Source organism: Sorghum bicolor, chromosome 3, assembly GCF_000003195.3.
Source record: "Sorghum bicolor cultivar BTx623 chromosome 3, Sorghum_bicolor_NCBIv3, whole genome shotgun sequence".
In the NCBI taxonomy this organism is placed as follows: domain Eukaryota; kingdom Viridiplantae; phylum Streptophyta; class Magnoliopsida; order Poales; family Poaceae; genus Sorghum; species Sorghum bicolor.
Window position 1 is genome coordinate 49,417,422 of NC_012872.2, and position 144,179 is coordinate 49,561,600.

Here is a 144,179-nt window from a genome sequence, read left to right on the forward strand (position 1 = left end):
GGAACCCATCACCAACTTTCTTGAATGGATTCGAGTAGCCCAACTACCACCGAGTGCCGATACAGATGTAGATTTGTCAGAGTGGGTTCCAGCCGCCTTCATTACTCAGGCGTACAAGCTATGGTGGACAGAATGGAAGGAGCATCTATTCTGCAAATCAGCCCTTTCATACCGTGGCATGATAGACCCCGAGTACAAAGTCCCCGATGATGTTGTGTTGACACCGTTTTTAGGCACGTGTCTAGGATGGCAGGATAAGATGACAGTATGTGGTTTACGGGATGAGTTGCCGATGAGGATGGTTGCCGATAAAGGAGAGGTTGGACGTGACTAAGTTTACAGGTGATAATGTGTCTGTGCCGATGACTATGATGAGGAGGTCTGCCGATGACCATGGCGAAAGAGTCTGCCGATGATACAGATGGGGAGTCTAGAAGCTGCTGATCGGGTTGTGGAAGAGTTTCAGTTTGTCACGAGGGATAACTGAGTTATTTCCTTATTTGTTTAAATCGTTTTGTATGCGGATTCCATGTAATTTGGAATTCGAATTCTGGTCGTGTTTAGTTATAGCTCTTTGAGCAGGGTATTAATATGGACCCTAGGGCTTTGTAATGAGACCCTAGGGCTTTGTAATGAGACATCTATCAATCAAGTAAACACACGTTTTTACTCATATTCCAGCATCTACTTTTCGACGACTTCGTCATACTTTTTTCCTTTTATTACGAGTTCTTAGGAATTCGTCGACTTAAGCTCGGCGTGTTCTCAAGTTCCGCATGAGTACCTCTTAGCCGTGACATCCGGGCGCATCGCTGTTGTCAGGACTAAAGTATTCGAGTTATCACCTTTGCCGATAGTAAGGTCAAATCGGCTGGCACGCCTTAACGTTTGAATTGGGTATTAGCCCTTTGTGTTTGCAGATTAATTTTGCACCAACACATCTTTTGGCACGCCCAGTGGGACGAGATTCAAGATCAAGATCAACATGTCGATCTCTGACCTCGATCAGGAGAACGTCATCCCCGTGACGGAGGCCAATCTCAAGGACGAGCAGAAGCAGGCTATTGCCCAAGCCATGGAAGAGTTCAAGCTGCAATGCCTGAGGTCTTTCAGCATAAGCAGGAGCGGCGAGGTGATTCAGAAAGATGCACTGCCGGCACCACGGCAGGTCACCTTCGAAGCCAATCCTGGCAAGCTTCAAGATATGGTTGACAGTGCTATCAACCGAGCTTTGATCAACCAAGCCGGTGTCCTGTCTAATACGGTTTTCAATGCCGTGGCAAGAACTTTCAAGGAAGGACAAATCCCACCAGATTATGTGGGCCCCTCTCATCATCAGCCAACAGCACCAGAGGTCACGGCTCCATCGGCTGCTTTGACGGCTGCAAGTGCACAATCTGCCGTCCCTCCAAGTACATCGGGAGCTACTGGTGCACTATCTGTGCCGATGACAACCAACCCACAAACTTCAAGTGGGCAGAATAAACTGACAACAGACATGTTGGCATCGGCAATGTCAGGGTTGACTCTTCCTCCTAACTGGTGGGGTTATGGTATACCTCCAGAATTGACGCCAGGAACATCACAGATAACCGACATGAGGGGCAAGACTCCTATGACATCAGCGCTTCCCAATGTGCCGTTGAACCAGAGTCCCCGGTATACAACAACTACTACTGCAAGGCCTCACACTGGGAATCCTCAAGATTCAATGTTCCAGGTGCCTAATGCATCGGTAGACTCAATGCTGATGCAACAGAGGTCTATGGCCCAGTCAGGATATGTCAATTCAATGATGGTACCCACTTACCAATCATCGGCAGCGCCTATGCCGATGAACGCTAATAATGGATGGCTTGGACAGCAAGTCTTTCCACAATCACCCCAACAAAGTTACCAGGTTACGGGGTTCCAGCAAGGACAGATCTATCCCGGATTCCAAAGTCAGGGGATCTCCAGCCAGCCAATGAATATTGGACAGCAAGTCGGTGGACAGCAGTTTGGCGGTCCGCAGATGGGAGGACAGATGATCAATCCGATGCTCCGTGCAGATCACGTCGCGAACAGACACGTGGAGGTTCGCCACCAAGTGCCGGACCCGCAGCCGCCTCATCGGCAGGATGCCGATGCATATTGGGCCGATAAAATCGCTGAAGTAATGAGGGAACAATTTGGGATAAAACCCAAAGTCAACACTTATTCTTATCGGACACCGTATCCTCCTGCATATGATTTGATCCCACTCCCACATCGGTACAAGGTACCGGATTTTACCAAATTTTCCGGGCAGGACGACACGTCAACCATGGAGCACGTCAACAGGTTCATCATTCAATGCGGAGAAGCTGGTAACAGAGACGAATTGAGGGTTCGTCTATTTTCATCATCATTATCTGGATCGGCCTTTACTTGGTTTATATCATTACCTCCCAACTCAGTGATTACTTGGGCCGATCTGGAGAAACAATTCCACAAATACTTCTTCTCCGGGGTTCATGAGAAGAAGATCACCGACTTGGTCAAGTTGAGACAGCGCAATGATGAATCAGTTGAAGGTTTCGTGCAGAGGATACGGGAAGTTAAGAATAAATGCTACAGTCTGGTTCTAGATGATCGGCAGCTAGCCGATTTGGCTTTCTAGGGTTTATTGCCACACATCAGGGATAAGTATGCTTCTCAGGAGTTTGAAAGCTTAAGTCATTTGGTGCAGAGGATTTCTGATCAAGACATCAAGCCTTTCGAGCCCAAAAGAGCATGGAACAAGAAAGTATCGTTTGTTGATGAAGCAACGAGCTCCGATTCTGATGAGGAACCAGTCATCGGCTTGGCAGAGTGGGTCAAAAACAAGAAACCGATGTCTTGTCCTTTTGGGCAGAAAGAACCAGAAAAGTTCGCTTTCGACACCGCTAAGGCCGATAAGATATTTGATTTTCTACTCCAGGAAGGTCAGATCAAGCTGTCTCCTAATCACGTGATCCCATCAACTGAGGAGTTGAAGAGGATGAGATATTGCAAGTGGCATAATGCAACTTCTCATGACACTAATGAATGCAAAGTGTTCAGACAACAGCTGCAATCGGCAATAGAGTCCGGGAGGATCAAGTTTGACAGTTCCAAGACCCAGAAGCCGATGAAGATAGACCAACATCCTTTCCCGAAAACATGTTGGATGCCAAGGGGAAGGCCAAGGTCTTAACATAGGAAACAGCCGAGAAAAGTGCATTGGTAGATCCTCAGCATCAAGTTACTACTGCCGATGCAAAAAGTAAGGGCTTAGTCCAGGAAGGAACCAGTTCGGGTAGGCCCCCTCGGTCTGGTATTGTTATAACTCATAGAAGACCTCGAGAGAACTGGCAGCAACGGGAAGATCGGTATTGGCGCTAGCAAGAAGATTATTGCCAGCAAGAAGATTACCGACGGGAAGAAGAAAGACGCCGACAGGAGTGGAATCGACATAGATATCATTGGAACTGCCCGTTCTTCATCCATTGTTGGGAGGAAAATATTAAGCTTCCCACTGTTAGAGATTGTCCTGAGTGCAATGGTTATGATCGGTACGACAGGACTGATCGGCGTTATCATGATGACAATCGGCGATTTAATGGGCCGATCAGAGGAAGAGCATCAGTTCATGATCGGCTGGGGGGCAGGCTCACCGTGCACGATAGGCTTGGAAATCGTGTCCAATATTTTCCCAGAAACCAGGAAGAACTCGAGGAGATGGCTAATGCACGAGTTCCCGATGAGTTCATATTTTGCAGGGATGCTAACACGCATCGGATAGAGTCAAGGGAGAATCGACGCCCAGCAGTAAGGCAGAAGCCACTTCCTCCATGGTGTCCGGAAGGGTTGACCAAGACACAGAAAAGGAGATTGCCGCGTGAAAGGCAAGAGGAGCTAAACAAGGGCGAGAACTCTGGAAGTCAGCAGCCATCAGACACCAAGAGGGAAGGTCCATCGGCGGGAGTTAACATGGTTTTTATGTTGCCGATGGAGTTTCTTGCACCATCTAGTGATGATGAGTTGGAATTTTCTGATCAGATAGCTCAGCCGGCTCTGGATCCGATGACAGCTATCTTTGAGAAACCTGCCGATGACGAGAGACAACATCTTAAGGCTCTATTCGTCAAAGGGAGGGTTGATGGGCAGCCAATGACCAAAATCCTAGTTGATGGTGGAGCTGCTATTAATATTATGCCTTATGCAGTATATCGGAAGCTTGGGAAAGGGGATCCGGATTTGACAAAGACCGATATGATGCTCAAAGACTTTGAAGGAAACGTGTCTCCAGTTAAAGGAGCAATATGTGTGGAGTTGACCATCGGCAGCAAAACCTTGCCGACAACTTTCTTCGTGATCAGTGGAAAGGGTGCTTACAACTTATTGTTGGGAAGAGATTGGATTCATGCTAATTGTTGCATCCCATCTACAATGCACCAATGCTTGGTTCAGTGGATAGGTGACAAGATTGAGATTGTCCCGGGAGATTCTTCTTATGTCATTGCATCGGCGGAGGCGGATACCTATGAGAGGACCAAGTGCATTTCAGGAGAAGTTTGGGAGAAAGATTTTCTCAAAGTTGCCGATTACGAGATTCCACCGATCCAAGCAGTCGGTTCTGACGACGGTTTTTAATGGATAGATTCGCCGATGATGGAAAATTAGGCCAGGGATTGACATCGGCCGATGATTTGGTAGAAGTAGATATAGGTAGTGGTGATAAGCCTAGACCTACTTTTATTAGTACTAAATTAAATCCTGAGTGTAAGCAACAATTAACCGATTTATTAAAGGAATATAAATATTGCTTTGCTTGGGATTATACCGAGATGCCTGGTTTAGACCGATCAATCGTCGAACATCGGTTACCTATCAAGTCTGGATTTCGGCCACATCAGCAACCAGCTCGTCGATGTAATCCTAACATTCTACCTGATATTAAGGCCGAAATCACCAAACTCATTGAAGCCAAGTTTATTCGGCAGTGTCGGTATGCCGAGTGGATATCTAATGTTGTTCCGGTTTACAAGAAAAACGGGAAGCTTCGGGTGTGCATTGATTTCAGGAATCTCAATAAAGCTACGCCGATGGATGGATACCCAATGCCTGTTGCCGATCTGTTGGTTGATCCTGCGGCCGGTCATCGGGTCATTAGCTTTATGGACGGCAATGCAGGATACAATCAAATATTCATGGCAGAGGAAGATATTCCAAAAACTGCATTTAGGTGTCCTGGTCATGTCGGTTTATTTGAATGGATAGTCATGACCTTTGGGTTGAAGAATGCTGGTGCTACTTATCAAAGGGCCATGAATTTTATATTTCATGAGTTCATCGGCAAGCTGGTGGAGATCTATATTGATGATGTGGTAGTTAAGTCTGGGGATTTCTCAAAGCATCTTGCCGACTTACAAAAGGTATTAGAGTGCACAAGGAAGCATGGGTTGAAGATGAATCCCAATAAGTGTGCATTTGGTGTATCGGCAGGGCAGTTTCTTGGTTTCATGGTACATCAAAGGGGGATTGAAATTAGTCGAAGATCTATTGATTGATGCCATCAATAAAATAGTGGCCCCTACCAACAAGACTGAGCTCCAGTCCTTGATCGGCAAGGTAAATTTTATCAGGAGATTTATATCCAATCTGTCTGGTAAAATTCATGCATTCAGTCCTCTTCTTAAATTGAAAGCCGATCAAGAATTTGTTTGGGGAAAAGAGCAGCAGTTGGCTTTGAATGAAATCAAGAAATATCTAGTGAATCCTCCAGTTCTAGTTCCACCTCAATAAGGAAAGCCCTTCAGATTGTATTTGTCTACCGATGGGACGATTATCGGTTTAGCTTTGGTCCAAGAATTTGAAGGGAAAGAGAGGGTAATTTACTACTTGAGTAGGAGGTTGATTGATGCTGAAACCAGGTATTCGGCCATTGAGAAACTATGCCTATGCTTGTATTTTTCGTGTATCAGACTAAGGCATTACCTGCTATCGGCCGAATGCACTGTTGTTTGCAAAGATGATGTGGTCCGGTACATGCTATCTATGCCGATTATGAGTGGCAGGATCGGTAAATGGATTTTAGCGCTGTCAGAGTTCGATCTGCGTTACGAATCGGCCAAGGCAGTCAAAGGACAGATTATGGCCGATTTTGTGACTCAGCATTGCGGTGTAGTGGAGGCCTTGGAAATTGTGCCCTGGACACTTTTCTTTGATGGATCTACATGTGACCGGGGGGCAGGAATCGGCATTGTATTAGTTTCCCCTAAGGGGAGGAAGTATGAATTTTCCTTGCCGATTGTTGCTACGTCGACAAATAATCAGGCTGAGTATCAGGCTCTGATCGAGGGATTGGAGTTGTTAAGAGAAGTTCGTGCTGATGCTGTTGAAATTTTTGGGGATTCCATGTTGGTTATAAATCAATTGGCCGGGAGCTATGAATGCCGAAGTGAAGCTCTCGTAACTCATTTCGAGAAAAGCATGCGACTGTTGAAAGAGTTCAAAGATTTCCGATTAGAGCATATTCCTCGATTGCATAATGAAGAGGCCAATCGGTTGGCTCAGCATGCCTCGGGATATCAGCCTATGATTAATGCAATATCGGCAATCGGTGCCGATGATTGGAGGAAGGAAATTATTGATTATCTAAAGGATCCATCCAAGAAAGTTGAAAGACGAGTTCGATTTCAAGCAACCAAATATGTGCTCCTCGAAGATGAACTGTACTATCGAACTATTGATGGAATTCTTCTCCGATGTTTGGGTGATGATGAAGCTAGGAGTTTGATGGGAGAAATCCATGAAGGGGTATGTGGAGCACATCAGTCGGCTTTCAAAATGAAATGGATGATTAGAAGGAATGGATATTTTTGGCCGACTATACTTGAGGATTGCTTTAAGTATTTCAAGGGATGTCAAGGTTGTCAAAAGTTTGGTAACATTCAAAGAGCACCCGCATCGGCTATGAATCCTATTATCAGGCCTTGGCCGTTTCGGGGTTGGGCTATCGATCTGATCGGCCAGATTTATCCACCATCTAGTAAGGGGCATAAATTTATTTTGGTTGCCACTGATTATTTCACTAAATGGGTTGAAGCTATTCCTTTGAAGAAGGTCACCTCGGCCAATATGATTGATTTTGTGAAGGAACACATTATTTACCGATTTGGGATTCCTCAGACAATTACTACCGATCAGGGCACTATGTTCACATCGGGGGAGTTTGATGAATTCGCAATCGGTATGGGGATTAAAGTATTGAATTCTTCTCCTTATTATGCTCAAGCCAATGGGCAGGCCGAAGCATCTAACAAAGGGATTATCAAGCTTATTAAACGAAAGATTGAAGAAAATCCTAAGCGGTGGCATACATTGTTAAATGAAGCACTGTGGTCTTATCGAATGGCTTGTCATGGATCAACCTAGGTGTCACCCTATCAATTGGTGTATGGACATGATGCAGTGTTGCCCTGGGAGATTAAGGCCGGATCCAGGCGATTATCTTTTCAAGATTGGTTAACCGCCGATAATTATGCTACTTTGATGACCGATGAGTTGGATGATCTAGCAGGGCATCGGTTAAAAGCTGTAATGAGTATAGAAGAAAATAAGAAGAGAGTTGCTAGATGGTATGATAAGAAAGTGAAGGCTAAGGAGTTTGTCGATGGGGATTTGGTATGGAAATTGGTTTTGCCAGTCGGGACTAAAAGTGCGAAGTTTGGAAAGTGGTCTCCTAATTGGGAAGGTCCTTATCGGATAAGTCGATCGGCTCCTGGTAATGCCTATATTCTAGAAACTCTCGAAGGAGTTGAATTTCCTAGAGCATTAAATGGCAAATATTTAAAGAAGTACTACCCCAGCATATGGGTCGATGCATAAAAGTTTAAATGCCGATAACACTCCTATCGGCTGGATTCAAATGTTTTGGGGCTTAGTGTTTCAAAAGATGCCGATAACAGTCCTATCGGCTAGACTAAAAGCTGAGGAATCAGGAAAGCACAGATATGATGCCGATGAAAACTTTATGTGTTAAGCAGCGCCTGGATTGCCGATATAGCACGTAGCCGGATTTGGTTGGCTGCTTCTATCTCCTTAATGTCATCATCGGCAGAACCCTCTATCGGCTTTAGTTTCTTCTTCAGTTGAAGTGCCTTGCGACCATGAACGTTTCGCTCGTGCTCAAGAAGCTTGATGGCCTCTGGCTGTTGGCTCTCTTCCTGTTGAGCTTGGGATAAGGCGTCCTCCACTTCCTTAAGTTCTGCCAACAAGGATTCTCTTCTTGCCGATAGATCGGATATTTTCTGCTTCAGCGCGTCTCCTGAAGATCTCAGGATGCCGATGTTCTTGTGCTTCTCATCGGTCAAAAGCTTCTCTTTCCTCATTTCGTCGGAGAGTTGAGTCTGAGCAGCTCTATCGGCAAGACGCCGAGAAGCTCTCTGGTACTGCAGCTGGCGACTCTCCAAATGAGCGGCTTGGAAAAGGGTTTCTTCGACATCGGCTGGGATTTGGCCTCTGAGAGTTCTGAACAGGGTCTTGGTAGGGTCGGAGTCGTCAACCAACTGCGCTGTGTCCTGGTGAAGGAGAGCTGACAATTCATCCAGTCTGGTCCTGATCTCTGCCGATGTAATGCCGATTGTCTGAGAAGAGCTTGCCTCTTCGCCTTCTTCTTCAGAGAGATCGATGGTGAAGGAAAACAGGCTGTCGGGAGAATCTTGTTCCTGGGGGGAGAGCAAAGTTAGTTCATACTCGGAAAATCGGCAAATTATGCTGGTAGAGGTTGGGTGGCTTACTTGTTTTAAGGCTATTTCCTGCCTCTGTCTGAAAGATGCCGATGGAGATGCAGGATGATCGGCTACGGTTGCCGATGGGACGATATCGACTGAAAAAGACAGGAAGGGTTATGAGACTAAATGAGAATAAGTTCATCGGCAACGGTATTGTTAAAGTATGTTACCTGGAGGAGGAACAACGGTTGTCTGAATCGGGAGAACCGCCGATGATATAATTGGACCCACCGGACCAGTTGTTTGTTCACCCACATCAGCTGATGTACCTTCTGTTCGAGGCTCTTCCTGCTGGGGTTCTTCCATCTGTGGTGCTTCCTGCATTGGTTGGGGAGATGGTGCTTGCTGTGTCTGGACTTCTGGAGAAGAAGGAGAAAACTCCACTGGGATTGGAGATACCGGAGGAGGAGGGGGAGTTGCCACTTTTTGGCGTTTTGTTTCGGCCCTGGTGCTCTTGACACCCTTCCTCTTTGGCTGGCTGGACTGGGGGGCATCGGCACCTTGACGTGTGACCTTTGCCGATGCACTGGTTTGCTGCAATAACGAACAAGGGTTTATAAGTATAAATAAGGCCAATATAAAGATAGTCAGCGTAAAAGAAAGAGATTTGACAAATTGCCTTGAAAGCCCGCGCCAGAGTGGGAGCAGCTACCGTTGGTGATGTCTGGGTTCTCCTGGTGGTGACTTTCCTGAGGCGCACACCCCGATGCACGATGGAAGCCAGAGTGGGAGCATTGTGGCCGGTTGAGGAAATCGGGCCTGATGGAAACAAGTCGATCGGCTTGCCACTCCTGCTAACCGATGGGGGGATGTCGTCAACCTGCAAAAGAAATACAAGGGTGAGCTACCGATGGAAATAATGTTGAGAAAATGAAACATCGGTTGGAAATACTTACAGTGTCATCGGGAATTTCGTATTCGGAGTCGATCATGCCGCGGTATGAAAGGGCCAATCTGCAGAATAGATGCTCTTTCCATTCTGCCCACCATAACTTGTATGCCTGAGTGATAAAAGCAGCCGGAACCCATTCTGACAGATCTACATCTGTATCGGTGTTTGGTGGTAGTTGGGCTACTCGACTCCACTCAAGAAAGTTGTTGATAGTTTCTCTGGGTTTTATCACATCGGCATAAGGAAGTGCGATTGGCAACTGGCCGAAAGCTAACTGGCGAGCTAATGCCGATGGATTGTAAAATTCATAAGTCTGGGGAGAAGTTTTTGTGCTACCGAAGAAATTCACTGGAATGGCTCTGGGAGTCACAATTGCCATCATCGCCTCATTGTCCCTGTCGAGAGCTTCATCAAATGGATTGAAGGTCAGAGGGAGCATGCTATCTGGGTCATCATAAGCCAACCATGGTCGTTCATCTCTGGCCAAACCCTCATACAGAGTCTGGAAGAATCGGCCGATCTGATCCGGATTACTCCCTGAACCAGGTAGAACTATGACAGCTTCGCCAAAGTTCAAGGGGGCACGCGTTGCCGATTCCTCTTCACCCAACACATGATTTTCGGCTATATCTCTTGGGAAGTGCTGTGAGAACAAGTTGAAATCAAGGCGCTTATGCAGGTGCAGATTGAGCCACATATTAATAAACCACCAGGGGCCTCCCAAGTTGCCGATGGACTGGCCAAGCAGGAGTTTCTGGGCTACCTGATGGAGAAGATGGTAAACAGCGCCAAGCAAGTATCGGCCGAGAGGAAATTGGCCACCGTTAGCCAGTCTCTCTGCTGCCGATAGATAGACGGAAGTCGGTCCTGCCGATCGACCACAGAATACAAACTTGTCCAGCCACATGTTCAGAAAGGTGGTTTGCTCCTTTATGGTGACAGGCCCTCTCCCGTGGTACTTCTGAATGTACCCTGACCAACCGCCGATAGCGCGAGTCTCCACTTTGGCACTGGGGGCAGTATCAAAAAAGTGGGTGCTATCGGCAGAAGATATATCTAGACCAGTGAGCATGGCTACATCGGCAAGGGTAGGAGAAGCAGGGCCGTGGCCAAAAACAAAAGCATTGAGGGTGTCTGACCAAAAGTAGGACGCAGCTATCAGGAGTGACTCGTTCCTGTGCATATCGGCAATAGATAGCCTAATGCATTGGGCTAGCTTCCTTTCACCCCACTGGACTTCATAAGAATTGCTGACCCTCAAGAACCAGTCTTTCCACCCTACGGTAGGGGTGGGGATGACAATTTTATTGGACAACTCCTAGTGATTTTGGGGGAATAAAAAATACAAAGAAAAAGTAAAAGGAAAATATTCAGTAAGATGAATCGCAGATGAACAGGAATACGAAAAAAGAAAAAAAAATACAGAAGATGAAGTGGAGATCTGACCTCAGGGACGACGAAGCCAATGGCCATCTTGTCGTGAAGAGGACGTTGGAGGGCACCGGAGTTTATGAAGAGGAGTGCTTGTCGGAGGTCTCGAAGGTTGTGAATGGCGCCGCCGCTGGAAAAGTAAAAGTGGGGATGGTGAAATGATGTGATGGAGAAGGAGTACCCGAGAAGGAACTATTTATAGGATAAAACGGGCAAGGGCAAATCTGACTTATCTCTTTGCCGCATCCGAGAGACCCGGGGATGCTCAGGTAGATATGGTAACTGTTCGCACGGTAATCAAGGGATTGTGCAGGTGATTTGACGGGGAGCGGTCATTACTTGGAGATATTTTACTGTACAGGATCTTCTGGTCGGTCCATCGGCAGCATACTGTAACGGTCATATTGCCGATGGGCGGATAAAGTAAAAGGTAGCCAGTTATACGAACGTCCTGATTAGTCCATCGGTAGATCTTCGTAACGGTAATATTGCCGATGTGCGGATGAGAAGGAAGTGCCCGTTCAGGAAGTTGAGGATTTCGAGGAATTTGCAGGAGAATAGGATCGGAGTTGTTTGGATTGAGGTTGTCGGTTACGAGATTAGGAGCATTAATTGAGGGAAAAGGCATCATTACTGCAGAAAATTTCGGAGCATTAATAGTTTCATACTCCGAAATTGGGGGGCATGTGTTGACACCGTTTTTAGGCACGTGTCTAGGATGGCAGGATAAGATGACAGTATGTGGTTTACGGGATGAGTTGCCGATGAGGATGGTTGCCGATAAAGGAGAGGTTGGACGTGACTAAGTTTACAGGTGATAATGTGTCTGTGCCGATGACTATGATGAGGAGGTCTGCCGATGACCATGGCGAAAGAGTCTGCCGATGATACAGAGGGGGAGTCTGGAAGCTGCTGATCGGGTTGTGGAAGAGTTTCAGTTTGTCACGAGGGATAACTGAGTTATTTCCTTATTTGTTTAAATCGTTTTGTATGCGGATTCCATGTAATTTGGAATTCGAATTCTGGTCGTGTTTAGTTATAGCTCTTTAAGCAGGGTATAAATATGGACCCTAGGGCTTTGTAATGAGACATCTATCAATCAATCAAACACACGTTTTTACTCATATTCCAGCATCTACTTTTCGACGACTTCGTCATACTTTTTTCCTTTTATTACGAGTTCTTAGGAATTCGTCGACTTAAGCTCGGCGTGTTCTCAAGTTCCGCGTGAGTACCTCTTAGCCGTGACATCCGGGCGCATCGCTATTGTCAGGACTAAAGTATTCGAGTTATCACCTTTGCCGATAGTAAGGTCAAATTGGCTGGCACGCCTTAACGTTTGAATTGGGTATTAGCCCTTTGTGTATGCAGATTAATTTTGCACCAACATGTTGTAAGTATTTCAAACCGATGTTCCAATTTTTTTTTTAAATCTTATTTCCATCGGTAACCCACTTTTGTATCCTTTTGTAGGTTGACAACACCACCTCATCGGTTAGCAGAAGTGGTAAGCCGATTGACCTGTTTCCACCAGGCCCAATCTCTTCAATCGGCCACAATGCTCCCACTCTGGCTACCATTGTGCATCGAGGTGTGCGCCTCAAGAAAGTCACCACCAGGAGAACCCAGACACCACCAACGGTAGCAGCTTCCACTCTGGCACAGGCTTTCAAGGCAATTGTTGAACCTTTTTTATTTATACTGATTACCTTTACATCGGCTACATTTGTGTTCATAAATTCCTTTTTGTTGCTGCAGCAAACCAGTGCATCGGCAAAAGCCAAAAGCCAAGGTGCCGATGCCCCCCAGTCCAGCCAGCCAAAGAGGAAGGGCGCCAAGGGTACCAGGGCCGGAACAAAGCGCCAGAAAGTGGCAACTCCTCCTCCTCCTCCTCCTCCGGCATCTCCTATTCCGGTGGAATCTTCTCCTTCCCCTCCAGATGTAGAGATCCAGCAAGCACCATCTCCCCCACATCCACAGGAAGCACCAGAAGTAGACGAACCCCAGCAGGAAGAACCCCAAGCAGAAGGTACATCAGCTGACGTAGGTGAGCAAACAACTGGCCCGGCAGGTTCAATCACGTCATCGGCAGTTCCCCCAATTCAGACAAGCATCGTCCCTCCTCAGGGTAACATATTTTTATAATATTGCCACCGATGAACTTATTCTCATTCAGCCTCATAACTCTTTCTGTCCCCTTTCAGTCAATGTCGTTCCATCGGCAACCCTAGCCGATCAACGTAGGGCTCCACCAGCATCTTCCAGTCAAAGGCAAGAAATAGCCTTGAAGCAAGTAAGTCACCCAATCTTCATCAGTATTATTTGCCGATTCTTCGAGTATGAACTAACTTACTTTGTTTTCCTTCCCAGGAACAAGATTCTCCCGACAGCCTATTCTCCTTCGCCATCGACATCTCTGAAGAAGAAGGTGAAGAAGCAAGTTCTTCCAAGACAGTTGGCATCACATTGGCAGAGATCAGGGCCAAGCTGGAAGAACTATCGGCCCTCCTTCATCAGGACACAGCACAACTAGTCGACGACTCCGACCCAGCCAAGGTTCTGTTCAGGACTCTCAGAGGCCAGATCCCAGCCGATGTCGAAGAAATCCTCTTCCAAGCCGCACATTTGGAGAGTCGTCAGCTGCAGTACCAGAGGGCTTCTCGGCGCCTTGCCGATAGAGCTGCTCAGACTCAGCTCTCTGAAGAGATGAGGAAAGAGAAGCTCCTGACCGATGAGAAGCACAAGAACATCGGCATTTTGAGATCTTCAGGAGACATACTGAAGCAGAAGATATCTGACCTATCGGCAAAAAGGGAATCCCTATTGGCAGAACTCAAACAAGTGGAGGACGCTTTATCCCAAGCCCAATAGGAAGAGAGCCAACTGCCAGAGACCATCAAGCTCCTTGAGCAAGAGCGAAACGTTCATGGTCGCAAGGCACTACAATTGAAGAAGAAGCTAAAGCCGATAGAAGGTTCCGCCGATGACGATATCAAAGAGATAGAAGCAGCCAACCAAATCCGGCTACGCGCCATATCGGCGATCCAGGCACTGCTGGACACATGAAGCTCTCATCGGCGACATACCTCTCTTTTCCTGCTCTTTCAACTTTTAGTCTAGCCGATAGGACTGTTATTGGCATCTTTTGAAACATTAATTCCTGCCCCAAACATTTAAATCCAGCAGATAGGAGTGTTATCGGCACTTAAACTTTTATGCATCGACCCATATGCTGGGGTAGTACTTCTTTAAATATTTTCCATTTAATGCTCTGGGAAATTCAACTCCTTCGAGAGTTTCTAGAATATAGGCATTACCAGGAGCCGATCGACTTATCCGATAAGGACCTTCCCAATTAGGAGACCACTTTCCAAACTTCGAACTTTTAGTTCCGATCGGTAAAATTAATTTCCATACCAAGTCCCTATCGGCAAACTCCTTAGCCTTTACTTTCTTGTCATACCATCTAGCAACTCTCTTCTTATTTTCTTCTATACTCATTAAAGCCTTTAACCGATGTCCTGCTAGATCATCTAACTCATCGGTCATCAAAGTGGTATAATCATCGGCAGCCAATTGATCTTGAAAAGATAATCGCCTAGATCCAACCTTAATTTCCCAAGGTAACACTGCATCATGTCCATACACCAATTGATAGGGTGACACCTTGGTTGATCCATGACAAGCCATCCGATAGGACCACAACGCCTCATTTAATAATGTATGCCACCGCTTAGGATTTTCTTCAATCTTTCGTTTGATAAGCTTGATAATTCCTTTGTTAGACGCCTCAGCCTGCCCATTGGCTTGAGCATAATAAGGAGAAGAATTCAACACTTTAATCCGCATACCGATTGCAAATTCATCAAACTCCCCCGATGTAAACATAGTGCCCTGATCGGTAGTAATTGTTTGAGGAATCCCAAATCGGTAAATGATATGCTCCTTCACAAAATCAATCATATTGGCCGATGTGACTTTCTTCAAAGGAATAGCTTCGACCCACTTAGTGAAATAATCAGTGGCAACTAGAATAAACTTATGCCCTTTGCTAGATGGTGGATAAATCTGGCCGATCAGATCAATAGCCCATCCTCGGAACGGCCAAGGCTTTATGACAGGATTCATAGCCGATGCAGGTGCCCTTTGAATATTACCAAACTTCTGACACCCTTGACACCCTTTGAAATACTTAAAGCAATCCTCAAGTATAGTCGGCCAATAATATCCATTCCTCCTAATCATCCACTTCATCTTAAAAGCCGACTGATGTGCTCCACACACCCCTTCATGAATTTCTCCCATCAAACTCCTAGCCTCATCATCACCTAAACATCGGAGAAGAATTCCATCAATAGTTCGATAGTATAATTCATCTTCGAGGAGCACATACTTGGTCGCTTGAAATCAAACTTGTCTTTCAACTTTCTTAGATGGATCTTTCAAATAATCAATAATTTCTTTCCTCCAATCATCGGCATCGATTGCCGATACTGTATTAATCATAGGCTGATACCCTGAGGCATGCTGAGCTAACCGATTGGCCTCTTCATTATGCAATCGGGGAACATGCTCTAAACGGAAATCTTTGAATTCCTTTAACAGTTGCATGCTCTTCTCGTAATAAGTTACAAGAACTTCACTTCGGCATTCATAGCTCCCGGCCAACTGATTTATAACCAACATAGAATCCCCGAAGACTTCGACAGCGTCAGCATGAACTTCCCTTAACAATTCCAATCCTTTTATCAAAGCCTGATACTCAGCCTGATTGTTTGTTGACGTAGCAACTATCGGCAAGGAAAATTCATACTTCCTCCCCTTAGGGGAAACTAATACTATGCCGATTCCTGCCCCCCGGTCACATGTAGATCCATCAAAGAAAAGCGTCCAGGGCATAATTTCCAAAGCCTCCACTACACCGCAATGTTGAGTCACAAAATCGGCCATAATCTGCCCTTTAACTGCCTTAGCCGATTCATAACGCAGATCGAATTCCGACAGCGCCAAAATCCATTTACTGATCCTGCCACTCATAATCGGCATAGATAGCATGTACCGGACCACATCATCTTTGCAAACAACAGTGCATTCGGCCGATAACAAGTAGTGCCTTAACTTGATACACGAAAAATATAAGCATAGGCATAGTTTCTCAATGGCCGAATACCTGGTCTCAGCATCAATCAACCTCCTGCTTAAGTAATAAATTACACGCTCTTTCCCTTCAAATTCCTGAATCAAAGCTGAACCGATAACCATCCCATCGGTAGACAAATACAATCTGAAGGGTTTTCCTTGCTGAGGTGGAATTAGAACTGGAGGATTCACTAGATACTTCTTGATTTCATCCAGAGCCAACTGCTGTTCTTTCCCCCAAATAAATTCTTGATCGGCTTTTAGCTTAAGAAGAGGACTGAAAGCACGAATTTTACCAGACAAATTAGATATAAATCTCCTGATAAAATTTACCTTGCCGATCAAGGACTGGAGCTCAGTCTTGTTGGTAGGGGCTATTATTTTATTGATGGCATCAATAGATCTTCGACTAATTTCAATTCCCCTTTGATGCACCATGAAACCGAGAAACTGCCCTGCCGATACACCAAATGCATACTTATTGGGATTCATCTTCAACCCATGCTTCCTTGTGCACTCCAATACCTTTCGTAGATCGGCAAGATGCTTTGCAAAGTCCCCGGACTTGACCACCACATCATCAATATAAATTTCTACCAGTTTGCCAATGAACTCATGAAATATAAAATTCATGGGCCTTTGATAAGTAGCACCAGCATTCTTAAGGCCAAAAGTCATAACTATCCACTCGAACAATCCAACATGACCAGGGCATCTGAACGCAGTCTTCAGAATGTCTTCTTCAGCCATGAATATTTGATTGTACCCTGCATTACCATCCATAAAGCTAATAATCCGATGCCCAGCTGCAGCGTCAACCAACAGATCGGCAACTGGCATTGGGTATCCATCCATCGGTGTAGCTTTGTTAAGGTTCCTGAAATCAATACAGACCCGAAGTTTCCCGTTCTTCTTGTAGACCGGAACAACATTGGAAATCCATTCGGCATACCGACACTGCCAAATAAATTTAGCTTCAATAAGTTTGGTTATTTCGGCTTTGATGTCAGGAAGAATATTAGGATTACATCGGCGAGCTGGCTGCTGATGTGGCCGAAATCCAGACTTGATAGGCAACCGATGTTCAACAATTGATCGGTCTAAACCAGGCATCTCAGTATAATCCCAAGCAAAGCAATCTTTATATTCCTTCAACAAATTGGTCAATTGCTGCTTACATTTAGGATTTAACTTAGCACTAATAAAAGTAGGTCTAGACTTATCACCACTACCGATATCTACTTCTACCAAATCATCGGCCAATGTGAATCCCTGGCCTAACTTTCCATCATCGGCGAACCTATCCATTAAAAACCGTCGTCAGAACCGACTGCTTGGATCGGTGGAATCTCGTAATCGGCAACCTTGAGAAAATCTTTCTCCCAAACTTCTCCTGAAATGCACCTAGTCCTCTCATAGGTGTCTGCCTCTGCCGACGCAATGACATAAGAAGAATCTCCCGGGACAATCTCAATTTTGTCACCTACCCACTGAACCAAACATTGGTGCATTGTAGATGTGATGCAACAATTGGCATGAATCCAATCTCTTCCCAACAGTAAGTTGTAAGCACCCTTTCCACTGATCACAAAGAATGTCGTCGGCAAGGTTTTGCTGCCGATGGTCAACTCTACACATATTGCCCCCTTGACCGGAGACATATTTCCTTCAAAGTCTTTGAGCATCATATCGGTCTTGGTTAAATCTTGATCTCCTTTTCCAAGCTTCCGATACACCGTATATGGCATGATATTGATAGCAGCTCCTCCATCAATTAAGATCTTAGTCATCGGCTGCCCATCAACCCTTCCTTTGACAAACAGGGCCTTGAGATGCTGTCTTTCATCATCGGCAGGCTTCTCAAAGATAGCCGTCATCGGATCTAGAGCCAACTGAGCTATTTGATCGGAAAATTCCACCTCATCATCATCGGATGGCGCAAGGAATTCCATCGGCAACATAAAGACCATGTTGACATCTGCCGATGGACCTTCCCCCTTAGGATCTGGTTGTTGCCGATCCTCAGGTTTTCCAGAGCTCTCGCCCTTGCTTAGCCCTTCTTGCCTTTCACGCTGCAATCTCCTCTTCTGTGTCTTGGTCAACCCTTCCGGACACCATGGAGGAAGTGGCTTCTGCCTTGCTGCTGGGCGTCGATTCTCCCTCGACTCCATCCGAAGCGTATTAGCATCCCTGCAAAATATGAACTCATCGGGAACTCGTGCATTAGCCATCTCCTCGAGCTCTTCCTTGTTCCTGGGAAAATATTGGACACGATCACCAAGCCTATCGTGCACACTGAGCCTGCCCCCCAGCCGATCATGAACTGATGCTCTTCCTCTGATCGGCCCATTAAATCGCCGATTGTCATCATGATAACGCCGATCGGTCCTATCATACCGATCATAACCATTGCACTCAGGACAGTCCCTGACAGTAGGAAGCTTAATATTCTCCTCCCAACAATGGATGAAGAACGGACAGTTCCAGTGATCTCTATGCCGATTCCACTCCTGTCGGCGTCTTTCTTCTTCCCGACGATAATCTTCTTGCTGACGCCGATATCGATCTTCCCGTTGCTGCCAGTTATCTCGAGGCCTTCTATGAGTTATAACGATGCCAGACTGAGGGGGCCTACCTGAGCTGGTTCCTTCCTGAACCAAGCCCCTACCTCTTGCATCGGCAGTAGTAACTTGATGCTGAGGATCTACCGATGCACTTCTCTCGGCTGCTTCTGATGTTAAGACCTTGGCCTTTCCCTTGGCATCCAACATGTTTGTCGGGAAAGGATGTTGGTCTATCTTCATCGGCTTCTGGGTCTTGGAACTGTCAAACTTGATTCTCCCAGTCTCTATAGCCGATTGCAGCTGCTGTCTGAAAACCTTGCACTCATTGGTGTCATGAGAAGTTGCATTATGCCACTTGCAATATTTCATCCTCTTTAACTCCTCAGCCGATGGGATCACGTGATTAGGAGACAGCTTGATCTGACCTTCCTGAAGTAAAAAATCAAATATCCTATCGGCCTTAGCGGGGTCAAAAGCGAACTTCTCTGGTTCCTTCTACCCAAAAGGACAAGACATCGGCTTCTTGTTCTTTACCCACTCTGCCAAGCCGATGACTAGTTCCTCATCAGAATCTGAGCTTGTTGCCTCATCAACAAATGACACCTTCTTGTTCCATGCTCTTTTGGGCTCGAAAGGCTTGATGTCTTGATCAGAAATCCTCTGCACCAAATGACTTAAGCTTTCAAACTCCTGAGAGGCATACTTATCCCTGATGTGTGGCAATAAACCCTGGAAAGCCAAATCGGCTAGCTGCCGATCATCCAGAACCAGACTATAGCATTTATTCTTGACTTCCCGTATCCTCTGCATAAAGCCTTCAACCGACTCATCATTGCGTTGCCTCAATTTGACCAAATCGGTGATCTTCTTCTCATGAACCCCAGAAAAGAAGTATTTGTGGAATTGTTTCTCCAGATCGGCCCAAGTAATCACCGAGTTGGGAGGTAGTGATATGAACCAGGTAAAGGCCGATCTAGACAACGATGATGAAAATAAACGAACCCTTAATTCGTCCCTATTACCAGCTTCTCCGCATTGAATGTTGAACCTATTGACATGCTCCATGGTTGACGTGTCGTCTTGCCCAGAAAACTTAGTAAAGTCCGGTACCTTGTACCGATGCGGAAGCGGGATCAAATCATATGCGAGAGGATACGGTGTTCGAAAAGAGTAAGTGTTGACTTTGGGTTTTATCCCAAATTGATCCCTCATTACTTCAGCGATCTTATCGGCCCAATACGCATCGGCATCTTGCCGATGGGGTGGTTGTGGATCTGGCATCTGCTGGTAAGCCTCCACGTGTCTGTTTGGTGCATGATCTGCATGGAACATTGGGTTGATTATATGGCCTCCTACCTGTGGACCACCAAGCTGTTGCCCGCCAATCTGCTGTCCACCGACTTGCTGCCCGAGATTCATTGGCTGATTAGGGAATCCCAGATTCTGGAATCCGAGATAGATCTATCCTTGCTGGAACCCTGTAGCCTGGTGACTCTGTTGGGGCATTTGTGGAAAGACTTGCTGCCCAAGCCATCCATTATTAGCGTTCATCGGCACAGGCCCTGCCGATGACTGGTAGTTGGGCATCATCATTGAATTGACATACCCTGATTGAGCCATAGACCCCTGTTGTATCAGCATTGACTCTGCCGATGCGTTAGGCATCTGGAACATTGGAGCTTGAGAATTCCCAGTGTAAGGTCTTGCAGTAGTAGTTGTAGTATACTGGGGACTCTGGTTCATCGGCATATTGGGAGGCGTTGATGCCATAGGAGTCTTGCCTCTCACATCAGTCGTCTGCGACGTACCCGGCGTTAACTCTGGAGGCATACCATAACCCCACCAGTTAGGAGGAGGAGTTAATCCTAACATTGCCGATGCCAACAGATCTGTGGCGAGTTTAATTTGCCCATCTGAAGTCGGAGGATTGGTTGTCATCGGCGTAGTATTCCTGACTCCCAACGTACTCGGAGGAACGGTGGTTTGTGAACCCACAGCGGCCGTAGCAGCCGATGGAGCTGTGACCACCGGTGACTTCGGTTGGTGATAAGTGGGGCCCACATGATAAGTGGGGCCCACATAATCCAGTGGCAACTGTCCTTCCTTGAAAGTTCTTGCCACGGCATTGAAAACCGTGTTAGACAGCACACCAGCTTGATTGATCAGAGCACGATTGATAGCGCTGTCAACCATCTCTTGAAGTTTGCCAGGATTGGCTTCAAAAGTAACCTGCCGTGGTGCCGGCAGTGCATCCTTCTGGATCACTTTGCCGCTCCTGTTTATGCTGAAGGACCTCAGGCATTGCTGCTTGTAATCCTCCATGGCTTTAGCGATAGCTTGCTTCTGCTCATCCTTGAGATTGGCTTTCGTCACGGGGATGACGTTCTCTTGATCAAACTCAGAAGTCGACATGTTGATCTTGGTCTTGAATCTGTCCCACCGGGCGTGCCAAAAGATGTGTTGATGCAAAAGCTGGTCTGCAAACACAAAGGGCTAATACCCGATTCAAACGTTAAGGCGTGCGAGCCGATTTGACCTTACTATCGGCAAAGGTGATAACTCGAATACTTTAGTCCTGACAACAGCGATGCGCCCGGATGTCACGGCTAAGAGGTACTCACGCGGAACTCGAGAACACGCCGAGCTTAAGTCGACGAATTCCTAAGAACTCATAATAAAAGGGGAAAAGTATGACGAAGTCGTCGAAAAAGTAGATGCTGGAATATGAGTAAAAACGTGTGTTTGATTGATTGATAGACGTCTCATTACAAGGCCTTAGGGTCTACATTTATACCCTGCTCAAAGAGCTACAACCAGACACGATTAGAATTCGAATTCCAAATTACACAGAATCTGTATACAAAACGATTTAAATAACTAAGGAAAACATAAAGCTATCCCTCGTGACAAGCTGGAACTCCTCCACAAACCGATCGGCAGCTTCCGGACTTTCCCTCCGTATCATCGGCAGATTCCCTTGTCATAGTCATCGGCAGACTTCCTTGTCATAGCCATCGGCACAGACACATCACCACCTATAGACTTAGTCATGCTCAACCCCTCCTTCATCGGCAACCATCCTCATCGGCAGCTCATCCTGTAGACAAAACACCGCCGTCTCACTCTATCGGCCTGCACTCTACCAAACATGGACACGTGCCCAAAAACGGTGTCAACAGGATTGCATTGGGATAGAAGGTTGAGGCTTGAATCTTGCATTTTTTATGGACATCACCATATGTGTTGGAATGACATTACTTGAATTGCTCTTGAGATACCACATAGGATCTTTGACCTTGATACCATTTGGTGGGACACTCCCCCTATGTCATAGCATTGGTCATTCACTTGTCAATCTTGTTGGTGAGGGAACTTTTCTTTGCTTGATGATCACTTAAAGTTGAGGATCACTTGTGGAACCACCGTCTTGTATGATACATACTGTATGTATAAATGTGATATTTGAAATATCTTGTCCGATATCATATGGGATTCTTTTATCAATTAAGGTCATCTAGTATGGAACCACTTGTTTGCTATCTTGAACATTTGCTATCATCATCATGAGTACCAATTGTAGGATATTACTTGAAGAAACATTTGAGTCTAGATATCCATTTGCATTGTTGTCTTGTTCTTGTACTCTAATCACCATGAGCTTCTAATAGTTGACTTGAACTAAGTTGATTTGCTAAAGCTTCCAAGTCCGATTTGAACCAATGACAAGCTTTTGGACACCTCACATTAAGGGTTATCTTGCCAATGTTGTACTTGTCACTTGTTAACAATCCAAAATAGATCAAGTACTTTGGTTCACTAGCTCATGAACAAACTCATATACATACCACTAGATCAACTAATCATTCAAGCAGTAGTGGTAGGCTATGAATTGAAAACTTTTCATTTGTCATGCATGATCCTATTAAGCATGTACTATATGCACTAACTGCATACTAGTAAGGGATGATACCTTTGCTATCTTGGAGTAGAGGATAGTCACATAGATTCCAATTCATTTCTCCAATAGCAATGTGAAGTCCAATTGATAAGCTTGGTGAAGACCAATCATAGATACCAATTGATAGATCAAATCTTCACCCATATGAATTTAGAACCACTTATTATCAAGTGCATTGTCTTGTTGTGGTTGGCTTGCTTCATCTTTTCTTCATCATTGCTTGCATGAGAGAACTAATAAGAATACCACTTGAACATCATGACTAGCTCTCTTTGGGTGTTGCTTGCTTTCTTGATCAATCCTTTTGATTGCTTCAACTAAGTATCACAAATGTCCTTTAGATCACCACTTCCATGTTAGCCTTCCAAGCACCACACTTGGTTTACCCACTCCTCGGGCGGCACGCCCCTCTCATAGGGAGAAGTGACCTCTCTCTAAAGAATGATTCTTGACACTCACTTGAATTGCCTTTGATTGATTGATTCAAGTGATGGACTTCATATGATGAATATCCGTGGACCCTTCTTTAAGTCCTTTTGTTTCTACTTGTTTATGTTCTTTTTCTTTCTAAATAATCTCCAATAGTCAGTAGAACTTAAACTTCATCTTCATCTTGAGTTTGATCTTGATCTTCAATTTGAGTACTAAATGTGTACACCAAGTACATTCCACAATCAAATGACCTTGTACTCGTTACTTGTCATGCTTCTACATCAATTCAAAAACCAAATTTAGGTGCCTCAAACACTTATGATCATGTTTCCAACTTGAGCATCTTTCAATTGAAGTGACTCTAGATCAATCCAATAATTGTCACTTTTCTGGCAGATTCTGTACTCTCTAAAGAAATATCCATATCTCACAATGTATAGATCCAAATACCACGAAAATTGGTGGAGATGTGATTCACTAAGTCATCTAGCAGCTGTAAAAATTTGAGCTTCATTTCAATTCTATATTGCTTCCAGATTCCAATTCTTCCACCACTGCTACATGCTGAAATCTGCTGCACTATAGCTGATAAGATCCACTCCAAAACCGAAGTGTCCCTTATACAATTCTCGTGAAATTTCTACAGCATCTTCTATGATAAGTGTACAGCATTCATACCAAATTTCAAGCCATTCCAAATAGATTTGATCACTCAAACGCAGACTTGATCTCAGCTAGCTCAGATTCTCAATGTTGGACAGATTTCAAGCAATTGAGCTATACTTCTCCAAATTGAATCAAACTTGAAATAGACTCATTTGAATACTTTCACAAGACATAAATCCATTCAATCCACTTACTAAGTGTCATCTTATGAACTTATTCAACTCAAATCAATCCAAACTTGATTACTAAGCATTTATCCATTCAAACAATTTATAGCAAGCAACATTGCATATATATCCAATTCAATCAACTCATATGCACCCAAATAAATGTGATCAACAAATATATACCTTGGTTATCTCATGATCATCTAATTTGCAAGCTTCAACTCATGTATTTGCAAGCCATCAAATGATCCAATAAATCACCACAACTTGAATGTGACACTTGTATGTTGTAGCACATTTGGACTTCGCTATCTTGTCATGGCATTGGGTTTGGATGTGCACTAGGCTTCAATACTTGACTCAATCATATGATGAACGATTATAGGATTAATTGAATCAAGTCTCCAATGCCGATGGTACCTACACACAATCATCCACTTTTTGATGGTACCCAAACTAGTTTGGATCCTCTCAAGTTAGGAGCAACATACTTAGGCGATGCCTTAGTATGAGTAGCGGGATGTTTTGCAATAGCAACCATAGAGGTAACATTACCATCCTTTCTAAGCATAGTAAAACCATCAATTGAAATAGGCTTAGAATTATTACTTAGGGGACATGAATAAGCCATGTGTCCCCTTTCCCGGTATAAGTAGCAACTTCTCTTTGATTGAGCCTTTTCTTCCTTGCTCATGTGTTGCTTCTCATTGCCTTGCCTCTTGAGAGTTGCTTGAGCCTTCTTCTCAAGCTTGGTAGGACACCTCGAGGCAAAGTGTCCCTCATTCTTGCACTCAAAACACATGATGTGAGCATAAGCCTTCTTCTTGTCTTGATTCTTGCTCATCATCTTGGCATCTTGGATTTGCATTGGATGCCTTGCTCTTCCACCCCTTCTTGTTTTCTTCTTCTTCTTCATCAAGTCACCGTGATGGTTGAATTTGACTTGAGCTTGGGGCTTCTTTTCTTGCTCAACTTGTGGCTTAGGTTGAGGCTCTTCTTGTTGCTTCACCAATTGCTTGGTTGGGCACATTGAGGTGAGATGACCCCAAGTGCGGCACTTGAAGCACTTGACATGCTTGAGCCTCTCTTCTTCTTTCATCTTCTTGAGCTTCTCTTTGTTTGGGCAACCATTAGCAAGATGTCCCACTTCATGGCACCGATAGCACATGAAATGAGAAAGATTCCTCTTTTCTTGCTTTCTTTTTCCCTTTGTCATCTTCTTCTTGAAGCCAAGGCCACACTTGTCACCATAGTTTCTTTGAGTCTTCAATATATGCTCAAAGGTGACTTTTGAGTAGTAACACCTCTCTAACTTGTTGCTCAAATTCTTCACTTCATTTTTGAGCTCATTGTTCTCCTTCGAAAGGTTAGTCTCACAAGACATAGAAGTAGAACAAATGTGTCTAATTGTGAAGAACATGGCGTAGATAATAAATCATCACAAGAGGTGGATACATGCTTCTTGCCTACATCACAAGGGTTAGTAACGATATGTGATTGATCATTTGATCCAAGTGATGAGCTATCACTAGTTTTAATTTCTTCATTAGAAATCTTCTTAGTGAGGAAAGCACGATCTTTTACCAAGTTATCATGAGTAACACAAAGTTCCTCATGAACCAATTTTAGCTCCTCATGTGAACAAGTAGTAACATAAAGTAGATGCTTTTGTTGTTCACATGTGGTCTTTAGAAATGAGTTTTCATTTTTCAATTTATTTTTTTTGCTTGCTCATTTCATAAAGCTTTTGAGAGTTTGCATACAAGCTCAAAATTTGGACCATCACAATCAATAATCACATCACCAATAGATACCTTAGTGTCACCATGTGACATGAAGCAATGTGGTGATGTAGTAGATGAGCTTGTGGAAGCATCACTCTTATAGCCATCATCTTCATCATCAAGTGTGCATGAGGTAGCATCATTGGTTGCATCACTTGTGGCATCATCATTGTCCTTGTCAAGTGATCTTGTGGTAGCATCATCATCACAATCACTTGACCATGAGGAGGACCAATCCTCCACAATCACCATGTTGTGGTCATGCTCAATATCCTCATTTGCATCCACTTTTGACATATCATATTCTTTGGATATTGCCCCATATTTCTCATTGAGAAATACCCAAATCTCATGGGCGGACTTCATATCCATGATCTCACCAAATATATTATCTTTCATAGATGAGTAGAAGATGTTAGTAGCTTGGCAATCAAGATGTGGGCATTTCTTTTGCGCTTGAGTTGCAACCTTTTTATCAATTGCACAAGAAAAGCCCATATCTATGATCCACCACATTTGAGGTGAAATAAACTTAAAATTGCATTGCATCCAATTTCTCTATCGTGCAAAGTATGTGCCATCAAAAATGTGTGGACACTCAACATCTAGCCCATAAGCCGCCATCTTCTCGGGTCGGTGAAGACCACAAATGAGAGACCTAGCTTTGATACCACTTGAAGGGTCGAGATGGTGGACTAGAGGGGGGGTGAATAGTCCTTTCTAAAACTTATCGCGCCGGCTAACCGAAAAAAATGTGGAATTAAAACTATCGGTCTAGCCAAGACTACACCCCTCTATCTAAGTTCTCTAGCACCTTGAAAAGATCCTAAACAAGCAAGCAAGGTGCTACCTTAGCAAGAGCTCACCTAACCAAATCTAGAAGCAAGGTCACACAAACCTATGCAACTAGTACTTTGCAAACCGGGGGAGCTCCTACACAAACTAGTGAGGCAAAGCACACAAAGCCTAAGCTCACTAGCAAGCTCAATAACAAGGCAACTAATGCCGAATTAGAGAGCGCAACTTACTTAGCTACACAAACTAAGCAATGTGACTAACAAGGTTACACAAACCAAATTAGTCACGCAAGGAAACTACTTCTAGCTACACAAGCAAGAAGGTAACTAGCAAGCTACACAAGCTAACTAATTACAAGAGCAACTACACAAGCACAAGTATATGAATGTAACAACAAGCTTGTGTTAGGGACTTGCAAACCAACGGGAAGAACAATGTTGACACGATGATTTTCTCTTGAGGTTCACTTGGTTGCCACCAAGCTACGTTCCCGTTGAGACAAGCTCCAAGGTTGCCGCCGGTCCTCTTGCTAGTGGTGACCCGCAAGTCACACTCTCCCACATGGAGTGCTTACCACAAGCTCTAGCACTTGACCCGGCTGGACCACTTGTCGCTCTTCACGTCTTGCTCAACTAGAGTTGCTCTTCGCGATCCCCGCGGGGTGAGCACCGTACCCCTCACAATCTCTTCTCCAGAGCACCGCACAATCTCTTTGCATGCTTCGACGGAGTCACAAGCCACCAAGCCGTCTAGGAGGTGGCAACCTCCAAGAGTAACAAGCACCACCGGCTTGCAACACGAACACCTAGTGCCACTCGATGCAATCTCTCAAAGCAACGAACTAGAATCGCTCACTCACACAATCGGATGATCACTATCAAACATATGTGAGTTAGAGGCTTTACTAGCACTCCCCAAGCATGGACACTAAGTCCCAAGGGTGCTCGACGCCAGCCAAGGCCAGCCACCACTTCTATTTATAGCCCCAAGGGCTAAACTAGCCGTTGTCCCTTCAGTGGGCAAAAGACGTGAGAACCGGACTCACTGTAGGTAGCACCGGGCGCTTGAACAGTGCGTCCGGTGCTATAGAAACAGCCACGTGTCACTAGCCGTTTGAACTCGACCGTTGCCGCCAACGGCTAGCACACGCACGCGCATCTGGAACAGTAGCACCGGACGCGTCCTGTGCGCACCGGACACATACGCAGAGAGCAACACAAACTTGTAGCAGCACCGGACTCTCAGCGTCCTGTGACACCGAACTCGTCCTGTGCGCACCGGACTCTCAGCGTCCTGTGCCTGCAGTTCAACTTGTTAGGTTGCTAACTTCTAGCTCCGAACTTCGAATTCGATGATCTTGGACATTTTGGAAAGCTTACTTAGAGTGCTATCCAATCTATATGAATACTCAATACAAATCAAAATGGATCAAAGCAGTATTCCAATCTAAAAGCCATCCTAATGTCCAGAGAACATTGAAAGACTTCTCTCTCTTCTCTAAGTTGAACAAAATTAACTCCAACACCTTCTCCTTTGCTAAAGTGCCAACACCACCAAGTGTACACCACCATGTGCAAGTATGTTAGCATTTTCACAAATATTTCCCCGAAGGAGTTAGCCTCTCAACTTGCCACGCCACTCGATCCTAACACGTATGCTAAGTTAGATCGCTCAAGTGGCACTAGATGACCGATATGCAAACAAGTTTGCCCCTCTTGATAGTATGGCCATCTATCTTAAATCCGGTCATAAACTTCTCTACACACCTATGACCGGTGAAATGGAAATGCCCTAGGTTATACCTTTGCCTTGCGCTTTCCATTCCATCTCCTCTAATGTTGATGCAACACATTCACCAATCAATCACCAAATGATATGATCCACTTCATATCATCACGTGACCATATTGGTTCATCGATCTTGACCTCACTTGCTCTTCACTGTTGTCTCGGTCCATCGGCGCCAAGTCTTGCTCAAGCTTCATCGTCACACGCGGTCCCTCGCTTCAAAGCCTCTGACTTGGCCTTCACTCTTGCAACCGGTCCATCAAGCCAAGCCTCATCTTGATCTTCTCCACCTTGGTCACATGACTCCATGTCATGTCTCATATGCAATGAGCTCCTTCATCACATCATCACCTGTGGACTAATCTCCTATGTATCTCACATAAACACTATTAGTCCACCTAAGTTGTCACTCAATTACCAAAACCAAACAAGGACCTTTCACCCAGGTATGCCAAGCATCCAGTGCTCCATTAATGGATACAACTTCCAGAAGACGCTTTGCGACACTGGGTCGGGCGTCAACATAATGGCCTCAATCACCTATCAGCTCCTCTTCGGAAACATGGCCATAAAACTGACGTACATTCAGCTCCAGATGGTAGATCAAACATTCGAAAAGGTTGAAGGTATAGTAACTGATGTCTCTGTCAAAATAGATGATCACTTTGTCCATACAGATTTTAGGTTATTGACATAGGAGAAGACGAGTACGATCCACCCATCATCCTTGGGAGACCGTTCGTCAGCACCGTTAAAGCAATCATCTACATTGGAATCAGAGAAGTCCACATGCACTTCCCCTCTGAGAAGGTATGCCGCTATTTTACTGACCCTAACTATATAGTTGAAGACTCTAAGCAGGTCAGGACAAGAAGAAGATGACGCAACTGCAACCAGAGGAGGCAAATCATCAAGGACGGATGGGCAGACTACGAAGGAGAAGTGGTAAGGTCTGAAGACATACAACTTGAACAGAACTGTCCTGAGGAGACCATAGCACTGAGTCAGGTGTGGAGAGAGAAGATAATTATACATGAAGAGGTGGCACCACCGGAACCACCAACTATGCCATCCAGCGAATCCCACGACGACTGAAAAAACAACAGAGAGTCCTGTTCGGAGGACTTAAAATGCCGAACGCCTTGCCAAGAGGTAAACTTGGTAGTTATCATTTTCCATTCAATTATTTAAAATAGTTTGCTTAGTTAATCAGGTTCATATCATCTTGAAAAGAAAAAAAATAAAAATGTGAAAACCAGTAAGCCCCATGTGAGTATACAAGTGGCATAAAACCCATAAGTACATTCACTGTGGTGGCATAAAAAATAATAAAATAAAAATATTCTTCTGCTCTATAAAAATATAAAAATAAAATTGTGATCCTACCAAAGAAAGTAGCATTTATTGAGGAGGCTCAATATGATAAAGGCTAGATATTTATTGTAAAACCTAATCAGTTCCACAAAGCTTTGTTGTCTATTTGAGCTCCACAGAATTAGAGGATCAAGAAGACTAGCAGACGGGGGACATTCTAATTGTTGTCAGGGTGCTGCCGACTTTCAAATACACCACCACCACCTGCTATCTACATCAGAAGAAATTACATCAAATTCCAGCTTGGGGGAGAGCACCCCTAGTTATCCCGTTAAGTATTTCTATCTATCTATATACTTATACTATATTAAAATAAAAAAATATATACATAACCATGAAAAACCAAATAAAGATTTTGTGCTTATATATATATATCATTTGCTTAGTATGCTTAATAAATAAATAATGTGGCTATGCTAAACTAAATCTTAATAAAACTCTAGCATGGATATGATGAATAGTTGCTCTACCTAGTTTCAAATCTGAAGTTCTCTCTCTCAAAGTTTAGACATAACTATTATCATTTAAAGCTTATTCTAAAAACCTGAACTTGTGGGAAGAGAACTTGATCTGAAGTCTAAGTTGTTAACGGATATGATATGGGAAGGTTGAGCTGCTGTTTATCTATTCCTAGAGATGCTAAAAATCTGGAGAATTTTATCTTTGAAAATCTTTAAAATATCACATGATGAGTTCCTGTACGATGAAAGTTTAAATTCCTACCACAGCCATACATACATGCTTGCTAGACTTTGAGCCACACATTTACTTTTTACTGCTTATGAGCATTGAGTGTGGTCAAGCTGTGTAGACCCTTAGGAGCTTGTCATGCGGTTAAAATCAAGATTCACTTGCACGTTCACTCACACCTGCTGCTTCTACTCTGGAAGTACGCATCCACATATATCCACTCATTTCCATCTCCAGAGCCACCCAAAAGTATTCTAATCCTAATCCGGGAGAGAATAGCCAAAAACATTGTCCTATTTCTGTTTTTCCCTGTGAAATAAATGCTCGAGTTATCTTGGTTACTACCACTTGCTATATTATTTTAGGAGATGAGTGCTCTAAAAAAAGAGAAAGGATACGAGGAAATAAAAAGGGGCAAGTGCCCGGAACCTCGAAAGAAAAGAAAAAGTGAGACGAGAGGTAAAAATGGACAAGTGTCCGACAGTAGAATTTGGGGTACAAGATACCCACCTGAGAGGAAAGAAAAATAAAATGTAGAGCATCTCATTCTCCTCAAAAAGTTTCAAAAGAGCAAGAACGGTATGTATCCCCTCAAAAGAGCAAAAAGTAGAATTAGACTTTCACTATTATTATCACCATCATCACCATACACCATTCATTCGCCACACATGCACATCTTGATTTAACTTATTGACTTGTTCCTCTGGATCTATGGTTTGACTATGCAATAAATGTCTTGTAAGTATGTATACTTTATCTCAAACCTATGAGCTCCAGATATCAAAAGCCTTATTAAAGTAGGGTGAGAGAGAAGGCAAGGTCACTATGCTTCATACCACAAATACTACATACTTTGAGAGAAGGCATATACCATCACTGCCTTGGTAAGGATCCAGAAATACCACAAAAGAGAGATCTGAGAGAGTCATACAAGGAATCTCTGAGTTCTATTTGAAAATTTGCAAAAAACTCCAGAGCTATAGCTGATCAAGAATAAGAGACATGGCACTTGACTAGACCGTTCTATCTTTTAACAGCTCAAGACAGAAGTGACGGTTACAAGTCCCATGGTGAAAGGTAAAATGAGTAAGTTTTAAGTCTTGACGGTTTACTCTAACTCAGAGATGAGACCTTATTTGAAAGCATGTGTACCATCAAAACTCAAAGGCATTTCAGCAACTTCTAATCTATCACTGAGATTATCCTTGCTCAGGGACGAACAAGAGGTAAGTGTTGATATTTGGGAACGCAATAAGGAATTGATCCGCAAGCGCACGGATATCGGTGAGCACTTCACCCAGGAGGTTATCTAGTGTATCGTATTTTTTTACCACTAGGAGAAAGAGTGCATCTGACTAACCCAGTCTATTACTACTAACCTTTAGGCTACAAAGAATGTTTCTCGATGTGAGTGATATATAGAGAAGACTACAACCGTAATCTCTTTCTAACCTTGGTAAGGATGATCTACTGTTCTATTGGGGAAGCTTACGGAATCTAGACACCACAGAGGATGTTCAACCCGCACCTATACACCCTATCCTTCCTACTAACAAGATATGGTTTGCAAAGGTAACTCGGAAATGTCACGTTCCTCGCTACTACCACGGTCTAGCTAGTCAGTGAATATCTATGAGTATCCTTGCCCAAACACCACATCTACGCTAGAGATGATTACTCTAAACTCTACGTGAAGAGATTAAAGTAAGCTCATAAACCAAAGAACAATAAAACAAGAACTTACTAGAAATTAGAAGTGGAAATACTGAAGAATCCTTTGAGCAAGATTCGGGTTAGGAGAACTTGATCCCGCAGGTACAACCTTGTAGTAGACACCTACAGGCCGGGCTTCCTCCGATCTACACCTCCACTCTATCTCTCTCAATCTAGTAGAAACTAGAAGATCTAATTCTACTCACATTGGTTACTAAGCCCTAAGTCTATTTAGAGAAGAGGTATTCCTTTAAGGGCCTCTCAACTCTATGATGAACTTGTCTCCTCCAGGGGCCAGGGAGTCTGGTTTTATAGTCCCCTCAAGTGAACGTGAGCCATCGGATCAAACCGACATTGATTGAACGGTTATCCTTGATCCTTTAGGTCGGTGGAGCTTGATCCGCGAAAAGAGTTCTGATTGGAGTCCAGAGGGGGGCGAGCGCCCTAGGCCAGGCCCCATTCGGCCTCTACTTCGTTCTCGTGGCTTCTGGAGTCTTCTAGATGGTACAAAATTGCACGGTGCGTTGATATCTCTATGTAATCCCGACATGTGGGCCTTTCTTCCTTATTTCCTGATAACCCCCTGCAGAAATAGATAAACAACAAAACTCATGGAATTCTGTCAGATCAAACCCTAATTCTAGGTGTTGTTTGTATCTTGGTCCTTTCTCTTGTTTATTTGATAATTAAAATTGATACTTAAGAACCGTCAACAAATACCCCCATACTTAGGCTTTTACTCGTCCTCGAGAAAAGGATGGTTAAGAAAAATATCTGGGGTTAAAACATTGTAAAGCATTCTCTTTATATCTGCAGGGTGTTTGTAAAAATTCACTGTATACTGTAGTCAAGGAAATATATTACCAAGAGTAGATATCCTTTCTTCCTTTCAATCCTGTCACTTGGAGTTTTTGTTATATTTTTTAAAAGAAATTCAGCATACCTTTATCCTCATAGGTTCTCTCAGGTCTCTCATTTATTTTTTATATATCTCACAGAGGCTGTTTTAATTTGCAAAAATTCTCAAGCATACTGTTGACGGTCCTTAAGTATCAAATTTAATTATCAAATAAATAAAGAAAAGGATCCAAATGAAATCAACATCTAGACTTAGGGTTTTATCTAACAGAATTCCATGAGTTTTGGTGTTTGTCTATATCTGCAGGGGGTTATCAGGAAATATGGAAGAAAGGCCCACATGTCGGGATTACGTAAAGATATTAACGTGCTGCGCAATTATCTTACATCTAGAAGACTCCAGAAGCCACGAGACCGAAGCGGAGGCGAAACGGGGCCTGACCCTGGGCGCCCGCCAAGTTGGTCAGGGCGCCCGCCCTGCCCCTGAGTCCAATCAGGACTCTGCTTTGTGAGAGATCTCCACCGACCTAAAGGATGAATCTAAACCATACAATCTATATCGGTTTGATCCAAGGGCCCATATTCACTTGTAGGGACTATAAAACCAGACCCCCTGGCCCCTGGAGGAGAGAGCCTCTCAACCCTAATTCATTGTTCCATCAAGGGAGAAGAAGCCTCTGATCAAGATTAGAACCACCACATCAATTAGATATCTAGATTAGCATAGCTACATAGGATTAGAACTAGAAGGAGTCAATCTTCGATTGGTTTCCGGATCTGTCAGGAGGATTCTTGGTAATTCTCTAATTGTGTTTCTAATTACTTTCTAATTATCTTTGTTCTTCAATATTATGAATACGACTTTGTTCTATTTCAATATATTGCTTATGACTTTGCTCTACTTGCTTATATTCAAGATTATATTGTTCTTAGTTTATCATAGTTATGTACTTGGCTTAGTTAGATTGGATCTATATACATGCTTAGGATCGTATAGCGTTTATCCATCGGATCCATGGGTAAATGATAGATATTGTGTAGGCGTGGTGCTTATACCGTATTTATCTGCGATTGTACCCAATATGCCAGATCGTGGGGTGGTTCGTGATAGTGACAGCTTCATTGATTCTTATATAGTCCCCCTCTCGTTTATTGGGCTGGCAGAGCAACATTATTACAGGGGAGTGATTGCTATGTTTCTCATATTCCTTGCTAATATCACTATGCATGGGCGTAGTCTTGTCTCACAATGATTGCTAAGTATGCTTGCACTAACTATGATAATGCTAGACTATATAGTTAAGAATAACTTAGGGAATATTCTTGTAGTTCGTTCTAATACCATGCTAATGACTTTCTAGAGTATCTAATTGAGGTGCTTATCATATTTAATATGTGGCTAGATCAGATTAGTTATCCTTGTCACTATTATTATTTCATATATCTTTTATGTGACACTTATCCCTGTATGAAGAGTTAGATATAATGTTCTCAATTATACATGCAATGATAGATGCTCAATCTCATATTCTATTCTATAATCAATAGTGATGATTGCTAATCCCTTCCCAGTGGTAAAAATATAAATAACGATACCTGGAATACTTCCCGGTTAAAATGCTGCATCGGTATTAATCTGTACGCTTGCAGATCCCATTCATTATTTATTTAGAAGAGCAATTGCATATTTCAATACCGCGTCTCTTATATCATGCTGGGGATGACAACTTGGCTTAAGTGGTGTGAGGGATAGGTTTGGCATTTTTGGCACCGTTACTAGATTTAGAGAACTTAGTCTACTTTTGGTAATGATGTTAAGAATACCCAACAAGCATTTTTGGCGCCGTTGCCGGGGAAGGTTGATTACTAATCAGGAATAGAATAAAAGATTTTGAGCTATCATTCGCATCACTAATATGATTGAGCTTATCTATTCTCTCATACAGTTTTACCCCGATATTTTTCTATTTTATCTTATGCAGGGGAATGTATGAATAGAAGACATATTCCAGGAAATTTTGTTGACAATCCCGAAGCATTATTCAAGAAGACGAGGGCCAAGCTCAAGAAGAGATCATCAACACTTCACGAAGAAGCTTCATCCAATCAAGAAGATCACCGGAACTTGTCTTCAGAGTTCGAAGCCATGGCGAACAAATCGATCCGCGAGTTCTCAGCTCCCACTACGGACAACATCCGCACTGGACCTGCTGCAGAGATCGATGGCAACTTTGAGCCCAAGCCTGGACTTATCAACATGGTGCAATCCAACCAGTTCTGTGGGAAGGCACACGAAGATGCTAGTGCTCATTTACAACACTTCCTGGAGATTTGCAACACATTCACCATAGCAGGAGTTTCCAAAGACGCTATACTACTTCGCCTCTTCCCATTCTCACTGTTAGGAAGAGCGAAGCAGTGGTTCTACGCTACAAAGGAGAAGAATACTACGTGGGCACTCTGCTCAACAAACTTCCTGGCAAAGTTCTTTCCCATGGGCAAGACCAATGCTCTCCGTGGGAAGATTACAAGTTTTCAGCAACAAAATGATGAATCTGTTCCAGAAGCATGGGAGCGCTTTCAAGACTACATCCTAGAATGTCCCCATCATGGAATGGAGAGTTGGCTATTGATGCAGACATTCTATCATGGGCTCGGCAACAGTGCCCGAGAGACCATGGATGCTGCAGCTGGAGGAGCATTCTTATCACTTACTATACCACAAGCCACAACTCTTGTGGAGAAGATGGCGTCCAATCAAAGCTGGAATGAAGAGAGGACCCAGACACGCAAGAGAGGTGGAGGTATGCATCAGCTGAAGGAGGTAGACATGCTGTCTGCAAAGCTAGACCTGCTCATGAAGAAGCTCGATGATAGAGCTGGAGACAAGAAAGAAGTTATGCACATCTACGACTCTCACATGACTTGTGAGGAGTGTGGAGACACTGGACACTCAGGCAACCACTGCCCTGAGATACTTGAGGATGTGAACTACATCAACAACAACAACAACAACTACTATAACCGTCCTCAACAAAATCAAGGTTGGAATCAACAGAGGCCTAACTAGTAACAATTCTTACAACAATAATAGTAATTTTCCACCTTTGAGAGAGTTAGTGTCTAATCAAGGAAAGCTAATGGATAACCTATCCAAGAAATTGGCATCTAATGATAAAATCTTAGAAAATATAAATAATAGAATGGATAATTTTTCTACTGCCATCAAGAATCAAATTAGCTTTAATAAAATGATTGAATCTCAGTTAAATCAAATAGCTGCTGCTGTTCCTACTACTAACCCCGGTATACCGTCACAACCGGAAGGATTAGAATCTGCAAATCTTGTAGACATGTTTAATGCAGGTAATTGGAGTAACCCCGTCAATGAATTCTCTACTGACCTTCTGCCGGTCAAGAGAGGCGATCCAGGACGCCCCGTCATCCCAATCTCCATCGGCATGGTGGACGTTCCAGAAGCACTCTGCGACTTTGGCTCTAGTGTCAACATTATATCCAGGGTACTCTATGAAAAATTCTTTACATATCCTTTATTAGAGACAACCATGTGTTTGCAGTTTGCAGATCAGACGATAACTTTTCCAAAAGGAATAGTGAGGAACCTTTGTGTCCGAGTTGGTACCTTGTATGCCCCAGCAGACTTCGTAGTGGTAGAGACCGGAAATGACGAGAGAGCACCTATCATCCTAGGGAGGCCATTCTTGAACACCACGGGAGCTATCATCTATGCCAGTGCTGCCAAGATCAGTTTCTTCGTCAAAGGGAAGAAGGAGACATTTTTCTTCAAGAACAAGACTACACAAATTCCAAATCAATCCAGACGTAAATCAAGGAAGAGGACCAACAGGAGAAACAGGAACAAGCAAGTGTGGACCGAGTCAGCTAAGATGGTCACTGTAGTTCATGGAGGCCAAGATCATCAACTTAAGTCACCGTTTTTGACCAAGAAGGACGATCCAGGAATGCCAAGCATCTACTGCTCCATAAATGGATACAACTTCTACAAGACAATTTGTGACACCGGATCAGGCGTCAACATAATGGCCGCAGTCACCTATCGGCTCTTGTTCAGAACCATGCCACTAAGACCAACATACATTCAGCTCCAGATGGCAGATTAGACATTTCGAGAAGTTAAAGGAATAGTATCTGATGTCCCAGTCAAAATAGACGATCACTTTGTCTACACAGACTTTCAGGTTATTGACATGGGAGAAGACGAGTATGATCCACCCATCATCCTTGGAAGACCGTTCCTCAGCACCGTTAAAGCAATTATCTACATTGGAACCGGAGAAGTCCATATGCACTTCCTCTCAGAGAAGGTACGCCGTTATTTTACTGATCCTAACTATATCGTTGAAGAATCTAAGCAGGTCAGAAAGAGACGCAACCGCAACCAGAGGAGGCAGATCATCAAGGATGGATGGGCAGACTATGAAGGAGAAGTTGTAAGGTCAGAAGACGTAGAGTTTAAACAAAATTATCCAGAGGAAATTGAAGCACCGAGTCAGGTATGGAAAATGAAGATAACTATACAAGAAGAGGAGGCGCTGCCGGAAGTACCGACTACGCCACCCAACGAACCTCAGATTAAGAAAATGGAGAGTCCCGTTCGGAGGACTTAAAAACACCGAACGCCTTGCCAAGAGGTAAACTTGGTAGTTATCCTTTCCCTTTCAATTATTTCAAATAGTTACTTAGTTAATTAAGTTCGTGCTATCTTAAAAAGAAAATAAAAATGTGAAAAATAGTAAGCCCCATGTGAGTAGACGAGTGGCATAAAACCCATAAGTACATTCACTGTGGTGGCATAAAAATAAAATAAATATTTTTCTGTTTTATAAAATAAAAATATAAAAACAGAGAGTAATATTTATTGAGGAGTCTCAACATAATAAAGGCTAGATATTTATGCTAACACTTAATTAGTTCCACAAGCTTTGCTGTCTATTTGAGCTCCACAGAATTTAAGAATCAAGAAGACTAGCAGATGGAGGACATTCTAATCGCTGTCAGAATGCTGCTGACTTTCAAATACACCTCTGCCACCTGCTAGCTACATCAAGAGAAATTACGTCAAAATTCAGCTTGGGGGAGAGCACCCCCATTTATCTCGATAAGTATTTCTATCTATCTTTATACTTATATTATTTTAGAATATAAATATACATAACTATGGAAAACCAAATAAAGAGTTTATGCTTATATATATACATATATCTATATATATATATATATGTCTTTTGTTTAGTGTGTTTCATAAATAAATAAAATGGCTATGCTAATCTGTATCTAAATAAAACTTAAGCATGGATATGATAAATAGTTGCTCTGCCTAATTTGCAAATTTTAAGTTCTCTCTCAAGTTTAGATATAACTGTTATAATTTAAAGCTTGCTCTAGACCTAAACTTGTGGGATGAAAACTTGATCTAAAGTCTAAGTTGTTAACGGATAAGATATGGGAAGGTTGAGCTGCTGTTTATCTGTTCCTAGAGATGCTAGAATTCTGGAGAATTTTATCTTTGAAAATCTTTAAAATGTTGCATGATGAGTTCCTGTATGATGAGAGTTTAAATTCCTACCACAGCCATATATACATGCTTGTTAGACTTTGAGCCACACATTTACTATTTACTGCTTATGAGCATTGAGTGTGGTCAAGCTGTGTAGACCCTTAGGAGCTTGTCATGTGGTTAAATCAAGATTTCACTTGCACGTTCACTCATATATGCTACTTCTACTCCGGAAGTACCATCCACATATATCCACCCATTCCATCTCCAGAATCACCCAAAAATATTCTACTCCTAATTCGGGAGAGAATAACCAAAAATATTTTTGTTTTTCCCTTGTGAAATAAACGCTCAAGTTATCTTGTTACTACCACTTGCTATATTATCTCAAGAGATGAATGCTCTGAAAAAAAAGAGAGAAAAAAAAGAGATACGAGGAAATAAGAAGGAGCAAGTGCTCGGAACCTCGAAAGAAAAGAAAAAGTGAGACGAGAGGTAAAAATAGACAAGTGTCCGACAGTAGAATTAGGGGTACAAGATATCCATCTGAGAGACAAGAAAAAGAAGAGCATCTCATTCTCCTCATAAAGTTTCAAAAGCAAGGAAGGTATGTATCCCCTCAAAGAGCAAAGTAGAATTAGACTTCCACCACCATTGTTTCCACCATTGTTATCACCGTCATCACCATACACCATTCATTCGCCACACATGCACATCTTGATTAAACTTATTGACTTGTTACTTTGGATCCATGGTTTGACTATGCAATAAATATCTTATAAGTATGTATACTTTATCTCCCACCTATGAGCTCCAGATATTAAAGCCTTATTAGAGTAGGGTGAGAGAGAAGGCAATGTCACTATGCCTCATACCACAAATACTACATATCTTGAGAGAAGGCATATACCATCACTGCCTTGGTAGGGATCTAGAAATACCACAAAAGAGAGATCTGAGAGAATCATACAAGGAATCTCTGAGTTTTATTTGCAAATCTGCAAAAACCCCAGAGCTATAGCTGATCAAGAATAAGAGACATGGCACTTGGCTAGACTATTCTATCTTTTAACCACTCAAGACAGAAGTGACGGTTACAAGTCCCATGGTGAAGGTAAAGTAAGTAAGTTTTAAGTCTTGACAGTTTACTCTAACTCAGAGATGAGATCTTATTTTAAAAGCGTGTGTACCGTCAAATTTTAAAGATATTGCAACAACTTATGATCCATAGCTAAGTCTATCCTTGCTCAGGGACGAGCAAGAGGTAAGCTTGGGGGAGTTTGTTGACGGTCCTTAAGTATCAAATTTAATTATCAAATAAATAAAGAAAAGGATCCAAATGAAATCAACATCTAGACTTAGGGTTTTATCTGACAGAATTCCACGAGTTTTGGTGTTTGTCTATTTCTGCAGGGGGTTATCAGGAAATATGGAAGAAAGGCCCACATGTCGGGATTATGTAAAGATATTAACGTTCTGCGCAATTATCTTACATCTAGAAGACTCCAGAAGCCACGAGACCGAAGCGGAGGCGAAACGGGGCCTGACCCTGGGCGCCCGCCCAGTTGGTCAGGGCGCTCGCCCTGCCCCTGAGTCCAATCAGGACTCTGCTTTGTGGGAGATCTCCACCGACCTAAAGGATGAATCTAAACCGTACAATCTATGTCGGTTTGATCCAAGGGCCCATATTCACTTGGAGGGACTATAAAACCAGACCCCCTGGCCCCTGGAGGAGAGAGCCTCTCAACCCTAATTCATTGTTCCATCATGGGAGAAGAAGCCTCTGATCAAGATTAGAGCCACCACATCAATTAGATATCTAGATTAGCATAGCTACATAGGATTAGAACTAGAAGGAGTCAATCTTCGATTGGTTTCCGGATCTGTCAGGAGGATTCTTGGTAATTCTCTAATTGTGCTTCTAATTACTTTCTAATTATCTTTGTTCTTCAATATTATGAATACGACTTTGTTCTATTTCAATATATTGCTTATGACTTTGCTCTACTTGCTTATATTCAAGATTGTATTGTTCTTAGTTTATCATAGTTATGTACTTGGCTTAGTTAGATTGGATCTATATACATGCTTAGGATCGTATAGCGTTTATCCATCGGATCCATGGGTAAATGATAGATATTGTGTAGGCGTGGTGCTTATACCGTATTTATCTGCGATTGTACCCAATATGCCAGATCGTGGGGTGGTTCGTGATAGTGACAGCTTCATTGATTCTTATATAGTCCCCCTCTCGTGTATTGGGCTGGCAGAGCAACATTATTACAGGGGAGTGATTGCTATGTTTCTCATATTCCTTGCTAATATCACTATGCATGGGCGTAGTCTTGTCTCACAATGATTGCTAAGTATGCTTGCACTAACTATGATAATGCTAGACTATATAGTTAAGAATAACTTAGGGAATATTCTTGTAGTTCGTTCTAATACCATGCTAATGACTTTCTAGAGTATCTAATTGAGGTGCTTATCATATTTAATATGTGGCTAGATCAGATTAGTTATCCTTGTCACTATTATTGTTTCATATATCTTTTATGTGACACTTATCCCTGTATGAAGAGTTAGATATAATGTTCTCAATTATACATGCAATGATAGATGCTCAATCTCATATTCTATTCTGTAATCAATAGTGATGATTGCTAATCCCTTCCGAGTGGTAAAAATATAAATAACGATACCTGGAATACTTCCCGGTTAAAATGCTGCATCGGTATTAATCTGTGCGCTTGCAGATCCCATTCATTATTTATTTAGAAGAGCAATTGCATATTTCAATACCGCGTCTCTTATATCATGCTGGGGATGACAACTTGGCTTAAGTGGTGTGAGGGATAGGTTTGGCATTTTTGGCACCGTTACTAGATTTAGAGAACTTAGTCTACTTTTGGTAATGATGTTAAGAATACCCAACACATACTTACCTTGCATTTATTGTCTGATCGAAACGGGATCCAAGGAGAGGAATGTCATACTCTTAGATCAAAGACTTTGGAAATTAAAAACTTGTCAACTCTTGCTAGCATATTGCTTATTAGAGGGACCATGGGCTATCATTTTCTTTCTTTTCTTCTTCTTTTTTTAAGTGGATACCGAGGTACCCCTAATTCTACTGCCGGATACCTATCCATTTTTTCTACGAGGTTATCGAGCACTTGCTCCTTTTTATTTCCTCGAAATATCTTTATTTTTGCATAGCCCATGCCTCTAATGCAATAATACTTCGGAAGAGTGAATCTTTTTGAATAAATATCTTGATCTTAGGAGCATGATAAATCTCTCAACAAGGGTCTAACTCATTTTGAACAAACTCAATACAGAGTAGATAGCTTTTATAATTATTAATATTTTTAGTTTTATCAGGCATATAAAACACTGAGGATGGTAGCTAGAATTTTTAAATAAATTCTCCAAGCAACAATGATATCAAGAATAAGAAACTCATACTCTACCATTTCACAATGACTTAAGTAACACAGGGTCTTAAAATTATTTTTCAATAATTGTAGGTTTTCAGGAAAATCACAGAGTGAGATTAATCATGATTAGAAACATTTTAATCTTTTTAATTTATCATGTCGGAGACAATGTTCTGCATAATCCAAGATGTGTGTGTGTATGTGTAAAGTAAGTGTGCAGAGTGTGTACCTAAATCGTGGAGTGGTGTAGTCAAAGTGTGTTTGGCGTGTCGAGGGATCTCCCCCATACTTGTTTTCTGCTTTCTTGCACAAAATAAAGTAGAGACACAAGACATAATAATAATAATACTCTTTATTAATCCTGAGGCATTTATTATAAATGACTAGTAGCAAACTGACGATAATAGTAAACCTAAACCAAATTTAAAGATAAATAACTAAGATGCATTGCCTCAAGATCTAATCTAGATAACTTAGCGGCGCTCTAACTCTTTGATCTTCTTATTGGCACTAGCAAGATCATGCCTAAGGCCTAGTATAATGGTGTTGTGGTCAGAGAGCTGCCTAGTGATGGAGTTAACCAAGGACTGGAGGTCTATGATAACTCTGTCTAGCCTGCGAACGTCCTCATCAATATCTACTATAGTCTTGCGACGCTTGGGAGGTGTCTCAAAAGCATTGAGAGCATGCTTCAGGGCTGCCTTTGGAGGGATGAAACGGACTGGCTGCTCTAATCCCTTCAAAGTAAGGTCTCTCCTCCGTAGTGTAGTGGATGCTGCTGATCTCGCCGCTCCGGTTGGTCTTGACTCCAACGACCCTCTCATTGGGTCTAGGTGGAAGGATCCTCGTGCCGGTTGGCACCTTGATAGTGGTCTCCTTCTTGGCTGATGGTCCCTTGAGAAGTAGGGGTTGTGGCGGTGCGGTGAGAACTGGTTGAGCATGATAGGATTGGGCGGAGCTGCGTTGGCATAATGGCATGGCTTCTAGCTGTCGCTCTGTGTTGGCCGGGACGAGAGCACGGGCGTCGGGGTCTTCCTTTGGCTTCATGTTGAGGTCGTAGGGAACAACTTCCCAATCGTCGTGGAACTCTTCGGCCATTGGAGCAGCGAGGGACTAAACAAGCTCTAATTGAAGAAGAAGAGAAGGCTTGGGTGGATTGGTGTTTGAAAATTGACGTCAGGGGTCTGTTTATATAGGGGTCAAAAAGTGCCTCTAGGGGTTGTTCGGGTTGCTCCCGTCGATATGCGTGAGAAACTTTCCATCTGAAGGATTATTTGGATTACCATAAGTGTGTTTTCCATAACGGGGGAAATCGGGACCGAGAGGGATCAGGAGTTGGGCGCCCGCCCTCATCATCAGGGTGCCCGCCCTGTGTGTGGCCCCTCTATGGGCCCGCTTCCTCGAGCGTGTTTATAGATGCAAAACTTTTTAGGAAAATATATGTATGACCCAAAAACGTCAGATTAAAAAGGTTGGGCTCTAATTCTCCATAGGAGGGTAAAATTGGATTACGTCTATTTCTTCTAATTCTTTATTGGGCTCTAAAAATTATTTAAGACGTTGACCATTTACCTTGAATAACGTACCATCGTCGTTTTGAAGTGTGATAGCTCCGTGGGATGATGAATTGATTACCTTGAATGGTCCTTCCCATTTACTCCAGAGTTTTCCATGCCCGAAAAGCTTCACCCTGGAATTAAAAAGTAATACCTTATCTCCGGTTACGAACTCCTTCTTCTTGATTCTCTTGTCATGCCACCTTTTGACTCTTTCTTTGTAGATCTTCGAATTGTGATATGCTTTCTCTCGCCATTCTTCCAATTCTGATAGTTGCATTCTTCTATGATCTCCAGTGACATCTAGGTCCATATTGCATCTCCTTATGGCCTAGTGTGCTTTGAACTCTAGTTCAATAGGTAGGTGGCAAGTCTTCCTGTACACCAATTGGTATGGGGACATTCCAATTGGGGTCTTGTATGCTGTCCGGTATGCCCAGAGTGCATCGGGTAACTTGTCTTTCCATGCCGTTCCCATTTCATTCACTGTCTTCTGAAGAATATTCTTGATTTTCTTGTTGGAAGTCTCTGCTTGGCCACTTGTCTAAGGATGATAGGGGGTAGCGATGTTGTGACGGATTCCATGTTTTGATAGATATTGCTTGAAGCGTTTGTCGATGAAGTGTGCTCCTCCATCACTTATCACTACTCTGGGAACTCCAAATCTTGGAAATATAATTTCTTCAAACATCCTCTTTGAACTGATGTTGTCGGCATGCTCGCAAGGTAATGCCTCTACCCACTAGGAGACGTAGTCAACTGCCACCAAGATGTACTCACACTTCTTTGATGGGGGAAATGGACCCATGTAATCTATTCCCAAGACATCAAAGAGCTCAATCTGAAGGTTGTTAGTGAGTGGCATGACATCTCTTGTGTTTATGTTTCCGTGCCTTTGACATGGCCCACATCTTCTGATATATTGCTTCGCGTCTTCATACATTGTAGGCCAGTAGAATCCACACTGCAAGATCTTTGAATGTGTATGGAATGCTCCATAATGACCTCCATATGGTGATGAATGACACCTGTCGATGATCTTCCATCCTTCCTTAGTAGTCACACATCTCCTGAGTAAGCCATCAGAGCATACTCGGAAGAGGTATGGCTCATCCCATATATGTGAACGACTTTCTTGAATAAGCTTCTTCTTGTTTGCTCCTGGTGGTACATACACTGAAACCATAAAATTAACAATATCTGCATACCAGGGGTCAGACCTGTTAATCCCGTAGAGCATGTCGTCCCGGAGTGAATCATTGATGGGGGTTTCCTGTGGATTCTTAAAATACATTCTAGACAAGTGATCAGCAACAGAATTTTCTACTCCCTTTTTATCTTTTATTTCTAAGTCAAATTCTTGAAGTAATAAGATCCATCTAATCAGGCAAGGTTTAGCATCTTTTTTAGTGAGCAAATATTTTAGTGCAGCATGATCAGTGTAAACAATTATTTTGGCTCCAACTAAATAAGATCTAAATTTATCAATGGCAAAGACAATAGCCAGAAGCTCTTTTTCAGTGGTTGCATAATTAAGTTGAGCTCCTGTCAAAGTTTTACTGGCATAAGCAATTGCATGATGCTTCTTATTTTTAGTTTGTCCCAAAATTGCCCCCACAGCATAATCACTAGCATCACACATAATTTCAAAAGGCAACGACCAATCAGGGGGTTGAATGATTGGTGCAGAGATGAGTGCTTTCTTTAATAAATTGAAAGATGTTAGACATGCAACATAAAATTCGAAAGGAGCATCCTTGGCTAGCAAAAGAGTAAGTGGTCTAGCAATGAAAAAATCTTTTATGAATCTGCAATAAAAACCAGCATGGCCAAGAAAGCTTCGAATTCCTTTTATATTCACAGGTGGAGGTAGTTGTTCAATCACTTCAATTTTAGCTCTGTCTACCTCAATACCTCTTTCAGACACTAAGTGTCCCAACACTATTCCTTCCCTTACCATAAAATGACATTTTTCCCAATTAAGGACTAAGTGCTTTTCTTCACATCTTTGCAAAACCTTTTCTAAGTTTTCAAGACAACTATCAAAAGTTTTTCCATAAACAGAGAAATCATCCATGAAAACTTCCATAATCTCTTCAATCATATCAGAAAATATAGACATCATGCATCTTTGAAAAGAAGCTGGTGCATTACATAACCCAAAAGACAATCTACGGTAAGCATAAGTTCCGTATGGGCATGTAAAAGTGGTTTTGCTTTGATCATCAGGATGGATCGGGATCTGATGATACCCTAAATATCCATCTAAGAAACAGAAGAACGAATGGTTCACTAATCGCTCTAGCATCTCATCTATAAAAGGTAAAGGAAAATGATCCTTTCTCGTGGCTTTATTCAGTTTTCTATAGTCTATGCACATCTGCCACCCTGTGACGGTGCGTTGCGGAATTAGCTCGTTCTTTTCATTCATAATAACAGTCATGCCTCCCTTTTTAGGCACAACTTCAACTGGGCTCACCCACTCACTATGCGGCACATGATATATAATCCCTTCATGCAGCAACTTTATAACTTCCTTTTTAACTACCTCTCTCATCGTGTTGTTAAGTTTACGTTGGGGTTCTCGAGAAGGTGAAACAGAAGGATCTGTTGGAATACGATGGGTACAAATCATAGGACTGATTCCTGTAAGATCTTGGAGTGAGTAGCCAAAAACTAAGTAATGTTTCTCAAGAATGGTCATTAATCGCAGGGTTTGCTCCTATGTGAGTTTATCACTAATGATCACAGGAAACTCTAGATTATTATGTAAGAAAGCATAGATAAGACCGGGTGGTAAAGTTTTAAGCTCTATGGGAGGTCTAGGTGTTTCTGCAAACTCATCTAAGGGTTTAGGTTCAGAAGGTTCAGCTTCTTCTTCTGTAAAGAAAGGAGTTTTGTCTTCTAAGTCTGGTTCATCTAAAAGCTCTAGAGATGCAGCCTTTACTTCCTCCATAGGATCAGGTAAAAGATATGACTCAGCCTTATTATTTAAGGAGTGTGAAGTTGTTATTGGAAATTTGAAAGTTTTCCCAAAAGAAATGTGTAGCTTTCTAGTATGACCTTCATAAAGGAGTCTTCTAAAAGGTTGTCCTATCAACAGGTCAAAGTCCCATGTATCAAAGATATAAAAGTTCAAATGAACCATGGAGGCTTCTACCGTAAGAGGTAGGACATTAATAATTCCAAGACTGGGGACTAATCATCCTGAAGATTCCTTTATGACCTTTGTTGTGGGGGTTAAGACCAAATTTTTAAACAATTTAAGTGCAAAAGATTCAGACATGATGTTGATCCCCACAACAGGATTATAGAGAGCATCAAATTGATCGGAATCATAAGCATAGCGTATAGTTATAGAGGGTGTGTCCAAATGGATCACATCAGAGGAAAGCTCTGATTCCTCCAACCATTCGCTACTCATGACTGCGATAAGCTCTCTTGATTGATATTTAGTTGGCAAACAAATGCTAAAATGGCCGTTTTGGGGTCTGTCTATAGAATGGTAGTTTGAAATGTTTCCAAAAACGGCAAAAAGATCAGATTCTAAATCCAACATGAAGTCTGGTGGTGGAATTTCTTCCTTTTGTGGCTCAGAACTTGGGATAGCTAAAGTAGATGAAGAATTTGGCAGAGTGTCCACTTCGGCTTCGTGGGTTTCATCATGAAGGGTATTATCCATCTCAGCTTCTAGGATTCTATCTAAGATCACTCTAGCATCATCAGTAGGGATACGAAAGAAAGAACCTCTAGACATTGTATGTAGCATTTGTTTATGATCTTTCTGAAGACCTCAAAAAAAGTGAAATAAAAGAACAGGGTTGTCGAGGGTATCAATAAGGGGTACCCTCACCGATGCACATAACGAGATTGTCCGTACGCAGGTCGAGGCCCTCAACTCGACGCTCTGGTCATACATATGCGCAGCCGTCGACGACCGCAGCCTCAAAGACGGAAATGGCGTCGAGCGAATCAATCAAAGGTCGAGCGCCAGCTAACGTCGAATACGGAAACGGGCCCGAGCGAATCGGGAAGCGTCGAGCGCAAGGACACTGTCCGCCGCCTAACGCGCGCACGAGAGCCAGGGCGTTTAATGCGCCTGCCGCTTTCCCACCTAACACACTGGTCACGGGAAGCGTGATAGGAAACAGGCACCTGTCCCATCGTTCTTTTTGCAGCCTTCCCCACCAAACGATACAGGGCGTGTTAGGACGCGGGAAACAAGGATGGAACGTCTAATCGGAACCCCATCGAGACAACCAAGGTCAGCGCTTCGAATGTCAGGGCATTGCACGGCGTCCGACCCTCGACCAGACGTAGTTCCTTCCTAGGGACAAGCTGGGCGTCGACTGACAACACCGCAACCACCCCGCCGGATCCGCCGCCACACCGTACAAGCATGCGACCATTGAACCGGCCCGAGATGGCGCGCAGAACAGATTGCAGGGGCACGCGTAATCATCACCAGGCTATCAAGACGGGACGGCTCGAGGCCGCGCCGGTACGGAGGCCTCGAGTAGGTCAGCGCTCCATGCTTCTATCGACCCCTACTCTGACACCTATACGTGTACCCTGGGTCTCTCCTTGGTGCTATAAAAGGAAGGACTCGGGAATAGATAGACAACAGAGAACACTACGCCCATACGCAGTAGAACTCCCATACTTCATACCACACTTGTATTCGCCCCTGTACAAGCACTTAGGTGCAAGATAATACAAACTTCCCTCCCCCGCTGGACGTAGGGCCTTCTCTTGCCCGAACCAGGATAAATCTTTGTGTCTTCTTACATCACCATCTGGGAAAGGGAGCACGCATACAAATTTACTCGTTGATGTGACCCCCCGGGGGGAAAACACCGACAGTTGGCGCGCCAGGTAGGGGTCCTGCGTGTTTTTCATCGATTTCCCACTCCTTTCCAGATGGCTGCTCTCGCCTCACCGATTCCGCGCTCCACGGTGATTTGGTTTGGGAGTCTCGAGTTCATGTCTACGGGCTCCGGCTACGACATGATCTTGCTCTCAGTCAAAGGACTAGGAGGAGCCCGCGTTGCACCAGCACGGTTGAGGGCCCCGAGACGCCCTCGCCACCACGCCTCCCCGGCCAAGAAGAGGCGCGGACAGCGCCACCGCCGCCCCTCTGCCTCTTCACGACCGGCAACTCGTGCGAGGCAGGAGGTGGGCCACGAGCCGGCAGCACCATGTGCCGGAACCGCGGGCACGACGGCTCAACACCGCACGACGACGGGAGGGGACGTGTCTCACGCGCCCTCCCCCACCGCTGCTAAGCTACTTCCACACGGGTTGTTCACTCCAAGAAGGGCACTGCCATTCGGATTAGACAAAGCCGTGGCGTCGCTCGCCAGAGCAATATGCCCAAACGCCCAGACGTATGTGGAGAGACCAATGGTCCTCCCACGTGACTCTGAAGCACTACGGCCGACGTCCGAACTGCCGAATTTCTCCCAGGTGCGAGGCCTCCGCCGCCTAGGCCCCGGGCGATACACGATCGCCTCACTCAGGCAACGACTGCTAGAGGAGAGACGTGGATGTTTCTACGCCGTCGAGCCGGACTCCGACTCCGAGACTGATAGCTACGACCCTACAAGAGAATGCTATCACGTCGACGGGGCGGTAGAAACTACCGACGAGACGCAGGATGCTGCTGCGGGCGGTCGAGCCCCTGCAACACGAGAAGACCCGAGGACGCCTGGGAACGACGGACAGGTCGACCCCCCTCCACAGGAAGACAGGGCTGCGCAGCTTGCACAGCTATGGGAGCTCAAGATGAAGCTCGACGAAGACCGTGAGCGCCTCGTCCTGCTCGAGCAAATCCTTGAGCAAGACCTGCCCTACCCGCCGGGCGGAAGTGTCCGCAGACGCGCTCGAGAGGTACATTGACAAATCGTCGGAGACGCAGAGCCAGAGCAGCCTGTCAGCTGTTTCCCTCGAGCGGGCCAGAATGTAGTGGCGGCGACGATGCTACTGCGCAACATGCCAGAACCATCGAACTCCCAGGCTCGGCGCATTCGAGACGAGGTACAGACTCTGCTCCAGGTGGCGGCAGTTCAACAAGCCGAAAGCTCAGCTTCTCGACGACGAGGAGCTGCCACTGAAAAGCGCGACGAGCCGCCTCAAAATGAAAAGGAAGTATCAGTCCATCAACAGCCACCCCCTCGAGGAAGAAAGACCACTCTCGTCCTCCCCGTCGACAATCAGCATCGACACGACGCGCGGCATGACATCGAAGAGAATCGACGCCGTCGGCACGGAGACACGGAAGAGCGCGGTTACAGCGCACATCGCGGTGGGAGGTACGACAGCGATGAGGACCGAATGGCCCCCGAGCCACCAGGCCCACGGGTGTTCAGCAGGGCAATCCGCAGCACGCCCCTGCCCAGTCCGTTCCGACCCCCGACCAGCATCGCAAAATAAAACGGCGAAACCAAACCAGAGTTGTGGTTAGCCGATTTTAGGCTGGCCTGTCAGTTGGGGGGAGCTCAGGGGATGATCGAGCTATCATCAGACAGCTACCGCTCTTCCTCTCCGACACCGCCCGTCGATGGCTCGAGGAACTTCCAGCAAATCAGATCCACGACTGGGTCGATTTGGTTAAAGTCTTCGAGGGTAATTTCAAAGGAACCTACATACGGCTCGGGAACTCGTGGGACCTCAGCAAATGCAAGCAGAAGTCAGGAGAAACTATTCGAGAGTATGCTCGACGCTTCTCAAAGCAGCGCACCGAGTTGCCACACATCCCTGACCATGACGTCATCCTGGCTTTTGTCTCTGGTACCACCAGTCGAGACTTAGTGCGGGAATTGGGTCGGAATCGACCTCAGACCGTCGACGAGCTGATGGACGTAGTAGCAAACTACGCAGTAGGGGAGGAGGCAGTCGGCGCCTTCTTCAGTTGTGAAGGAAGGAAAGGCAAGCGGCCCGTCGATGGAGATGGAACCCCCAGTCGAGGGCTCAAGAAGAACAAAAAGAAGCAGAAAGCACGGCAGTTCCAGCGGGAACATTCCGACGACAATCTTGTCGCCGCCATGGAACGGAAGAAACCTCGAGGCCCTCCGGATGGAGGCATTTTCGACAAAATGCTAGAAGAGCCGTGCCCTTACCATAAGGGAGGCGCTAACCACAAGCTCAAGGACTGTCGTATGCTGAAAAGGCATTTCGACGGTCTAGGGTTCAAAAGGGATGCGCGGGACGATTCGAAAAAGGAGAAGGGCGACGACAAAGAGGGCAACAAGGACGACGACATTTTCCCTGCCGTCCATGACTGCTACATGATCTATGGTGGGCCCTCGATGCAGTTGACTGCAAGGCAGTGCAAGAGGGAACGCCGAGAGGTCTTCGCGGCAAGAATGGCGGTGCCCCAGTACCTCAGTTGGTCGAATACCCCCATCACTTTCGACTAGGAGGATCACCCCGACAAGGTGGTTGCCCCAGGCATCTACCCGCTCGTTGTCGACCCCATCATCGTCAACACCCGGCTCTCGAAGGTGCTAATGGACGGAGGCAGCAGCCTCAATATTATCTATCTCGAGACCCTCGACCTCCTCGGCATCGACAGGGGACGGCTCCAACTGAGCGCCGGCGGTTTCCATGGCATCGTGCTAGGGAAAAAGGCGCTGCCAGTGGGTCGAATTGACCTACCGGTCTGCTTTGGCAGGGCGGCCAACTTCAGGAAGGAAACCCTCATCTTCGAGGTGGTCGGGTTTCGGGGCAAATACCACGCTATCATCGGGCGCCCGAGCTACGCCAAGTTTATGGCTATACCCAACTACACCTACTTGAAGCTAAAGATGCCCGGCCCCAAGGGCGTCATCACTATCAGCTCCTCCTTCGAGCACGCATACGAGTGCGACATTGAGTGCGTCGAGTATGGGGAGGCGGTCGAGAACTCCACCGAGCTCGTCGCAAAGCTCGAGGCCCTGGCCGCTGAGGCTCCAGAGCCCAAGCGCCACGCGGGCAGCTTCGAGCCAGCAGAGGGAACCAAGAAGATCCCGCTCGACCCCAACAACTCCGACGGCAAAGTGCTGACGATCAGCGCCGACCTCGACCCTAAATAGGAAGCTATGCTCGTCGACTTTCTCTGTGCGAACGCTGACATGTTTGCATGGAGTCCCTCGGACATGCCAGGCATACCGAGAGAAGTCGCCGAGCACTCCTTGGAGATTCGAGCCGGTTCCAAGCCAGTTTAACAGCGGTTGCGCCGATTCGACGAGGAGAAGCGCAAGATCATTGGCGAGGAAATCCACAAGCTTTTGACGGCCGGATTCATCAAGGAGGTTCATCATCCCGACTGGTTAGCAAACCCTGTATTAGTTAAGAAAAAGACTGGGAAACTGAGGATATGTGTCGATTATACAAGTCTAAACAAAGCATGGCCGAAAGTTCCTTTTCCATTACCACGTATTGATCAGATTATCAATTCTACTGCGGGATGTGAAACCCTTTCTTTCCTTGATGCATATTCTGGTTACCAACAAATAAAAATGAAAGAGTCCGACCAGCTCGCGACCTCTTTCATCACACCTTTTGGGATGTATTGCTATGTAACCATGCCGTTTGGGCTTCGAAACGCGGGAGCCACGTACCAACGCTGCATGCTCCACGTATTTGGCAAACACATAGGGTCCACGGTCGAAGCCTATGTCGACAACATTGTCGTCAAATCAAAGCGGCGAGGGGACCTGATCTAGGACCTCGAGATCGCTTTTAGCTGCTTACGCACCAACCAGATCAAGCTTAATCCCGAGAAATGCGTCTTCGGCATGCCTCGAGGCATGCTCTTGGGTTACATTGTTTCCCAGCGCGGCATCGAGGCCAACCCCGAGAAAGTCTCGGCCATCACAAGGATGGGGCCGATCCGAGACATCAAGGGTGTGCAAAGAGTCACGGGATGCCTGGCGGCTCTGAGCCGTTTCATCTCGAGACTAGGAGAAAAGGCGTTATCGTTGTATCGACTTCTGAAGAAGGTCGAGCGTCTTTCTTGGACCCCCGAGGCCGAGGAAGCTCTCGAAAAGCTAAAGAAAACACTGACCTCAGCACCAGTCCTGGTCCCTGTCGACGAAAGCTGGTCGGCAGTCTACCTTGGGGTATACCCACGGTAGTAGTTTATCGGTAGACGGTGCGCAAACTACGAACTCGATGGTGACACAGGACTCGGACAAGCTTTTTATCCAGGTTCGGCCGCCGAGTTGGCGTAATACCTACGTCCTGCATCTGGTTGTATTGATTTGTGTTGAGAGAATCGTATGTCCTAGGGGGGTCCCTTGCCTCTCCTTATATAGTCTGAAGGGCAGGGTTACAGATCTGGAAACTAATCCTAGTCGGTTACAATTGTCATAGATAGTTCGATATCAATTCCTATTCTAACCGACTAGAATCCTGCTTGATCTCCACATCTTGCTTCCTTGCGCGAAACTCCAGGCTGTCGGATCAAGCCTTGAACTCGTCTCGTAATGGGCCAAGCCTCCTGGCCCAAGTCTAGCCGTAAGGGTATAGGGGTCTATCCCCCCACAGCTAGTCCCCGAGCACCATGTATTGTGATGTAACACGCCGTCTTGAGCTTCTTCGATCAGTGAGGCTTGACGTCTTCAATAAGCAGGAAAGTCGTCCAAACAGTTGCAACAGTATTTTGACCAACTCAAAAAACAGTTGATCAACATTGACATCGAAGAAGCAGGTTGTTTGAAGAATGCATGGTGCTCTAAATTAAAAAAGATTTCTTTCTTGGTGAAGTGTGCCCACTTTACTTTTCTGAAAAGCATGGACCTAAAAAAAGCAAGCATATTCACCGCAAGGTGAAGTGTGCCCACTTAGTCCCCGAGCCTGGTAGTAGGTGACGTAGGCACGTGGTGCCAGGGTCAAAAGAAAAGTCCTCAAAGAAATTCTGAAACTGAGATGCATCGCCAGATGCATCGTACCGATGTAGTCCCCGAGCTTGCTGGAAGGCGAAGTATGAGCCTTGTAGCAAGGTCTAAAAAGTTGAATTTACCAGTCTGACTGCAATTGAATAGATTAATCGACCAGTCCCCGAGCATATAACGCTCGGTGGTCGGTACAGTCCCCTAGCATGTAGTGCTCGGTAGTCGGCACAGTCCCCGAGCACGGTGTAGGTTCCGTTGGACAAGACCCCAAGCGCGGTTGGGAACGTAAATAATAGTACGACGACCAGTACCCAGGCGCCAAGTGCGCTGCTTAGTATTCTGCGTTGCTATACTGTACGACCAGTCCCCGAGCATCGAGTGCTCGGTGGTCAGTGTAGTCTTTGAAGTTCCGAGCTGATGGACTGGGCGACCAGTCCCCGAGCATCAATTGCTCGGTGGTCGGTGCAGTCTTTGAAGTTCCGAGCTGATGGACTGGTCGACCAGTTCCCGAGCATCAAGTGCTCGGTGGTCGGTGCAGTCCCCGGATTGTTGACTCTCTGGCATATTTGTCTTCTTTTTATTGAAACGATCTTTTCAGTTAAAGTTGGCATGACGAGACCTCCTGATGGGTTGTCAGATGGACGCATGAAAAGTTACGCCTGGCAACTGTGTAGCCGCCCTTTGCGTGGTTTGAGAAAAAGGAAACCATCAATTGGTACGAAAACTCCGCCACATTAATTGTCTATAATCATTGTAAACCGAAACGCCGCATCCGCCGCATGGCCCGCCCACTTCCCGAGAATACAGGAAATGGGAGAGGTGGAGTTGTCGGTTATAAGAGCCTGACAGTTCCGCCTATACTCCTTACCCTGCCATTGCCCTCAAGCCTTCCATTCTCGCCTCTTTCAATCACCTGCATCTTCGTAACCCAAATCCACTTCTCACCTCCAATGGCGAAGAGCGACTCCAAGAAGAGGGCCGAACTGATGGCCAAGGAGTGGAAGAAGTCCCGCAGCACCACCAAATCCCTCGGTGACCTCGTCGACATGGGACTCCTGCACAGCTCGGAGCTTGGCGGCTGGAGAGCGCCGGAAGGAGAAAGCTTCCCCGACCCTCGTGCCGGTGAGATCGTCGTGTTCGAAGATTTCGTTAAGAGGGGATTTGGGGTTCCGGTTCATCCTTTTCTCCAAGGTCTTCTTTTGTATTATGAGATCGGGATTTGCAATCTGCACCCGAACTCAATTCTACTTATCTCCACATTTATTCATCTGTGCGAGGCCTATGTTGGCATAGAGCCGCACTTCGATCTTTTTCGTTACCTTTTCTGCTTGAGGAAGAAGGGAGCAGTTGGAGGCTCCAAGGTTGCAGGTGGAGTATACCTCAACCTTCATGATGGAATGAAGAATCACTACCTGCACTGTCCATGGAACACTTCCTTGACCGAATGGTATAGGAAGTGGTTCTACGTCAGGGAGGAACCGGGCAGCTCCACGTTCTGCGACGTGGGGTACATTCCCGAGAAGAGGGTGAGCTGGACCGACCGCCCGGAGTTCGACGGTCAAGTGGCGGATCTGATGAAGCTGATCGACTGGTCGCGCCTGGATGGGCTTGGCGTGGTCGGCAACTTTATTTGCCGTCGGGTGATGCCCTGCCAGAAGAGGGTGCACTCGGCGTACGAGTAAGCCGGAAGCGTGGACCCGACCAGGATGCGACCGGAGATCTTGGAGAAGGCGGAGGTACAACGGCTGTTGAACGAGCTGTTCAACTTCGCGGACGGAGGCTTCATCCGTGGCAGTGATCGGGTGCAAGCCTTCAAGTTAGGCCGACCAGCACCAAAGGTATGTTGCAGATTATTTTGTTTTAGTATTCGTATATCGTATGTGGCTGGCTCATCTTTGTTGCTTTTTGCAGATCGGCGATGTCGACCGGTGCACAGTGTATGTATCACTGGCACCGGGGATGGAGAATCCTGCGGGAGAAGACCCGCTAGAGGAGGACGCTGCTCGGTGTGCTCATTACACCAGCAGTGAGGAGGAACAAGCCCGCCCCGTCCCAACCACCAAGGAAAGGGTGTCGGGGAAAAGGCCAATGCCTGTGGATCCGTCGCCGATGCCGACACTGCCGGCGGAGAGCAGCCGAGCGCCGAAGCGGCGTCGGTTCGTTCGGATCGACGACGACGAGGAGGAGGAGGAGGCCGTTCCGTCGTTGGTCCGGAGGCATCCTAGCCGTCCGGACGGCGGGGCGACCACTGCCGACCGTGTGGCCGTCGATCCACCTGCGCCTCGCGCTGGGGAGTCGGGAGCACAGGTGCCGACTGGTCGGACGAGAAGGAGGTTTACCGCGACCCACCGCCGCTCAAACCTGTAAGTGTTCAACTTACGTATTTCACCGATGTTTTTTTTTATTGTAGTTTTGTTCCTTTAGCGCGGCGTCGGATGTCAACCCTGGCCATGCCGCTGGCCAGGGGACGAGTGAGCCGGTTTGCGCTGCTGAAGACGCGGCCCCGCAGACCGCAAAGCAGCCTACGGCTGCAGCCGTGCCTGAGAGCGCCGAGGAGTCCCCGGCCGCGGCGCCGGCTACGTTGAGCAGCCCGACCAGGGTTGAGGAGGCTATGGGGACGCCTCCCCCAGCCAGCACCACGGAAAGGGAGGGAAGGGCCCCGACCCCTCCTCCCGCCGGGGAGGGTGAAGTCTCCACACCGCCCCGAGCAGGGGCCGCTTCGACTGCAGGCTCCCCGGGTCTGGTCCGGGGACCAGTAATGCCTGGGACCGCTACCGGAAGCAACGCAGCACGGGAGGAGGAAGCTCAGGCGGCCTCCAAGGACGAGGTGGAGGAGATTGAGGGTCGTCCCCGTGATGGCCGCCAACACGTGTATGTGTGGCGCCAACGCGGGGATCACTTTATCGGGCATGAAGAGCTCGCCGAGACCGAGGAGGCCGCCAGGGTGGAGCGCGCGGCCAAGCGCCTCGTCGACGAAGTCAAGGTAAGCGACTTTTTGTACTGCTGTACATTCTATGCCTTGTCTTGCATGGTCGTTATATGTTCGCTTTGTAGGGCGCAATGAAAACGGCAAAGTACCGAAAACAGTGCTTTGACCAGATAGAAGGCGTCGTGGCCGAGAACAAGGCCCTGGCCGCGGTGGTAGACCGGCTGCGGTCGGAAGTCGGGGAGAAGGTGGCCGAGATGAGCGCCCAAGAGGAGCGTCGTCTCGACCTCACTCGTCGCTTGGCCGACCAGTACCGGCAGCGAGAAGGTTAGTCACACGCTCCGAGCAGCTTTGCGTACTTGTGTAGTTTGCTTTACTGACTAGTTTATGATTCACGCAGACTTGGAGGAGGAGGTGGCGCGCCTCCGACAAGAGAAGGAGCAGCTCAGCCAACAGCTCGCCGGTGCGCTGGAGTCCGGGCGGCGAGCAGGAGAGGAATTGGGTCGAAAGGACCGGGAATTATCTGGTAATGGGTGCCGCCTTGTTAGCTGCTGCTTGTCGCCCCTTTGTTTGTTTGGTATGCCGAAAATAACGCTTTGTTTCGTTTGCAGTGCTCAAGGTGAACGCCAACAAGCACCTGGATGATCTGATCAAGGACCGGGACTCCTGGAACGTCAACTGTTGCAGGATCTGGAAAGGAGTGTCCCCGGTCCTAGACCTGATCAGTCCCGAGCTCCCGGAGAGCCAGCCCCGCGCGCCACAGTTGACCCCGGTTGAGAAGGCGTAACGGGCGTGGGACTGGCTCCAGCAGTTCATGAAGGACGCCGGGGAGTTTGCCGGCGCGCACGTCCTCAGCATGGTGCGCGCCCACTACCCCCTGGTCGACTTGAGCAGGCTGGAGAAGGGGTACCCGAAGGAGGTCGGCCCACAGGAAGCGGACGAGCTTCGTGGTAGTCTGCTGGACTTGTCGTCGACAGTGATCGGCGACATCAATCTGTGCGGAACGGCCACTCCCCCAGACCAGCCGAGTTCAGATAGGTCGGCCAGGGAGTTGTCGGGCGCGTCCGTCGCGGGAGATGGGCGGTCGACGCCTGCGGTCTCGACCAGCCAGGCGCCGGTGGCCCCGACCCCTTCGTCCGGGCAGCAGGGCCAGGCGGGTGATCAGCCCGAGCAGCTAGGCCAATAGAGTAGTCTGTAGGAATAGACTAGTGTCTGCCCGTCAGGGTATTTATTGTAAACTTTGTATGTAAAGTTTGTAATAAAGTTTGCTTTTTGTCATGACTGTTGTTTTGAGCGCTGTAAGATTATCTGAGTGACGTGTCACCGTATTCGTCTTGGTAGTCGTTAAGAGCATCCATTGCAAAAGTTTTGCCGAGTGCAGTGTGCGACAAGGTATAGGAAAAAATAGAGAATTTCATTATTAACAATTATAAGATACTTACAAAGGAAAACTTTATGGATAGAAACGTCGCAGTTTGTCTATGTGCCAAGAGTTAGGCACTCATGTTCCGTCTGGGTATGCCAATCTGTAGGACGTAGGTCGTGTGACCTCGGTCACCACGAAGGGTCCTTCCCAGGGAGTGGATAGCTTGTGCATTCCCTCCTGGCTTGTTTTCCATCGAAGTACCAAATCGCCGACCACGAAGGAACGGTCCTTGACGTTCCTGTTGTAGTATCGCCTGACTGCCGCGAGATATTTTGCTGTTCGGAGACAAAAATCTAAACGCTTTTCCTCCATGCAATTGATTTCGAGTTCTCTGGCGTTGTCGGCGGTCGCCTGGTCGAAGTGTTCGATTCTAGGAGATCCGAAGTGTATGTCAGACGGCAGGACCGCCTCTGAACCGTACACCATGAAGTAGGGAGACACCCCTGTGTTTCGACTGGTCTGAGTTCGGAGGCCCCAGACCACTGCCGGCAATTCTTTCATCCATCGACCGGGTGCTCTGTCGTTTTCGGTGTACAACCTTTTCTTTAGGGCGTCAACGATCATTCCGTTAGCACGTTCAACTCGACCGTTGGCACGTGGATGTGCCACTGACACGTATTTTATGACTATGCCTCTGTCATCGCAGAAGTCCCAAAAAGTGGTGCCAGTAAACTGAGTGCCCAGGTCGGTGATTATGCTGTTCGGGATGCCGAATCTGTGTATGATTTGATTGAGGAACTCCACAGCCTTCTCGGAGGTTGCCTTGACCAGAGGCATGTATTCAATCCACTTGGAGAACTTGTCGATTAACACGAAAACAAACTTGAAATTGCCCGGGGCTGGTTTAAATGGCCCGATCATGTCAAGCCCCCAGCAAGCAAAGGGCCAAGACGACGGGATGGTTTGAATTTCGTGGGCAGGTACGTGGGTCCTCTTAGCGAAAAACTGACATCCTTCGCAATGTCGAACCAGTTTTTCTGCGTCACCGACCGCGGTTGGCCAATAAAAACCTGCTCGGAAAGCCTTTCCGACCAGCGTTCTGGATGCGGCGTGATTGCCGCAGGATCCAGCATGTATGTCTTCTAAGAGCTTGATACCATCATCTTCGGGTATGCACTTGAGCAGTACTTCGGAGCTTGTGTTTTTCCGCATGAGTTTGCCGTCGACCAGGATGTAGTTCTTTGATCGTCGAATGAGGCACTCGTTCTCTGTTTTGTCCTGAAGGCCTGTCCCGTCCAATATGTATTTGATGAACGGGGTATGCCAGTCACGCCCACCGGTTGTCGGAGTGGCGTCGTCTATGAGCATTGCCTCGGTGGGTTGCTTGTCGACCTGGGAGGAGCCTACGCTCGGCTCGTGGATGTCCTGGACGAAAATACCCCGCGGGATCTGGGCCCGAGATGAGCCTAACTTCGACAACGCATCTGCTGCTTGGTTCTTATCCCAGACCACGTGGATGTACTCTATGCCGTAGAAGTTGGTTTCCCATTTGCGAATTTCTTTGCAGTAGAGATCCATCTTCTCGTGGGTTGCGTCCCACTCCTTGTTGAGCTGGTTGATGACCAAAGCGGAGTCGCCATAAACATAGAGGCGCTTGACTCCCAGCTCAACGGCTAGTCTTATGCCATGCAAGCATGCTTCGTATTCGGCGACGTTGTTTGACGCCGGAAAAAGGATCCGAAGGACGTAACGCAGTTTGTCCTTGTTGGGTGATACGAACAGTATCCCAGCGCCGGCACCGTTGATGTTCAAGGACCCGTCAAAGAACATTGACCAGTGGTCTGAGACATCGGGAACGGAAGGCTCGTTGAGATCCGTCCATTCAGCGATGAAATCGACCAGGGCCTGAGACTTGACAGTGGTGCGACTCTGGAACTCCAGGGAAAATGGACATAATTCCATTGCCCATTTCACGATTCTGCCATTGGCGTCTTTATTGCGCAGGATGTCCCCGAGAGGGAAACTCGTTGTCACCAGGACTCGATGGCCGTCGAAGTAGTGCTTCAGCTTTCTTGACGTTATTAGAATGGCGTATATGAGCTTCTGTATTTGTGGATACCTGGCCTTGGACTCGTTTAAGACTTCACTTATGAAGTAAACTGGTCTCTGGACCTTGTAGGCGTGACCTGGTTCACCTCGCTCGACCACTATTGCCGTGGAAACAACCCTGTCGGTTGCAGCAATGTAAAGGAGTAGGTCTTCATTGGGCTGAGGCGCTGTAAGGACAGGTGGTGAAGTGAGGAAGGTCTTAAGCTGGTTGAATGCGGTGTCGGCTTCTTCTGTCCAAGAAAATTTTTCCGACGCTTTTAATAGTTTGAAGAAAGGGAGGCTTTTCTCTCCTAGCCTTGAGATGAAGCGAATGAGGGCGGCCATACATCCGGTTAGCTTTTGGATATCCTTTATGTTCTTCGGTGGTCGCATGTCGAGTACCGCCTTTACTTTTGAAGGGTTTGGTCGTATGCCGTCGCGAGTGACAACGTTGCTGAGTAGTAGACCGGAAGGAACGCCGAAAATGCATTTCTTGGGGTTGAGCTTCCACTTGTACCTATTGAGTGCCTTGAAAGTTCGGTCTAAGTTGTCGATTAGGGTGCTCGCGTCCCTTGTTATTACGACCACGTCGTCCACATAGGCCTCGACGAGGTCATCACGAATCTCGTCGTGGAGGCATTGCTGGATGGCCCTTTGATAAGTGGCTCCGGCATTTTTGAGTCCGAAAGACATGGTCGTGTAGCAGTATGCGTCGAAAGGTGTAATAAAAGACGTTTTGATCTGATCTTCTTCCTTTAGCGAAATCTGGTGATAACCAGAGTAGCAGTCTAGAAAGGAGAGGAGTTCGCATCCGGCCGTTGAGTCGACCACGTCGTCGATGCGAGGGAGACCAAAAGGATCTTTAGGACAGTGTTTATTGAGATCAGTGTAATCAACGCACATTCTCCATTCATTATTCTTTTTGCGTACAAGAACCGGATTGGCGAGCCAATCGGGGTGATACACTTCTTTTATGAATCCGGCTGCTAGAAGCCGTGTGATTTCTGTCCTAATAGCCTCCTTTTTGTCACGAGCGAACTGTCGCAGCTTTTGCTTGATTGGTCTTGCGGTCTTCGAGACATTTAAGGAGTGCTCGATCAGGTTTCGTGGGACGCCGGGCATGTCTGTGGGTTTCCATGCGAAAACGCTTACGTTGTCCCTTAGAAACCTGACGAGCGCGTCTTCCTATTTTGGATCCAGGTTGGCCCCGATGAGGGCCGTCTTCTCGGGGCTGCCATCGACCAGTTGTACTTCTTTGTGCTCCTTGGATTTTGAGTTCTTTCTGGCTGTCTCCTGCTCAGGTAATCGGAGCTGGTCGGGGAGCAGCTGCGCGGCTTGAGTTGCTGTTTCTGCCATGCGGATTGAGAGGTCGATTGCTTCGGTGATCTTGAAGCTCTCCTATTCGCAGGTATACGCAGTGTAAACATTGCCTCTGACGGTTAGGACACCCTTCTCCGTAGGCATCTTAAGGACCAGGTATGAGTAGTGCGGGACTGCCATGAACTTTGTCAGCGATGGTCGGCCCAGTATAGCGTGATAGGTCCCGTCGAAATCGGCGACCACGAAGTTGATGAACTCCGTCCGGAAGTGGTCGGGTGTGCCGAATTGGACAGGCAATGTTATCTGTCCGAGAGGCACTGAACTTTGACCCGGCAAAACCCCCCAGAATTGGGCGTCGTAAGGTTTTAGTTGTGCAGGAGATATCTTGAGGGCGGGCAGGCTGTTGCGAAAGAGGATGTCAATGGAGCTTCCCCCGTCCACGAGTACGCGCTCGAATCTGATGCTGTTGATGCAAGGGTCCAGAATCAGGGGGAAACGACCCGGCTCTGGGATAGCGGCCCACTGGTCCTTCCTGCTGAACGAGATCTCCCTGTGGGACCACGGGGGGAATTTTGGGTCTGCGATCAGCCCGTCCGTGCTGTCTATGTTGAGGCAGGCTCTCTTTAACAGCTTTCTTTCTCGCTTAGATTCAATGGAGACCTTGCCCCCGAAAATGGAGTGGACCACGTCGGTGGGGCTGACGTACTGGTGTCGAGGGTCCCTATCTTGGTCCTCGTCCTCATCTTCGTGGTCGTGCCCGTCTCGCTTGTTGTTTTTCTTGGCGGAGTCGTCTTGGGCGGCCCGCCGTGTATAGATGCTTTTGAGGACGCGGCACTCTTCCATGGTATGATTAGACTTTGGGTGCAGTTGGCATGGTCCCTTCAACGTTTTGTTATAGTCTTCTTGGTAGTCCCGTCGTCCGTTGGGGCGCTTGACCGTGTTTACTTCGTGGTCGTAGTCGCGAGGGCGCTTTCCTCTGAAATCCTCGCGGTTGTCGCGCCGCCGATCCCAACCCTCTCGGTGATCGCGGTTGTCGGAGCGGCGGTGGTTTCTGCTGTCGTAGCGACCACGACCGTCATCTCGCCGGGGAGGTTGGTCGGGACCTCTCGCATCGTCTCGGATTAGTTTTTCTGCGTCGTCGGCATCGGCGTAATTTTTGGCCGTGGCGAGGAGCTCTGCTACCGTTGTTGGACGTTTACGCAACAGCTTGTTCCTCAGCGCTTCGTGGAAACGCAGGCCCTTGATGAAGGCTGAGATGGCCTCGTCGTGGGAAATCTTTGGGATTTTGAGGCGCATATCCGAGAATCGTCGGATGTAATCGCGCAGAGGTTCGTTCTTCCTGTCCCTTATCCTTTCAAGGTCATACTTGTTTCCAGGCTGCTCGCATGTGGCGATGAAGTTGTCGATGAAAGCCTGGCGTAGCTCTTCCCAAGAGTCGAAGGAGTCCTCGGGCAAGCCAAGAAGCCACTGATGACCAGCCTGGTCAAGGACTACGGGGAAGTAGTTAGCCATGACGTGCTCATCCCCTGCAGCTGATCGGACGGCGATTTCATAGAGGGTGATCCAGTTCTCTGGATTTTCCTTGCCGTCGTATTTTTTTAAGTTTTTCGAGCTTGAAATTGCGGGGCCACACGACCTGGCGGAGGTGTGAGGAGAACTGTCTTAGGCCCGGAGGACCGTGCGTTGCATCGTACTCGATGCGGCGCAGGTTTTCGTGGACTGCTCTCTCTGTGGCGCGCCTGTTGATGCGGTCCCGAGCATCTTTGGGAGGGATGTTGTGGCGGAGATCCCTGTGCTGGTTTACTTCTTGGCCGCGTACGCGGTTCTGCTTGCGGCGACCGTCGGTGTCCCGACCACCATCGTCGCGCCGTGAGTCCTTTCGACGGTTGTCGGGAGAGCGGCTGCGGTGACGCCTGCTGGGAGACGGTGAGGCCTGGCTACGATTAGTCTGGTCGGAGGCGGCTTCCGTATAAGAGACGTCCTGGACTCTCTTGAGCAGAGTGGCTGTCTGTCCCATTGCAGCGATTAGGTGTGCTCGGATGCTGGTCCGGACTCCCTGGCACTCGGGGGTATCAGGAAGCCGATCTAGGTTAGCCATGGCGACAGCCACGTTGGCGCTTGGCGTTTTGTAGACTGGCTGGTCCCCGACCATGTCAAAGGCATCGTTGAGATTATTTGGTGGCATTTGTTGTTGCTCGTCTGCGCGTCGTCGGGCGCGATCGGCGTTGCACTGTTCGCGGAGTTGCCTCTGGTCATCTGTTTCTCCATCAACGGCCGGTTCGTCGGCGCTGACATTGAACACAATATCTCCTCGCCGGGGGGGAAATGTCGGAATCGGGGGAAACCCGGAGGGTGTGAAGGAAAATCCAGGTCGTAGTCCTCGTCTTCGGTGTTTATAACCTCGGTGGGGACGGAACCGGTGCTTGAGTTGGTGCTGGAAACCTGGCCGTCCCGTAGTTCTCGGATTGTCACCATGTTGACGTAGTGACGATCGTTCCTTGTCGGCGACCAACCCGCCTTGCTGAAAACGGATTGGGTGTGCTGTGAGTAAACAGAGGCCGAGTTGTTCAGGCCGCAAGGATAAACTTCCTTCTTGAGCTCGACGGATTGTCCTGAGGGTGTTGAGGTTATCGTCAGAGACGTTCCCAGCCGTTCGTGTGTGGCGACACGAGTTGGCCGGCGGGATTTGAAAAAATCCGCTGGAGCAGCTTGGTCGGGCCGACGCAGAACTCCGTCTACTAGTTGGGAAACTTCGAGTAGCTTGGAGTCAGCACGATCAAGCACTTGGAGAAGGTCCGAGCTGTCGATCTTCTTTCCCTTGTAGAGCAGGAACGGTGGTCGGGCGCTCGGTGCCGCCACGTGTGTGGTCGGAGACGGCGTGATCTCAGATTGGATCTGGGTCTCTTTCGAAACCGTGGTCGTGAGGCCGCCGCTGCACGTCGTCCACGTGATCTGGCCAACGGTGAACGTGAGGCCTTCAGGCACGGTCGCGGAAGCTGAGATCGTGACCATCTTGTTCGCCGGAAAAGTTGCACGCACACCCCCTACCTAGCGCGCCACTGTCGACGAAAGCTAGTCGGCAGTCTACCTTGGGGTATACCCACGGTAGTAGTTTATCGGTAGACGGTGCGCAAACTACGAACTCGATGGTGACGCAGGACTCGGACAAGCTTTTTATCCAGGTTCGGCCGCCGAGTTGGCGTAATACCTACGTCCTGCGTCTGGTTGTATTGATTTGTGTTGAGAGAATCGTATGTCCTAGGGGGGTCCCTTGCCTCTCCTTATATAGTCTGAAGGGCAGGGTTACAGATCTGGAAACTAATCCTAGTCGGTTACAATTGTCATAGATAGTTCGATATCAATTCCTATTCTAACCGACTAGAATCCTGCTTGATCTCCACATCTTGCTTCCTTGCGCGAAACTCCAGGCTGTCGGATCAAGCCTTGAACTCGTCTTGCAATGGGCCAAGCCTCCTGGCCCAAGTCTAGCCGTAAGGGTATAGGGGTCTATCCCCCCACAGTCCCACCTCAACCTGCAGAACCACTGCTCCTTTACGTTGCGTCGACGACCCAGGTCGTCAGTGCAGCGGTGGTGGTCGAGAGGCAGGAGGAGGGGCATGCGCTGCCAATCCAGAGGCCAGTCTATTTTGTCAGCGAGGTGCTTTCGGAGACCAAGGTACGTTACCCCCGAATCTAGAAGCTGATCTACACCGTAATCCTCGCCCGCCGCAAGCTGCAGCACTACTTTCTCGGCCACCCCATCACGGTGGTCTCGTCTTTCTCCTTGGGCGAGATAATCCAGAGCAAGGAGGCCACGGGAAGAATAGCTAAATGGTCGGTCGAGCTCATGAGTGAGACTCTCACTTACGCGCCTCGCAAGGCCATCAAATCGCAAGCCCTGGTGGACTTCAGCGCGGAATGGACAGACTCCCAGCTTCCCCCGACTCAGGTCCAGGCGGAGCTGTGGACGATGTATTTTGACGGGTCACTCATGAAAACGGGGGCCGGGGCCGGCCTGCTGTTCATCTCGCCCTTGGGCATCCATATGAGGTATGTCATTAGGATTCACTTTGCCGCATCCAACAATGTCACAGAATACGAGGCCCTCGTCAACGGCCTCAAGATCGCCATCGAGCTAGGAGTCCGACGCCTCGACGTCCGAGGTGACTCCCAACTCGTCATCGACCAAGTGATGAAGACTTCAAGCTGCCACGACCCGAAAATGGAGGCGTACTGCAAATAAGTTCGTCGACTCGAGGACAAGTTCCATGGCCTCGAGCTCGTCCATGTCGCCCGACGCTACAACGAGGCAGCCGACGAACTCGTCAAAATCACGTCGACCCGAGGCACGGTACCACCTGACGCGCTCTCGAGAGATCTCCACGAGCCATCCGTCGACTTGGGCTCTCGGGCTGGCGTCGATGCCGCTCCCGCCCAGTCGACCGACACCGTCGACGCACTGCTGATGGCAGCAGAGGTGATGGAGGTAGAAAAGCGACCCGGTCGACCGTTCGACTGGCGCACGCCGTTCCTCGACTACCTAATCCGCTGTGAGCTGCCAGAAGATCGATCTGAGGCCCGCCGTATCGCTCGACGGGCCAAGTCATATGTGATTTATGGCGAAGGCAATGAGCTATACCGACGAAGCCCAACGGGGGTCTTGCAGCGTTGCATCACTGTGGAAGAAGGACGGAAACTCCTCGAGGACCTACACTCGGGGGCTTGCGGTCACCATGCTGCTCCACGGACCCTCGTAGGGAACGCCTTCCGACAAGGCTTCTACTGGCCAACGGCCGTAGCAGATGCCATCGAGCTCGTACGCTCATGTCACGGGTGCCAGTTCTACGCCAAACAGACGCATCTGCCCGCTCACGCTCTTCAGATGATCCCCATCACCTGGCCATTTGTGGTATGGGGGCTCGACTTAGTAGGGCCCCTACAAACGGCAAAAGGAGGATACACCCACTTGTTGGTGGCCATCGACAAATTCTCCAAATGGATCGAGGCTTGACCCATCACCAACATCCGCTCAGAGCAGGCCGTCCTTTTCTTCACCGACATCATCCACTGGTTTGGGATTCCCAACGTCATCATCACCGACAACGGCACGCAGTTCACCGGCAAAAAGTTCTTGGACTTCTGCGATCACCATCACATCCGTGTGAACTGGTCTGCAGTAGCCCACCCTCGAACTAACGGCCAGGTCGAGCGTGCTAACGGCATGATTTTGCAAGGACTCAAGACAAGGATCTACAATCGCTTGAAGAAATTCGGCAAGAAGTGGGTCGAGGAGCTTTCCTCGGTCCTATGGAGTTTGAGAACGATGCCAAGCAGGGCCACCAAATACACCCCATTCTTCATGGTCTATGGCTCTGAGGCCGTGCTCCCCACAGACCTCGAATATGGGTCCCCTCGACTCAAAGCGTACAACGAGCAATCGAATAAGGAGACTCAAGAGAACGCGGTCGATCAGCTCGAGGAGGCTCGAGACATGGCCCTCCTCAACTCTGCCAGATACCAGCAGAAACTTCGACGCTACCACGACAAACACGTACGCAAGAGGGACTTAAACGTGGGCGACCTTGTCCTATGGCGACGGCAAAGCAATCAAGGACGCCACAAGCTGACCCCGCCTTGGGAAGGCCCGTACGTGGTGGCTGAAGTCTTGAAGCCAGGAATGTACAAGTTAGCGGACGAGAAGGGGGCGATCTTTACCAACGCATGGAACATCGAACAGCTACGTCGATTCTACCCTTAGAATTTTGAAGCTTTATGTTCCAGCACCCACTAAGACTTTGTAAATGAATGCATGAATAAATAAAGTCTTTCCCTCGAGCAACTTCCTTTTGTACCAAAGTTTTACAAAGTCAAAATCTCGACGTCAGATGGGGGCGCCCACTATGACCCATCATAGTCAGCACCCCCTCGGGGGCTATCAGGGGGGTGACCCCCCCAAGTGTCGAAAAAGCCAAGAAATTCTCTCTTCCTTACTTAGTAAGCCTTGCACGATCGAGTAGTTAAGGCGCCTCGAGCCCCTTAAGGGCCGAGGGACGACGAGCCTGAGAACTCCTACGCCCCCAGGCTATGGAAACTCTACTCACTTCCTCACCCTTAGGGTGATCGAGGCCGTTTTTGACAAAAGATCGAACAAGGAATACAAATGTAGGCGCAAAAAGGAAGTAAAAGGACCTCGAGCGGAAAGACAGATAAACACTTAACAGACATTTAAAGATACCGTATCACTTAAACATTTAACAGTTAACAGAGTATTATACAAGGTGCCCCAGGCACCCTAAGCAGGCTCACAGGCCTTAGTCTTCAACACGACCCTCACCACCCTCGCCTACGCCCGAGCTAGTCTCAGGAGGAAGCATCTCAGGCTCAAATAGCTTGGCCAGCCTCTCCCCAGGAGCCTCCGCGTCATCGATCAAGGCATGGAGCCTCTCTTCGTTCTCCGCATCGGTCTTAGAGATGTCGGTGACGAAGCCATGGGACACTACCTCCATGTCGTAGGAGAAGCCCGAGCAGACAACCGCCATCGCCCGTTTCACCCCGATGTGGAGGAGATCCCGCACCCGATCTCGCAGCGTCGCGCCTAAGTAGCACAGCTGGTCGACCAGTGCGTCGCCTCGAGCGTCCTCCTTCGACTTGTCCATAGGCTCGATCTCCCAAGAGGTCGAGAGGTCGCTTATCGCCGTCCGCACTCGACGGTTCAAAGCAACCTCCGCCTCGAGCTGGGCCTTAGCATTGCGGGCCTCGGCTTGGGCAGCCAAGAGTTCGTCTTTAAGCCCTATAAATGCCAATACAAGAAGCCTTAGGAAAAACCAAGCACACCTCGACAGAGAAAATCCGACAAAGTAACGTACCTCGGACGCTCTCCTCCAGGGCCGTGTTCTCGCCGACTAGTCTGGTGTTGGCCCTCTTGATCTCTTTGTTGGAGCGGGCCAGCTCGGTGTTGGCAACGCGGAGATCCTCGATCACCTTGCCAGCTGGAGCAATGGCCCCACTCTTCTCCAACAGTTCTCCCTTCAGACGCTCGACGTCATCAGAGAGACTGTGGGATCGAGCCCGCTCCGCCTCGAGGTCTTCGAGGGCCTTCTTCTTTACGTCTTCGGCGGCACCCCTGGCGACCTCACTGTCCACATACGCCACCTTCATCTTCTGGAAGGAGTCTCGGAGGGAGTCCAAGTCGGTCTTGAGAAGGCCCTTCTCCTTGTCCAAGTCTGCAATGACACTCTTGTAGGACAGGGCCTCCTCCCGGGCTTTGGACGCGGCCTCCTCGACCGTCAGAGCGCCCTCCAGCAGCAGCGTCGTCTCCTCCTCTGCCTTCCTTGAGGCCTCTCGAGCCTCGACCAAGGCAGCCTCCCTCGCCTTCTTCTCCTCCTCGAGCGCTATGAGGTCCTTATAGGCCTTAAGGAGCTTTTCTTGCGACTCGAGGAGTTGGTCCTTGAGGACGGGAAGCTGTTCCCAGCCGCCTCTCGTGGCGTGAATGAAGCTCGACTTGATGCGGGAGGTCTCTTTCATATCCTGTGAGCCGGCGGTCGAACAGTTAGAATACAAAACCAAAAGGCTCCATGAGGATTAAAGATCGAAAAACACTTACAAAATAAGCTGGCCCGAGCCCGTTGTTGATGATATCCGATAGGAGCCCCACCACGTGCTTCATCCAAAGGCGGAGCTCCTCGACATGTTCCCACTTCTCGGCCTCCTTCTTATCATCGAGGAAGATGTTGGGCTCGGACTGATCGGTGGAAGCCCGGATACGAATCCGATCGGGGCACTAGTTCTCCATCTCTCGATCAGCCCGCGCCTTGACGCCGCGGATAAGGTTCTCGACGGTCTTGAGGGAGCCCCCGTGGTGCAAGAACAGGTCGACGAGGCATGGGAACCGCCCGTCGTCGTCCACCATCTTCCAGGTACCGTCCTTACTCCCCGACGTCCCGATCTCGTCCTCCTCAGAGGGAAAGCGGTCCTCCCATGCCCGGCGCTCCCGGAGGAACCCTGGGGCGATCCTGTCCATGCCGTAGATCATCCTCCTGATCTCGGACTCGGAGTCGGTGGGGGTGCGCATCATGCAAGCAAGTGCCACCACTCCGTCCACTCGCCCCGACTCTGCCCGGATCACGGCAGGCGCCCCGGAAGGAGCCACGCTGGGTTGGAGAGCCGTACACCGGCAAATCTTCCTCCTGCTTGCCGGGCTCTTGCGGCACCGGTGGTACTGGTTGGGCCAGACCTTGAGGCGGGGGCTCGAGCGGTCCTTCCTCTTGGCCCCCCTGATGCTGTTGTTGCTGCCCCTCGAGCATTTGCTGCTGCTGTCCCTCCTGCTGCTGCTGCTGTTGCTGCTGCTGATCCTGCGGCAGCCCCGTTGCCTCGTGCTCCCGCTCCTCCTCCTCCTCCTCTTTCTTCTTCTGCTCCTCGAGAGCGCGAAGGCCAGCGGGCCAGGGAGTCCGTCCTGCGATGAGGGAAGTCGACGCTTCCTCCTCCATAGGGCGGGCATCCCCTGACACCTCGTTACCGCCAGACGTGTCGCTGATGGTGATGGGGTCCGCCTCGACCCCCGGTTGAGGAGGCTCGGGGGCTCCTTCTTGCCCCTGAGTTTGGGGTGCCGCGTCACGCGTCGACGGCATTGGGCTAGGCTCGGGACGAGGCGGAGCACTCTCAACGCCGGCCAGATGTTGAGAGTCGAAGGATCCTGCAAAACAAAGAATAAAGGCCGATCACTATAATGACCAACACGAAAACATCACAAGACCAGAAGTAAGCTACAAACCTGGCTGCTTGGAGGCGGCTCCCATTTTAAGCCTCTTGGCCATCGAAGGCTGAGCCTGCTCAAGCGTCCGCTCTAATCTGGAATAAAAGGAGCGAGCGCAAAATGACCAGTACATGAGAAAATGCAGAGGAACAGAAAAACAAAAGTCACAATGTCAAAGAAGCTTACCCCACAGGAAGAACAGCTCGCCTCCCGCTGCCCCGACCGATGGACCTCGAGCCACCCCGCATCAGTGCTCCAGGCCCCTCGAGGGCAGGCGCTGGCCTTGGCGCAGCAGTTCCCACTTGGCGGGCACCGGGACTGGCACTCCTACGGCCGGTCTCTCCTTTCTCGGAGGCCGCGGCGCGACCGCGAGTCAGTGGCCCCGTCGCCTGGGGCCTAGCATGGCCGCCCTCCCTGGGCGCCGGGGGAGGGCGCGGCACGACCTGACTAGCCATGGGCGCGGGAGGGGTGATGGCCCGAGGGCGGTGAGATCCGCCCGGACCCTCCTTTGGAGTCTCCGTCCGGGGGGCGTCGACGTCGCCTCGAGGCGGACCCTCGAGGATCCGGTCAAGGCGTGACGCCATCCCCTCGGAGTCGTCGCTGTCCTCGTCGTCGTCGTCATCTTCGCTGGGGGATTCTTCCTCAGGCTCCCCCTCTGCCTGGATTTTGCTCGACGCGCATCTAATGCTTGGCGGTCAAGGTTCTTCTTTTTCTCCCCTTTCTTTGCGGAGTCCTTGGCGGACTTCAGCTTTTCGGCGGACTGGCGCCGTCTGTCGCGATCGACCTCGTCCTCCTTCACAGGGGGCCTCGAGGACCGGACATCAATACGCCCCTGCCAGGACAAAGGTAGGATTAAAAAGGATCGAGAAAAATCTAGAATTAGAGCTATGTGCGAGAAAAGAGCATACCAGGTCGATCGAGCCTTCGTCGGGCCTCATGGGGAAGCCGTTGACATGCTTCGACTTAAAGTCACCGGCGATGGCCGCCCTAACTCGAGCAGCGGTCTCATCGTCCGGCAGAGCCTCGTTGGACATCCGGCATGCCTCGAGATCCCGGGACGAAACGCCCGGCCCCATCTCGTCCATCCTCAATGGCCGAGACATCAGAGGGAGGACCCTTCAACGATGGACGGCCGAGAGGACGAGAGCGGCGGACAGGCCCTCCAGGCGCAGCTTCTTCATGGCGTCAAGGAGGGGGTCGAGCCACGACTGGTGCTCTTGGACGACACCGTATGTCCAGTTGTCCGGGCGCTCCGTAATCAGACGCCCAGTGTAAGCAGGGAAGAGACCGTCGCCATTCCTCAGGTAGAACCACTGCGAGTCCCATCCGGCATGGTTCGATGACAAACCCACCGGGATGTACTCGCGCGGCCTCTCCGTCTTCTTCGTCTTCAACACCAGGTTGAGGCACCCGGCCCGCACGTGCTTCCTCACGCCAGTAGTTCCGGTGGGGGCATTGAAAAGCTCGCCCCTGTAGAGGTGGAGCCACAGCTCCCAGTGGGGCATCATCCCCAGGTAGCCCTCACACACCGCGGTGAAGACCGCCGCGACGGTGATGGCGGTCAGGGAGAAATGCTGGAGCTCCACCCCGTAGTGGAAGCAGAGTGCCCGCATGAAGCGGCTCGGGGGAGCGCCCAGGCCGTGGCGGTGAAATTTGGCGAACGACACCACGTAGCCCTCGGGCGGCTAGGGCTCCCTATGGCCCGCCGGTAGCGTGAACCACTCTGGCGACGACAGCGAGGTGCGGCGGCGCAACAGCCCCTCACTCTCAAGCTCTAGCAACCGGCACTCCGTCATCGACGACGGGCGCCAGTCGTCAGCAGCGACGAGTGTCACAGGCATCTTGGTAGGAAGGACGGTGGATTCGCTACTGCTCGAGGGGGTGCACGCGCGCGTAGGACAGCAAGAGATCTAAGGCAACGAAAGGGTGAAGGCAAGAAGGCGGAAGGAAGAAGAAAGAGCGGCGGCGGTGCCGCGGCGTATTTATTTGGCAGCGATCCGCCAGCGGATAGATCCGAGAAATGAGGTAACTCCCCCCATAAATGCGCCGTCTAACGGTCCTTTCCCTCCTCACAGGTGGAGCGCTCCGAATTCGTAACGTCACCCGCCTCAAAAGGCGCGCCCAACGGGCAAAAAGGCGAACCGACACAGCCACTTCCTTACTTTGTAAGCCAAGGGATGTGCTCACGACAGTCTCGAGAGGTCGATGACTGGCCCACCGAAAGGGTTCGATGGCCGATCTCGAGCACCAGAGTCAGGGATCCCCAGCGAGCGGTCAAAGATCGAGGCCCGCCTCGAAGACTCGCTGGCGATGTCCAAGGTAGGGTCGAGACAGTCGAGAGGAATTCCTCCGACGGGAGGCATCGAGCCGCCGGACTCTATCGAATGAGACTGATATCCCCGACCACGTCGACCCCGCTTTATGAGAACGCCTCCAGGCTACAGCTGACCCCCTCGAAAGGGGCACAGGTTCTCACTTGGACTACCCACTAGGAACTCAATCTGGGGGGGAAGACGCTCGCTCTATCGAGAGTACGTCGAAACCTCCGCGCAAAACGAGCCAATCAGAACCTACCACCACTGGTGTCGATAGTGATTCTGCGAACTAGGCAATATAACCCTCGAAGGAGTCAAAAACTCCTTCAAGGTCTTGGGGGCTACCCCCGCGGGGTCGCTCGCGCGCCCCCACGGAAACTCGACCCAAGAATACAGCCTCCACTCGAGCGCCAGCGCTCGAATGGAGACTCGGGGGCTACTGTCGAGGGTATCAATAAGGGGTACCCTCACCGATGCACATAACAAGATTATCCGTACGCAGGTCGAGGCCCTCAACTCGACGCTCTGGTCATACATATGCGCAGCCGTCGACGACTGCAGCCTCGAAGACGGAAATGGTGTCGAGCGAATCGATCAAGGGTCAAGCGCCAGCTAACGTCGAATACGGAAACGGGCCCGAGCGAATCGGGAAGCGTCGAGCGCAAGGACACTGTCCGCCGCCTGACGCGCGCACGAGAGCCAGGGCGTTTAATGCGCCTGCCGCTTTCCCACCTAACACACTGGTCACGGGAAGCGTGATAGGAAACAGGCACCCATCCCATCGTTCTTTTTGTAGCCTTCCCCACCAAACGATACAGGGCGTGTCAGGACGCGGGAAACAAGGATGGAACGTCTAATCGGAACCCCCTCGAGACAACCAAGGTCAGCGCTCCGAATGTTAGGGAATTGCACGGCGTCCGACCCCCGACCAGACGTAGTTCCTTCCTGGGGACGAGCTGGGCGTCGACTGACAACACCGCAACCACCCCGCCGGATCCGTCGCCACACCGTACAAGCATGCGACCATTGAACTGGCCCGAGATGGCGCGCAGAACAGATTGCAGGGGCACGCGTAATCATCACCAGGCTACTAAGACGGGACGGCTCGAGGCCGCGCCGGAACGGAGGCCTCGAGTAGGTCAGCGCTCCATGCTTCTATCGACCCCTACTCTGACACCTATACGTGTACCCTGGGTCTCTCCTTGGTGCTATAAAAGGAAGGACTCGGGAATAGATAGACAACAGAGAACACTACGCCCATACGCAGTAGAACTCCCATACTTCATACCACACTTGTATTCGCCCCTGTACAAGCACTTAGGTGCAAGATAATACAAACTTCCCTCCCCCGCTGGACGTAGGGCCTTCTCTTGCCCGAACCAGGATAAATCTTTGTGTCTTCTTGCATCACTATCTGGGAAAGGGAGCACGCATACAAATTTACTCGTTGGTGTGACCCCCCGGGGGGAAAACACCGACAAGGGTCATCAAGATTAAGGTTTGGACCAGATTCTAAAAGATCAGAAAAACATTTCCAGGATTTTTCCAAAGTTTCATTATCTTTTTGTTTAAAAGATAGGACTTCGAGTCTAAGGTCGCCGATACGGTCGAGGGAATAAAAATCTAGACAAAAGTTGGCTCGTAAAACTCCCCATTAATCTCGTTGTTGACTTACCTTCTGACTGTACCATTGTCTAGCTTCTCCCCTTAAAGAAAAAGGAAAAAGCTTCCAATGTAAAGTTTTATCAGAAATGCCTTCAATGCGAAGACAATCACATGCTTGCTCAAAATCTCTAATATGAAGGTAAGGGTTTTCGTCTTCCTTTCCGAAAAAAGATAGGTTTTGAATCATGGCAATCAACCTAAAACTTAACCTATACTGGGATGTTTGGATAGGCTGTGGTGACTCCCATGGTAAAAGGTCAGTTACTGAAGGTGTTGCAGATTCATGGATCGATTTAGAATTTTGGTTTTCCACAAGGTAAGAGTAAAGAAAATGAATAAAGAATATAAAAGATAAGAAAAAATAAAAGTATAGATACAAGCTAGTAGTAAGACTCAAGGTTATCTCAGCAAACTGTCTTTCTCCCCGGCAACGGCGCTAGAAATGCTTGTTGATATTTGGGAACGCAATAAGGAATTGATCCGCAAGCGCACGGATATCGGTGAGCACTTCACCCGGGAGGTTATCCAGAGTATCGTATTTATTTTTTTACCACTAGGAGAAAGAGTGCATCTGACTAACCCAGTCTATTACTACTAACCTTTAGGCTACAAATAATGTTTCTCGATGTGAGTGATATATAGAGAAGACTACAACCGTAATCTCTTTCTAACCTTGGTAAGGATGATCTACTGTTCTATTGGGGAAGCCACCACAGAGGATGTTCAACCCACACCTATAAACCCTATCCTTCCTGCTAACAAGATATGGTTTACAAAGGTAACTCGGAAATGTCACGTTCCTCGCTACTACCACAGTCTAGCTAGTCAGGGAATATCTATGAGTATCCTAGCCCAAACACCACATCTACGCTAGAGATGATTACTCTAAACTCTATGCGAAGAGATTAAAGTAAACTCATAAACCAAAGAACAATAAAATAAGAACTTACTAGAATTTAGAAGTCGAAATACTGAAGAATCCTAGGAGCAAGCTTCAGGTTAGGAGAACTTGATCCCGCAGGTACAACCTCGGAGTAGACACCAACAGGCCGGGCTTCGTTCGATCTACACCTCCACTCTATCTCTCTCAATCTAGTAGAAACTAGAAGATCTAATTCTACTCACATTGGTTGCTAAGCCCTAAGTCTATTTAGAGGAGAGGTATTCCTTCGAGGGCTCCTCTCAACTCTAGATGAACTTGTCTCCTCCAGGGGCCAGGGGGTCTGGTTTTATAGTCCCCTCAAGTGAACGTGAGCCGTCGGATCAAACCGACAATGATTGAACGGTTATCCTTGATCCTTTAGGTCGGTGGAGCTCGATCCGCGAAAAGAGTTCTGATTGGAGTCCAGAGGGGGGCGGGCACCCTGGTCCCTAGGGCGGGCGCCCTGGGCCAGGCCCCGTTCGGCCTCTGCTTCGTTCTCGTGGCTTCTGGAGTCTTCTAGATGGTACAAAATTGCACGGTGCGTTGATATCTCTATGTAATCCCGACATGTGGGCCTTTCTTCCTTATTTCCTGATAACCCCCTGCAGAAACAGATAAACAACAAAACTCGTGGAATTCTGTCAGATCAAACCCTAATTCTAGGTGTTGTTTGTATCTTGGTCCTTTCTCTTGTTTATTTGATAATTAAAATTGATACTTAAGAACCGTCAACAGTAAGCTTGGGGGAGTTTGTTGATGGTCCTTAAGTATCAAATATAATCAACAAATAAATAGAGAAAAGGACCCAAATGCAACCGACACCCAGACTTAGGGTTTTATCTGACAGAATTCCACGAGTTTTGGTGTTTGTCTATTTCTGTAGGGGGTTATTAGGAATATGGAGGAAAGGCCCACACATCAGGTTTACATAGAGATAATTACGTGCCACGCAATTTTCCCTAACCTAGAAGAGTCCAGAAGCCACGGGAACGAGTGGGAGGCCGAGCGGGCTCGGGGACAGGGCGCCCGCCCTCCACCCTTGGGCACCCGCCCTGCTGCTTGGGCCAATCAGGCTCCGTCTCGTGGATAATGCTCCACCGACATAGAGGATTAAGGAAAACCGTGCGATTATGGTCGGTTTGATCCGACGGCCCATATTCATTTGGAGGGACTATATAAGCAGGCCCCGTGCCCCCTGGAGGAGGCACCTCTGAAACCCTAATTTATTCATTCATCTCGAGAGTAGAAGTCTCTGATCAAGCCCTAGAGCCACCACGTCAACTAGATCTCTAGTTTAGCATAGCTACATAGGATTAGAACTAGAAGGAGTCAATCTTCGATTGGTTTTCAGATCTGTCAAGAGGATTCTTTGTAATTCCTCTACTGTTCTTCAATTGTTCATCATTGTTCTTCAATATTATGAATATGACTTTGTTCGACTTCAATATATTGATTATGACTTTGCTCTACTTGTTTATATTTGCAATTATATCATTCTTAGTTTATAATAGTTATATGCTTGGCTTAGTTAGATTGGAATTATATAGATGTTTAGGATCGTATAGCGTTTATCCATGTGTACAGTGGGTAAATGGTAAGTATTGTGTAGGCGTGGTGCCTATACCGTATTTATCTGCGATAGCACCCTATATGCCGCATCGTGGGGTAGTTCGTGGTGGTGACAGCTCCACTGATTCTTATATAGTCCCCCTCCCATGTATAGGGCAAGTAGAGCAGTATTATTACAGGGGAGTGATTGCTATGTTTCTCATCTTCCTTGATAATATTACAATGCATGGGCGTAGTCCTATCTCGCAATGATTGCCAAGTATAATTGCATTAACTATGATATGCTAGACTTTATAGTTAAGAATAACTTAGGAAATATTCTCGTAGTTCATCCTAATTCCATGCTAATGACTTGCTAGAATATCTTTTGAGGTGCTTATCATTATTATATGTGGCTAGTTATGCTGATGAGATTAATTATCTTTGTCACCATTCATACTGTATCTATATTTTATGTGACATTTATCTCTGTATGAAAGAGATAGATAAATGCTCTCTATTACACATGCAATGATAGATACTCAATTCCATATTTCATTCCATAATCAACATTGATGATTAGCAATCCCTTCCCAGTGGTAAAAATATAAATAACGATACCTGGAATACTTTCCGGTTAAAATGCTACATCGGTATTAATCTGTGCGCTTGCAGATCTCATTTATTATTCAGAAGAACAATTGCGTATTTCAATACCGCGTCTCTCATGTCATGCTGGGGATGACAACTTGGCTTAAGTGGCATGAGGGATAGGTTTGGAATTTTTTTGGCGTCGTTATCAGAATTAGAAAACTAAGTCTACTTTTGGTAATGACGTTAAGAATGCCCAGCAACAACTTAGCATTTCTCTAAGTATGGATTACTTAGCATTCTTAACCATCATGAACTTGAACACTTAGTGGGTTGCAAGTGCTAAAACAAAGTCTAAGTTGTTGTGAGACATGATATAGCTAAGATAAGAGATCTATATTATTGTTCTAAGCATGCATGATTGCTAGAGAATTTATTTTTTTAAGATGACTAAAAACTTAATTGTTCCTCAATTGTGTTAAATTCCTACCATAAGCCATATATGCTCTACATGATAGAAACCAAGCACATAGGCTGCTTGCTTGTGTTGAGAGTTGTCAACTCTTGTTGACCCTTGGTTTAGAGTTGTGCCATGCTCAATGAGATCAAGATCCACACCATCACTACAAGAATCTGTTGATGCAAAATTGATCTGCAAACACAAAGGGCTAATACCCGATTCAAACGTTAAGGCGTGCCAGCCGATTTGACCTTGCTATCGGCAAAGGTGATAACTCGAATACTTTAGTCCTGACAACAGCGATGCGCCCGGATGTCACGGCTAAGAGGTACTCACGCGGAACTCGAGAACGCGCCGAGCTTAAGTCGACGAATTCCTAAGAACTCGTAATAAAAAGAAAAAAGTACGACGAAGTCGTCGAAAAGTAGATGCTGGAATATGAGTAAAAACGTATGTTTGATTGATTTCTTTTATAGATATATCCTGATTACAAGGTCCTAGGGCTTATATTTATACCCTGCTCAAAGAGCTACGACCAGACACGATTAGAATTCGAATTCCAAATTACACGGAACCCGTATACAAAACGATGCGAATAACTAAGGAAATAATAAAACCATCCTTCGTGACAAACCGAAACTCCTCCACATGACAACTGGCAGCTTCCGGACTCCTCCTTCGCGTCATCGGCAATCCCCTTGCCATAGTCATCGGCAGACCCTTTTACTTGGTCATCGGCACCGTATTACTGCCTGAGGACTTAGTCACATTCAACCTTTCCCTCATCGGCAACCATCCTTACCAGCAACCCGCATCGTACTGCCACCCTGTCCTGCCATCCTGGACACGTGCCCAAAAATGGTGTCAACACATGCCCCCCAGTTTCGGAGTATAAAACTATTAATGCTCCGAAATTCTCTGCAGTAATGATGTCTTCTCCGCAATTAATGCTCCTGATCTGGTAACCGACAACCTCAATCTGGACACCTCTGATCCTAATCCTCCGCAGATCCCTCGAAATCTTCAACTTCCTAAACGGGCATCTCTCTTAGTCGTACATCGGCAACAATACCGTTACAAAGATCTGCCGATGCTCTGCCCAGGAGATTGCAAAAAACGGTTACTTCCCCTCTATCCGCCCATCGGCAGGACGACCGTTATAGAATATCACCGATGGACCGACCAGGAGATCGCGCACAGTAAAATATCTCTAGATAATGACCGCTTCCTGTCAAATCACCTGCACAATCCCTGGATTATCGTGCGAACAGTTACCATATCCACTTGAGTACCCTCAGGCTTCTCGGATGCGGCAAAGAAATAAGTCAGATTTGCCCTTGTCCATCTTGTCCTATAAATAGTTCCTTCTTGGGTACTCCTCCCCCATTACATCATTCTGCCATCCAACTTCACTTTTCCAGCGGCGGCGCCATTCTCAATCCTCAAGATCTCCGACAAGCATTCTTCTTCATCGACTCCGGCGCCCTCCAGCGTCCCCTTCACGACAAGATGGCCGTTGGCTTCGTCGTCCCTGAGGTCAGACTTCCATCTCATCTGCTGTACCTTTTTCCTGCATTCCTATTCATCTGCGATTTATCTTACCGAATATTTTCCTTCTCCTTGTTCTTTGTATCTTTATTCCCCAAAACACTAGGAGTTATCCAACAAAATTGTTATTCCTACCGATCAACCACATCTTCAATGCCTCGGTCCTCTAGGGGATCCAGATCCAACTGACCTCATCAACGCAGAAACCAACAGGATTCCCTTTAGAGCCGAAAACTTTGCTCTAGATCTATGGAAGGATACCTTTCGCTCTTGGCCCAGCCCTACTGTAGGGTGGAAAGACTGGTTCTTGAGGGCCAGCAACTCTTATGAAGTTCAATGGGGTGAGAGGAAATTAGCTCAATGCATTAGACTGTCCATTGCCGATATGCACAGGAACGAGTCATTGCTGATAGCTGCATCTTACTTCTGGTCAGACACTCTCAACGCTTTTGTTTTTGGCCACGGCCCTGCTTCTCCTACTCTTGCCGATATAGCCATGCTTACTGGGTTAGACATATCTTCTGCCGATAGCACCCACTTCTTTGATACCGCCCCCAGTGCCAAAGTCGAGACTCGCGCTATCGGCGGCTGGTCAGGGTACATTCAGAAGTACCGCGGAAGAGGGCCTGTCACCATAAAGGAACAAACCACCTTTCTGAACATGTGGTTAGACAAGTTTGTATTCTGTGGTCGATCGGCAGGACCGACTTCTGTCTATCTATTGGCAGCAGAAAGACTGGCCAGCGGTGGTCAATTTCCTCTCGGTCGCTATTTGCTCGGCGCTGTTTATCACCTTCTCCATCAGGTAGCCCAGAAACTCCTGCTCGGCCAACCTATCGGCAACTTGGGAGGTCCTTGGTGGTTTATTAATATGTGGCTCAATCTGCACCTGCACAAGCGCCTCAATCTCAACCTGTTCTCTCAGTACTTCCCAAGAGATATAGCCGAGAACCATGTGCTGGGTGAAGAGGAATCGGCAACACGTGCCCCCCTGAACTTCGGCGAAGCTGTCATAGTTTTACCCGGTTCAGGGAACACTCCGGATCAGATCGGCCGATTCTTCGAGACGCTGTATGAGGGTCTGGCCAGAGATGAACGACCATGGCTGGCTTATGACGACCCAGATAGCATGCTCCCTCTGACCTTCAATCCGTTCGACGAAGCTCTTGATAGGGACAATGAGGTGATGATGGCAATCGTGACTCCCAGAGCCATACCAGTGAACTTCTTTGGCAGTACGAAAACCTCTCCCCAAACCTATGAATTTTATAATCCATCGGCATTAGCTCGCCAGCTAGCTTTCGGCCAGTTGCCGATCGCACTTCCTTATGCCGATGTAATAAAGCCCAGAGAACCCATCGCTAACCTCCTCGAGTGGACTCGAGTAGCACAGCTACCACCAAATGCCGATACAGATGTAGATCTGTCAGAATGGGTTCCAGCTGCCTTTATCACTCAAGCATACAAGCTATGGTGGGCAGAATGGAAGGAGAATCTATTCTGCAGATCGGCCCTCTCATACCGCGGCATGATCGACCCCGAATACGAAGTCCCTGATGACACTGTAAGTATTTTAAACCGATGTCTCTTTTTCCAATACTATTCCCATCGGTGACTTACCCCTGTATTCTTTTTGCAGATTGACAACACCCCCCCATCGGTTAGCAGGAGTGGCAAGCCGATCGACTTATTCCCATCAGGCCCGATCTCCTCAATCGGCCACAATGCTCCCACTCTGGCTTCCATCGTGCACCGGGGTGCGCGTCTCAAGAAAGTTACCACCAGGAAAACTCAGACATCACCAACGGTAACTGCTTCCACTCTGGCGCAAGCTTTCAAGGCAATCTGTTAAAACCCCTTTTTATTTATGCTGACTATCTTTATATCAGTTATCTGTGTTCATAAACTCTTTATCGTTGTTGCAGCAAACTGGTGCATCGGCAAAAGCCAAACGCCAAGGTGCCGATCCCCCCCAGTCTAGCCAGCCAAAGAGGAAAAACGTCCAAGGTGCCAAGACTGGAACAAAGCGTCAGAAAGTGGTAACTCCTCCTCCTCCTCCGGTGTTTCCAATCCCGGTGGAATCTTCCCCTTCTCCTTCAGAAGTCCAGGCACAGCAGGCACCATCTCCTCAATCAATACAGGAAGCACTACAGATGGAAGAACCTCGGCAAGAAGAACCTCAAACGGCAGGTACGTCAGCTGACGTAAGTGAACAAACAACTGGCCCGGCAGGTCCAGTTATATCATCGGCGGTTTCCTCAATTCAAACAACTGTTGTCCCTCCTCCGGGTAACATATCCCAACAATACTCCTACCGATAAACTTATTTTCATTTATTCTTATAATCCTTCCTGTCTTCTTTCAGGCGATATCGTTCTATCGGCAACATTTGCCGATCAACCTGCAACTCCATCGGCCTCTCTGAGTCAAAGGCAGGAAATCGCCTTGAAGCAAGTAAGTCGTCCACTTTTCCATCGGTATCATCTGCCGAAGTTTTGACCATAAAATTGACCTATTTCATTTTCATTTTCAGGAACAAGATTCTCCCAACAGCTTGTTCTCCTTCGCTATTGACATCTTCGAAGCAGAAGGCGAGGAAGTAAGCTCCTCTCGGGCAGTTGGAATTGTATCGGCAGAAACCAAAGCTAAGCTGGAGGAGCTATCGGCCATACTTCATCAAGACACAACTCAACTGGTCGACGATTCTGACCCAGCCAAGGCCCTGTTCAAGACTCTTAGAGGCCAAATTCCTGCCGATGCCGAAGAAGCACTCTTCCACGCCGCACATCTAGAAAGCCGCCAGCTACAGTACCAGAGAGCTACTCGACGCCTTGCCGACAGAGCTGCTCAAATCCAGCTCTCTGAGGAGATGATGAAAGAAAAACTCTTAGCCGATGAGAAACATAAGAACATCGGCATCTTAAAGTCCTCAGGTGATGCACTGAAGCAGAAAATGTCTGATCTATCGGCAAAAAGAGAAGCTCTGCTGGCTGAACTCAAGCAAGTAGAAGACGCTCTGTCCCAAGCCCAGCAAGAAGACAGTCAACTGCCGGAGACCATCAAGCATCTTGAACAGGAACGAAACGTCCACGGTCGTAAAGCGCTGCAACTGAAGAGGAAGCTGAAGCCGATCGAAGGTTCTGCCGATGACGATATCAAAGAGATAGAGACAGCCAACCAGATTCGGCTGCGCGCCATATCTGCAATCCAAGCGCTGCTGAACATCTGAAGCTTTCATCGACGACACCTTTGTTTCCCCGCCTTTAGCTTTTAGTCTAGCCGATAAGACTGTTATCGGCATCTTTTGAAACATTAAGTCTGCCCTTGAACATTTAAATTCAGCCGATAGGAGTGTTATCGGCACTTAACTTTTTATGCATCGATCCATATGCTGGGGCAGTACTTTTTCAAATATTTGCCATTTAATGCTCTGGGGAATTCAACTCCTTCGAGAGTTTCTAGAATATAGGCATTACCAGGAGCTGAGCGCTTTATCCGATAAGGACCTTCCCAATTAGGAGACCACTTCCCAAACTTTGAACTTTTAGTTCCGACTGGCAAAATCAACTTCCATACCAAATCCCCATCGGCAAACTCCTTAGCCTTCACTTTTTTATCATACCATCTGGCAACTCTCTTCTTATTTTCTTCTATACTTATTAAAGCCCTTAACCGATGCCCTGCTAAATCATCTAACTCATCGGTCATCAAAGTGGCATAATCATCGGCAGCCAATTGATCTTGAAAGGATAACCGCCTAGATCCAGCCTTAATCTCCCAAGGCAAAACTGCATCATGTCCATACACCAATTGATAAGGTGACACCTTGGTTGATCCATGACAAGCCATCCGATAAGACCACAGTGCTTCATTTAACAATGTATGCCACCGCCTAGGATTTTCTTCAATCTTTCGTTTAATAAGCTTGATAATTCCCTTGTTAGATGCTTCGGCCTGTCCATTGGCTTGAGCATAGTAAGGAGAAGAATTCAACACTTTAATTCCCATACCGATTGCGAATTCATCGAACTCCCCCGACGTAAACATAGTGCCCTGATCGGTAGTAATCGTTTGGGGAATCCCAAATCGGTAAATAATATGCTCCTTCACAAAATCAATCATATTGGCCGATGTGACTTTCTTCAAAGGAATAGCTTCGACCCACTTGGTGAAATAGTCAGTGGCAACTAGAATGAATTTATGCCCTTTGCTAGATGGTGGATAAATTTGGCCGATCAGATCGATGGCCCACCCCCGGAACGGCCAAGGTTTTATTATAGGATTCATAGCCGATGCGGGTGCTCTCTGGATATTACCGAACTTTTGACAACCTTGACATCCCTTGAAATATTTAAAACAATCTTCAAGTATGGTTGGCCAAAAATATCCATTCCTTCGAATCATCCACTTCATCTTAAAAGCTGACTGATGCGCTCCACATACTCCTTCATGGATTTCTCCCATCAAACTTCTGGCTTCATCATCACCCAAGCATCGGAGAAGAATCCCGTCGATAGTTCGATAATACAATTCATTTTCAAGGAGCACATACTTGGTTGCTTGAAATCGAACCCGTCTTTCAACCTTTTTGGATGGATCTTTTAGATAATCAATAATTTCTTCCCTCCAATCACCGGCGCTGACTACCGATGTCGCATTAATCATTGGCTGATATCCCGAGGCATGCTGGGCTAACCGATTAGCGTCCTCATTATGCAATCGGGGAATATGCTCCAATCGGAAGTTCTTGAATTCCTTTAACAGTTGCATACTTCTCTCGAAATAGGTTATGAGAACTTCACTCCGGCATTCATAGCTTCCGGCCAATTGATTTATAACCAACATGGAATCTCCGAATACTTCAACAGCATCAGCACGAACTTCTCTTAACAACTCCAATCCCCTGATCAGAGCTTGATACTCAGCCTGGTTATTTGTTGATGTAGCAACAATCGGCAAGGAAAACTCATACTTCCTTCCCTTAGGAGAAAATAATACAATGCCGATTCCTGCTCCCCGGTCACAGGTAGATCCATCAAAGAAAAGCGTCCAGGGTGCAATTTCCAAGTTTTCCACTAGACCGCAATGCTGAGTCACAAAATCGGCCATAACCTGCCCTTTAACCGCCTTAGCCGATTCGTAACGCAAATCGAACTCCGACAGCGCCAAAATCCATTTACCGATCCTACCACTCATAATCGGCATAGATAGCATGTATCGGACCACGTCATCTTTGCAAACAACAGCACATTCGGCCGACAACAGGTAATGTCTTAGCTTGATACATGAAAAATATAAGCATAAGCACAGTTTCTCAATGGCCGAATACCTGGTTTCAGCATCAATTAACCTCCTACTCAAATAATAAATTACCCTCTCTTTCCCTTCAAATTCTTGAACTAAAGCTGAACCGATAACCGATCCATCGGTAGATAAATATAATTTGAAAGGTTTCCCTTGTTGAGGTGGAACCAAAACTGGAGGGTTTACTAGATACCTTTTGATTTCATCTAGAGCCAACTGCTGTTCTTTTCCCCAAACAAACTCCTGATCGGCCTTCAATTTAAGAAGAGGACTGAAAGCACGAATTCTCCCAGATAAATTCGATATAAATCTTCTGATAAAATTCACTTTGCCGATCAAAGATTGGAGCTCAGTTTTATTGGTAGGGGCCACTATTTTATTGATAGCATCAATAGATCTTCGACTAATTTCAATACCCCTCTGATGTACCATGAAACCAAGAAACTGCCCTGCCGATACACCAAATGCACACTTGTTAGGATTCATCTTCAATCCATGCTTCCTTGTGCACTCCAACACTCTTCGTAAATCGGCAAGATGCTTTGAGAAATCTCCAGACTTAACCACCGCATCATCAATATAAATTTCCACGATCTTGCCGATGAACTCATGAAATATAAAATTCATGGCCCTTTGATAAGTAGCACCAGCATTTTTTAACCCAAAAGTCATGACTATCCACTCAAATAGTCCAACATGACCAGGGCACCTGAACGCGGTTTTTGGAATATCCTCCTCTGCCATGAATATTTGATTGTAACCTGCATTACCATCCATGAAGGTGATGACCCGATGGCCAGCCGCAGCATCAACCAGTAGATCAGCGACAGGCATTGGGTATCCGTCCATCGGCGTAGCTTTATTGAGATTCCTGAAATCAATGCACACCCGCAGCTTCCCGTTCTTCTTGTAAACCGGAACAACATTGGAAATCCATTCGGCATACCGACACTGCCGAATAAACTTAGCTTCAATAAGTTTAGTGATTTCGGCCTTAATATCAGGTAGAATGTTAGGATTACATCGGCGGGCTGGTTGCTGATGTGGCCGAAATCCAGACTTGATGGGTAACCGATGTTCGACAATTGATCGGTCTAAACCAGGCATCTCTGTATAATCCCAAGCAAAGCAGTCTTTGTATTCCTTTAACAAACTAGTCAATTGTCGCTTACACTCAGGATCTAATTTAGCACTAATAAAAGTAGGCCTAGGTTTATCACCACTACCTATATCTACTTCTACCAAATCATCGGCCGATGTGAACCCCTGACCTAATTTTCCATCATCGGCGAATCTATCCATTAAAAACCGTCGTCAGAACCGACTGCTTGGATCGGTGGAATCTCATAGTCGGCAACTTTGAGAAAATCTTTCTCCCAAACTTCTCCTGAAATGCACCTAGTCTTTTCATAAGTATCCGCCTCCGCCGATGCGATAACATAAGAAGAATCCCCTGGGACGATCTCAATCTTGTCGCCTATCCACTGAACCAAGCACTGATGCATTGTAGATGGGACACAACAATTGGTATGAATCCAATCTCTCCCCAATAATAAATTGTAAGCACCTTTCCCGCTGATCACGAAAAAAGTTGTCGGCAAGGTTTTGCTGCCGATGGTCAACTCTGCACATATCGCCCCCTTGACTGGAGACACGTTTCCTTCAAAATCTTTTAGCATCATATCGGTTTTGGTCAAATCTTGATCCCCTTTTCCAAGCTTCCGATATACTGCATACGGCATAATATTAATAGCAGCTCCACCATCAACTAGGATCTTGGTCATTGGCTGCCCATCGACCCTTCCTTTGAGGAACAAAGCTTTGAGATGCTGCCTCTCGTCATCAGCAGGTTTCTCAAAGATAGCCGTCATCGGATCCAGAGCCAACTGAGCTATCTGATCAGAAAATTCCAACTCATCATCACTGGCTGGTGCAAGAAACTCCATCGGCAACATGAAGACCATGTTGACGCCTGCCGATGGACCTTCCTTCTTAGTGTCTGATGACTGCCGACTTCCAGAGTTCTCTCCTTTATTTAGCTCTTCCTGCCTTTCACGTTGCAATCTCCTTTTCTGTGTCTTGGTTAATCCTTGAGGGCACCATGGAGGAAGTGGCCTTTGCCTTGCCGTCGGGCGTTGGTTCTCTCTTGACTCCATGCGATGCGTGTTAGCATCCCTGCAAAATATGAATTCATCGGGAACCCGCGTATCAGCCATTCTTTCAAGCTCCTCTTGGTTCCTGGGAAAATACTGGACACGATCACCAAGCCGATCGTGAACGCTAAGCCTGCCCCCCAGCCGATCATGAACTGACGCCCTTCCTCTGATCGGCCCATTAAATCGTCGTTCATCATCATGATAACGCCGATCGCTCCTGTCGTACCGATCATAACCGTTGCATTCAGGGCAGTCTCTGACAGTAGGAAGCTTGATATTTTCCTCCCAACAATGGATGAAGAATGGGCAATTCCAATGATCCCTGTGCCGATTCCACTCCTATCGGCGTCTCTCTTCTTCCCGTTGATAATCTTCCTGCTGGCGCCGGTACCGATCTTCCCGTTGTTGCCATCTCTCTCGAGGCCTTCTATGAGTTATGACAATACCAGATCGAGGAATTCTTCCTGAGCTAGCTCCTTCCTGGACCAAGCCCTTACTTCTTGCATCGGCGGTAGTAACTTGATGCTGAGGATCTACCGATGCACTCTTCTCAGCCGTCTCCGACGTTAAGACCTTAGCCTTCCCCTTAGCATCCAACATGTTTGTCGGGAAAGGATGTTGGTCTATCTTCATCGGCTTCTGGGCTTTGGAGCCGTCAAACTTGATTCTCCCTGACTCTATAGCCGATTGCAGCTGCTGTCTGAATACTTTGCACTCGTTGGTGTCATGTGAAGTTGCATTATGCCACTTGCAATATCTCATCCTCTTCAGCTCTTCTGCCGACGGGATCACGTGGTTAGGTGACAATTTGATTTGACCTTCCTGAAGTAGAAAGTCAAATATCCTATCGGCCTTGGCGGTGTCAAATGCAAACTTCTCTGGTTCCTTCTGCCCAAAAGGACAAGACATCGGCTTCTTGTTTTTTACCCATTCTGCCAAACCGATTACTGGTTCTTCATCGGAATCTGAGCTTGTTGCTTCATCAACAAATGAGACTTTCTTATTCCATGCCCTCTTAGGCTCGAAAGGCTTGATGTCTTGATCAGATATCCTCTGCACCAAGTGACTTAAACTTTCGAACTCCTGAGAGGCATACTTATCCCTGATGTGTGGCAACAAACCCTGGAAAGCCAAATCGGCTAGCTGCCGATCATCCAGAACCAGGCTATAGCATTTATTTTTGACCTCTCGTATCCTCTGCACAAATCCCTCAACCGACTCATCATTACGTTGCCTCAACTTGACCAAGTCGGTGATCTTCTTCTCATGAACCCCCGAGAAGAAGTATCTGTGGAATTGCTTCTCTAGATCGGCCCAAGTAATTACTGAATTGGGAGGCAGTGATATGAACCAAGTAAAGGCCGATCCAGACAATGATGATGAAAATAGGCGAACCCTCAATTCGTCCCTGTTACCAGCCTCTCCACATTGAATAATGAACCTGTTGACATGCTCCATGGTTGACGTGTCGTCCTGTCCGGAAAACTTTGTAAAATCTGGTACTTTGTACCGATGTGGAAGCGGGATCAAATCATACGCTGGAGGATACGGTGTCTGATAAGAATAAGTGTTGACTTTGGGTTTTATCCCAAATTGTTCCCTCATTACTTCGGCAATCTTATCGGCCCAATACGCGTCGGCATCTTGCCGATGAAGCGGCTGCGGATCTGGCATTTGGTGGCGAACCTCCACGTGTCTGTTCGGGACGTGACCTGTATGGAACATCGTATTGGTCACCTGTCCTCCAATCTGCGGACTACCAAACTGCTGTCCACCGATTGGCTGTCCTCCGAGTTGCTGTCCAAAATTTATTGGCTGGTTGGGAATTCCCTGACCTTGGAACCCGGGATAAACCTGCCCTTGCTGGAACCCTGTAGTCTGATAACCCTGCTGGGGCGACTGTGGAAAGGTTTGCTGTCCAAGCCATCCATTATTAGCGTTCATCGGCATAGGTGCTGCCGATGATTGGTAATTGGGTACTGTCGTTGAATTGACATACCCTGACTGGGCCATAGGCCTCTGTTGCACCAGCATTGATTCTGCCGATGCATTAGGCATCTGGAACATTGGATCTTGAGGATTTCCGGTGTGAGGCCTTGCAGTAGTAGTTGTGGTATACCGAGGACTCTGGTTCACCGGCACATTGGGAGGTACCGATGTCATAGGAGTTTTGCCCCTCATGTCAGTTATCTGTGATGTTCCCGGCGTCAACTCTGGAGGCATACCATAACCCCACCAGTTAGGAGGAAGAGTTAACCCCGACATTGCCGATGCCAACATATCTGTTGTCAGTTTATGCTGCCCAACTGAAATTTGTGGGTTGGTTACCATCGGCATAGATAGTGCACCAGTAGTCCCCAATGTACTCGGAGGAACGGCAGACTGTGCACTCGCACTTGTCAAAGCAGCCGATGGAGCCGTGACCTCTGGTGCCGTGGGTTGATGATGGGAAGGGCCCACATAATCCGGCGGGATTTGTCCTTCCTTGAAGGTTCTTGCCACGGCGTTGAAAACCGTATTAGACAGTACACCAGCTTGGTTAATCAACGCTCGATTGATGGCATTATCAACCATGTCTTGAAGCTTGCCAGGATTGGCGTCAAAGGTGACCTGCCGTGGTGCCGGCAGTGCATCTTTCTGGACCACTTCGCCGCTCCTGTTTATGCTGAAAGACTTCAGGCATTGCTGCTTGAACTCTTCCATAGCTTGGGCAATAGCTTGCTTCTGCTCATCCTTGAGGTTAGCTTCCGTCACGGGGATGACGTTGTCTTGATCGAGGTCAGAGATCGACATGTTGATCTTGATCTTGAATCTGTCCCACCGGGCGTGCCAAAAGATGTGTTGATGCAAAATTGATCTGCAAACACAAAGGGCTAATACCCGATTCAAACGTTAAGGCGTGCCAGCCGATTTGACCTTGCTATCGGCAAAGGTGATAACTCGAATACTTTAGTCCTGACAACAGCGATGCGCCCGGATGTCACGGCTAAGAGGTACTAAGGGAACTCGAGAACGCGCCGAGCTTAAGTCGACGAATTCCTAAGAACTCGTAATAAAAAGAAAAAAGTATGACGAAGTCGTCGAAAAGTAGATGCTGGAGTATGAGTAAAAACGTATGTTTGATTGATTTCTTGATAGATATCCTGATTACAAGGTCCTAGGGCTTATATTTATACCCTGCTCAAAGAGCTACGACCAGACACGATCAGAATTCGAATTCCAAATTACACGGAACCCGTATACAAAACGATGCGAATAACTAAGGAAATAATAAAACCATCCTTCGTGACAAACCGAAACTCCTCCACATGACAACTGGCAGCTTCCGGACTCCTCCTTCGCGTCATCGGCAATCCCCTTGCCATAGTCATCGGCAGACCCTTTTACTTGGTCATCGGCACCGTATTACTGCCTGAGGACTTAGTCACATTCAACCTTTCCCTCATCGGCAACCATCCTTACCAGCAACCCGCATCGTACTGCCACCCTGTCCTGCCATCCTGGACACGTGCCCAAAAATGGTGTCAACAGAATCCTGTGATTTTTTGACTTTCTATTTATGTCATTACATATAAAAATAATGTCACAATATAAGAGTTGTGACAATTAGTTGACAAAAAACTATATGTCAAAAAATCACTGTCATAAATGAATCATGTGACATCTGTATATTCTTTGTCATAAGGTATGACATTGGTTATTTGTCATAATAACTATGCCAGAAAAGCATATTAGTGACACGTCTAGAGGGCCATTAGTGACGTGGAAAGGGCACGTCACTTTAGTGAAGATAGCAGTGACACATATAGCCAAAACGCGTCTCTGATAACAATTTACAGAAATAAAAAAATAGGTCCACGGTGTACATTCATGAATCCCATGTTTCACAATATGGTACATTTCACAGTAGTACAGATAGTTCACACTTCAAGTACACAGATTAGTTCACACATCACATTACACTTCACAGTAAGTAATTACATAGAGTATCCACCTTCTAGCTACTTCCTTTCCTCTCAGCTCAATGTAGGCCAACTGCTTCCAGGCTACAACAATACAACAGATAGTTAATTAAAGACATAAATGTAAGAAATGTCATTTTGATCAATTTCTACAAAACAGGAGGTAGTTGTCAAGTCTAGAGGTGCATAGCATACATAGTGGTGATTGGTCCATGTATCTAGGAAATTATTTCTATGCCTGCTCATACAGTTTTGAATGCTTAACTTAATCAGACCACAAATGTATCATATAAGTACCATAGCCATCTGTAAGTACCAAATAAAACTAAAATATGTTTTCTAAAGCAACAACCCCTCAGAAGCAATCAAATCTCTGACTTAATTAGAGTTCAATGCCAAATAAAAAGAAGATGCATCATAATCTTTCCTACTCTAAGCACCCTTAGTGTTTTGTTATGTAACTTTTAAGTTTTTTATTAACATGCAAGAAAACCCTATTTTCAGATAGAACATAACAAGATTGAAGCAACTTCTAGTAATAGTAATAATAACTATCTCGGTAGCTATGAGCTATTCCCTACAGAGTTTGAGTAATTAGAGAGAAACTATGGTCTACATATGTATGATATCAGAAAGACAGAGTAGCATGACATATCTTCCTAGTCAGGTTCTAGTGCTACTGCTAGTAGCCTACACCGTATAGAGTCTGATATATACTAACTAGCTAGTAAGCAAATCTAGTGTCAATGAATATAAAAATAGCACCCAGCAGTATTTCACTAGGACAGCTCAAATATTGATGTAAACTCAGGTTATATAGAACAACAGTAATTATGAGTCAAAATAAAAAATTCCAAATACTAGTAGATGTAAACTTAACTCACTAAAATGATTTGTGTGCTCTCATGGTTTCCTCCAAGTATTGTAATTCTATTTCTGTAATGGAATTTCAAAGCTTTAAAAAAATCCAAATACTAGTAGATGTAAACTCACTAAAATCATACTAGGTTTACATGTATCCAATGCTGCAGTGTTATATGTCATGCGTTCCACTGGTAGAGTTAAAAACAATCTTTCTGTACTAGGGAAAAAGGCCTAGTCAATAGGCTTAATATTTTTTCTAAATAATTTACTGTTATAGTAGCAAAACAATATGGGTAAATTGCCCAAATCCTCCCAAGAGTAGACTGAGACATTCTACTGAGTTCAGAACCAACACCTGTATCTCAAGGTTACGAGTGTTTGACAACTACAATTCAGCTACCTACTGTGAAAAGGGATAAATCAGATCCATCTAGGAATGGAGATCAGATGGGGGACTGGGATTGGGATTAGTACTTACGCTGCCTGTATGAGGATAGCAGACCTAGGCCCTGTTTAGATACACCCAAAAACCCAAAACTTTACAAGATTCCCTGTCACATCGAATCTTGCGGCACATGCATGAAGTAGTAAATATAGATAAAAAGAATAACTAATTGTACAGTTTACCTGTAAATCAGGAGACAAATCTTTTAAACCTAGTTACTTCATAATTAGACAATGTTTGTCAAATAAAAACAAAAAAGCTACAGTGTCAAAATCCAAAAACTTTTTGCATCTAAACAAGGCCCTAGTCTTCTGGTAGTGGTTCGCTGCTACCTTCTCCGAGATTCCGCAGGTGGGCTTAGTGGCGGTGGTGCCTGTGTGTGCCTTCACTACAAGAAATTCCGTGACAAGGTATCTGACATCTTCACCAAGTTAAAAATCACAAAACTGGAAATCAAAATTTAAAAATCCTGAGCACCAAGTTACTAGCGGCAACAAAACATTGTTGCCGAGAGTAGGGAGTAAATATGACGCCTGCGATTTGTAGGTCTTAATCTCATAATAAACTCCATCCTGCTCGACCTCATCTTGCCCTGTGGAATCAATTTCAATCTCCTCGATCTAGAGCAAGACAGATCCCATAAATCCCCATCCTACTCTACTCAGATCCCATAAATCCCCATCCTGCTCTACTTCAACAAAACATGCAACTAGGGTTAGTTCCATCATAGGCATCGTTAGGGTTACCCATGAGCACGCGGAGCACCATGACCGAGGGGACTTGAGATGGCTGGGATATGTGGCACACACCTAGATCCTGCCATCGTCATCACCCCAGTGTCGGGATCTTGTTGTCGCCGCCACCTGGGCTAGGATCTCACCACCATCGGCGCCAACGCTCGATTCGAGCTGGCCACACCTGGATCTAGCGCCTGCGCTTGGATCTCGCAGCCGGGGCCACCCCATTCCGGAGCACACGACCCTACCACAGGGAGCTACGGGGAGGAGCAGGGGCCTGCGCAGGGGAGGAGGTTGCGGAAGGAGCCGCCGCTGGCGCTTCCGGAGCACGATTGGTAGAAGAAGGCAGAGAGAGAGAGATGCGTTGGGCTTTCGGGAGATATGCCGAGCGTCCGAGCGAACGGGTGATGGATGTGGGCGTTTCTATTTTGTTTCTTCTTTCTGTAATTTTTTTTCTTTTTTTAATAAAAGATGGGTGCTGGGTTGATTTTGTATTTAATTATTTCTTATTTTCCTTTTTATTTATTTATAATTTTTTCTATGAAACAACCAAAAGAACATGCGTGCATCTATTTCTTTTTTTTACTTGTTGGGAACATGAAGGCCCATCTTTATTTTCTCATGAACGGGAACATGTCTTTTTTTCTTTTTCAAAGCACGCACCACTCTATACCGACCGAATGTTCGTTCTCTTTGTTTATCTATCTCGACCGATGGTTCAACTATACAGCCAAATATTTATACTGACAGATGGTTTAACGTAGGTACATTTACCGACATTTGATATGTGTGCAGCTATAACGGCCAACAGTTTAATGGTATTAGTGAACTTATAACGACACATGTGTGACATAATGAATATTGTCATAGTATGGAATTAGAATAGTTCTATGACATTTATTATGACATCAAGCTTTTTTATGTCACTAGGTCAAAATGCCTATTACAGAATGTCATAATCTAGATGATATAATGACATCACGGTCTATTGTCATGCTAAATATGTCAAAAAATCATGCATTTCTTGTAGTGCATCCACATACATCTGCTGCTCCTACACTAGGAGTATGCAACATTCCATACCATTCCATTCCATTCCACCAAATATAGATGCTCCATGCTCTAAGTGTAGAGAATCTCTCTCTAATAGCTAACTGTTAGATGAGACACAAAGCAAAGGCTATAGAAAAATAATCATCTTGTTAGAAAGGACATCATCAAGTACTTGAAAAAAAAGAGAAAAATACTAGCCTTGTCTTAATAAAATATATATATATATAGAGAGAGAGCACAATCAAATAAAGGAGCCATCTAGCCATCATACTCATACCACCTTTCCACATATATATCTTGATCTCAAGCATGACACTACTCTTCCTCCGAGGATCTAAGGTTTGACTTCACAACATATGCAATGTAAGTACACCATCCCCTTGTTCCTACCTTGAGCTCCACATAAGCCTTTATTATAGTAGGATTACATAGAGAAGGCAACTTACTCATATGCCTCGGTAAGGATTTATACACCACTTGAGTGACATGAGAGAAACCATATGAGGAACGTTAAGATTTCTTTTGAAAAACTTTGCAAAAACCTCTGGCATGAAACTTGCTAAAGAATGAGAAAAGTAGATGTCCAGTCAAAGCTGTTCTATCTCTCAACATCCCAAGACTGAGTTAATGTTATAAGCCCCATGGGTGCTAAAGTAACATTGGTGTGTTAGCATTACTAAGTTTTTCATTTAAGGAGAAGTTCTTTGTTGTGCACTTAGTACCATTAAGATGTTAGCTTAGTGATAATACCTGATCCAATCGAACCAACTCTTGATTGTTTGCTCGGGACGAGCAAAGGTTAAGCTTGGGTGATCTTGTTGACGAGAAATAAGACCAAGTTCTATGTACTCAAAAGCCCTTCAACAGTCCTCGATTGAAGGAAGATAAGCATCACATGAACATATTTATCACTAATAAAGTTCCACTTGTACTCTTAGCTTGTTCAATGCAGGGAAGAAGGAAATGAGCCCTGTGGGCCCCATAACCTAGGTCGACCGACCAGGGTTTGGGCCCACTAGGGGCTCCCCTCCATGGCATGAGCCATGGCATACTCCAAGGAGTCAATCCCAACCCTTGGATCCAAGTGTGCTTGCTCTCAACGGTTCAAACACTTAGCACATGGATCCTTAGGCCCAAATGGAAGCAAGCAAGTGTGCAACTAGACTCAATTTTGGACAACGCTTCACATGACAAGTGGGGACACCACCAGGAGGCTAGAGGTGGGCCAGGGGCCCCAAAGGTCGGTCGGTCGATAGACCAATGGGGTGATGCCACCTGGCCCAACGCTTCACAAAGGTCTGCTTGGATAGGAGTTTTGTCCTATTATTGTAGTCGACTTCCCACCACACAGGACTATTTGGATACTAGTCTAGTTGAGTCATTTACATTGATTAGAATTAGAACACAGAAGTAGAGTTAGATACATAGGAGTCCTTACTCACTCGTTGTCCTCCCACCTAGCTAGCTCACTACCAGTTATCTTTACTTACCTTTATCTGACTTATCTATTATTCTATTTCGCTATTCTTACCCCCTATTAGCACTAGTGAACTTAGATTGAGTAGACATAAACCACGGATATCCATCCATATATTTATTAAGAGAGTCTTAGTCCGCTTCCCGTGAGCGAACTATAAATTACAACACCGCGGATACTCACCATGGTTGAAGTGCTACAGCGGTACCTGTGCGCTTGTAGAGTTACCCATGGTACGTCTTGCATCACCGCTGGAGTTTAGCGTTGCTTAGCATTTCGAGAGTCATTGCTCAGGGTAGCCTGACACCCTATCCTAGTAACAGCTCAGGCTTGCATTTAAGCAGTGCAGGTTATGCGCCACCATTTCTAGATACTTGTCACATCTTACTCTAGCTGGTATGCATCAAGATTTGCCAACAACCACCATGCCTCCCTGCCCAAGCGGAGGTGCAATCAGCATCGTCACTATCGTCCCATGATTGCTACACGATCGCCACCTCGTGTAGGACACCTTGACCCTAGGTTGAGGAGCTGACAGCTCTGCGCGCCGGGGCGGTTATCGAGACAGCCAACCGGTAGAATGGCCACCATTCGGTAGCGCCAAGGGACGGCCTCCCCCGCGCACTGTCACCGCCATCTGCCCTACTGCCACACGGTTTGTTCGCCACTAGGCGGATGCTCCCATTTGGCCTCGACATCCCTCACCAGGACGGTCTATCCTAGCGTCAACACGCACGCGGAGCGGCCACTGGCCCTTCCACGTAGCATCACGGCGCGACAAGAGGCCCCTCTAGCCACTAAAAGCTCGAGTTTTCCACAGATACGCAGGCCTCGACGCCTGGAACCAGGACGATACACTCTGACCACGCTGAGATAGCAGCTGGTAGAGGAGTGGCGAAGATGTTTCTACACCGCCACGGAACCAGACCCCGACTCCGAGTCTAATAGTTATGACCCTACGAGGGAATGCTTCAACATTGATGGAGCTGTGGCTACCATAGATGACACGGAGGACGATGGCAACGCCGCTGCCGCTCTAGCTCCAGCAGCAGAGGCAAACCTCAGGACTCCTGGGAATGAAGGACAGCTAGACCCGCCCCCTCAAGACGACAAGGCCGCAGAACTCGCACAACTGCACGAATTGAAGGCCAAGCTCGACGAGGATCGGGAGCACCTCGACCAACTCGAATGGGCCCTCGAGCAAGATCTGGCGCACCCACATGCCAGAGGCACGCGGGGTCGTGCTTGAGACGTCTATCGACAGATCGTCGAGGATGGAGAACTGCAACGGCTCATCAGCTATTTCCCTCGAGCAGGTCAGAACATTGTAGCGGCGACTATTCTGCTACGCAATATGCCCGAGCCCTCAAATTCCTAGGCATGACGCATATGAGATGAGGTATAGGCTGGCTTCACGTAGCGGCGGCCCAGCAGGCAGAAAGCTCAGCTTCCCAACGTCGAGGGGCGGCCACGGAGAAGCGCCCTGAGCGAGTGCGAAATGAGAGGGAGGTATCTATCCACCAAGAACCACCCCCTCGAGGCAAGAAGATGGTACCAGTCTAGGAGCGCCTTGTCGACAATCAGGGGCCTCACGATGCCCGCCATGACATCAATGAACACCGACGATGCAAGCACGGGGACGTTGAGGAGCGAGGCTACGGTGCTCACCGTGGTGGATGCTATGACAGCAATGAGGACCGGATGGCTCTAGAGCCGCTAGGCCCTCGAGTCTTCAGCCGGCGATCCACAGCACGTCGCTGCCTAGCCTGTTCCGACCACCAACCAGCATCATCAAATACAACGGGGAAACCAAGCTAGAGCTGTGGTTGGTGTAATTCCGGCTGGCACGACAGTTGGGAGGCACTCGAGGAGATGATCGAGCTATCATCCGACAGCTCCCACTTTTCCTCTCTAACACCGCTCGCAGGAGGCTCGAGGAACTCCCGGCCAACCAAATTTACGACTGGGCCGACTTGGTCAGGGTGTTCGAGGGAAATTTCAAGGGGACCTACATCCGCCTCGGCAACTCGTTGGACCTCAGCAAGTGTAAGCAGAAGACCGGAGAATATCTTTGAGAGTATGCCCGACGCTTCTCAAGCAACACACAGTGCTCCCACACATCCCCGACCACAACGTCATCCTAGCATTTGTGTCGAGAACCACCTACATAGACCTAGTCGGGAGTTGGGACGCAATTCCGCACGGTCGAGTAATAGAACACCTCGTGCCCCTTAAAGGCCGAGGGACACCGAGCCTGAGAATCCCTACGCCCCTGAGCTATGGTAACTCTACTCACTCCCTTACCCTCAAGGCAATCGAGATTGTTTCGGAAAACTAACCGAGGAAAACTTAGGCAACAAGGAAACAAAAGAAACTAGAGCATCAAAATAAACAAATATTTACAAAAACCACAAGTTTTAAGGTGACTTAGGCCATAATACAGCAACGACTATCTATTACATTGGGTCTAGCCACCCAGATTAGGCTCACAGGCTCCACCCGCATCTCCTTCCTCTTCACCAGCGCCAGCTTCTGGAGGAAGCACTTCCGGCTCGAACAGCTTAGCTCGCCTCTCGCTAAGACCCTCAGCTTCGTCGATCAAGGCGTGGAACCTCTCCTTGTTCTCTGCGTCTATCTTAGTGATGTCCGTGATAAAGCCGTTGGACACCACCTCCATGTCATAGGAGAAGCCCGAGCAGACGACCCTAGTGTGGAGTGCGTCCCGGACTCGGTCCCTCACGGCGGCACCTAGATAACATAGCTGGTCGACCAAGGCATCGCCCCGAGCTACCTCCCCTGCCTTGTTTGTAGGCTCAAGCTCCCAGGAGGATAAAAGGTCGTTGATAGCGGTTCTAAGCTGACCAGTCAATGCAACATCCCCCTCGAGCTGTGCCTTGAGGGTCTGGGAGTTAGTCTGGGTTGCCAGTAGCTCATCCTTCAGCTCTATGGAGATCGACGTAAGGATTAGTTGACTAAAAACAGACACGGCAAAAAAAGCAAGCGTAAGGGAGTAAAGAGCTCACTGCAGATCTTCTCCTCGAGGGATGTGTTCTCACCAAGTCGGTGTTGGCCCTCTCGATCCTCTTATACGAGTGAGCCATCTCTATCTTCTCAACTGATAGGTCCTTAATTAACTTCCCCGATTGAAGGATAGCATCTTCATTCTCTCGTAGCGCTCCCTTCAGACGGTCGACGTCGTCGGAAAGACTACGAGAACGGGTCTTTTCCTTTGAGGTCCTCACAGGCTTTCTTCTCAGTTTCCTCTGCGGCGCCCTATGGAATTGCACTCTTGAGCAGCTCCTCCTTCAACCTAGTGTAGTTGTCTCAAGCAGCAGCCAAGTCGGCCTCCACCTGCCTCTTGCCGTTATTCAGCTGGACCACCTCAGCCTTGTACCATGCTGCCTCCTCTCGAGCCTTGACGGCCACCTCTTTGGCCGAAGCGAGTTCATCCCTTGATCGGGCAGCTTCCTCTTGGGCCTTCCCTGTGGCCTCCTTGGCAGCACACGCATCTTCCTCCGCACGGTGAACCTTCCCGTCCATGTCAGCCAAGGTCCCCCGAGGCTCGGTAAAGGCGGCCCCCCTCTTCTACTTCTCCTCTGTAGCCATGGTAAGCTCTTTGAGCGCCTTAAGAAGTTTTTCCTATGAATCGAGGAGCTAATCCTAAAGAATGGGGACCTGTTCCCACCCTCCCTTTGTCACATGGATGAAGCCAGACTTCATCCAGGAGGTCTCCTTTAGGTCCTACGAGGAAGCACAAGGTGGTAAATACACCGGCAGAACGAGAGACTTGAAATAACGAAAAGTAGGAGAGCCCTTACAAAAAAGGCCAAGCCCAAGCCATTGTTCACGATATCAGACATCAAGCCCAGGACGTGCTTCATCCAGAGGTGGAGCTCCTCGAGGTGCTCCCACTTCTTGGCCTCCTGGCGATCATCCATCTCAAACAAAGGCTCCTCTAGAGAGGTAGAGCATCGAAGGCGGATCCTCCCGGGACCCCAATGCTCGAGCTCCTCCTGCATACGCTCCTTAATGTCCTGGATGAGCGCCTAAGCCACCTCGACTGACACTCCGTGGCACACGAACAGGTCGATGAGGGAAGGAAATCGAACGTCCTCCTCGCCAACGCCTGAGGTCCAGGCTACTTCCTCCCATGGCCTTCGACCCTCCAGATAACTTGGGGTGGCTCCCACGATGTCGTAGAAGGTTCTGTTGATCTCTGAGTTAGGATCCACGGGTGTGCATGTACAGAGCGCCAATGCCATGATGCCATCCTCCCGACCTAGCTCGGCCAGGATAGTGGCAATCCCCCTAGTCGAAGCCACGTTGGAGTCTTGGGGCCATAAACGAGTAGCTCCTCCACTCGTGCTTCTAGCCCGTGCGGCTGCTATGACTGCAGCTGCTCCTGCTACGACTGCTGCTGCTCCTGCTGTGGCTGCTGCGGTTGCCGCTGCGGCTCCGGCTGAAGGTGCTATTGCCGCTGCTCCGGTAGCTGCTGCTGTTGCTGCTCCTACGGCTAATGTTGCTGCTGCTCCTGCAGGTCCTTCTCCTCCTCTTCCTTCTCCTCCTCCTCTTTCTTCCTCTGATCATCCTCGGTTTTCTTCTTCCTCTCTTCCTCAGCGGCATGGAGCCCGGTGGGCCACGTTTTTCGCCCCTCGACTCATGGGACCTTGACCCCCTCGGCCGCAATGCGGTCGCCCGACAGCAGTAAGCCCTCCGTGGACCCATCACTGATGGTGATTAGATCACCCTCTTGCCTAGGCTTGGGCGGCTCGAGGGCTCCCTCTAGGCCCTGGGCCGTAGCACCTCACCCGGACCAGAGATAGGTGGATCGCTCATCGAAGCGTCGTCTCCCTCTGGCGCTTGGGGTGGAATTTCACCGCCACCAGCAGGGGGCCTCGAGTCTGAAGAACCTGCATACATCCAAGATGCCTGCCTATCACCTAGAAGGCCTACGCCAAACAAAGCGAACACAGAAACACAAAGAAGAAACCAACAACATATCAGGCGCTTTGGAGGATGGCCCTCCTTCTAGTCCCACGGTCGGCTGGCCTCGAGCCACCACCGTGTGTCGAGGCCCTCGACTGCTCTAAAATGATGATGGGCCTAGGCTATGCCTGCCCCTCCCGACGGTCCTCAGGCCTTGAACTCCTACGACGCCCTCCACCTTCACTCAAGGCAGCCGCAGCGGCGCGGCCTCGCGTCAGCGGTCCCGTTGAGGAGGTCTTGACCCGATGCCCAGGACCTAATGTTTTAGGCGGACGCGGGGGCAAGTCTCACCGACCCTACGTGGTGGGAGGAGGCGTGTCCCCACGTGGGCGGTGAGACGATGGCTCGTCCTGCCGACCTCCATGCCCTCCGCTCTGCGACTCCTTGGGAGCCTCCTCACGTGTGGGCAGGGCGCTGGCTTGAGGTGGAGGCTACAGAAGCTGGTCGAGACGAGCCGCTAGCCCCTCTGAATCATCATCGTCATTGTCGTCATCGTCGTTGTCCTCATCAGGCGAATCTTCCTTGGGCCTTCCCTTGTGCCTCGCCTGGGCCCAACGCTCCTCGAGCGCCTACCGGGCAAGATTCTTCTTCTCCTTCTTCTTCTCCACGTCTAGCGCGGTCTTGTGCTTCTCGGCAGAAGTGCGCCTTTTTTCATGATCAGCCTCGTCCTCCTTCACCAGAGGCCTCAAGGACCTAGCATCGATTGCCCCCTACGAAGAAAGACCCAAGTCTTAGAAATATCGAACAAAAAATGATGCAACCAAAAACAAGGGACGAGGGACTGCAGCTCGAGTGGCTTACCAGGTCGAAATAGCCTTCATCAGGCTTCATGGGGAAGGAGTTTATGCTCTCGGGCTGGAAGTCACCCGAGACAGCCGCCCTAACCCTGGCAACCACCTCCTCATCTAGGAGTGCCTCGTTCGACATCCAACACGCCTCGATGTCCTGGGACGGAGCGTGGGGCCCATCTCATCCATCCACAGCGGTCGAGACATCAAAGGGAGTACCCGTCAATGGTGGACCGCTGAGAGGACGAGGGACACCGTTAAGCCCTCCCCATGTAGATGCTTCAGGGCATCGAGAAGGGGGCGCAATCGAGACTAGTGGTTCTAGATGACGCTGTACTTCCCGTTCTCGGGGCGCTCCTTGATAAGTCGTCCGGTGTAGGCGGGGAATGGGCCATCGTCGTTGTGGAGGTAGAACCGCTGAGAGTCCCACTAGGCATGATTTGACGTTAGCCCGGTGGGGATGTACTCTCGAGGCTTGTCCGCACGCCTCGTCTTCTGCATCAGGTTAAGGCAACCAACACGCACCAGTTTCCTCACCCCGGCGGCTCCGTCTGGAGCATGGAACAGCTCACCCCGGAAGAGGTGGAGCCATAGCTCCCAGTGTGGCATCACCCCTAGGTACCCTTCACATACCATGGCGAAGATTGCCTTGGTGGACACCGCGTTGGGAGAAAGGTGTTGGAGCTCAACCCCGTAATGGTGGAGGATCGCCCGCATGAAGCGGCTTAGGGGAGATCCAAGCCCATGGCGGTGGAACTTGATGAAATAAACCATGTACCCCTTGGGCGAATTCGGCTCCCGGTGATCTGTAGGCGGCGCAATCCATTCCGGCCGCGTCGAGGAGGTAGCAGGACAGAGGAGCCCCTCTTTCTCTAGGTCTCATAGCCGACGCTCCATCACGTTGGACGAGCGCCAGTCATCGGTGGCAATAAGTTTCACCGGAATGGTCACGGCATGGATGGCGCGGTGGAAGGTGTCTCTACTCTGGCTATCTCTCCTATCTAAGCTCAGTTCTTCTCTAGTGCACAGGAAATTGCAAAGGAAGAAGGAACGGAGGCAGCAACGAAAGGCAGAAGGGGAAACAGCGAGAAGATCCACCGATATATATAGGCGCACTACAACTGATGGATCTAACGATCACGGTAACCCCCTCCTTAAATGTGCCGCCTAACGGTCCCAATCTCCCGAGACAGGACGTTGCAGTTTTTATCCAGGCGGATGAACGTCACAACGGCTCTCTCCTGAAAAGACGCGCCTAACAGGCAATAAGACAAACCGTCACAACGTTTCCTTCCATGGCAAGGTAAGCCTGGCCTAGACCGCTGGTGAAACCTCGAGAGCGCGTAGACTGGCCCATCGATAGAGTTTGACAGTCGCTCTCGTGTACCCGGTCAGGGACACCCAGAGGGAGGTCAAAACGAGGCATGGCTCGAAGGCCGAACCTAGAGATCCTACTGGGAGTATCCAAGGTCGAGGCAAGTAGGTCATGAGGAATCTCCACTGAGGGATACGTCGAGCCGCTGGACTCAATCGAACAAGGCCAGTATCCTTGACCACGCTATCCTAGCTTTAATGAGAACACCTCTAGGCTACAGCCAACCCTTATCGAACAGGGCATGGGTTCTCACCTGGACTACCCGATAGCAGCTCACCAAGGATGATGACGCTCGCCCCCAACGGGGGTATGTAATGCTCCTCACCTTGCAAAATGAACCAGCAAGCGCGAGCTGGTGACGGCAAAAGAACGAGCGATCGAAGCTCAGGGGCTTTACCAAGAGACAACATCCCTCAGAAAAAGGAGGGTCAAAAACATACAAACCCAAGCCAATACAGCCGTCAAAGGAGTCCCATAACTCCTCCAAGGCCTCGGGGGCTACCCCTGCAGGGGTCGCTCGCGCGCCCCCATGGAAAATTCGACCATCGCTAAACCCCTGCTTGATCACAAATGCTCAAGCAAGGGCTCAGGGGCTACTGTCGAGGGTATCAACAGGGGGTACCCCAACGAACATCCCTAACCAAATATCAAAAGCCAAACTACAAGTCAGCATCAATGTCCCCCTCCACAGACACAGGTTGATCGACGTTCCGACTCGACCGATGGTGCGTATAGCTGTCGATCCTGGTCTCGAATATGGAGATACGGTTGAGCGAATGATTAAGGGCTCGATAGCGGACAACCCTCGATTACGGAAATAAGCATCGAGCGAATCAATAAGCCTCGAGCGCAAAAGCGCTCTCCCGCCGCCAGTCGCGGGTACGAGAGTCTGGGCATTTAATGCAACTGACAGGCTCCCACCTAACCCTGCAGGCACGGGAAACATGATAAGGGATTGTGCGCGTGTCAAATCCCGCCTTTTCCCAGTTTTATCCTTAAAATTGGAGAAAGGTACATGCAGGTAAAGATACGATAGGTGTGATATCCCATCAAGGATCCCCTTGAGACAAGATATTCAACGCTCTCGCATGCGGGCGCCGCCTAAACCGTCAGGCCCTCGAGCCTGCATGCTCCTTCCCAGAGAAGGGTAGAACTACAAAAGTCAGCGCTCCAACCACTCCCAATACAATGACTGCTACGACATACAAGCGTGCATATACACAAACCAATACCAGACGGCGTACAAGAGATAAGCTCAGGAGATGCACGTGCCATCATCGCCAAAGTACACCGTAACAAGACGGGTCGAGGCCATGCCGGTACGGAGGCCTCGAGTAGGCCGGCACAATACCCATATCGAGGCCCATCATCGCCAAAGTACACCGTAACCGTAAGCCTCCCTTTGGACTATAAAAGGGGGCGCTAAGGGCAAACGACATAGGACATAACACACAAGATGCACAGAACACCGCTCGCATACACCACCACATCCCGCTAGAACTTTGAATCCGCAACACAATTCCCTTGTATTCGCCCCTGTACAAGCACTTAGGTGCAAGATAATACAAACCTTCCTCCTCCCACTGGATGTATGGCCTTCTTTTACCCGAACCAGGATAAACCCTTGTATCAATCTTGCATCACCATCCAGAAAGGAGAACACGCACACAAATTTACTCGTTGGTGTCACCCCCAGGGTTTAAACACTGACACTTATCAATATAATATATTATAGTTTAACACATAGCCCTCCTAGTGGTATAAATGTAAATCAACAACCTGGATACTTCCCTAAGTGTAATGCTACAACGGTATAATTATATGTCTGCTTACAAAACCCATTTAGTTTATATTTATATTCATATCTTTTATTCTCTGCCTAGTTGCAGTTGAACATGTGAATCTATAGTTATTCCTTAGCAATATAATTAGAAATGACAACCTACTTTATGCTTAGGAATGTTAGAGTGGCTAGTTGCAAATTGACAAGTTAATTATTTACCCTGCATTTCTAGCGTTGTTGCTAGAGGTAGGGTTTATCTCTATTTTTAGTGATAACGGTAGTAAATGTTAACACACATGATAAAATGTTTGGGCAAGCAACATGAATCTAAGAAAATCTTGTTGAAAATCTTTGTAAAAGGGGTTGTCATCAATTACCAAAAAGAGGGAGATTGAAGCCCTAGTTTGGTTTTTGGATAATTGATGAAACCCTAGTACTAACCTCTATACTAAGTGTCCGTAGACTTAATGAGGTTGGTACATGCCAAGTGATGGAGCAAGTGATGATCATGGTGATGATGGTGATGACCACATGATGATCAAGTGCTCAACTTGAAAAGAAGAAAGAGAAAAAAAACCTATGGAGATCAAGGCAAAGGTATTATTTAGATTTTTAGTTTTGGTGATCTTGACACCATAGAGGGTGTGATCACGTTTAGTATAGATAGTCGTACTATAAAGAGGGGAATTCTTTGGCTAAACGGTTATCAAGTGCCACTAGGTGTCATTGTTCATGTGCATGCATTTAGAACCTAGTGAGCTAACTTAACTCCTTCGAAGAAAATGATTGTGAAAATGCTAACACTCTTGCACATATTGGTACACACATGGTGGTGTTGGCACACTTTGAGAACGAGGCGGAGATTGAAGGGTAGAGAGGGGTTTAAGTTCGGTGGTGTCGGCGCTTTTGAGAAAATAAAATGCATATTTTCTATTGCACCGGTGGAAAGTTTGGAGAAGTCTTCAGAGTGTTTCTCGCTGAAAAACACTCACCAGACGCTCTGACTACATTCACCGGACACTGAGCCTACGCGTCCGCTATGCTGTCAGCATCTAGCGATGTTAGGGTTGAGCATCAGACGCTAAGCACTGGATGCAGGCTAGTCCGTGTTCTTGCATCTGGTGCAGTTTGACTTCCACAGTAAGATTGTCTGAGAGCACCGGATGCTCGGAGTGAGACTGGTGGTCCTGCATTTTTACAGACCTCTCTGTGTAGGTGACCAGTGTGCACCGGAAGTGTCTGGTGTCTACTTAACCGTGTCCGGTGGTTCGAATATTACCGTTAGAGTTTGATGCGTGAGATTCAAGTAGGGGACACATGGCTTCCTTTGGAGCACCAGACGCAGGGGTTGAGCGTCCGGTGGTCACCAATTGTGCATCTGGTGACCCCATGTTCTGCCCAGTAAAAAGAGCCAACAACTCTATGTGTTTGAGGGGCTTATAAATACATATTGGCTAGCTTGGGGCTCACCCTCTTAGCATTCTAGCATACTTGACATCCTTGTGGGCTTAAGCAAACACCTCCCACTCATCTCTTTCATAGATTAACCATCTTTGTGAGATTGGGAGTGATTCCAAGTGCATTTTCTTGAGTGATTGCATCTAGTGGCACTTGGGGATCGATTTGAGTGCAGTTTTCCTGTTACTCTTGGTGGTTGCCGCCACCTAGATGGCTTGGAGCAGCGGAGGAGCTTTGGCACGAGTTGGTGATTGTTCGTGGCCATCTCCCGGTGTTTGTGAGGGGTTTTGTGCCTACCTCGGCGAAGATCCAAAGGCAACTTTAGTGGATTGCACATGTCATTAAGCTACCTCACTTGTGGGTAGGTTCTTGTGGTGTCCTAGTGAGGATGAGGTTCATGCTACACCTCTTAGCCGCCGAACCACCAAGTGTTGGTCAACACAACACGGACGTAGCGTGCCGGCAAGCATGTGAACCTCGGGAGAAAAATCGGTGTCTCGATTGTGTTTGATTGACATTCTCCCGGTGCTTGATTGTTCATATATTGGTGATTGGTTCATCCCCTACATGGCGGTACAAATATCTCATCCTATCCGTTTACTTACCACAAAGTGGTGTAATTAGTGTAGTTGCTTACTTTGCCTTGTGTAGCATAGTTCACTAGTGTAGCTTGTAGTGACATAGCTCTTGTGTGCCTAGTGTTTACATCAACTAAAATTGTTGGATAGGTGGCTTGCAAACACCCCATTAGAGCTAGAGCAAAAAGCTTTGCTTTGTTATTTACTAACCTCTTGCTCTAGTGAGTTTGTAGAATTCTTAAATAGGCTATTGTTGATGGTTCTTAAGTATCAATTTTAATTATCAAATAAACAAGGAAAATGACCAATATACAAACAACACCTAGAATTAGGGTTTGATCTCACATAATTGATCCGCAAGCGCACGGATATCGGTGAGCACTTCACCCGGGAGGTTATCCAGAGTATCGTATTTATTTTTTTACCACTAGGAGAAAGAGTGCATCTGACTAACCGGTCTATTACTACTAACCTTTAGGCACAAAGAATGTCTTTCGATGTGAGTGATAAATAGAGAAGACTGCAACCGTAGTCTCCTTCTAACCTTGGTAAGGATGATCTACTGTTCTAATGGGGAGGCTAACGGAATCTAGACACCACAAAGGATGTTCGACCCGCACCTATAAACCCTATCCTTCCTGCTAACGAGATGTGATCTACAAAGGTAGCTCGGAATTGTCACGTTCCTCACTACTACCACGGTCCAGCTAGTCAGGGAATATCTATGAGTACCCCAGCCTAAACACCACGTTTACGCCAGCAATGATTACTCTAAACTCTACGCGAAGAGATTAAAGTAAACTCATAAACCATAAGAACAATAAAACAAGAACTTACTAGAATTTAGAAGTCGAATTACTGAAGAATCCTAGGAGCAAGCTTCGGGTTAGGAGAACTTGATCCCGCAGGTACAAGCTTGGAGTAGACACCGACAGGCCGGGCTTCCTCCACTCTACACCTCCACTCTATCTCTCTCAATCTAGTAGAAACTAGAAGATCTATTTCTACCTTACATTGATTGCTAAGCCTAAAAAGAAATATTAATTAGAGAAGAGGTTTTCCTTCGAGGGCACCCCTCAGTCTCTATGATAATTTCTTCATGTCTTCTCCAGGGGCCAGGGGGGCCTCGCTTATATAGTCCTCCCCTTCTATGCGTTTTTGGGTCGATAGCCGAGGTGGTACTATGTTTTTCTTGATCCAATAGGTCGGTGGAATATCCCGAGCGAAAGAGTCCTGTTTTGGCTCCAGCAGGGGGGCGGGCGCCCAGGCTACCAGGGCGGGCGCCCTGGGCCTGGCCCAGCTTCGCCTCCGCTTCGGTCTCGTGGCTTCTGGAGTCTTCTAGATGATGTAAAATTGCGTGGTGCGTTGATATCTCTATGTAATCCCGACATGTGGGCCTTTCTTCCTTATTTCCTGATAACCCCCTGCAGAAATAGATAAACAACAAAACTCGTGGAATTCTGTCAGATCAAACCCTAATTCTAGGTGATGGTTGCATATTGGTCCTTTCTCTTGTTTATTTGATAATTAAAATTGATACTTAAGAACTGTCAACAAATACCCCCATACTTAGGCTTTTACTCGTCCTCGAGAAAAGGATGGTTAAGAAAAATATCTGGGGTAAAACATTTTAAAGCATTCTTTATATTTGCAGGGTCTTAAAATTTCCACTGTGTACCATAGTCAGGGATGTATATGGTTAAGAGTAAAGATCCTTTCTTCTCAATCCTGTCACTTGGAGTTTTTGTATATTTTTGAAAGAAAGTTAGCATACCTTTTTATCCTCATAGGTTGTCTCAGATCACTCATTATCTTTTGTATATATATCTCACTGAGGCTGTTTTATTTTGCAAAAATTCTTAAGCATACTCACTTTGCATTTATTGCCTGATCAAAACGGGATCTGAGGAGGGGAATGTCATACTCTTAGATCAAAGACTTTGGAAATTAAAAACTTTGTCAACTCTTGCTGGCATATTGCTTATTAGAGGGACCATGGGCTATCATTTTTTCTCTCTTTTTTTTTTAAGTGGATACCGAGGTACCCCTAATTCTACTGCCGGACACTTGTCCATTTTTTCTGCGAGGTTGTCGAGCACTTGCTCCTTTTTATTTCCTCGAAATATCTTCTATTTTTTTGCATAGCCCATGCCTCTAATGCAATAATACTTCGGAAGAGTGAATCTTACTGAAATAGTGTCTTGATCTTGGGAGCATGATAAATCTCTCAACAAGGGTCTAACTCATTTTGAACAAACTCAATACAGAGCAGATAGCTTTTATAATCATAATTAATATTTTTATTTTTATCAGGCATATAAAACACTGAGGATGGTAGCTAGAAATTTGAATATTTTGAAATAAATTCTCCAAGCAACAATGATATCAAGAATAAGAAACTCATACTCTACCATCACATATTCCATATTGACTTGAGTAACATAGGGTTTTAAAATGATTTTATACTAATTGCAAGTTTTCAGGAAATATCACAGATTGAGATTAATCATGATTAGAAATATTTTAATCTTTTTAATTTATCATGTCGGAAACAGTAATCTGCATAATCCAAAATATATGTGTATGTGTAAAGTAAAGTGTGCAGAGTGTGTACCTGAATCGTGGAGTGATGTAGTCGGAGTGTGTTTAGCATGTCGAGGGATCTCCCCCATACTTGTTTTCTGCTTTCTTGCACAAAAGTAAAGTAGAGACACACAAGACATAATAATAATAATAATACTCTTTATTGATCTTGAGGCATTTATTACAAAAGACTGATAACAAACTGATAGCAAACTGATAATAATAGTAAATTGATGATAATAGTAAACCTAAACTGAATAAATGACTAAGATGCATTGCCTCAAGGTCTAATCTAGATAACTTAGCGGCGCTCTAATTCCTTGATCTTCTTGTTGGCACTGGCAAGATCCTGCCTAAGGCCTAGTATAACGGTGTTGTGGTTAGAGAGCTGCCTAGTGAGGGAATTAATCGAGGACTGGAGGTCTATGATAACTCTATCTAGCCTGCGAACTTCCTCATCAATATCCATTATAGTCTTGCGACGCTTGGGAGGTGTCTCAAAAGCATTGAGAGAGTGCTTCGGAGCTGCCTTTGGAGGGATGAAACGGACTTTGGCTGCTCTAATCCCTTCAAAGTAAGGCCTTTCCTCCTCCGTAGTGTAGCGAACGCTGCTGATCTCGCCGCTCCGGTTGGTCTTGACTCCAACGACCCTCTCATTGGGTCTAGGTGGAAGGACTCTTGTGCCGATTGGCACCTTGATAGTGGTCTTCGTCTTAGATGATGATCCTTTGAGGAGTAGGGGTTGTGGTGGTGCGGTGAGAACTGGTTGAGCATGGTAAGATTGGGCGGAGCTGCGTTGGCGTAATGGTATGGCTTCTAGCTGACGCTCTGTGTTGGCCGGGACGAGAGCACGGGCATCGGGGTCTCCCACTGGCTCCATGTTGAGGTTGAAGGGGACGACTTCCCAATCATCGTGGTACTTCTCGGCCATTGGAGTAGCAAGGAAATAAAATTTTAATTAAAGACGAGCTAATCAAGCTCTAATTGAAGGAGAGAAAGCTTGATGGCTTAGTGTTTGAAAACTGAGGTCAGGGGTCTCTTTATATAAGGGTCAAAAGGGTGCCTCTATGGGTTGTTCGGGTTACTCCCGTCGACTTGCATGGGAAACTTTTCGTCCGAGGGATTATTCGAATTACCATAAGTGCATTTTCCATAACAGAGAAAGTCAGGACCGAGGGGGAACAGGGGCAGGGCGCCCGCCCACTTGACCTGGGCGCCCGCCCTCTCTCTGGCACCTCTGTGGGCCCACTTTTCCGAGCGTGTTTCTAGATGCGAAATTATTTAGAAAAATATATATATGACCCAAAACCATCAGACCAAAAGTGTCGGGCTCTAATTCTCTATGGGAAGGTAAAAATGGACTACGTCTATTTCTTCAAATTCCTCATTGGGCTGTAAAAATAATTTAAGACGTTGACCATTTACCTTGAATAACGTACCTTCATTATTTTGAAGTGTGATAGCTCCGTGGGATGATGAATTGATTACCTTGAATGGTCCTTCCCATTTGCTCCGGAGTTTTCCATGCCCGAAAAGCTTCACCCTGGAATTAAAAAGTAATACCTTATCTCCGGGTGTGAACTCCTTCTTCTTGATTCTCTTGTCATGCCACCTCTTGACTCTTTCTTTGTAGATCTTTGAATTGTGATATGCCTTCTCTCGCCATTCTTCCAATTCTAATAGTTGCATTCTTCTATAATCTCCAGCAACATCCAGGTCCATATTCCATCTCTTTATGGCCCAGTGTGCTTTGAATTCTAGTTCAACAGGTAGATGACAAGTCTTCTCGTACACCAATTGGTATGGAGACATTCCGATTGGGGTCTTGTATGCTGTCCGGTATGCCCAGAGTGCATCGGGTAACTTGTCTTTCCACGCCGTTCCCATTTCATTTACCGTCTTCTGAAGAATATTCTTGATTTGTTTGTTGGAAGTCTCTGCTTGGCCACTTGTCTGAGGATGATAGGGGTAGCGACGTTGTGACGGATTCCATGTCTTGATAGATATTGCTTGAAGCGTTTGTCGATGAAGTGTGCTCCTCCATCACTTATCACTACTCTGGGAACTCCAAATCTTGGAAATATAATTTCTTCAAACATCCTCTTTGAACTGACGTTGTCGGCATGCTTGCGAGGTAATGCTTCTACCCACTTGGAGACATAGTCAACCGCCACCAAGATGTACTCGCACTTCTTTGATGGAGGAAATGGACCCATGTAGTCTATTCCCCAGACATCAAAGAGCTCAATCTGAAGGTTGTTGGTGAGTGGCATTGCATCCCTTGTATTTATGTTTCCGTGCCTTTGACATGGCCCACATCTTCTGATATATTGCTTCATGTCTTCATACATTGTAGGCCAATAGAATCCACACTGCCAGATCTTTGAATGTGTACGGAATGCTCCATAGTGACCTCCATATGGTGATGAATGACATCTGTCGATGATCTTCCATCCTTCCTCAGTGGTCACACATCTCCTGAGTAAGCCATCAGAGCATACTCGGAAGAGGTATGGCTCATCCCATATATGTGAACGACTTTCTTGAATAAGCTTCTTCTTGTTTGCTCCTGGTGGTACATACCCTGAAACCATAAAATTAACAATATCTGCATACCAGGGGTCAGACCTGTTAATCCCGTAGAGCATGTCGTCCCGGAGTGAATCATTGATCGGGGTTTCCTGTGGACTCTTAAAATACATTCTAGACAAGTGATCAGCAACAGAGTTTTCTACTCCCTTTTTATCTTTTATTTCTAAGTCAAATTCTTGGAGTAATAAAATCCATCTAATCAGGCGAGGTTTAGCATCTTTTTGAGTGAGCAAATATTTTAATGCAGCATGATCAGTGTAAACAATTATTTTAGCTCCAACTAAATAAGATCTAAATTTATCAATGGCAAAGACAACAGCCAGAAGCTCTTTTTCAGTGGTTGCATAATTAAGTTGAGCTCCTGTCAAAGTTTTACTGGCATAAGCAATTGCATGATGCTTCTTATCTTTAGTTTGTCCTAATACTGCCCCCACAGCATAATCACTAGCATCACACATAATTTCAAAAGGCAACGACCAATCAGGGGGTTGAATGATTGGAGCAGAGATGAGTGCTTTCTTTAATAAATTAAAAGATGTTAAACATGCATCATCAAATTCGAAAGGAGCATCCTTGGCTAGCAAAAGAGTAAGTGGTCTAGCAATAAATGAAAAATCTTTTATGAATCTACGATAAAAACCAGCATGGCCAAGAAAGCTTCGAATTCCTTTTATATTCACAGGTGGAGGTAGCTGTTCCATTACTTCAATTTTAGCTTTGTCTACCTCAATACCTCTTTCAGACACTAAGTGTCCTAGCACTATTCCTTCCCTAACCATAAAATGAAAATTTTCCCAATTAAGGATTAAGTGCTTTTCTTCACATCTTTGCAAAACCTTGTCTAAGTTTTCAAGACAACTATCAAAAGTTTTTCCATAAACAGAGAAATCATCCATGAAAACTTCCATAATCTCTTCAATCATATTAGAAAATATAGACATCATGCATCTTTGAAAAGAAGCTGGTGCATTACATAACCCAAAAGACATTCTACGGTAAGCATAAGTTCCATATGGGCATGTAAAGGTGGTTTTGCTTTGATCATCAGGATGGATCAGGATTTGGTGATATCCTGAATATCCATCTAAGAAACAAAGGAATGAATGGTTTGCTAACCGCTCTAGCATCTCATCTATAAAAGGTAAAGGAAAGTGATCCTTTCTCGTGGCTTTGTTTAGTTTTCTATAGTCTATGCACATCCGCCATCCTGTGACGGTGCGTTGCGGAATTAGCTCATTCTTTTCATTCATAATAACTGTCATGCCTCCCTTTTTAGGCACAACTTGTACTGGGCTTACCCACTCACTGTGCGGCACAGGATATATAATCCCTGCATGCAGCAACTTTATAACTTCCTTTTTAACTACCTCTCTCTTAGTGCTGTTAAGTCTACGTTGGGGTTCTCGAGAGGGTGTAACAGAAGGATCTGTTGGAATACGATGGGTACAAATCATAGGACTGATTCCTGTAAGATCTTGAAGTGAGTAACCGAAAACTGAGTGATGTTTCTCAAGAATGGTCATTAATCGCAGAGTTTGATCCTGAGTGAGTTTATCGCTAATGATCACAGGGAACTCTGGATTATTGTTTAGGAAAGCATAGGTAAGACCGGGTGGTAAAGTTTTAAGCTCTATAGGGGGTCTAGGTGTTTCTGCAAACTCATCTAAGGGTTCAGGCTCGGAAGGTTCGTCTTCTTCTTCTATGAAGAAAGGAGTTTCGTCTTCTAAGTCTGGTTCATCTAAAAGCTCTAGAGATGCAGCCTTTACCTCCTCCATAGGATCAGGCAAAAGATATGACTCGGCCTTATTATTTAAGGAGTGTGAAATTATCATTGGGAATTGAAAAGTTTTTCCAAAAGAAATGTGTAGCTTTCCAGTATGACCTTCATAAAGGAGTCTTCTAAAAGGTTGTCCTATCAATAGGTCAAAGTCCCATGTATCAAAGATATAGAAGTTCAAATGAACCATGGAGCCTTCTACCGTAAGAGGCAGGACATTAATAATTCCAAGACTGGGGACTAATCGTCCCGAAGATTCCTTTATGACCTTCGTTGTGGGGGTTAAGATAAGATTTTTAAATAGTTTAAGTGCAAAGGATTCAGACATAATGTTGATCCCCACAACAGGATTATAGAGAGCATTAAATCGATCAGAATTATAAGCACAGCGTATAGTTATAGAGGGTGTGTCCAAACGGATCACATCAGAGGAAAGCTCTGATTCCTCCAACCATTCGCTACTCATTACTGAGATAAGCTCTCTCAATTGATATTCACTTGGTAAATAAATGCTAAACTGGCCGTTTTGGGGTTTGTCAATAGAATGGTAGTTTGAAATATTTCCAAAATTGGCAAAAAGATCGGATTCTATATCCAGCATGAAGTCCGGTAGTGGAATTTCTTCCTCTTGTGGCTCAAAACTTGGGATAGCTGAGGTAGATGAAGAATTTGGCAGAGTGTCTACTTCGGCTTCGTAGGTTTCATCATGAAGGGTATTATCCATCTCAGCTTCTAGGATTCTATCTAGGATCACTCTTGCTTCATCAGCAGGGATGCGAAAGAAAGAACCTCTAGACATTGTGTGTAGCATTTGTTTGTGATTTTTATGAAGACCTCGGAAAAAATGAAATAAAAGAACAGGGTCTTCAAGATTAAGGTTTGGACCAGATTCTAAAATATCAGAAAAAAGTTTCCAGGATTTTCCGAAAGTTTCATTATCTTTTTGTTTAAAAGATAGGACTTCGAGTCTAAGGTCGGCTATACGGTCAAGGGAATAGAAATCTAGACAAAAGTTGGCTCGTAAGACTCCCCATTCACCTTGTTGTTGACTTACCTTCTGACTGTACCATTGTCTAGCTTCTCCCCTTAGAGAAAAAGGAAAAAGCTTCCAACGTAAAGTCTTATCAGAAATGCCTTCAATGCGAAGACAATCACATGTTTGCTCAAAATCTCTAATATGAAGGTAAGGGTTTTCGTCTTCCTTTCCCGAAAAAGATAAGTTTTGAATCATGGCAATCAACCTAGAACTTAACTTATACTGGGGTGTTTGGATAGGCTGTGATGATTCCCATGGTAAAAGGTCAGTTGCTAAAGGGATTGCAGACTCATGGATCGATTTAGAATTTTGGTTTTCCATAAGGTAAGAGTAAAGAAAAATAAATAAAGAATATAAAAGATAAGAAAAGATAAAAGTATAGATACAAGCTAATAGCAAGACACAGGTTATCTCAGCAACCGTCTTTCTCCCCGGCAACGGCGCCAGAAATGCTTGTTGATATTTGGGAACGCAATAAGGAATTGATCCGCAAGCGCACGGATATCGGTGAGCACTTCACCCGGGAGGTTATCCAGAGTATCGTATTTATTTTTTTACCACTAGGAGAAAGAGTGCATCTGACTAACCGGTCTATTACTACTAACCTTTAGGCACAAAGAATGTCTTTCGATGTGAGTGATAAATAGAGAAGACTGCAACCGTAGTCTCCTTCTAACCTTGGTAAGGATGATCTACTGTTCTAATGGGGAGGCTAACGGAATCTAGACACCACAAAGGATGTTCGACCCGCACCTATAAACCCTATCCTTCCTGCTAACGAGATGTGATCTACAAAGGTAGCTCGGAATTGTCACGTTCCTCACTACTACCACGGTCCAGCTAGTCAGGGAATATCTATGAGTACCCCAGCCTAAACACCACGTTTACGCCAGCAATGATTACTCTAAACTCTACGCGAAGAGATTAAAGTAAACTAATAAACCATAAGAACAATAAAACAATAACTTACTAGAATTTAGAAGTCGAATTACTGAAGAATCATAGGAGCAAGCTTCGGGTTAGGAGAACTTGATCCCGCAGGTACAAGCTTGGAGTAGACACCGACAGGCCGGGCTTCCTCCACTCTACACCTCCACTCTATCTCTCTCAATCTAGTAGAAACTAGAAGATCTATTTCTACCTTACATTGATTGCTAAGCCTAAAAAGAAATATTAATTAGAGAAGAGGTTTTCCTTCGAGGGCACCCCTCAGTCTCTATGATAATTTCTTCATGTCTTCTCCAGGGGCCAGGGGGGCCTCGCTTATATAGTCCTCCCCTTCTATGCGTTTTTGGGTCGATAGCCGAGGTGGTACTATGTTTTTCTTGATCCAATAGGTCGGTGGAATATCCCGAGCGAAAGAGTCCTGATTTGGGTCCAGCAGGGGGGCGGGCGCCCAGGCTACCAGCGCGGGCGCCCTGGGCCTGGCCCAGCTTCGCCTCCGCTTCGGTCTCGTGGCTTCTGGAGTCTTCTAGATGATGTAAAATTGCGTGGTGCGTTGATATCTCTATGTAATCCCGACATGTGGGCCTTTCTTCCTTATTTCCTGATAACCCCCTGCAGAAATAGATAAACAACAAAACTCATGGAATTCTGTCAGATCAAACCCTAATTCTAGGTGATGGTTGCATATTGGTCCTTTCTCTTCTTTATTTGATAATTAAAATTGATACTTAAGAACTGTCAACACCCCCCTGGGCGCCCGCCCTCCTCTTTTGGCCAATCAGCACGAGTCTCGCGGATCATGCTCCACCGACCTAAAGGATCAAGGAGAACCATTCAATCAATGTCGGTTTGATCCCATGGCCCAGATTCATTTGAAAAGACTATATAAGCAAGGCCCCCTGGCCCCTGGAGGAGAGAATCCAATTATTCATTAGCATATTTTCCAGAGAGGATTCAGAGAGAGAGGTTCCTTAGGGTTCCCACCTCATAGGGTGTAGCATCCAATGTGAGAGTAGACTAGTTCTACTAGATTGAGAGAGATAGAGTGGAGGTGTAGATCGGAGGAAGCCCAGCCTACTGGTGTCTACTCCGAGGTTGTACCTGCGGGATCAAGTCTCCTTACCCGAGGCTTGCTCCTAGGATTCTTCAATATTTCGACTTCTAAATTCTAGTAAGTTCTTTGTTTTATTGTTCTTTGGTTTATGAGTTTACTTTGATCTCTTCGCGTAGAGTTAGAGTAATCATCTCTAGCGTAAACGTGGTGTTTGGGCTAGGATACTCATAGATATCCCCTGACTAGCTGGACCGTGGTAGTAGCGAGGAACGTGATATTTCCGAGTTACCTTTGTAGCCCATATCCCGTTAGCAGGATCGATAGGGTTTATAGGTGCGGGTCGAACATCCTTTGTGGTGTCTAAATTCCGTGAGCCTCCCCAATAGAATAGTAGATCATCCTTACCAAGGTTAGAACGAGAGTGCGGTTGTAGTCTTCTTTATACATCACTCACATCGAATCACATAGTTTATAGCCTAAAGGTTAGTAGTAATAGACTGGGTTAGTCAGATGCACGCTTTCTTCTAGTGGTAAAAATATAAATACGATACTCTGGATAACATCTCGGGTGAAGTGCTCACCGATATCCATGCGCTTGCGGATTAATTCCTTATTGCGTTACCAAATATCAACAAGCACTTCTGACGCCGTTGTCGGGGAGAAAGACTGTTTGCTGAGATAACCTTGAGTCTTACTACTAGCTTGTACCTATACTTTTATCCTTTATCTTATCTTTTTATATTCTTTATTTTCTTTACTCTTACCTTATGGAAAACCAAGATTCTAAATCGATCTATCAATTTGCAACACCTTCAGAAACTGACCTTTTACCTTTGGAGTCATCATAGTCTATCCAAACATCCCAGTATATGTTAAGTTCTAGGTTGATTGCCATGATGCAAAACCTATCCTTTTCAGGAAAGGAAGACGAAAACCCTTACCTTCATATTAGAGATTTTGAGCAAACAGGTGATTGTCTTCGCATTGAAGGCATTTCTGATAAGACTTTACGTTCGAAGCTTTTTCCTTTTTCTTTAAGGGGAGAAGCTAGACAATGGTATAGTCAGAATGTAAGTCAACAACGAGGTGAATGGGGAGTCTTACGAGCCAACTTTTGTCAAGATTTTTATTCCCTCTACCGTATCGGCAACCTTAGACTCGAAGTCGTATCATTTAAACAAAAAGATAATGAAACTTTAGGAAAATCCTAGAAACGTTTTTCTGATCTTTTAGAATTTTGTCCAAACCTTAATCTTGAAGACCCTGTTCTTTTATTTCACTTTTTTCGAGGTCTTCAGAAAGATCATAAACAAATGCGACATACAATGTCTAGTGGTTCTTTCTTTCGCATCCCTACTGATGACGCTAGAGTGATCCTAGATAGAATCCTAGAAGCTGAGATGGATAATACCCTTCATGATGAAACCCACAAAGCCGAAGTAGACACTCTACCAAATTCTCCATCTACTTTAGCTATCCCAAGTTCTGAGCTAAAAAATGAAAAAATTCCACCATCTGATTTCATGCTGTATATAGAATCTGATCTTTTTGCCAATTTTGGAAACATTTCAAACTACCATTCTATAGACAGACCCCAAAACAACCATTTTAGCATTTGTTTGCCAACTGAACATCAACTGAGAGAGATTATCGCAGTCATGAGTAGCGAATGGTTGGAGGAGTCAGAGCTTTCCTCTGATGTGATCCGTTTGGACACACCTCCTATAACTATACGTTGTGCTTATGATTCTGATCAATTTGATGCTCTCTATAATCCTGTTGTGGGGATCAACATCATGTCTGAATCTTTTGCACTTAAATTATTTAAAAATTTGGTTTTAACCCCCACAACAAAGGTCATAAAGGAATATTCGAGACGATTAGTCCCCAGTCTTGGAATTATTAATGTCCTACCCCTTATGGTAGAAGGCTCCATGGTTCATTTGAACTTTTATATCTTTGATACATAAGACTTCGACCTATTGATAGGACAACCTTTTAGAAGACTCCTTTATGAAGGTCATACTGGAAAGCTACACATTTCTTTTGGAAAAACTTTTAAATTTCCAATAACGATTTCACACTCTTTAAATAATAAGACCGAGTCATAACTTTTGCCTGATCTTATGGAGGAGGTAAAGGCTGCATCTCTAGAGCTTTTAGATGAACTAGACTTAGAAGAAGAAGCTCCTTTCTTCACAGAAGAAGAAGCTGAACCTTCTGAACCTGAACCCTTAGACGAGTTTGCAGAAACACCTAGACCTCCCATAGAGCTTAAAACTTTACCACCCGGTCTTATCTATGCTTTCCTAAACAATAATCCAAAGTTTCCTATGATCATTAGTGATAAACTCACTCAGGAGCAAACTCTGCGATTGATGACCATTCTTGAGAAACATCACTCAGTTTCGGCTACTCACTCCAAGATCTTACAGGAATCAGTCCTATGATTTGTACTCATCGTATTCCGACAGATCCTTCTGTTTCACCTTCTCGAGAGCCCCAACGTAGACTTAACAACGCGAAGAGAAAGGTAGTTAAAAAGGAAGTGATAAAGTTGCTGCATGCAGGGATTATATATCCTGTGCCGCACAGTGAGTGGGTGAGCCCAGTTCAAGTTGTGCCTAAAAAGAGAGGTATGACTGTTATTACGAATGAAAAGAATGAGCTAATTCCGCAATGCACCGTCACAGGGTGGCGGATGTGCGTAGACTATAGGAAACTGAACAAAGCCACGAAAAAGGATCATTTTCCTTTACCTTTCACAGATGAGATGCTAGAGCGATTAGCGAACCATTCGTTCTTCTGTTTCTTAGATGGATATTCAGGGTATCACCAGATCCCGATCCATCCCGATGATCAAAGCAAAACCACTTTTACATGCCCATATGGAACTTATGCCTACCGTAGAACGTCTTTTGGGTTATGTAATGCACCAGCTTCTTTTCAAAGATGCACGATGTCTGTATTTTCTGATTTGATTGAAGAGATTATGGAAGTTTTCATGGATGATTTCTCGGTATATGGAAAAACTTTCGATAGTTGTCTTGAAAACTTAGACAAGGTTTTGCAAAGATGTGAAGAAAAGCACTTAGTCCTTAATTGGGAAAAATGTCATTTTATGGTTAGGGAAGGAATAGTGCTGGGACACCTAGTGTCTGAAAGAGGTATTGAGGTAGACAAAGCTAAAATTGAACTAATTGAACAACTACCTCCACCTATGAATATAAAAGGAATTCGAAGCTTTCTTTGCCATGCTGGTTTTTATCACAGATTCATAGAAGATTTTTCATTTATTGCTAGACCTCTTACTCTTTTGCTAGCCAAGGATGCTCCTTTCGAATTTGATGATGCATGCCTAGCATCTTTCAATTTATTAAAGAATGCACTCATCTCTGCACCAATCATTCAACCACCTGATTGGTCGTTGCCTTTTGAAATTATGTGTAATGCTAGTGATTATGCTATGGGTGCAGTTTTGGGACAAACTAAAAATAAGAAGCATCATGCAATTGCTTATGCCAGTAAAACTTTGACAGGAGCTCAACTTAATTATGCAACCACTAAAAAAGAGCTTCTGGCCGTTGTCTTTGCCATTGATAAATTTAGATCTTATTTAGTTGGAGCTAAAATAATTGTTTACACTGATAAGTCGTTTACATATATGGGATGAGCCATACCTCTTCCGAGTATGCTCTGATGGCTTACTCAGAAGATGTGTGACCACCGAGGAAGGATGAAAGATCATCGATAGGTGTCATTCATCACCTTATGGAGGTCATTATGGAGCATTCTGTACACATTCAAAGATCTGGCAGTGTGGATTCTACTGGCCTACAATGTATGAAGAAACGAAGCAATATATCAGAAGATGTGGGCCATGTCAAAGGCACGAAAACATAAACACAAGAGATGCCATGCCACTCACCAACAACCTACAGATTGAGCTCTTTGATGTCTGTGGAATAGATTACATGGGTCCATTTCCCCCATCAAAGAAGTGTGAGTTCATCTTGGTGGCAGTTGACTACGTCTCCATGTGGGTAGAGGCACTACCTTGCAAACACGCTGACAACATCAGTTCAGAGAGGATGTTTGAGGATGTTATATTTCCAAGATTTGGAGTCCCCAGAGTAGTGATAAGTGATGGAGGAGCACACTTCATCGACAAACGCTTCACTATCTATCGAAACATGGAATTCGTCACAACGTCGCTACTCCTTACCATCCTGAGACAAGTGGCCAAGCAGAGACTTTCAACAAGCAAATCAAGAATATTCTTTAGAAAACAGTCAATGAGATGGGAACGGCATGGAAGGACAAGTTACCCGATGCACTCTGGGCATACCAGACAGCATACAAGACCCCAATTGGAATGTCCTCATACCAATTGGTGTACGGGAAGACTTGCCACCTACCTGTTGAATTAGAGTTCAAAGCACACTGGGCATAAGGAGATAGAATATGGACCTAGATGTCGCTGGAGATTATAGAAGAATGCAATTATCAGAATTGGACGAATGGCGAGAGAAAGCATATCACAACTTGAAGATCTACAAAGAAAAAGTCAAAAGGTGGCATGACAAGAGGATGAAGAAGAAGGAGTTCGCACCCGGAGATAAGGTATTACATTTTAATTCCAGGGTGAAGCTTTTCGAGCATGGAAAACTCCATAGTAAATGGGAAGGACCATTCAAGGTAATCAATTCATCATCCCACGGAGCTATCACACTTCAAAATAACGAAGGTACGTTATTCAAGGTAAATGGTCAACGCCTTAAATTATTTTTTGAGCCTAATAAAGAATTAGAAGAGATAGACGTGATCCATTTCTACCTTCCCATGAAGAATTAGAGCCCGACCTTTTTAATCTGACGTTTTTGGGCTGCGTATATTTTTTTCGAATAAAGTTTGCATCTAGAAGCACGCTCGAGGAAGCGGGCCCACAGAGGGGCCAGGCACAGGACGGGCGCCCTGATGAAGAGGGCGGGCACCCAGCCCTTGCCTCCTCTCAGTCTCGATTTCCTCCATCGCGATAAACCCATTTATGGTAAACTAAATAATCATGCAGATGGAAGGTTTCGCACGCATGGCGGCGGGAGTAGCCTGAGCAAACCCTAGAGGCACTTTTTGACCCCAATATAAACAGACCCCTGACGTCAGTTTTCAAACACCAATTCATACAAGCCTTCTCTCCATCTTCAATTAGAGCTTGCTTAGTCCCTCGCTGCTCCAATGGCCGACGAGTTCCACGACGATTGGGAGGTCGTCCCCTTCGACCTCAACATGAAGCCCAAGGAAGACCCCGACACCTAGCGTAGCTAGCATCCATGCCAACACAGATCGATAGCTAGCATCCATGCCACCACGCTAGCGTAGCTCCATCCAATCCTACCATGCTCAACCAGTTCTCCGCACCACCGCAGCCCCTACTTCTCAAGGGACCATTAGCCAAAGAAGGAGGCCACTGTCAAGGTGCCAGCCGGCACGAGGATCCTGCCACCTAGGCCCAATGAGCGGGTCGTTGGAGTCAAGACCAACCGGAGCGGCGAGATCAGCAGTATCCGCTACACTACAGAGGATGAGAGGCCTTACTTCAAGGGGATTAGAGCAGTCAAAGTCTGTTTCATCCCACCAAAGACAGCCCCGAAGCACGCTCTCAATGCTCTCGACACACCACCTAAGTGTCGCAAGACTATAGCAGATATTGATGAGGACGTTCGTAGGCTAGACAAGGTCATCATAGAGCTCCAGTCCTCGGTTAACTCTATCGCTAGGCAGCTCTCTAACCAAAACACCGTTATACTAGGTCTTAGGCATGATCTTGCTAGTGCCAATAAGAAGATCAGGGAGTTAGAGCGCCGCTAAGTTATCTAAATTAGATCTTGAGGCAGTGCATCTTAGTTATTCATCTTTAAATTCGGTTTAGATCTATTATTATCTTCCGTTCATTACTAGTCATTTGTAATAAATGCCTCAAGATTAATAAAGATTATTATTATTAGTATTATGTCTTGTATGTCTCTACTCTATTTTTATGCAAGAAAGCAGAAAACAAGTATGGGGAAGATCCCTCGACATGCCAAACGCACTTCGACTACACCACTCCACGATTCAGGTACATACTCTGCACACTTTACACATACACATATATCTTGGATTATGCAGAATATTGTCTCCGACATGATAAATTCACAAGATTAACAAGATTCAGGTACATACTCTGCACACTTTACACATACACATATATCTTGGATTATGCAGAATATTGTCTCCGACATGATAAATTCACAAGATTAAAACGTTTCTAATCATGATCAATCTCACTCTGTGATATTTCCTGAAAACTTACAATTATTAAAAATCATTTAAAAACCCTGTGTTACTTAAGTCATTGTGGAATGTAAGATGGTAGAGTATGAGTATCTTATTCTTGATATCATTGTTTCTTGGAGAATTTATTTCAAAATCTTCAAAAATTCTAGCTACCATCTTCAGTGTTTTATATGCCTGATAAACCTGAAAATATTAACTATGATAATTATAAAAGCTATCTGCTCTGTATTGAGTTTGTTCAAAACGAGTTAGACCCTTGTTGAGAGATTTATCACACTCCTAAGATCAAGACATTTATTCAGAAAGATTCACTCTTCCGAAGTATTATTGCATTAGAGGCATGGGCTATGCAAAAATATGAATATTTCGAGGAAATAAAAAGGAGCAAGTGCTCAACAACCTCACAGAAAAAATGGACAAGTGTCCGGCAGTAGAATTAGAGGTACCTCGGAATCCACCTGAAAAAAAAAGAAAAGAAAGAAGAAATTGATAGCCCATGGTCCCTCTAATAAGCAATATACCAGCAAGAGTTGACAAGTTTTTAATTTCCATAGTCTTTGATCTAAGAGTATGACATTCCTCTCCTAGGATCCCATTTTGATCAGGCAATAAATGCAAGGTAAGTATGCTTGAAAATTTTTGCAAATTAAAACAGCCTTAGTGAGATATAAAAGATAAATGAGCGATCTGAGAGAACCTATGAGGATAAAGGTATGCTAAATTTCTTTTCAAAAATATACAAAAACTCCAAGTGACAGGATTGGGACAAAGAAAGGATCTCTACTTTTGACCATATATTTCCCTGACTATGGTACATAGTGGATTTTTACAACACCCTGCAGGTATGAAGAGAATGCTTTACAATGTTTTAACCCCAGATATTTTTCTTAACCATCCTTTTCTCGAGGACGAGTAAAAGCCTAAGTATGGGGGTGTTTGTTGACGGTTCTTAAGTATCAATTTTAATTATCGAATAAACAAGGAAAAGGACCAATATACAAACAACACCTAGAATTAGGGTTTGATCTGACAGAATTCCACGAGTTTTGTTGTTTATCTATTTCTGCAGGGGGTTATCAGGAAATAAGGAAGAAAGGCCCACACGTCGAGTTTACATAGAGATATTAATGTGCTGCGCAATTTTCTATGATCTAGAAGACTCCAGAAGCCACGGGAACGAACGGGAGGCCGATCGGGCCCGGGGGCAGGGCGCCCGCCCTACCCCCCTGGGCGCCCACCCTCCTCTGCTGGCCAATCAGCACGAGTCTCGTGGATCATGCTCCACCGACCTAAAGGATCAAGGAGAACTGTTCAATCAATGTCGGTTTGACCCGACGGCCCAGATTCATTTGAAAAGACTATATAAGCAAGGCCCCCTGGCCCCTGGAGGAGAGAATCCAATTATTCATTAGCATATTTTCTAGAGAGGATTCAGAGAGAGAGGTTCCTTAGGGTTCCCACCTCATAGGGCGTAGCATCCAATGTGAGAGTAGACTAGTTCTACTAGATTGAGAGAGATAGAGTGGAGGTGTAGATCGGAGAAAGCCCGGCCTGTCGGTGTCTACTCCGAGGTTGTACCTGCGGGATCAAGTCTCCTAACCTAAGGCTTGCTCCTAGGATTCTTCAGTATTTCGACTTCTAAATTCTAGTAAGTTCTTTGTTTTATTGTTCTTCTATTTATGAGTTTACTTTGATCTCTTCGCGTAGAGTTTAGAGTAATCATCTCTAGCATAAACGTGGTGTTTGGGCTAGGATACTCATAGATATCCCCTAACTAGCTGGACCGTGGTAGTAGCGAGGAACGTGACATTTCTAAGTTACCTTTGTAGCCCATATCCCGTTAGCAGGATCGATAGGGTTTATAGGTGCAGGTCGAACATCCTTTGTGGTGTCTAGATTCCGTGAGCCTCCCCAACAGAACAGTAGATCATCCTTACCAAGGTTAGAACGAGAGTGCGGTTGTAGTCTTCTTTATACATCACTCACATCGAATCACATAGTTTGTAGCCTAAAGGTTAGTAATAATAGACCGGGTTAGTTAGATGCACGCTTTCTCCTAGTGGTAAAAATATAAATACGATACTCTGGATAACATCCCGGGTGAAGTGCTCACCGATATTCGTGCGTTTGCGGATTAATTCCTTATTGTGTTACCAAATATCAACAGCTATTTACCCCCCTCTAGCCATAATAGGACCTTTCGTCGGCCCATATCTATATGTACGTGATCCCATAGGGTCGCATGCTTAAGCGGCTAGAAACCTAATTCAGGTTGGACCTAAATTAGACAAGGCTTAGGTTTCCTAATTGGGCCCCCGACTCAGGGCTGATTGGAGGACGCCTATATAAGAGACGGAGGGTGTGCGGCCAGGGTTAATTCCATGCTATTAGGCAGCCACCGCTACACACCCACGCTCGCGCCTATTGCTCCTCACGGACGTAGCAGTCTGGAGGCGCAACATTTCTTCCCGGCACGTGTGGGATACCTCGCAGGTGCTACATTTGGAGCACAAGGACGAACCATGGCAGAGGGATTGGCATGGTGGACGACCATGCAATTGCATGGCACTACTACTACACGCACAACTACACCGAGTCGCTTCTGCTGCACCTGTGCATCTAGTAGTAATCCCATGATCTATAACTTGCAGTTGATCCTATTTTATGAGGTCGAAATTTTTGTTTCATAGCTAGTGTAGCGTCCTCATAATCCATCAGTGGTATCAGAGCCATTACTGTGTTGTTATAGATTCGATTGGGTACATACAGAGATATATGCAGTTTTAGATGAGTCTCTGATCTTGGTTCATGGTTTTGCTGCGCTGGTATTGTAGCGATCTACTCGTATCGGTCGGAATTCCACCATCCGAGTTAAGTGATACATGTAAACCCAGTTATGGTGAGATAGAGATCAATCAGATTGATCTAATTGAACCCTAGGTCAAGTGCTGGGCGCATGTGATGCGCGGCGGTAGTAGATGGGATCTACTACTGGGCGACAGATTGCCGGGCAAAGTGCTGTTCAGTAAAACAACCGTAACTTTTGATCTGTAACTCACATTGAGATGATCTCAAAACAAAAATCATAGAGAAAAAAATTTACATCCGATTCTCCATGTCTAAATTGAATTAGAATTGCGAAAAAAGGCTGGGAAAATATAGTTTTTGGCCCTACAAGTTTAGACATCTAAATCAGTTAACTCTATTTTGTAGGGATTCATGACTAGTATACCCCTTATGTGTATGTGATGCTTGTATGTAATAAATTCATGGCTTGCATGTCATGATAATGACAATATGGCTAGAGCCACATAGATATTGTCCACCTGATGTGATGGCCTGCGTACCAATCTGTGATGATCCTACCCACGACTATATAATTTTAATTCACTACCTTGCATTAGTGATAGCTAGTCTTGGTGGAATCATTAATAGAGGATGGCGTACATGGATCATGGAGATGGAGATCGCCATGATGAACAGATAGATGGAGATGGAGATCCCCAAAGTGATAATGGGCTATACCAAGTCATATATGTGGTAATGTCGTTCTTACTATGTTCTACTTTCATATGTGATGATGTTTTGTCTACATGCGTGCGGTAGTGAAGTAGAATGATCCCTCAAGCAATGTTTAAGTTACATGCTCCCCGAAACCTTGCACTATTATGTGTCTTGTACAATCGGTGGTAGGTCTATAAAATTAAGGTGCCACTGGTTTTCCTTGACTAGGCAGGTTCGTATCGGATACTTATTACACAAGGGTTGGTTTCTTGATCAAGGTCATCCTAATAGTTAGGGACCTTGGAGCATAAGTAGTTGGGCAAATGTGATATGATTAGCAAGGAGTTGCTTACCGATCTACATGTCTACTAGCGGTGATGCTAAAGCTCACTAGTATACTTGTTAGTTGTGGGTCTTGAATCACTAAATATCAATTGAGGGATATTGATTTTAGTGGTAGTATATTTTATTTAATATTATTTACTCTATCTTCGATATGTTGTCTTATTATTTTGCATTACTTTTGTTATAGATTAATGGTGCCCACCAATCAAACATTTACTTTGTGCTCAATTCTTGAGAAAGATAAGTTGAATGGAACAAGCTATGCGGATTGGATCTGCAACCGGAGAATTGTTCTCAGGGCTAAGAAAAAGGAAGAGATTCTAGACACCCCATTACCAGAAGCACCTGCTGATAATGCACCTACTGCAGACGCTTACAAGAGAGCATGTGATGCTGATCTTGAAGTGAGTTGCCTCATGCTTGCTTGTATGGAACCTAAGCTGCAGATGCAGTTCGAAAATAACCATGCAGTGTATGATATTTGCGTAGCGCTTAATGATATGTTCTAGGCTGAGGCTAGGACTGAAAGGTTCCAAGTCTCAAAAGCTTTTGTTGATTGCAAACTAGTAGAGGGCGCAACAGTTGGCTCACATGTAATCAAGATGGTTGGTTACACTCAGAGGTTGGAGAAGCTAGGCTTCCCAATTAGCCAAGAGTTGGCTACTGATTTCATTCTCTTGTCTCTTCCACCTAGTTATGAAAACTTCATCTCAAACTGCCATATGCATGGGGTGGAGAAGGGCTTGAATGAGTTGTGTGGCATGCTGAAAATAGCAGAGGCTGACATCAAGAAAAGTGTAGGCAGTAGCCAAGTGTTGGCTGTCCAAAACAAGCCTAACTTTAAGAGAAAGAAGGGCTACGCTTGGAAGAAGAAAAAGGGCAAGGCTAAGGATTAGATCCATAAGCCTAACACAGCTGCACCCAAAGCTAGCCCAAATGCTAATGATGAGGGCTTTCACTGTAAGGGAAAAGGTCACTGGAAGAGAAACTGCAAGTTGACTTGGCATCCTTGAAGAAGGATGGCGGTGGTAAAGGTACTCCCACTGCTCATACACTTGTTGTTTATGTTACAGATATTTTCCTTGCTGACTGTTATATTAATTCTTGGGTATTTGATACCAGATCGGTTGCTCATATTTGCAATACGATGCAGGCAATGATAAGAAGTAGAAGCGTTGAAAAGGGAGAAGTTGATTTCTGCGTGGGCAATAATGCAAGAGTTGCTGCGTTGAACGTCGGGACGATGCAACTCCATCTACCATTAGGATTTATTTTGGAATTGAATAATTGTTATTTTGTTCCTAGTTTAAGTCGAAACATTGTGTCACCTTCATGTTTGATGAAGGATGGTTATTCATTTTCGAGTAAAGACAATGGTTGTGTGATCTCTAAGAATGACATATTTGTGGCTTATGCATCCATTATGAATGGGTTATTTATTTTAAATCTTGATGATGCACCTATCTGTAATGTTAGTGCTAAAAGGCCTCGGCTTAATGAGTTAAGTCCTACTTATATGTGGCATTATCAATTGGGTCATATAAGTGAGAATCATATGAAAAGGCTCCATGATGATGGTCTTTTAACTTCGTTTGATTTTGAATCATACGAGACATGTGAGCCTTGCTTACTGGGAAAGATAACCAAGGCGCCTTTCACAGGTTCTCCTAAGAGAGCGTCTGACTTGTTGGAACTTGTACATACTGACGTATGTGGACCGATGATCACGACAGCTAGAGGCGGATTCTAATACTTCATAACTTTTACTAATGACTTTAGTAGATATGGATGTCTACTTAATGAAACATAAGTCTGAAACATTTGAAAAGTTCAAAGAATTTCAGAATGAAGTATAGAATCAACATGGCAATAAAATTAAGGCTTTACGGTATGATCTTGGGGGCGAATATTTGAGTCATGAATTTAGCAATCATCTAAAGAGTTGTGGAATTGTTCCACAACTTATGCCACCCAGAACGCCTCAGAGGAACGGCGTATCCGAGCGACGTAATCGAACTTTGTTGGACATGGTTCGGTCTATGATGAGCCAGCCGAACCTACCTTTATCATTTTGGGGATACGCTCTAGAAACATCCGCTTTCACATTAAACAGGATACCATCTAACTCTGTAGTTAAGACACCATATGAGATGTGGACTGCTAAGTCTCCCAGTTTGTCTTCTCTAAAAATTTGGGGTTGTGAAGTTTATGTCAAATGACTTATATCAGATAAACTAACACCCAAATCAGACAAGTGCTTTTTCGTGGGATACCCAAAGGAAACTTTAGGGTATTGTGTCTATAACTGGACAGAGGGCAAAATGTTTGTTACTTGAAACAGTGTTTTCTTAGAGAAAGAGTGTCTCAAAAGGGAGAAAAATGGACAAATGGTTTATCTTGAAGAAGTTCAAGATGAACCAGTTGGGAATGACTCTACGAGTGATGCTAACATAGCAGACACAAGTTGAGATGCCCGTGGTAGTCAAAACACCACCACAACCATGAAGATCAGCAAGACATCGCGAATTGCATGGGGAATTGTTATTGTTAGATGATGACGAACCTGCAAACTATGTAGAAGCAATGATGGACGCAGATTCTGAGAAATGGCAAAGTGCCATGAGATCCGAGATAGATTCCATGGGAGACAATCAAGTTTGGAACTTGGTTGATCCACCTGATGGGGTTAGACCCATAGAGTGCAAATGGATCTATAAAAAGAAAAAGGGTATGGATGGAAATGTTCACGTCTATAAAGCTCAACTTGTCACAAAGGGTTTTAGGCAAGTTCAAGGAATTGACTATGACGACACTTTCTCGCTAGTAGCGATGCTTAAATCTATCCAGATCATTCTAGCAATTGCTGCATATTTTGATTATGAGATATGGCAGATGGATGTTTAAAACAGCCTTTCTAACTAGAAATTTGGAAGAGGACGTGTATATGATACAGCCTGATGGTTTTGTTGATCCTAATAATGCTAGAAAAATATGCAAGCTTAAGAAATCCATTTATGGATTAAAGCAAGCATCTCGGAGTTGGAATATTCGTTTTGATGAAGTGGTCAAAGGATTTGGCTTTCGTCAAAATGAAGAAGAACCTTGTGTTTACAAGAAGGAAAGTGGGAGCGCTGTTGTATTTCTAATCTTATATGTTGATGACATATTATTGATTGAGAATGACATTCCAATGTTGCAATCCGTAAAGACTTCATTGAATAATATTTTTTCTATGAAGGATTTAGGAGAAGCAGCATACATTTTGGGCATTAAGATCTATAGAGATAGATCCAAAAGGCTAATAGGATTAAGCCAAGATACATACATAGACAAGGTGTTAAAATGGTTTAACATGGAACAATCTAAAGAGGGTTCTTGGCTATGTCACATGGTATGCGTTTTAGCGATACGCAGTGTCCTTCATCATATGAAGAGCGCAAACGCATGAGTAAGGTTCCATACGCTTCGGCAATTGGTTCCATCATGTATGCCATGATATGTACTCACCTAGAGTCTCATATGCTCTAAGTGTTGCGAGCAGATACCAGAATAATCTAGGTGAAAGTCACTGGACACTTGTTAAAACCATTCTTAAGTACTTGAGAAGGACTAAAGATGTGTTCCTAATCTATGGAGGTGAGGAGGAGCTTGTTGTAAATGGTTACACCGATGCTAGCTTCCAAACTGACACAAATGATTCATAATCTCAATCAGGTTTTGTGTTCACGATAAATCGTGATGCAGTAAGCTAGAAAAGTTCCAAGTAGGCGACAGTGGCTGATTCTACAATAGTGGCCGAGTACATCGCAGCTTTTGAATGTACGAAGGAAGGTGTTTGGATGAGGAGGTTCCTCATTGAGCTTGGTGTGTTTCCGAATGCATCGAGCCCATTGAATCTACATTGTGACAACAATGGGGCGATTGCACGGGCTAAGGAGCATAGGAATCACTAGAAGAACAAACATGTACTGCAAAAGTTTCACCTCATTCAAGAGTTCGTTAGGCAAGGTGAAATTAAGATGTGCAAGATACATACAGATTTGAATATTGTAGATCGTTTGACAAAGGCTCTTCCATAGCCTAAGCATGAGGCACACTTGAGGTCTACGGGTATTAGATATCTTAGAGATTAACTCTAGTGCAAGTGGGCGACTGTTGGGCATATGCCCTAGAGATAATCATAGAGATGATGATATTACGATGTATCCATGACTTATATTATGAGTTCAATGAATATCCATTATAGACAAACTTTTATTGATTAACAATTATGTGAATTGTTTGTGAAACTCTTTTACTTGTATGGTTCTTCTAAAGTTGTCCCTGATTAGAGTTTGTGTGAGGATACACATGAATATTAGATTAGCACATGTATTAGTTGATGACTTTGTTTCACAAGTCATAGACATAGAGATGTCAAACTAATAATGTGGGCACATGTATGACATGGGGCTGGACTAACCTAACATGAGATGTTCTTATTATCTCTTTATACATCATGTACGTTATGTCCTTAGACCTGAGATTGTCGTATGTTCTCAAGATGTGAAACGACCTACTTAGGGACTATTAAATGCTACTCCATTACATGGTAGTTATAAAGGTGGTCTTCGTGTTTTGTCGGGGAACATGCTATGAGACATAGATGATCAAGATGGAACTTGTCCCTCTCTATGTGAGAGAGATATCACTGGATCACTCAAGTGATTGGATCAACAAATGCATGGTCGTGCTTGGGTTAAGTGTTAACCCACGAGTTGGACCAAATATCGTGTGGCAAGGGAATAACATGTATATGTATGTAGAGGTTCATCTGATATGATCTTTGCATACGTATAGGAGTTGTCACACCTTGCTAGAGGCCGCTGTCAACTATTGGGTGAGTAGGAGTACTCGGCCCATGTCTATATGTACGTGAACCCATAGGGTCGCACGCTTAAGGGGCTAGAAACCTAATTTGGGTTGGACCCGAATTAGACAAGGCTTAGGGTTTCTAATTGGGCCCCCAACTCGGGGCTGATTGGAGGATGCCTATATAAGAGAGGGAGGGGGCGCGTTCAGGGTTAATTCCATTCCATTAGGCAGCCGTCGCTGCTCACCCATGCTCATGCCTATTGCTCCTCGTGGACCTAGAAGTCTGGAGGTGCAACGTTTCTTCCCGGCACGTGTGGGATACCTCAGAGGTGCTGCATCTAGAGCACAATGACAAACCACAGGAGAGGGATTGGCATGGTGGAAGACCACGCAACTGCACGGCACTGCTACAACACGCACGACTACACCGAGTCGCTTCTGCTGCACCTGCGCATCTAGTGGTAATCTCGTGATCTATAACTTGTAGTTGATACTATTTTATGAGGTCGAAATTTTTGTTTCCTAGCTTGCATAGCGTCCTCATAACCCATCACAGGGCGTGGCACCAGCGGTTCTCTAGCTTCGTCCAACAGTCTAGCTTCGCTGCTTTGACCTCTGATCCGTCCCTCTTTGTTTACAAAGTGGGTACCAACATTGCCTACTTGTTGCTCTACGTCGACGACATCATCCTGATAGCCTCGTCGACCTTGCTTCTTCGATGCCCCACCGAGCTCCTTCACTCTGAATTTACTATGACAGATCTCGGGGATCTTCATCACTTCCTTGGGATCTCTGCCACGTGTTGTGTGGAGGGCCTCTTCCTGTCGCAGCGCCAGTATGCTGTGGACCTGCTCTAGCGCGCCGGCATGGCTGAGTGTCACTCTACGGCAACTCATGTTGAAACTCATGCCAAGCTCTCTGCTACGAACGACGCACCGGTGTCAGATGACACTCTATACCGTAGCCTCGCCGGTGCACTATAGTACCACACGCTGACTCGTCCGGACCTCGCCTATGCAGTTCAGCAGGTTTGCCTCTTCATGCACGACCCATTAGAACCTCACCTTGTGATGCTCAAGCGTGTCCTGCAGTATGTCAAGGGCACCCTATCCACTGGGCTTCACATCAGCTCAGGCAGCATCACCAGCTTGACTGCCTACTCCGATGCTGATTGGGCTGGTTCTCCAGACTCTCGGTGCTCCACTTCAGGCTACTGTATCTTCCTCGGCGACAACTTAGTCTCTTGGTCCTCCAAACGATAGACTACGGTCTCTCGTTCGAGTGCGGAGGCTGAGTATCATGTTGTTGCGCACGGAGTGGCTGAGACTTGTTGGCTTCGTTAGTTACTTCAGGATCTCCATGCACCCATCTCATCAGCGACGATCATCAACTGTGATAATGTCAGTGCTACCTACATGGCCTAGAATCCAGTTCATCATCGTCGTACGAAGCATATTGAGATAGATATTCACTACGTGTGTGAGAAGATTGCTTTGGGACAGGTTCGGGTGCTCCATGTTCCATCGTCTTATCAGTTTGCGGACATTATGACCAAAGGGTTACCTGTACAATTATTCACTGACTTTAGGTCTAGTCTTTGTGTTCATGACACTCCCACTTAGATTGAGAGAGGGTGTTAGAATATAATTATAACAGCCCATATTGGGCTTACGACCCATTTACCTTGTACTCCTAGCCTGACTTGTATTAATACCACATTGTAACTTGTAGATGTACTGCAAGCTTTCCTGGCTATATAATGAAGGTCACCCCCTGGTTAGGGTATGCGATGTTTCTCTACAAAGACAAATTCTGCAGCAGAGATCTGAATCTCTGCACTATGGATCTCAACAGCAGACTTAAAGAAACTAGACTGGACAACTAGGGACTGAGAAAACCCATAGAATGACAATAGGAGATATAATGGGCTTTTTAGGAGCATACATCCTCTTATGTTTATAGAGTGTTGACATTTATGAGCATAATTCTTTATTAAGTTGTCATCCCTAGTTTGATGCTAGAAATTTGTTGTTGGTAATTATTTAATGACACTTGTAATCTCAGAGAAAATCATGTATATATATTAAGTATCCGCAAGCGCATATATAATACACCATTGTAGCATATAATAATGAGCCCACCATAAAATTTTACCACAAATGGAACATAGGAAATACATATATGGATTATTCGAATTAATTACAGAAAAACATAGATTTGAAGCTACAGTAAAAACATTATACTAAAGTATACCATATTATATATTCATTGTGTAGACTTACTCAGGAGTCCAACAAAATTTAACCTTTTATTTTATGATTTTTCTATGATTTATTATGATTTTTCAAAAATTCAACAGAAATAAATAAAAAAGAAAAAGACAAAACCACCGTCTAAAACCACTCGATGGGGTTATTTGACCGATTTTGAAACTTCAGTAGGTAGAATATTCGGTTTTATATTTTGGGGATGAAGTATTCCACCCTAGTTAGTTTGGGGGGTTATGTAGACTTTTTCCTTTATGCAATTGTTGACAGTTTATTTGTCTGCACTCATTAAACATTTTAAACTAATCCTTACAAATGCTATTTGCAAGATGTCGACAAGAACATTCAATTATTACTCAAGCAGAAGCAGACTAGCAGTATCCCAACTCTGGAGAATTTCGGTAAAAAAACAATAGAGAACGATGAGAACAGAAAGCAGCCAAAATTACCAGCAGTAGAGTTTCGATGCTCAGATATTCTGAGTGTTCGGCTGCTTGGTTTCGCACCTATAGTTAAAATTTAGAGCTGCAGTGTTCGATTGATGCATATATATTCATTTGAGACTAGACTTTAGAAATTTACCTTACTGAGATCTAAGGTCCCAGAGATGAATCACACGGGGTGAAGATCCATGCAGGGCGCCGGAGGCAGATCCTTGCAGCGTGGGTGGAGGGAGACCAGTATGGCGCCTAAGTCGGAGGCAGCTGCGGCGGTGTGCTTTAAGGGGCACGGAGGTGTGGCGGCGTGACGCACGGATGGAGGGAGCCACGGCAGCGTGCAGAATAAGGGAGCTACGGTGACGAGCGTACGGAGGGAGATGCGGCGGTGTGCGGAGATCGCGGGAAGATGGGAGAAGATGAGAGGTGCGGCGGCGCGAATGGTTTTCACGTGCAGCACAAAGGAAAAGTCACGGGGAATTTTTCAGATGTAGGATTTGGGTTCAGCGTGTCCCTAGAAATTCTATCTATTTCCTAGGGGAAGTCCTAAGAAAAGACATCCAGCATTTACGTGGCTCATTCCTTCCATCTGTCCCGACGAAAACATAGATTTTCTAGAGAAAAAGGAGTTTCCCTAGGGTTTTGCCAACTAACCCTAGGGAAACATATCTTTCCCTACGGTGATAAAAAAATGGTAGGGAAAGAAAAATACTCTAGAGAAACTTATTGATTCTAGTAGTGTTTCTATGTTTTCATCCTTGCATAGACTAGAAACAACCGAAACACAGTGGAAGAGAGAGGCAGCCGCAGTGTTATTTGATTTTCAGGATACATGTGCCCTTCTGATTTTAAATAAAAGCCAGGACTAAAATATATGAGCAGATAATTTTGTGGATATATACCAACTTGGTATGAACAAGCCCCCGACAGGTCTCCACAAGGAGGTTGCTGGCGTCGGATGGCTGCCACTGGTCCATGGACACTATGGAAATTACAAGAGACATGGCGCATGTTTCAGCAGCAAGGCAATATTGTACCTGCTGCTGCTCCCTGCCTGTCAATGGACTGGTCACTGGTTGTGCATCTGCCTGATGACTGGCTGATTCCAAAAAGAAGAGACAGGCACAGGTCGGCATTCAGAATTATATATCTCCGGAAATTCAGAAACATGGCGCGTACATCTACTGCTGCTAGTACTATGGACAGTAGTACTAGCATCTTGGATGCTTTCCTTGGTGATTGGAGGAATGGATGTTTTTGGTAGTTTTCGTCCATGACTCGATTTGGCTTTGGCGTTGTCTTGTTTATTAATGCTTACAGCGGCAAGGTAGACTATTCGTTACAGTTCGGCATTCATATTGTGGATCCGATCTACAAATAATGGTTGGCATCCTGCTGCCTGCTGCTATAAATTTTGCCTACTTTTTGTAGGAGTAGCAAGGATCACAAATTCATTGACATAACAAAAATCATTTGTGCATATTCTGTCACTGTTGAAGAGTAATGGCACAGGCAATGGTGCATGATCACAGGTAGACACATTCTCATCTGTCATGATTGCTCCTCACATTTTCTGAAACATTAATTAATGTGGTACAGGAAATTACAGTGGACACGGCTATGCATGATTTCAGGACGTACTCCTGTCTATAAATCATTGTTGCTGTTAATGTGTATGCTGTAAATTTGACTCGATTTGTAAAAAATACATGCAAAATTTGTATTTTATAATTAAATCATTAATGTATTTTGTAGCCACTTTTGAGTTACGATAATTATTATATTAGTTTACAAGTAAGTGGTTTACTGTAACATTACGGTAAATATCCACATGTGTTATAGTAACCCAACTATCGTAAATATGTATATACAAATTAACATAAATTAGTATATAAAATTATCGTAGATGGAGGTGGCTACAGAATAACTTAGGCCTTGTTTAGTTCACCCTGGAAACCAAAAAGTTTTCAAGATTTCTCATCACATCAAATCTTGCGGCATATGCATGAAGCGTTAAATATAGACGAAAACAAAAACTAATTACACAGTTTGCCTGTAAATCGCGAGATGAATCTTTTCATCCTAGTTAGTCTATGATTGGATAATATCTGCCACAAACAAACGAAAGAGCTACAGTAGCCAAATCCAAAAAAATTTCACATCTAAACAAGACCTTATTTTGTAGCTAGCTACTAAATACACTCTCCATATATATATATATATATAGAGAGAGAGAGAGAGATTCCTTTCTACACGTACGTGTAGTGCATACTTAACATACATATCACTCTAGATGGTCTAGTATGATCATATACTTTGTCTATATATATTTTGTCCGCTCATATACACCTTAAATCTAGAGATATATAAATGAGAGTAACTACATACGCGTGTAAAAAAACGCATCCTATATAAATGTATATATATATATACCATGTCATTTTATATATATTGTCTATATATAAAATTTTCTGGTATCAGATCTAGTAAAAAAAATGCTAAGTTAATAGAAGAAAAACTAATATTTGATTACATTATGGAGGAATTGGTGAACAAACAAATAGCATATGTATATGACTTGGATGTTAATAGATTAAATATTTAAAGTATTTCATTTGAGATAGATGACATGGCCATTTTTTGTAATTAATATTGAATGACATGGACTTAATGGGGAATGATGTGGACAGCTTGCATGTTAGGATTGAACATTTAGTAGGTCACTTATTGGGGAATGATATTGTCGGTGTGTGAACCCTTGGTCCAGACACTAGCGAGTAATAAGTCTGCGTGTCTCTTAACTCGAATGGTGATGCAAGTTAACACAGGGAATTTATACTGGTTCGGACCAATGTTGCCCTATGTCCAGTGAGGAGGGGTCGGAGCCTGTATTGCCTTGCACCCCAAAAGTGCTTGTAGAAGGGGAGTACAAGCTTGTTGTGAGAGAGGGAGTGAATCCCAAGTCCCATCTTAGAGGATGTGGGTGTGAGTGTGTTCGGCTATGTGTGCCTCCCCTTTTATAGCCACAAGGGGAGGTGGGGCTTTTACATGTGTAAGTCTGGTTATCTACTTCTTGATATGCGGGGGGGCATGGCGTCGGCACTGTGGAGATCGGCCACCACGTCCTTGCGGTATTGGCAGCGGCGTGGTCGCCCCTGTTGGTGGTGTCGCCGAACCCTGTTTGGGTCGTGGCTATCGGATCTGAGGCCCTGTGCTCCGTCCTGCAACAGTGGAACAGTAATAGCCATGGTATGGTGACAGTGGTGCGAGTTAATAGCTCCCATCCCTTTCCTTGTGGTGTAGTACCCACAGTGGCAAGGGTAAGGCGCCACAGGGACGGGAGTTGTTGGAACAATAGGCGTCACGTCCTGCTGTGGTATGGGAGGAAGTATGGCCTGCGTCGTGTCAGGGGTACGATTGTCATGTGTAAGAAGCCTGGCGCCGAGGCCGGGGCTCGGGCGAGGCGTAGATTGCGCTCGAGGCTGGAGCTCGGGCGAGGCATAGATTGCGCTCGAGGCCGAGGCTTCGGGCAAGTCATTGATTGCGCCCGAGGCCGGGGCTCAGGCGAGTCGTTGATTGAGCTACAGCTCGGGACATGTCCTTGTAGATCTGAGTTCCTTTTTGCCACTTTTTTCCCTCTTGGTTAGGGTATCCCAGTTTACGGTACCCAACAGTAGCCTCCGAGCCTGTGAAGGAGTTGGGGTACTCCTTCAGAGGCTCTTTCGAGGGCGACTTGTTAGACAGAGGCTCTTATCTCTTCTAGAGGGTGCGCGTGAGCGCACCCGCCATGTGTAGCCCCCGAGCCTCTTCACATGGGCAAGGGTCGAGCAGGGACTTTCCTGACTTCATTTTACGCCCCTCGTTCATACTTTCACTCGGAGGAGGGACAGGAAGTGTCGTACTACCCTCGATGGGCGAGTAACGATGTTCCTGGGGAGCTACTAAAGGGTAAATCCAAGTGGATGTCCGAGTCCCGTTCAATAGGGGTCGGCTTGTGGCCTTATGGGCACAACTCAATATACTCGAGGGCGGTCATGGTGGGTGTCGGTACCATTCGATAGGTTCCAAGGGCTCGATGCTTCCCTTGATGGGATCCCACTCACGCGACTCCCGCATGGGTCTCGGACACGACTATTAGGGACGCGCCGAGCCTTCTTTAGGCTCGGACCGTGGCCTCTCTTGGGCTCATCCCTAGTCATCCCTCGCTCGGTTATCCTGAGGTGACTGTTCGAACCCACCTCGTGGGTCAGTCTCGCAGCCTCTAGATCATAAGAGGCCATGGCCTAGGGTTCTTACCTCGGAAGGCGTTGCTCAGACACAGGGGAGTCAGGCGCTCCTTAACTTGGAAGGAAACGCTCGGACCCAGTTGGCGGAGCACTTCTTTTGAGGCGGCTTGCGTTGGGAGTCGGAACGGCCACGATGTTTTACCGTGCCTGGACAGGATGGTTCTCCTGCCAAAATTATTGTGCGCGTGCACACAGTTAGCATGAGAATTGGAGGAGTGGGCGCCAAGGTTACCGTGTGCGGTTAATGAGGTTGATGGTGGTTCATTTCTTCTTCGCCCATCTATTCTGTGGTGGATGAGGTGCGGCCTTTATAAAAGTCGGGGGAGGGACATCTTAGTTCTTTCCCTTTTGCTCCTACCTCCAAACGCTCGCGTCCTCAGGCTTCTATAGCCGTCTTCATCGTCGCCACCAAGCTTCCACCTCTGCTCGCAAATCCCCGCCCTTAGCCATGGCCGCTGTCAACTCGTGGCCTACGTGCAGAGGTCGCTCTAAGGGCTTGTGTGTCGAGTGGACTCCTCCGTCCTATCACGGATGAGGAGACGCCAGAATGGGTCGTCCCTCTAGAGGGTGACAGGGAGCCAAACCCTATCGTGGGCTATGTGGTTTGCCTTCTGTCATTCCTTGACCGGGGGTTTGGCTTTCCGACCAGCTAGTTTATGCGTGCGCTGGCGCACTACTATGGGGTGGAGCTCCACAAGTTCAACCCCAACTCCATCGCGCAGGTGGCGCTTTTGCCGCTGTGTGTGAGGGGTATCTAGGGATTCCACGCCACTGAAACCTTTAGCTCCACCTGTTCAAGGTGGACATGTCATCCAAGAACGAGGGTGGAGTCAACAAACCTTTGAGGGTTGGAGGTTGCATGCTCCAGGTGCGACAATTGCACTCCCACCTCTACATCAAGAGCTCAATGCCGTTGTCGAACTGAGGGTGGCAAAATGGATGGTTCTACCTTTGGAATGACTACGGCGGCCTCCCAAACTACATGGGGATGATGGTGAAGGAGTACCCCGAGAACTGGCAATGGGGGGTGCCTGCGGCAGAGCAGAAGAAGCTGGACCCTCTTCTTGATGGTCTGGCCACCCTAAGGAGGGAGGGCGTCACTGCAGCCACGATGGTGGCCACCTTTCATAAGCGACGCGTCCTCCCTTTAGCTCAGCGGGTGCTGTCCTTGTACCAGATGATGCCTAAGGCGTCCTTGTTTGGTATGCAGATGTTGGAGGAGCTAGTGCCTGCCACAGAGATTTCACTCCGGTTCACGCGGACACTGGCGCCGCCCTATTTCTGCCTCTGTCGAGGGTATCAACAAGGGGTACCCTCACCAATGCGTATAACGAGATCATCCGTACACACGCGCGGCCATCGACGGCCGCAGCCTCGAAGACGGAAGTAGCGTCGAGCGAATCGATCAAGGCTCGAGCGACAGCTGCCGTCGAATACGGAAGCGGGCTCGAGCGAACCGAGAGGCGTCGAGCGCAAGGACACTGTCCGCCGCCTGACGCGCGCACGAGAGCCAGGGCATTTAATGCACCTGACGCTTCCCCGCCTAACACACAGGTCACGGGAGGCTTCGGTCCCATCGTTCTTTTTGCAGCCTTCCCACCGAACGACCCAGGGCGTGTCAGGACGCGGGAAACAAGGATGGAACGTCTAATCGGGACCCCCTCGAGACACCCAGGGTCAGCACTCCAGACATCGACACCTCGTACGGCGTCCGACCCTCGACTTCACCAGGCTCCTTCCTAGAGACGAGTCGGGCGTCGACTGACCACGCCGTAACCGCTCCGCCGGGTTTGCCGCCGAGCCATATAAGCGTGCATCCGCCGAACCAATCCAAGACAGCGCGCAGAGCAGAATGCAGGGGCACGCGTGATCATCACCAGGCTATTAAGACGGGACGGCTCGAGGTCATGCCGGTACGGAAACCTCGAGTAGGTCAGCGCTCCATGCTGCTATCGACTCCAATTCCTACACCTATACATGTACCCTAGGACCTTCCTTGGAACTATAAAAGGAGGGACTCAGGAATAGAAGAGGATCACGACACAAGACCACGCTCATACGTAGTAGAGCTCCACACTTCATACCACGCTTGTATTCGCCCCTGTACAAGCACTTAGGTGCAAGATAATACAAACTCTCTCCCCCCGCTGGACGTAGGGCCTTCTCTTGCCCGAACCAGGATAAATCTCTGTGTCTTCTTGCATCACCATCCGGGAAAGGGAGCACGCATACAAATTTACTCGTTGGTGTGACCCCCCCCGGGGGAAAACACCGACAGCCTCCGAGGCTTCCTCTACATCTCTTTTTTGATTTTCCTATGCATCTGCTGCAGAAGGTCGGCTTTGTGAAGAGCTCGATGCCCACGGTCCTAGAGGACCGGGAGACACAGGACAAAAACCAAGCCAGGAATGAGGAGCAGAAGCGTCTGGCCGATGAGGCCAAGGCAAAGAAGGCCAAGAAGGCCAAGGCGGCGGAGGATCTGGTCAAGCGCTACCGCGAGGCCAAGAAGGCAGTGCTTCTTGAGCCAGAGTCCCCCGGGGCCTCTATCTCGGAGGGGGGAGATTCGGAAGACCCCCACTGGCTGAATGAGCTCCTAGCGGAGGAGTCTCCAATCCAGGGGGGTCGGAGGCCCCCGGCTGGGGGCCGCAGGTATCCGGGGGCGCAGACAGCGCCCCCTTAATTATTGTTGAAGAAAGCGGGGAGAAGACCCCCAAAGAGGGCCCGATAGCTCTGGGTCCTCGGGAAGGAAAGAGGCCGCCGGGCGAGGCGCGTGAGGCGCCTGAAGGCCTAGAGGCTCGAATCCCAGCGGGGGGGGGGAGACCGGGGCATGGACCGAGGCCTGAGTCGAACCTCGCTCTGAGGCTAGGGTGGAGGCGGAAACTATGGTGGTGCTCGTGGCGAAAGATCTGACGGTGTTGATGGTCCTTAAGTACCAAATTTAATCATCAAATAAATAAAGAAAAGGATCCAAATGCAACCAACACCTAGACTTAGGGTTTTATCTGACAAAATTCCACAAGTTTTGGTGTTTGTCTATTTCTGCAGGGGGTTATCAGGAAATATGGAGGAAAGGCCCACACGTCGGGTTTATATAGAGATATTAACGTGTGCGGCAATTTTCTATCATCTAGAAGACTCGAGAAGCCACGAGAACAAACGGGAGGCCGAGCGGGCCCGGGGGCAGGGCGCCCGCCGTTCCCCATTGGGCGCCCGCCCTGTTGTCTCGGCCAATGAGGCCCCACCTTACAGATTATGCTCCACCGACCTAAGGGATTAAGGAAAACCATGCGATTAAGGTCGGTTTGATCCGACGGCCCATCTTCATTTCGAAGGGCTATATAAGCAGGCCCCCTGGCCCCTGGAGGAGGCATTCTCATTCTCAAACCCTAATTCATTCATTCATCCAAGGAGGAGAGTCTCTAATCAAGCCATAGAGCCACCACATCAACTAGATCTCTAGTTTAGCATAGCTACATAGGATTAGAACTAGAAGGAGTCAATCTTCGATTGATTTCCAGATCTGTCAAGAGGATTCCTGGTAATTCCTCTACTGTTCTTCATTTGTTCATCATTGTTCTTCAATATTATGAATATGACTTTGTTCTATTTCAATATATTGATTATGACTTTGCTCTACTTGTTTATATTTGCAATTATATCGTTCTTAGTTTATCATGGTTATATACTTGGCTTACTTAGATTGGAATTATATACATGTTTAGGATCGTATAGCGTTTATCCATCGGGTCCATGGGTAAATGATAAGTATTGTGTAGGTGTGGTGCCTATGACGTATTTATCTGTGATTGTACCCTATATGTCGGATCACGGGGTAGTTCGTGGGGGTGACAGCTCCGTTGATTCTTATATAGTCCCCCTCTCGTGTATAGAGCTGGCAGAGCAACATTATTACAGGGGAGTGATTGCTATGTTTCTCATCTTCCTTGATAATATCACTATGCATGGGTGTAGTCCTGTCTCGCAATGATTGCCAAGTATAATTGCACTAACTATGATATGCTAGACTTTATAGTTAAGAATAACTTAGGAAATATTCTTGTAGTTCATCCTAGTTCCATGCTAATGACTTGCTAGAATATCTGTTGAGGTGCTTATCATTATCATATGTGGCTAGTTATGCTGATCAGATTAGTTATCTTTGTCACCATTCATACTTTATCTATATTTTATGTGACATTTGTCCCTGTATTGATGAGATAGATGAATGCTCTATATTACACATACGATGATACTCAGTTCCATATTTCATTCCACAATCAACATTGGTGTTAGTAATCCCTTCCCAGTGGTAAAAATATAAATAACGATACCTGGAATACTTCCCGGTTAAAATGCTACATCGGTATTAATCTGTGCGCTTGCAGATCCCTTTTATTATTTATTCAGAAGAGCAATTGCATATTTCAATATCGTGTCTCTCATATCATGCTAGGGATGACAACTTGGCTTAAGTGGCATGAGGGATAGGTTCGGCATTTTTGGCGCCGTTATCAGAAATAGAAAACTAAGTCTACTTTTGGTATTGACGTTAAGAATGCCCAACAAGCATTGTTGGAGCCATTGTCGGGAAAGTTGATTTACTAATAAGTAATGAATACGGAATAATGAGTCATCATTCACATCACTAATATGATTGAGATCTTCAATTCTCTCATACAGCTTTACCCCTGTACTTTGTTATTTTTATTATTTTATGCAGGATGATGTATGAATAGAAGACATCTTCTAGAAAATTTTGTTGACGACCCCGAAGCAATAATTAGAAAAATAAGAGCCAAGCTCAAGAAGATCTCATCGTCAACACTTCAGCGCAAAACTTCATAAAATCAAGAAGATCGCTGAAGTTTCATTCGGAACTTGTCATCAGAGTTTGAAGCCATGGCGAACAAGTCGATCTACGAGTTCTCAGCTCCCACCACGGACAACATCCGCACTGGACCTACTATAGAGATCGACCGGACATTTGTGCTCAAGCTTGGGCTCATCAACATGGTACAAGGAAATCAGTTCTGTGGGAAGGCACACGAGGACGCTAGTGCTCATCTCCAACACTTCCTCGAGATTTGCAGCACATTTACTATTTTAGAAGTTCCTAGAGACACGATACTACTTCGCATTCTCACTGTTGGGGAGAGCGAAGCAGTGGTTCTACACAACCAAGGAGAAGAATACTACGTGGGCACTCTGGTCCATGAACTTTCTAGCCAAGTTCATTCCCATGGGCAAGACCAATGCTCTCCGTGGGAAGATTACAAGTTTTCAGCAATAACATGATGAATCCGTTCCAGAGGCATGGGAGCGCTTCCAAGACTACATCCTAGAATGTCCCCATCCTGGAATGGAGAGCTGGTTACTGATGCAAACATTTTATCATGGGCTCGGCAATAGCACTCGTGAAACCATGGATGCTGCAGCCGGAGGAGCATTCCTGTCACTCACCATACCACAAGCACAGCCCTTGTGGAGAAGATGGCATCCAACCAAGGTTGGAATGAAGAGAGGAATCAGACACACAAGAAAAGTGGAGGTATGCACCAGCTCAAGGAGGTAGACATGTTGTCTGCAATGCTAGACCTACTCATGAAGAAGCTCAATGACAAAGCTAAAGACAAAAGAGAAGTCATGCACGTCTACGACTCTCATATGACTTGTGAGGAGTGTGGAGATACTGGACACTTAGGCAATCACTGCCTTGAGGTGCATGAGGACGTGAACTACATCATCAACAACAACTACTACTTCTACAACCATCCTCAACAAAATCAAGGTTGGAATCAACAGAGGCCTAACTACTCAGGTAACTATCAAGGTAACAATTCTTACAACAATAATAATAAATTTCCACCCCTGAGAGAGTTAGTGTGTAATCAAGGAAAGCTAATAGATAACTTGTCTAAGTAATTGGCATCTAATGATAAAATGCTAGAAAATATAAATAATAGAATGAATATTTTCTCTACTACCATCAAGAACTAGATTAGCTTCAACAAAATGATTGAATCTCAGTTGAATCAAATAGCTGTTGTTGTTCCTTCTACTAACCCCGATATACCATCACAACCGGAAGGATTAGAATCTGCAAATCTTGTAGACATGTTTGATGCAGGTAACTACTAGAGTAACCCCATTGGAGTACATAATGACCTTCTGCCAGTCAAGAGAGGCGATCCAGGACACCCCGTCATCCCGATCTCCATCGGCATGATGGACTTCCCAGAAGCACTCTGCGACTTTG